This window comes from Neolamprologus multifasciatus, chromosome 16 (genome assembly GCF_963576455.1).
Source record: "Neolamprologus multifasciatus chromosome 16, fNeoMul1.2, whole genome shotgun sequence".
Taxonomy (NCBI): domain Eukaryota; kingdom Metazoa; phylum Chordata; class Actinopteri; order Cichliformes; family Cichlidae; genus Neolamprologus; species Neolamprologus multifasciatus.
Genome location: NC_140454.1, coordinates 26,313,642 through 26,457,820, shown reverse-complemented (window position 1 = coordinate 26,457,820; position 144,179 = coordinate 26,313,642).

Genomic DNA, 144,179 nt, shown 5'->3' with positions numbered 1-144,179 from the left:
ATCTGCTCGGTTGAAAACAGGCCACGATGGCTCCGAGCCGCACTTCCAAGAGCTGCGGGAGAGTGATGGACGTCTAAAATGAGCCGCTTTTGTACTTCACAGTGCAGCAAAGGTTTAGAAGTTGTGCTGGACAGCAGGGGAGGCTTTTGAAGAGAAAACTTAAACAAGAAACTGAGCTGATAGAGTAACTCTCTATTATGCAGAAAGTATCTTGAAATTTGGTAGAAGGTAGAGCCCAGGGTCATAAATCTGTCACTAGTAATGAAACACAGGATGTTGCAATAAATTGTTTGAAGGGGTCTCAGGGATGGAGTGGAAACATGCACCTTGATGTGAGCAGATGTGGGAATATCATTTTAAGACTGGACAAAGAAATAAAATGATTGTAACAATGTTTAATATAATTCAAGAAGTGCATGCATATCAGGCCAGACCTTTTTTAATGAACCTGATCTGCCTGAATGTCTGCCCTCTAATTTAAAAGCTACTAAATTTATCCCTATCACAGAATAATCTTCTCTTTAGACAATGTAATCATGGGCCTTCATCTGTTACTATAGTAACTCTGTCAGACCTCGCTATGTTTCTGTGCAACAGCTCCAGGAAATATGAAGCTTCTATTTATCCTTCCTGTTTTCCACTGTGGCATTTTCTGTCTGTAGAACAGTCATCATGAAACTCTCTGTGTCTCTGTCTTCAATTAAATTACATTAACATTAAAATTAAGCAACGCTGAGCTGAGAAACGCTTACCCTAAACTAGGGGTCAGCAACCTTTAACACCCAAAGAGCCATTTGGACCCGGTTTCCACGCAAAAGAAAACACTGGGAGCCGCAAATACTTTTTGACATCTAAAATGAAGATAACATTGTATATATTGTTTTTTACCTTTATGCTTTGTGCGAACAACTAAGGTGTCTTGTTTATGAAATCCATGAAGTGCTACAGAGAAAATTACATTTTATTTATGTAATTAACACATTTTGAACTCTTAAAGAAATATAACAAAAGGAAAGACACCCAGCTGAACTAAAATGATCCACGTAGCAAACAAAAACTGTTGTGAGCCGCCACCCTTATATCGCCTTTGGGCTTTTGGAGCCTTGGCCTTGCTTTTAAAAAAATAACTGGAAAAAAGCACTATGCTGCTAAAAGATGAAACATAGATATTTGCTTTTGCAAATATCTATTTCTGCCTAGATATGTATTTTACCTGGTTAATGTGTGTGGCAAGGCGTGGTCTGCTGCGCCACTGCAGGGGAGGCGGACGCACGTGAGCGGCACCTGCAATCACGCCTCGCCGCCTTAACGTCTGTGCTATCTATGCTGTTGTTGGTATGTGTCGGGCTGTGAGCTGCAAAGCTACAGCCGGCTGTATGCGTACAGCAGCCGTGTGTGAAAAGTGGTCAATAAAGAGATGCTGAAAATCGTGTTTATGGAAACATCGTCAGGTCTGCAGTGATATGTTTACAATGGGACTTCTGCTCCTGAACCTCTGCGCACAGCGTCTGCAAATCGGGGCTGTACGAAGTCACTTTCATCTTTACGCAGGACTGTAAGCTGTCATCTGTGAGGCGTGAGCTGGGTTTGTTTTTAACATAGTTCACGGTGGAGAACAGCTGCTGACATAATGTGGATCCGAAGATCCATAATTGGCCTACCTGGGGTTGAAAGTTGGCGGTTATACCGGCTTCTGCAAGTGTGACGCTTATTTTGAGCAATAAAAAATATAATATAATAGAATTATATTTTTATGTTTCAATATCACAATAATCTTCCAGTTTAGAACTACAAGTTAAAAAAGAACTAACATAAATAAAATACACTTCAGCTAATTTACTTTCCCAAACCACGCGGAGCCGCATTATAAGGACTAAAGAGCCGCTCGCAGGTTGCCGACCCCTGCCCTAAACATTCAGAATATGTCATTTTTGAGAAATGCCACCCGTCCAGAGAGAATTTCAAAATTACGGCTAAAAAATCAAAATCTCTCTCATGCGGATCGAGCTGATGCGTGTTCACTGCCGATGAGAGATTTACATAAGGAATTAATTTTCTGTATTCATTTTTTCTTTTTTTGAAAAAATAGTTTTGTAGGATTAGGGTTGCCAACTATGATGACATGGGCCTCAGAGTGTTTAGATGGCCTGCTATTCTTCTACAAATTCTGGTTTGTAACTTGATTTTAAACTAAGGGCTTCTTTTATGGATTATAGGACATTTTTTGTTGCTACTGTCTAGATTTAACTTAAAATATGAGATTTTTTTTAAACTCAACACTTATGCTTGGTCCAAGGTAACACTATCTTAGAAATGGAATCCACATTAAAAACCATTACACAAATGTGGCTTCACAGACGATTTAAATGAGAATAACATCAAGCTGCAAGGTACAGTTAGCCAGCTAGCTTGGATTTTACTTTTTTTTTTTTTTTTTTAATGTTAGCCAACATTAGCCAAAACAAAGCCAGGTTTATCTAATGAAGTCTGCGTGTTTAAACAGCAATTTTACCATCAGCAGAAACCTGTTATCAACATATGCAGGACTTCTAAATCATGGAGGGATCATTTGTTTTTTGCTAACTTAACATTAACTTAGTAACATTAACGTAGCAAAACAGCAAGCATCTGCTGTTGGTAGGTTCGTCCATCTCAGCTTAAATAGGCATTACACTGATACTCTAGTGTGCTGTAAATACACTGTTCACTCAGCTGCTGACATACAAAACACTGAATTGAGCAACATCATATTATAGGACTGCCTATGTAAAAAAGCTTTTGGGTACCAGGTGAATTGAAAAAAGCTCAAAATTGAAGAAATAGAAACTAAGGGTGTTATCACACCTGCACGGATTATTATTTAAATTAAACTCTTCCCCCCTTGGTGCAGTTTATTTGTGCAGATGTGAACACTCATTTCCCATTATGCAGCTCAGAGACTTTAAAACACTTAATTCCTACTCCACATTTTGAAAACATAATTACAAATTTAAGTTAACATATATATGTTTGCACTAAGTGTGTTTCTTGGCTGTTACTGATATGTCTATAAATTTTTATTCTTCTGTGTAATGTATACTGAACAATTCAGCAAACTATCATTAAGATGTGGGAGGTGAGATCCAGCAGAGCCCCAAGGTTCATTTACACCCAGTATGCTGTGCCTGCCAATTCATGACCAGCTTATGTGTGTACAAACTAAAATGGAAAATTGCATCAGATACCCAGATGGACAGACACTTGTGCATAGTAACAAAAGGAACTTAAAACACAAAAAATATATATAAATACAATAAAGAAATGTCAGCTCCCATGCTTTCTGCATGGAAGACGTCTGCTTTTCCAGATTTTTCAAACACAGGATGTGGAAGTAGTCTAAATGAAAAAAAAGGATTAATGCAAAGACCAACCAACACCAAATTCAAAAAGTAGCACAGGAATCCAAAAACAGGAAACCGCAAACCCCAGGAAAACTCACAGACCACAAACAGAAAAACTGGCAAAGAAACATAGAAAGAGTGGACTATACACACAAGGGTGATTAGTGATATGATACAGGTGAAGCGATCCACAGCAGCCGAAACTAATGAGGGCTGGCTAGACACAAAGGAGGGGAAGGAACGAAGATCATATTTCTAAAAATCTAAGACATGCAGAATGCAAGTTGAAAGTAGAATCTGCTTATTGTGTGAAAGGGAGGTAATGTAAACCATACCACTGACAGAGCAATGAGGAATGCCTAGAGTAGTTAGTAGCCATGAGTCAACAGATATCAGCTGAATATCTGAGAATAAAACCCACACACAACCATAGACACACACACACATACATCATATTTCCCACAAACAAGCATTTGACTATCCTTGTGAAACCACTGAGATGTCCTTCAGTTATTGTGGACTTTATTAATTGATACAAGCACTTTATACTTATTCAGGATCAAGATCAGTCACCTTAGCATGGGGATGAACAGTAATTTCACAGATTAGCATCTGCCACCATCATATAATTCCCCTTGCCTTTTTTATCTATATTAAGTAAACACGGGTTCAAACACTGGCTGCTGTAGCTGCATCTGTCAATATACAGACTCCTGGGCTTACTGGACAGGCAGGTTGTCACTTTCTCCATGACCAGGCTCGTGACCGTTGGTTGACTTTCAGAATGGATTGTTTCCTGCCAGCTTGAGAGCATCTAATATTTCCAGTCTTTCACATTTCTAAAACCGTTTTTGATCCAGTCTCAGGGGGCCTTTGGACTCCTCCTGGGAGAAAATGGTCTGTATGGCATTTGGTTTTAGTCATTCTTTTTTTCATTCTTACAGCATTTGTGACTCTTAGAGAACTTCCAAATGAGCGTCTGCTGTATTCTCTGCTCCTTTCTCGATGCATTTAGTTGACATTGTCCATGAGCATTTTGCCTCTCTTTTTTTTACTTGCCAACAGGGAAGATGTGCAGACTAATATCACTTTCCTTGTTTTTATGGAATGGGAATTACAATCTAAGGTAGCAGAGTGCAAATCTCCTGGGGCCAGAAATAATAACCATAACTCAGAAGTACAATCAACATTTTGCATGCAAAGTTGGCAGACTTTGTAAGTCAAAATACATATAAAATGATTCAGAATTGCAAGACAGAACTACACTCACCAGCCAATTCATTAGCTACACCTTGCTAGTGCTGGGTTGAACGCCATTTTGCCTTTAGAGCTGCTTTAATTCTTCATGGCATAGATTCAACAAGGTGCTGGAAACATTCCTCAAAGATTTTGGTCCATATTGGCATGATAGTATCAAACAGTTGCTGCAGATTTGTTGTCTGCACATCCATGATGAGACTCTTCCATTCCACCACATCTTAAAGGTGATCTACTGGACTCATATTGTGGCTATGGAGGTTTGTTTTAAACCTCCATAGCCACCAGTTTTAAAATATCTGTGACATGGCACATTATCCTGCTAAAAGCAGCCATCAGAAGATGGGTGCAGTGTGTTCGTAATGGGATGGAGATGGTCAGCAACAAGGTCAGCTGTGAAACTGTTTGAATATGAAGTCTCAGTTTCCTGTTCTTAGCTGACAGAAGTGTCACCTGGCACGGTCTTCTGCTGCTGTAGTCCATTTGCTTTAAGGTTGGTTGTAATGAGTGGTTATATGAGTTACTGTTGCCTTCTTATTGGCTCAAATCAGTCTGTGCATTTTCTTCTGATCTCTGACATGAACAAGGCATTTTCACCCACAGGCTGCTGGTCACTGGTCACTTTCTTTTTCATACAACTCTCTGTAAACTCTAGAGATAGCTGTATGAGAAAATCCGAGCAGCTCAGATTTCTAAAACATTCAGTCTAGCCCATTTGGTACCAACAACCATTCCACACTCAAAGTCACTTAAATCCCCTTTCTTTTCTATTTTCTAGGAAATAATAAACAAAGTTCTAACTCCCACCATGATATTCTTCCTTCCCATATTATTAAGGATACTCTGAACATCACTGGACCCTGTATTCTACTCCTAATGAACTCATCACTGTTATCAGGCTGCATTCCGGCTGCCTTAAAACATGCTGTTGTGCAACCTGTTATCAAGAAAAGTAACCTTGATCCTAATGTTCTTTCAAACTATAGGCCCATCTCTAAACTTCCTTTTATGGCCAAAATCTTGGAAAAAATAATCCTTCATCAATTGCTGACCTTTTTAGAGACTAATGGAATCAGTGAGAAATTCCAGTCTGGGTTTAAACCACGCCACAGTACTGAGGCAGCACAATTAAGAGTTTTTAATCACCTCCTTTTAACTGCTGATTCAGGGCGCTCAGTGGTCCTAGTTGTATCAGACTTAACGTCAGCTTTCGATACGGTTGATCACAATATTCTCTTGGCAAGGCAGGAACATGTAGTTGGACTTAAAGGTAATGTCCTTTCACGGTTTAAATCACACTTATCCGAAAGGTCTTTCTCTGTCGCAATGGGGAAATACTCCTCTTCTGCCCCTTTCCGTTGTGGTGTGCCCCAGGGCTCAGTGCTAAGTCCTACATTATTTTCTTTGTACATGCTGCCCTTGGGACTCATTTTCAAATAGCATAATATCTCGTTTCACTGCTATGCCGACGACATCCAAATCTACTTTCCCCTGAATCAGGATGTCCAGTCCTCATTAGTGCCTTTGTTCAACTGTCTGCGTGAAGTTAAAGATTGGCTATTACAAAACTCTCTAACTCTAAATGGAAATAAAACGGAAATTATTGTTTTTGACAGTCCCACTCCCCTGGACCAGCTAACTAATACACTGGGGTCCTATGCCAGCCATCTCTCTTATACGGTTAGAAATCTTGGAGTGGTCCTGGACAGCTCGCTCAAGTTAGACAAACATGTTGCCTCAGTTGTGAAAATGAGTTTTTACCAGCTACGTCAAGTCTCCAAGGCAAAGCCCTGTATTCCACATAAAGACCTTGAAAAGCTTATCCATACCTTAATTACTTCAAGACTAGACTATTGCAATTCTCTGTACATGGGCCTCCAATTCTCTCTCCTCCAGCGTTTGCAATTAGTTCAAAATGCTGCAGCATGCCGTTTAACTGGCACCAGAAGGCATGATCACATCACCCAGTTCTAGCCAATCTACACTGGCTCCCTGATAAATACCATATTGTTTTTAAAATCCTTTTGTATACTTTTAAAATTTTAAATAACCTGGCGCCCAGTTACCTAACAGACCTTCTCAACGTGTATAGCCCCAAGAGAGCGCTCAGATCCTCTAACCACCTGCTCTTAGTGCAACAAAAGCCTGACGAAAGACTAGAGGGGACTGAGCTTTTGCAATTGCTGCACCCAAACTCTGGAATAATCTTCCTATCCGCATGTCAGATTCCATTCAATCGTTTAAATCATGCTTAAAAACTCACCTGTTCCACCTAGCTTTTGAAGCAAATTAGTTTGGACTTCCACCCGGTCTGCAGTTGTGCTTGTAACTGTAACTATAACTGTTGTTAATTGTCTTTAACTATTTTTGTTGCCTTTGTTGTAATCTCCTTTGCTACCTTGTGTGAAGCACTTTGATGGACACTGTCTTTTTTAAATGTGCTATACAAATAAAAGATTGATTGAATGATACATGCCCAATGAGTTGCTGCCATGTGATTGGCAGATTGGATATTTGTATTGATGAGCAGGTGAACAGGTTCTAGATATGTTTTACTGTGGTTTTTAGCATTTGCTTAGCAGAAGAGGACACTTCAACAGCTAAAATCCTCTGATGTGTTTGCACTATATTTCTTAGTTAAATGACTGTCATCTCATTGATGTTATTCAAATCTCAAGTCTTGCATTTCTAAAGTCTACCTTACTTTTCTGACAAAACCCTGACTTGAACAAAAAGGCTATTTATCTATTTATTTATCTATTTGTTTTAAACCATAGAACGTCATTGTGTGTGCTAAGAGTGATTTCAGAGGGGACAGTCATATGCCGGACAGGGAGGTCACTGGATCCCACGGCGTCTGGAGGAAGACTGAGTAGGTCATTACTGTGGAGGTTGAGGCTGCCAGAAACACTTGTTCCGAACCCACAGATGAAAGCCAACCCAGTAATGATAAACAAATTAGGCTAGGCTACACGGAGATGGAACCTGCAGATGTGGTCGCTGTCCACTTCCAGACATGAAAGCTGCTGTGTCGTCCAGATTGAATTACATTACTCGTTTACACGGCAGCGCCCTTTTCATCGGGGAGGCAGACACACGATCCACTTTATGAGCTCTGTCCTGTACATTGAGAGCAGATGCTATGCAATGTGAGTTTTACACACCTCAGTGATTCCTTAAGCCCTCGATCAGCAGACTGCTCAGATTTCTGCTGCAGCTTGCATCCACGATCAGTCCTATGGCGTGAAAACAGGTGCTTGAATCATCCTTGTGATTGTCCAGCCAATTTAACAGTCTGCTTAATGCCAGACTATCTCAAAGCCAGTAATTTGGGGGGGCAAGAATCTGATCACGAGTCTTCTTAAGTCCATCGCTCAGTAGTTATCTCTTCTGTTTGAGTTAAATCACCCTGATTTAAAAGGGACAAACCCACAGAAAATAAGATCTCTGCAGTCTCCAGGAATTTACTTTTCTTATCAATAAATTAATAAATCTGCACCAAAGTAAATAAACAGCTTGTAAAAATACAGGAGCATTTAATAACTAAAGAGACTAGTATTATAGGCTGTGTTTCTGTGCAATCTATGAATGAAACCATAGATTTATATAAAAAGTAATATTTCTGTGTGTGCTTGTGAGGGACTGAACTGAGATGTGAGAAACACAGGTGAAGTTTTGAAACTATCAGGTTTTATTTTATTCCAGAAAATACAAAACTCAATTTACAAAAGGGTCAAAAAATAAATCTCAAATAAAGCGATCAAACAAACAGGCTTGATCTCATAGAAAACTCAACCAAACTTTGCTTTGACAAACTTAAACGGAACTGGAAAACAGAGCACAACAGTCAATTAAAAACTGTCTAATCAGACCAATGAAAACATACAGAGAGGAAATAAATGTTAACAAATCAATTACAAAGAAACAAAATACATCAATTAGTTGATCACTGGAAGTTCCACATGTTCACTCCAAAATCAATCAGATTTGACAGTTGTCAACTGACCCAGGGTCTTTTGTTTGTGTTTTAACATTGCCGTCATAACTTCATAAGTAGAGGTGATAAACGCATCCAGGTCGGAAGAACACATCTGACCTCTGTTTAAAAGCTGCAAGCATATTCATTTTACACCCATCCCAGATGTCACAATCAAAAGGCAAACTGAGTTTTTTTCTTCAGCATGATTATTTCTCAAACCAACTTAGAGCATAAATATCAGTTTATTATCAATAAAGTGCACCAATTTTATATCTGACTATTTGATTATAACATCTGACCCATCCATGGTGGACTACACACAGTTTGGGAGGAATAATTATGTGTCTAAAAGTTCTGTAACCAAATTTAAGAAAGTGATTCCATTAGATGTCCTTCAATAAAATGTGTCCAATGGGCGGATACTATTGTTTGGATAGTAAACAATAGTATGAGATTTAGTGTATTACTAAATATGCATTATGGTGTTTGGGTGTTGCACTTTGCATACCCTGAGCACTCGCGTCAAGCCAGCTGCATGCAGAGACCAGAGTCCAGTTCAGACGATGACTTGTTTGTAATCTTGTAGTTTCTTGTCTGCCTTAATTTGACTGGAGAAACTTTATCTTGGTTAAACTCTTAGTCACATTACCATTGTTTAATTATAGTCCACAGACAGTGCATACCTACCTACAACAGCAAATGTCACATTAGCAGGCGGTGAGTCACGACGGGGTAAAAGTAGCGGGGCTTCGTTAGATGTGACACCGAGAGGCTCCATCTCACAAGTTTCTGGATGTTTTTTCTGCTTTTACCTCTGAACCTTATTAGGCAAAAAAAAAAAAAAGTAAAAGGAGAACCTGGAGCCGACGACAGGAGACATCTAGAAGAATTAATGAGGTTAGCCATTTTGGTTGGTTAGCAGTATTATTTTGCAGTGGTTGGGCCAGGCTGTTGTCTGCAGGAAGAGAGGAACATATGACATTTGCCTAATTAACTTGTGCCGCTGGTGACGAGTTGGACTTCTACCATCACGGCGAGGACCCGCCGAAGATGTTTCTGCTGCTAAACCGTCATTAAAAGGAGAAGCTGCTGGCTAGTTTCCCTTCAGCCTGTCATATTATGACTCTTTTTTTTTTATCTGCTCTCTGTTCTTTTAGCACTGAATCTTGTGCCAGAACATCTGACAAGGTTCAGAACGAGGGCAGAAGAAGATTATCAGGTTGCTGTGTTTTTCCCCTGTTGAAGTGGGCAGACAGGGCTATGTCACCTGTGCAGAGATGAGGAGCTCTTAGGGCAAAGCCTCTGCTTTGGCTTAAGAGCTGAGTTAAACCAGGAAAAACAGGTGAAAAGAATACATTTCTTTGCAGTTCTGCGTCTCTCTTGGTTAAGACTGTGGGGATCAATAAGTGAAAGATTTGAATCAAAATGTCACTGGCTGGCTGTGAAATTTAAGTGTAGCCTCGAACGGAATGTATCAAAAATTCCATAAAAGTAACGTAAAGGACTTAAAAAAAATCAAACTTGAAAGTATGTTCCACATCAAAAAGGTGAAGCCAATGAGTGACCAGTAGGGGAAACTCCTCTGGCTGTGAAAAGAAGTCTGATTGGATAGAAGTATGTTAGAAAATGACCCTCCTACTCACCTGAACTCTAAGCTCAGTAACTGCTTCCCTGATGAGTTTATGGTCTCAGTCGCTAACTGAATGAAATATGATGATCATTTCAAATGATCAAGTCACTGCTGTCTGAACATGCATTATTAAAAATTTACGATTGAATTTGTTTATAAATTTTATTCTTGGCTTAGCATAGATGTGATTTACTTTTGGAGTCAAGCTTTATCCAGGAATGTTTTAAATGATTCTTTACTTTTGCAAAATAGAGCAAAATTGGACATTTTGCATCATATTGACAAATCCAGCCATCCATTTCCACCTGCTAATCAAAAGTTGGGTCATAGTGGGTATTTCAAATATCCTTTCCAGTTCCTCCTGGGGGATTCTAACACCGTCTTAGTGAACATGAGACCTGTAATCTCTCAAATGATGTTTGGGTGTACTGTAGGGTCTCCTTCTAGCTGGGCGTGAGTTTAAAACCTCCAAAGGGAGACGACTAGGAGGACCGGATTCTTGAACTAAATAATTTGACGCGGCGGAGCAACAACTCTACTTTGACTTACTCTGAGGTACTCACTCTATCTCTAAGGCCCAGCAGAGACAGCCCGAATGGATGAACCTTATTTCAGCTGTTTATGTCTGTGACTGCGTTTGAAAGCTCCTCCATTCAGAGTTCAAAGAGGTTAGGATCCTGTTCACCAATGAATATAAAGTGGAAAACATTAAGGGGAAAAATAAGGCAACATCATTTTGATTCTTAAGAAAAACAGATATCCTTCTGGATGATGAACATTACAGGTACCAATAAAGTAAAAAAGCAGGATGCATGCTTTACAGTGTGAATGATAAGTAGCTAGCTTATAATCATACAGTGTACCTCAGTTTCTTAATCTAAGATTTACTTTCAAAACAACAAATTGTTGGCAGCACAAATGCTCAATGGGTGACGTCAGGGTGACCACGTCAATGATGGAAGGTATCAATATTCCAAAAATGAATTTTGTTTCACAGTTAGTTTGATGCTCTGATTATCTGTACAGCATACTTAAGACATACATAGATATAAGACATACAGGGTGAATTTAGTAAAAAGAATTTAGTCATTGTAGAAGTGAAGTAATTTCTTCCCTCAAGTTTGACTCTAGAATTAATTTTAAGTGCTTCCTACAAAAACAGCCAATTCATATTGGCATGTGTAATTCCAGGGATTAACCATCACATTGGATTAAATCCTCTGTCAATTCCGTCCCTTAACAATGCTGAGTGTTTTCATAGCTGTGTGACACTGCATCCTCCATCCTTCATTGATTGGCTCATTGAAAGAAGAGATCATCCTCTCTCTGCCTGGCCCCTGCTTATCTGACAGGCCCCAGCATCGTAAAGCTGATTGGAGTGGCAGACCTGCGCTCCTCGGCACCGGAGATGGCCCCTTTAGTGGCTGTAAATGACAAGCTGACTGACAGCTTGGGATTTAACCCTAATTACACCTGGCTAACCAGAGCCAAAACAGAGCATTTATAAGGAGAGCCGTTCGGCCGACGGAGAGTTCCATTCAATCCCCTGGAAGCTTCTATTTCACCTTCATTTTTATTTCCTGTCCCTGGAGTCTGACAAGCACCATGAAGAAGAAAACAACTTTATGCTTACCACCGAAATTTAATAACAGGTTTACGTGGGCAAAACAAAACTGCAGAGTTTGACAGCTCAGGGGACAGAGAGTGAGCCTAGCCTTGTGTTAGCATCATCGTTCTGTTTGAGCTACTGACGACCACGACCAAACCCCTTCCTCCAGGTATCACGTACAGATGTAAAATGAAACCGGAAGAACTATCACCACCATCTCTCTGCCTGAGCTGTAATTCCTGTGTCTCTAGCCGTTTTCTCCTCGCAATCACTCTCCTTCTTTCCCCTGCCACCTCACACCTCTCTACCTCCCAGCTCTCTCTCTCTTTCTCCCTCTGTTCATCTCTGGCAGTCCCTGCAGGCAGATCGTAGCCTGGCAAGGCGCAGTGGCTTTATTGAACACCGTCTCCTCATCTTTCATTTTATCGAGCGCCCCGGCCGTCGGTGCAGCCTGCCAGCCCCCTTCCTATTGCACCCCATTTGTCTTCATGTTTGGGCAGCTTTTCTCAGTCAGTCACTGATTGCATAGTGGACAACACCCTCTTGGTGCCGGCCCACACCAGCACAGACACATATCTGCACATGCACAAACACGTACTGGACCATATGTCTGGAGTATGCAGTGTGGGGGAGTGCAAGTTCTGCCGATGCATCATAGTTGTTAGTGATTGTGAAACTAATGCACGCTTAAACACATGAAGTATGCTCCAAGCTGATCTTTGAGAAACCATATGCTGGGTACTTTTTTTGTTATCAGGGTTAGCACTGAGAAGGCTCCAAGGGTTCAAGAACTTAGTTATCAGCTGCACATGTGACTGCACACTGTGGAGTTTCTTACCATTATAAACAACCAGAATAACCAAAAGTGTACACACTTCCAAACAGTTTGAATAAACATCTGGGAACTGAGGAGACTGGCTGCAGGACTTCTGGGAAAGGAACGTCTTGTCTGATACTGGATTGTAGTTGCTCAGCAGTCCTGGGTCTTCTTTGTTTGTTGTTAATTTTTTTAAAAAAAACTTAATTCTCCAAATGTTTTCAGTCAGTCAAAGGTTTGAACCGCAGTTGGACCAGTTCAGCATCCAGACCCCTGCTAGATAGATGCAGAATGATGCTGGATAATTGAGTATCTTGCTCTAAAACCTGTATATATACCTTTCACTGTTGATGGTGGCTTCCCAGATGTGGTGCTGTCAATTCCATAGGCACTGAGGTATCCCCCCCTTCGGATCATACATATTTCTCTTCCAAGAACAATAGACAACAAGCGGCCAAAAAAACAAGACAACAAACAAAGTCATATTAATGATATAAATAGCTGACAGGAAACAGGTGAAGCAAGTGACACTAGTGATGTTACAAAGAAGAATTACAAAATAAAACTGGAGGTGACTTAACAAAAACCCAGCATCATAATATGAACTATGAACACTGCAGCTACCCATGACATAGAGCATAAACAGTGGCTTTCTTGCTTTACAATACTCATGAAAAAAAGAGTCTTAGAGTCAAATTTACTAACAGTCTGCACCAACACGAAACCTTTTGCCTCTAAAATGCTCCTGTGGGGATTTACAGTGTCAGCTTTGCGACTAAAAGGTGTGGACACAGATATTTTTCTTATTATATATCTTTTTGTAGGAGTTTCCCTTTCAGAGCACACAATTTTGTGAGGAAAAGATTTAAACGAACTGCACAAATATAATTTACTAAAGTCTGCAGCACACGGTTTACTAGAAATTGTGTTGAACTGAGCATAGAAAAGTCTGATTTTGTGCCCGACGTGGTCATTATGAGAACAAGTTTGTAGTTGCCGGGGTGGATGTCTCAAAGGTCTGCGCAGAATACCAAAACTATGTCCTGTAACTCTTCATTGATTTCTCACCCTGAATGTTTAGAGCCACACGTTTGTTTGGTCCCTGATAATTCTTCTATTTTGATGAGTCACAGGAGAAGCAAACTGAACCAAACTGAGTACTGGAGAGAGGAGAAAATGGTCGGAAACCACGATAATGTCTCTGCGTGTCTTTTCTAAGCCGTTCCCTTTGTGACCTTTGGTAAGATGGCAGTATCTGATATCCTGAAAATGCACAGTTAGGGGCAGATTTCTGTTGACATGATCTCAGAGCATTATCCAGAAAATTTAGCTCATGCTGAGCTACATGTGCGAAAATAGTAAATTTATATCGAAGCGTTTGGAGCAGCATGAGCTGTGTGTCTATTCAGTAACACAGACTTCAACAGAGGAGCTCGTGTTAAATCCCCTGCAAAGTTATGAATGACGCTCTAACGGCAAAGTAAATCGTCCGAGGAGAAAAATCAATTTAGAAAATTGCTTGAATTCTTGCCGGCCTGTTTCATTGTCATTAAGAGATCAGACAGAAGGAGGGGATGAGATGAATGTCTCCTTGTGCTTAGGGGGCAAGTGCATAGCTTATACAGCGGCCTCTGAGGGCTTATTAATTTTGTCGGTGTTCCACCAACGTCTGCTGCTTCTCCTCTCTGCCTTTTTAAAGGGTCTGTCCAACACCGACAAAGGAGGAATGTGAATAATCGATGAGAAACTCTCTGGAGGAATTTACTCTGTCGATCTTCACAATGGTGAAGAATCCTGTCTGTACTTGGCTCTGATCTCTGCTGTTTTCCGCTGAATAACAGCAAAGTGTGCAGCAATGTTTGATTTTATCCTTTAACTACTTGAAGCAGCCGTTCTTTGGTACTCAGTGATGGGACATGAATGCAGTATGCCGTGATAGGGAGGAAGTGAACAGATGTTGCTATTATCTTCAGCCAAGATGTGCACAATCCATGAATGCAGCTCCCAGTCACTGTGTTCCTCCGTCTTTGTTTCCTGCAGCCTTTTGTTGCCCAACAACAGCCTGAATTAGATCACTGTCCACTGTTTTGCTCTGATGATTAGCTCATAAGCTACTGCAAGCACCCGTGATTACTGAGGCACGAGTGGAACAAGAGACAGCAGAGAGTGACTAGTTGTCATGCACAAGTCCACCAATAGCCATCTGTTCCAACGTGTAAAATCAGTCTGTGTGAGAGCCTCGACGTATCCCAGAGGAACCGCACACACATTCAGCCACAGAGGAAAAGGCTTATTTAGGCCAGCTATACCTACAGTCAGAGTATATCAAGAATGAAGGAAGAAAAATGTAGTTACATACTGGAGAGCCAGCCTAACCCTGCAGTTAGGGTTAATTTTGGCAACATGCTGAACAATTTTTTTTTAAGAAACTAGCAGATGTTACACTTCAAATGAAGGCTCCGGTATATTTTGCCATCACGTATTTTTTTGTGAAAGATTCTCCAGTTGGCTGTCTTCACATAGTCAAAAAGTGTTTAGAAAGGGATGAACAATAATTCTCTCAGGTCAAAGTTGTAATCAGTGATTACAGTGATCACTGGTGATCCCAACACTAATCCTAATCAACTGTAGCTAATGAGAATATGCAAACATGCAATCTCTCTCTCTCTCTCTCTCTCTCTCTCTCTCCCCCCCCCCCCCCCCCCCTCCCCAAACTCACAGATTGTATAAAAACAGTTATTATGTAGAACTTGTCCAGGAGCAATCCCAGTGCTCTTTAAGCGAGATGCAGAGGAACAGAATTACATCCTGTCACCACCCCATCAACCACTAATGTATTTATCTAACACATCGTGTCACAACACGGTGTCTCTACAATGCAGTAACCTTCCGCTTTTGGTATTTTAAGAAACCTTCCCTTGACAAATTTATATCTGCAACTTGTTACTTCACTTGGTAGCTGGAAACCTGCTTATGAACCCAACAAACATTAACCCTTTAAGACCTACCATAGAACCAAGTCCGCCAGAGGTTATATTATTTTTACATGCTGTAGTGCCATTTTTGGGAGCATTTCAAGTTGCTATACATCAATACAACTGTTATAGCCCATATTTTAATAATATGTATGCATTAAGTCCATAGTAACTACATTAATTGCAAAAAAGTGCAATAAACTACAAAAAAATTGAAAATCGTTTTTGTTTTTTTTATATATATTTCTACTTGGCGAAATTTAAGAGGTTTATCCCTCAAAACTTTAAATACAAAAAAGTTGCAAAAAATAGTTTACAACAACAGGAAATTTATTTTGAGTGTCTTCATAGTTTTATTTTGGAGATAGATAAATTTTTATATACTGCAGGAAAAACAAAAAACAATCCTATGATGCAAATGTGCAAAGAAAACAGCATGTGCATCAAAATAAACTATTTTAAGCAGTGCAATTTGAGTTCTAAGCATCCCAGAAACTATTCAGAAAAGCAAAGTCCAACATGACTTATAAAAACACCACTATAGGCTTTTAAGGCCTACAAGTAAAAAGAACTACATTTTCCGCGAAAATAACGCCACTTCCGGTTTCAGGCAGGAAATGGCAGACATGCGTCTTTTTCAATGTGGGAAGTGTTAAAAACAGCTGATCGGATTGGCAAAGCGTGTTTCTGGAATATTATGTTTTTGTTCCTGCAAGCGCTTTTTATGCAGTTTTTGCAAAGCTTTATGTGGAAGGAAACCATGACTCAGGACAAGCTGATGGCATAAGATGTAAGTACAACTCCTCTGGTTTCATATGCAAAAAAAAAAAAAAAAATGCGCTAGCTTACGCAGTTCCGGTTCTACAGGGATTTAAAAATAGTTATGCAAAACGGAACATGCCGCTCTGACCGGCTTTAAAGGGTTAAGCTGAAGGTGTGAAGAAGCCAGTGAGAATCTTTTAAATCAGTTAGAGAGCAGCTAAAAAGAGTGAGTACAGAGAGACCAGAGTAGCATTTCAGAACATTGAATTTATTAATATATAAAATTCAATACTTTAAACCAATTAAAAGATGAATCCTTTGCAGATAGAACAATAAAAGACAATAAAAAGAAAACAGGGCATTAGCAATAACAAAAATAAAATCACACAGAGAACAGTATATTCTGTACATGCAAAGCAAATACTCTAAAAACCATTGCAGCAATATAATAGATGCACTCTCATGCACCTTCATGAGCTGTATTTCCCTGTTACTGTGTCCTAAACCTCCTCCATGCCCAAAGCTGGCTCCAAGAAACAACTCTAAGGCTTCGTGGTCCCAGCTTCCCTAGATGTAAATTTTGCTGAGACCTCTAAAAAGCAAAGGACAATATTTTAAAATTATGAAGCATCTTCAATTGAGAAGTGGGAATGGGCAGACCTAAAGACTTTTATCACCTTTAGAAGTCTTTTAGAAGTCCAGCTTCAACTCAGTGATGGTTCTTAGTGGGCAAAAAGTGCCATTTAAACTCACACGGTCATTCTGTGACCTTTGTTCAATGTTAAGGTCCTGGGTATTTTTCTTCCTCACTGTCAACAAGTGCTGCTCATAGAAGATCACCAGATTATTGGAGTTCTCTCTCTCTTACAACAGAAAATGGTTTGAGGTGTCCTTCTATGAACTGGTGGGCAAAGTAATTTTTGTAATATCCATTGTGAGATGGAGCAAAAGTGGAAATATTTCAATATCTTCAGGCCACATGGAAATCATGAAAAACAGGAGATGTTATCTTGATGTTCTCAAGAAAACATCTTGGATCCAGGAACCCAATTCATGCACGGTGTGGAGGAAGTATTTAGTCTTCATGAAAGGTACGCAAGTCTTATTTATTAATGAAATTAATTAAAACATTTTGTGTTATTTGTTAATTAATTGATTTAATATCAACTTAAAATATCATAGTCAACCATTTCCTAAAGAACTAAGCCAATAGTCCCCTGCCCTCACAGTTCTTACACTGTTTCTGTGATTGTGATCCAGACTGATAAAGGTCCTGTAGTCAAGGGGTCAATAAAATGGCAATTTATTAAAAAGCTGGTCATTTTGTCAAGTGTGTAAATGTTTTAAATATAAACATTTATTAAATTGCTATAAGTGAGTGCTGGTAAGAGCACTAAAACCAAATGATGGCGGTGTAATTACCTCCTTTACTGTTCTCTTATTACTTGATTGCACTTTGTCTCTTTATGGTTTATTTATTGTATTTAGTCTGCAGCGCTGTGTTGTGTAAAAGTCAGAGCTGAGGTATTGCTTCACAAAACCTATGAGGGTACAACATAAGAGTTACAGATACTTGCGCCTGATTCAAGTCTTTCACATCAGTAACAGAACGCTGTTTTCACACCCTGCCAAGCACTGAGGTGGCAGTAACCTCTAAACTACACCGACTGAGGGGAAGCGGTGATGGTGGGGATGAAATGTCAGATAAGGTGTTTAGATAAAGTCGGGGCTTTCACAGCTTCACGGGATGACATGTTTTCATAGCCAGAGGTGGATTCCATCAGCAGCGAGTGCGAACGCGCCTCCTGATGCGTCCCAGCAGCGTGACTGCGGAGTGAGACGGAGTTACGGGGTGTCTGGGTTCATGCATGTTAATATGTGCTCACACTGACTGCACACTTTAGCTGAGGACTGTCATGAATATTGATCTGGAGGTGTGAGTCTGTGTGGGTGTGAAGCATGTGTAAATGACTGCGTGTCAGCTGTGTATATGTTTTTCTGTCTTGCGGGCTCCTCTGTGCCTGTTTGTAACCGCGGTGGCCCAATTTCTTGGTTGTGATCATTAAAGTTTAATCTTAAGCGATTGCATGAGGTTATTTTACTTTTTGCAGTAGCTGCTGCTGTGGTTTTCAGAGATTTTGCCTGGATTTTGGTATGTGGAGTTTAAGTAAATGTTAAGGATGGAGTTTCTGTAAAGGTCATAGCACTCACTGAAGACATTTATTGAAACTTAAGTTCATATTTTCAGAGGAAAGCATTTAAACTCTTAGTTAAGATACCTGCTAAATCATGGATGGGGCAATTGGGCTACCTCACCAGGCTATGACTGAGTTGTCACATTCACAATGAAAGGACTTGGTACAGGCGGGATCCACATGCTTGTGTAACCAAAGTGGAAACCTCCAGGGCTCCCGCGTAGCTTTTGTAGGAAAAAAAAAAAATTGTGTATGTTTGCATCAATCACAAACCTCTTGGGCTAAAAATGAAGCCAACACTTAGTGCCAAACTCTCCAGTTCTTCTAACATCCACTAGGGGCACCAGCGGTACTTGAGTTCAGAAAGAAACACATTCGTAGTCTGACAAGGAAAATAGTTTTAGTTAGTATGGATGGGTACCTCCTTTATACCTCTATGTGGGGGTGAGCAATTTATAACTGACATGTTTGGATGTTTGGATTTTGAGGCTTCAACTTAAGACTTTAGCTTTTGTGGATGACAGGTGTGGTGCAGCGCTGTAGCCTCATACAGGTGGCAAAACATGAAATGGCTGCACAAGATTTTGTTGTATTTAATAACTGTTTTCTGGGAATTGAGTATTTCAACTGTTTACTTCAATAAAAGTTTTAATCCTTCTTTAGTGATAGTACTCACTAGTAGTAGTGAGTAGTGAGATAGTACCCATAAAGTAGCTAAAGTCAAATACGTGATATTACTGGGCCATAATCATGGATTCATGTGTGTCACTAATGTGTATGTCATATTAATGGCATTTATATTCTTGATTAGCTTGATCTACAAAAACAGTGATTCAAGTAGATTTAAACCAAAAATCAGCAAACTACAATAGAATTAAAGCTTAAAATATCAAATAAGAAACATTGAACTTAATTTTATTTTTCAATTCTGTTTTATTTATATAGCAACAAATCACAGCATTCGCAATAACAGCCTCAATGTGCTTTATGTTATAAGGTAAAGACCCTGCAATATTAGAGAGAAAACCCCAATAATCAGATGACCGATGAGCAAGCACTTGACAGCGGGGAAGATACACCCCCTTTTAACTGGACGAAACCTTACCAGACTCAGGGAGGGGCAGCCATCCGCCATCTGAGGGTGAGGAGAGAAAGAAAAGACAAAAAAGACTGTGGAACAAGGCCAGAGATTAATGGTTAAATGATGGAAAGTGAAAAGTGTTGTATAAACACATGGCGAGTGAAAAAAGAGTTTAATGATCCACATTTAGCTTTTTACTTTTCACCTATTTTTTGATGGTCTGAAGGCAGACACAGTCTCTGTGGGGATGGGGTTTTGAGGGGATGACGGGTGGGGAGAAACTGCAGTGACACGTTTAAGACTAAAACTCTGCTTATTTCATATATATATATATATATATATATATATATATATAGAGAGAGAGAGAGAGAGGGTCAGGCAAGTCCTGAGGAGTCAGTTGAACGGTAAGAACAAGATCCGGGCCATCAACACGTACGCCCTGCCCGTGATCAGGTACCCTGCTGGGGTAATAGGCTGGCCAAAGGAGGAGATAGAAGCCACTGACATAAAGACAAGAAAGCTCCTTACCATGCATGGAGGGTTTCACCCCAAGTCCAGCACCCTGAGGCTGTACGCTAAGCGGAAGGAAGGGGGTCGGGGACTGGTGAGTGTCAGCACCACAGTCCAGGATGAGACAACGAACATCCAAGAATACATCACGAAGATGGCCCCAACTGACAGCGTGCTCAGTGAATACCTCAGGCAGCAGAAACCCAAGAAAGAGGAGGGAGACGAGGAACCATCATGGAAGGACAGGCCCCTGCATGGTATGTACCACCGGCAGATAGAGGAGGTGGCTGATATCCAGAAATCCTACCAGTGGCTGGACAAAGCTGGACTGAAAGACAGCACAGAGGCACTAATCATGGCAGCACAAGAACAAGCTCTGAGTACAAGATCCATAGAGGCTGGGGTCTATCACACCAGGCAAGACCCCAGGTGCAGGCTGTGTAAAGATGCCCCAGAGACAATCCAGCACATAACAGCAGGGTGCAAGATGCTAGCAGCCAAGGCATACATGGAACGCCATAACCAAGTGGCCAGCATAGTGTACAGGAACATCTGTGCCGAGTATAACCTGGAAGTCCCGAGGTCAAAATGGGAAATGCCCCCAAGGGTGGTGGAGAATGACCGAGCTAAGATCCTGTGGGACTTCCAGATACAGACGGACAAAATGGTGGTGGCTAACCAACCGGACATAGTGGTGGTAGACAAACAGAAGAAGACGGCCGTAGTGATCGATGTAGCGGTTCCGAATAACAGCAATATCAGGAAGAAGGAACACGAGAAGCTGGAGAAATACCAAGGGCTCAGAGAAGAGCTCGAGAGGATGTGGAGGGTGAAGGTATCGGTGGTCCCCGTGGTAATCGGAGCACTAGGTGCGGTGACTCCCAAGCTAGGCGAGTGGCTCCGGCAGATCCCGGGAATAACATCGGAGATCTCTGTCCAGAAGAGCGCAGTCCTGGGAACAGCTAAGATACTGCGCAGGACCCTCAAGCTCCCAGGCCTCTGGTAGAGGACCCGAGCTTGAAGGATAAACCGCCCGCAGGGGCGTGCTGGGTGTTTATATATATATATATATATATATATATATATATATATATATATATATATATATATATGTGGGGGAGTGGGGTATCAATAAATTTGGCCAGATTTCTAGAAATGAGAGCTGCTAAAGTGAGATGGATGTCATCTCTACTATCAAGACTGGTTTTTTCTCAGAAAGCTTACAAGTTATTGATAAAAGCAATAAACATCACAGGGACCTTCCTGGTGAAACCTGCACAACCAAGTACAGTTTCCCTATCGCTAACCATCTCTTCCTTAACATTCCCTGTCAGTCCACATTTTTTGCTTATACTCCTGTCAGGACCAGCAGCTCTACCTTTAAAAGAGCTGCCTGTCCCCAGTCTAAGTGTTCTACCACAAACCCTTGGTGCAGGATGATAAAACAAATCAGGTGATATGTGGAGAGGAGCTGCATGCTTCACAGGAGGTGATGGTAAGCTCTGAGCTCTTGCGAGCTGTAGCTACAGGCCTCGTTATGATTGTCAGATTGTCTAACAGCATCTGACCCCGCCTCCCCCGACACCTTTCCCCATGTGGGTTGTGGGAGCGCTGCATCTGACAATTTCTGTAACCTTTCAAAGTGGACAACCTGAAAATTGCACCTACTTACAGAGTGATGGGCCAGCTGTGCGGAAGTGAGAACGTTTACGGAAATTCCAACACTAGCAATGACCTGAAGCAAGGACTGTCCTAAATTATATCTTCTTATGGGCATTTGTGGCACTTAACACTTCTCGCCTCACTCTTTGAGGGTAGTACAGTTGAATACTGTGAACTGACATGTTGCCATTTTCTTTTCTAATATAAAATGGATCGAAACAAAGACTCTTTTCCTTCAGACCTTGTGAAACAAAAGACGATCCATGAAAAATCTGCTCTAAAATGTTACAGAAGTGCAATATTTTAGTAGTGCAACTACACAGCCTTTATATCCTCTTGTCCCCCTGTCACTCATATTAGGACAGTGTCCCACATTGTGGTTGGTTAGTTTGCAAAAGTCAACCATGTAGGAGAGACATTATCCTAAAGTCTAGCATTTATTGAACATCTTTTGCTGCAAGTAAGGCTTCCAGAGTGAAAAAATGCAAGTCAAATGAAGACTATGTAGATTTTTGTGCTTTATGATTAAAACTGCCAGCAATAAACAGAAAGCTGGTATCCCTGGAAAGGATCATGCTCAAAAAGAGAGCAGAGAATCAGCCACTGTTCTTTGTGAGTTGCATAGGTGACTTAGGTACCATGACAGGCTAACCAGGGATGCCACCTTGTTGGAGCCCCACTTTCTTTAGAAACCTATAGAGGAAGTCTCCACCATGTTGCAGTCACAGGCATGTGTGATTGCTGTGATTCTCGATTGTGTCATTGCTGTGCATCATTTTGTGCACAGCCGAGACTCTGGGCCTGCGTCTTTAGCCGGGTTTTCACATTTATTTGTTGGAAGCGTTCCTCTGCAAATACTCTATAGCTGATGAATGGAAAGTTTGAAATAAATCATTTGAGGTTATGACTGTATTACGACCAGCTGTGAGACTGAGGTTAATCTGAAGTTAAAATTGTTTTCATGATAATCTGCAGTTGTGTTTAAAATCAAACTAGTTCTAATACATGGACTGTCCTTAAACTCTCACTTTCTAGCAGTTCCATACAGACTCTGGTTTTTCTGCCCAGGCATACTGCAGCCTTTACACTGTTTCCTGCAATGAAAAACGCACGGCTATGTTTCTGCAAACTAGTGAAAGTTGCATAGGAGGAGGTGATTGATTCCCCGAAGACTGTCACCACCACTTTAACATGTTCATGTATAATGGTGCCTCTTCCTGTGTGGGCGTGCAAGCTCTGTATACAGAAGCAGCACAATGATAGTGATCAATAATAGTTGTGCTAGCAGAGTGACCCGAGCAGCCCCACAGGCCGCTCAGAAATACATCAGCCAACTCCTAACAACACCCCAGCTCGTTATTTCCTCCCTGGGGCCTCCATGCAATACAGAGGCTAAAGGCAGCTGCAGCCTCATGTATGTATATAAATATATATCTGCAGTGGGAGGTGGAGTTTGAAGGTGACAGACAAAGTCTCATTCTCTCCAAAGTGGCTCAAGGTTACAGCTCACCCCAGAGGTTTGTCACTGAGAGGAGGGAAAGGACAGCGAGACAGCTGTGAAACGAATCGACAGTCACCAAAAGAACTGCGAAGGAGAGGCAAAGAGCTGCGTGTCTGATGTTTGCGCTGACCAAATTATTGGACGGTCAGACAGCCGTTTCTATTTCGACATCATCGATACTCGTTGGTCGATTTTCTAATGACATTAATACATTCAACTGGCGGGACGCTAGGGAGTTATACCTCTGTTACTGTTGTAAACAAGTTCAAAAGCACCATTCTGGCTCTGTGGGTGATTTGTGATCCAAATTCGGATTCATTCATTCATCTTTTTGTGAATCTGGAGGAATTCTTTGCCCTGGTGACTCATGAATCTCCCAAATGAAGAGCAGAAGCAGCCATTAGGCGACTTGTGAATGATGTCGAGTCAGCCAAGCCTCGCCACAGCCAGTTGCCGTGTGTAATTGTTCACCCTGTAGCCAGTCCTATCATTCATCATGGGCTGGTCAGTGGAAATCCGTGAGCAGGGTAAGAGAGAGGAGAGGACAAAGGGTGCGAATTGAAGCTGAGGTTCATTAAGATTTGGACCTTTTCTGCCAAAATTTGAGGGACTATAATGTCACTGGAAGCCAAAAGATGCAGTTTGTGGTGACAAGAATGAGATTGATTTCTTTGACCTGACAGTGCTTGAAATGCTTCCAAAAACCCATTCATTTCCATGAAAGGTCAGTTTTTTTAGCATGAGATGCAAAAACATAATTTAACGAGGCCAAAGTGAATTATTTGGCAACAAAAACTGTCCTTCTGACATGTGTGGCTTTAATCTTCACCTCTTTATAAAGGAATTAACTTGAAAACATTCTGTTTTCTTAAATGTTACATAATTATATAATGTATGTATAATGTGGGGCCAAGGTGATACAGCATAATAATATAGCATAATTTTAATATGGATCGTGTTTGTGGGTATTAATGATGTAGTATATTCAGTTCTCTATCAAGATTGTCCCACACAGTCCCAATCCATGACTGATAATGTTGTGTGTGTTCTTTTACTGTATTATGCAGTGTGTTTGGGATCATTGTCGTACATTGACACTATTTCCAATCAAATGCTTTCCAGATGCTTTTCATAGAGGATCAACATCCAACAGACACTTTTTATGTTGGAATGGTTCAAATGTTTGTTCAACAACAACAACAACAACAACACATTAATTTGAATGTGTTCAGGTGCGAGGTTTGAACTAAAAGTGAGTGACAAAGCATGTCCAAAGAAATACTTTGAAAAACCACCTGAAAGCCTGGAGAACTACTACTCTAGATCACTTTTAAGTACAAAAAAGTATAATATAAAGAAATGAGGGGAGGCTCAATACTTTTGCACAGCACTGTATGTGCAAAGCCCAATTGCATGCAGTGATCTAGTTTCTACTCTACTAGTACTACTACTCTACTACTCTATGGCATGCCTTAAAGTGTTAGTTTTTAGCAGAGATGTGTATAACTAGTCAAGTCGTATGATTAAACTTTGTTACCATCACCTATCACCACCAGAAATACTGGTTAGTTTGATGAATTAGTTTTATTTCACCACTGTTCAACAGCACAGAACAGATATCGGCACCTCCCTTTTTTCTCTATGATACAAAGTTGCAAAAAAACAAGGTGGGAAATAATATTTAAATGAAATTCTGCAGAAATTCTGTAATAGATACTCTTCAGCCTCATAGGGCTAGCTATATTCCACTGATATGATATTGATGATGATGCTTAGTAATATTGTTTGTAAAAAGGAATCCTAATGTCTATAGAGTTATGGACTCTCTTGTCTCTCTGTTTTCAAATATCTTCTACTAGAAATCCAATAATATCATTCTAGTGAATTTTTTTGGTCCTGAGTGACCTTGGATGGCGTCCCAGCCTGAATTGCTGTTTGAGTCAGCCGCTGACTATATGCATATTTATGGCCTGACATTCAGTTCGTGACGTCTCCTGTTATTAGAGAAATGGTTTCCTATTCAATGTGCCCAGCATGTTTCCATTAAATACTTTATAGAAGAAAGAGGTACAAGAAAGCAGTACACACACACAGTACACAACTGTGTTGCAATTACAACGTATTCACTTACAACAAATCAGAGGATAAATGAGCCCCACTGGCCATGGTTTATTAAGTTGACATTGGAATACATTATTTTGATTTGAATTATTCCGAAATGTCCCAGGCTTTGCCAGAGAGCGTCACTGGCTTTACATCATTAGCAAAGCCAAACAAATAAACTCACATAATTATGTTCCTTCAGGGGAACACTCGGCTTCACAAATGTCTCAGTTTATCTGCAGAAGTTAATGTTTCTGTAAATAATCCAGGAGCAAATGTTACATTAACATGGTCATATTTCTGTCTGAATGTAGAGTTATGGGATTCACAAACTATGACCTGAACGACTGCTTCGGTGTTTTGATGCTTTCTCTCACAAAGTATCCATCCATATTTCACTATTAGCTGGATTTCATGGAAGTATGGCCAAATACTTCCATGTGTGAATATTGAAAGAATGTAAATGAATGCAAATTATATCTGTTAACTGTTGTTAGATTATTAGGAGTCATCACATACTGATGCTTGGAGCATTTCTTCTCCCATTTCCATTCCATCCTTTAGCATCATTTTTGGTGGGTTTCCTGATATGCATGTTAAGGGTAGCGAACTGGACTCAAATCTAAAACACACTGGAAATACAAATTCATTTTAAGGCATGTGTGGGTTGTATCAAATGCTATGAATGAGTTTGAAGTCCTTAGAGCATTTTTAATGCTGGCATACACAGAGCAGCATTGGCAGTGCTTTACCGTATAAACATTACTCTGATTTTTCTTGCTCTGTTTTTGGTCTCCTCCACACTCTCACTTTTTAAAGCTTTTAAAATAATCAAGAAAGTGTCTGCTACTTTTTCTACTTATTTTTAACTTTAACAGGGATGGGAATTGATGAGAATTTAGTGATTTTGGTTCCTTTCTAGATATCACTTATCAATACGATTCCTTATCGATTCTCACTGGACGCTCATAGCTAGTTCCACATGTAGAATTCAGTGAGTGAATCTAATCAGCATCATCTTAAACATAAATTGATGTCTTCTGTCCTTGATGTAGCCGATCTAACACAGACAATCACTAATGGATCAACACAATACTGCAAACTAACCAGTGTAGCCAAGTAGAAGATTTTCATGCAACATTTAAATCACACAAAATTAATATACTTCAATTTGTTTTCCAAGATCGATCATAAAAACATCACGTATAGATTCAAAATCAGATTTAAAAAGTCTAAATGAATGAGAACATTACATGTAAGATAAAAAAAATACAGTTTACAAAATTTCACTTGCTGAGGAGTCTATTTCTAAAAACAATTTCTCATCTTCCTCTCCTGCTCTCTCCCCGTAACAATTTTTCCATCTCAGCATCACACATCAACTTTTTTTCTCCCCTCGTAAATACAGCAGCTGTACATTTAACTCACTGCACAAAAGCAGTTTATGTGTTTGCTGATATTTTTGTTGAGCTGTTTGAAAAGCTGCATTTGAAATTACCTTGCCACTTGAAAAAAGATATGCTCCCTCCTCTTCCGTAGTGACTATGGCAGCAACGTTATTTATGTCTGCACCATGAATGCATCACACGGATGAAAAGGGATGTGCTGAAGATGTAAGTGATCTGTGAGATGTCATTATTTTCTTATTACTGAGCAAATACCTCCACACTATCAATGGAAGCAATGCCTGGCTGCAGCACACAGAACAAATAACTCATTCAGAAGTAATATTGCAATTCATCTGTTTATTAGATTTATTAACCGGTTTATTAACTCATTAACTGAATTTGCCAAAAGACTGTTCTAGCACGTTCTAGTCCATTGATTATGAAGAGATTTATAAAGGAAATCTTGAATTAAAGTACGACTTTAACTGATAACTCCAACTAATCATACTTAAAAAATTTTTGGATTTTTGATTAATCGTAGTTCTGTGAATAACTGAGCAAATGTAACTCTCTTTTATAGTTTTATTGCGTACTAGGCATTCTTACAAAAAAGAAGAAAAACTATTAATTTAATCATTTAAGATAACATCTGTAAATTGTTTTATTCAGTTGAGTTTCTTTTTCTATTGCTTATATGTGTAGCAGTATACAGTGTATATGTTAAAGGCTTTTATTGTGACAAGCTGGAACAGGAAGAAGTCCTATCCAGTCGAGTACAACAAATTGGATTTCTGGTGACATGCCCCAGTTGGATTTGTAGTCTCGTACACAACATGACCCAACATGAGATGTTCAACTGGTTTTACAGATGCAATCATATTGGATTCATCTCTGTGAGAGCCAAGTTGTGAAAGTCTCTTTCCAGGAAGAGACTTGTCTCATTTTTCCCCCCTCTGTCAGAAATCTAAGATGTCACACTGTGTGGATAGTGAGCAGCTAAAGGAAACCTAAACTGGATTGATGTATTTATCCAAATTTTTAGTTACAGTTTATGACTCGAGCCATTTTGCATCTTTACAGTTGAGTCCAGCGTGAATGAGTGTGTGCAAACGGGATAGGAACTCTCAAGAGCTGGTCATGCCCAGCCTTGAGAAATACTGATTGCTACGCCAAGCGTGAAGCGTGAAAATATAAGGTTGTGCATCAACATTCTCTAGATGTGACATACTTTATTTACGAGATATCACAGCAGTGAGCAATAAGCAGATTTACTATTGTGCGGTATGTCGGGGTACAGGGACGGCTTCCTGCGTCACACTATGGCAAATGAATCTCAAAAGCAATAACAACCACTGTAGAGACTGTTTAGTTATTCTGTAGGCCTCAAAGGATGATTCGTGTGACGGCACCACCCAGGACGAGCAAAGTACTGTACTGTTTTAATGACACGGTGGCTGCGTCCCAAGATCAGCTAGGCCTGTGAGCCTGAAGCCTGGACCTGCAAATAAAAGACAAGAAACAAACTTTCTGCCTTTTCTCAGGCTGAGTGGGTTTTTTTGGGGGGTTTTTTTCCACCACCTTTTTACAGCGATACCCCAATGGTGCTGAAGGAGACAATAAATACAGTTATTACTGCTTCTCTTTAGATCTTCCCTTTAGATTGATCTGGATTTGTTAGACATTGAGATTAATTGCGGTCTCTGTGAGATAGCTGTTAGCTGAAAGCTGTTTTTATCCCAAGAGTGTCCACAAGAAAATACAATATCAAATCTGGAAATCAGACTGATGCTATCTGGCACTCTGACAAGCCTGCTAGACACCACTCATAAAGTCACAGGCACTTTACTGAAAGATCCATCCTACAGCTCAGTACACAGCTGATAGCCATGATGGGTACTTATTATTTATATTGGGTTATTTCCTTAAATATGTATGCTTTCTTGGCATTTTCTTTTAACACAGCTTTAAAGATTAATTGATGCATGTTTTAATCTTTGGATTTGAGTTATTTAAAGGCAGCAGAAGAAACCAAAAATTGATACAAAAATACTTGCTGTTGTTTTCTGCTGACAGCTGGAGGAAAGAGATAAAAAATTGGGTTTGTGACATTTTTTGATTTCAGTAAAAATCAAAAAAATTCACTGTGATTTACAGTTTGGGAATCAAATATAAGTTTGGTAGGTTTTCTTCTTACTTTAAAATTACAAATCCTTAATCAGATATGGGGATTAAACATAAACCCCCCCACAAATTGTTCTTTTCAATTGACTGACCACAAGTCGAGAGAAAACTTAGTAAGGCATCAAAATCTTCAAATCTGCTACTTTGCGAGAATTATTCTCAAAATGAAATTTCTGATTTAATTTGAATGTTACTTGGATGTTAATTAACAGGTATCTGTTGCCATACATGCATACATTTTATCGATGCATCGTCATGACCAACCAATTAAACCTCAGCTTCACATTCAGCTCAAAGACATTAGAGTGACTGCATTCATTTTTCACTTGTTAAAAAAAAACCCTAAAATATATTTTTAAATCCTGCAAAAGGTGAAACATTAGTTGGCTCACACTTCATCCACAAAGAACTCCTTATCATTTTAATTACAATTTGCCATCTCGTAATGACTAAAAAAGATCTTGTAATTACCGGTTATCCTGGTTGTACAGTAAATCCAGCAGAGCAGGAACCACTCTTTCTTAAGAATTGATACCGTGGCACAAAACACAAACTAACTGTTAACCTCATGCATGCTGTTTGTTGTAAGTGAAAAAGCATTTCCATCATGCTGCTTTTGTGTTATCTTTTATTAAGTGTCTCCCAGTAGTTTAGTTTTTTTTTAAATATGAAACAAATCTTTTTCTGCTAATTACAGCTAATATAAGCAAATGTTAGCTAATTAGTTATAACTGGCAAGTTAGCGTCCTACACTTTTTCTACACCTTTGGCTGTAACTGTACCACATCATGGCTACAGTTTGCATACAGTGTTTAACTTGTATGATTAAGTGATCAGACTTTATGTTATTTCCTGCTTTATTTTGAAATTACTCATCTCCATGCATCCCAGTTTTTGTGTACTTCCTGTGTTTGCAAGAATGTATTTGTACTCGTAATAGTTGAGCTGTCTGCTCATTTTGTGTTTGACCTTTGCCATAGCTGAGACACAGGTCGAAGACGGGCTTTCTTTTGTTAATGTGTAGATATGGATTTCTGCCTTTTCTCTTGGTTTCTGTTTGTAATGTTTGCTCTTTTGACTGCCTTTATGTGTGTGAACTTTGTGCTTTAGCTAATGTTTTTTGTTATATATTAAAATTGGTTCTGATTGGTTTAACAGTGACTACAGTTTGATGCAGTACAGTTAGAGTGAATTATAAAGGCTGGAACAATCTGAACACTACCTGATATATTTTTAGTCATTAACAGCATAATGAGAAAACAATGTGTTATCTATTGGGTTTTGATTGAAAAGATATAAGATATCTCTGGTAGTGTCAGAAAACCTGAAGTGATGTTAATGTGGGACTATTCAGCTGTTCTAGCTCCTCCCATCTTTATTTTGATTGGTAGTCCCTGACAAGCAGAAGATTTGAATGACAGGTGAGTGGGCCTTGAGTCATTAATTCCATAAAAAGACAGATTCTTATATAGCACGTTTCTGCTCTCCTTTGCACTCAATACTTTACAGAACATTTTTACACCTCAGTGGTTTCTATCTAACATTCAAACTCCAATTAAAGTATAACAGAGGAACTTGGGTTTATTGTTTTGCTCAAGGATACTGAGGCATACAGACTGGAGATTGGAAAAGCCAGGTATTCAACCACCAGCCTTCTGATTAGTAGATGGCTTACTCTACCCGATAGTCTTTTTCTTCCAGTTCTCCCAGCGGTATCCCACTCAGGAATCCTATCTATAATAATTGTATAATATTTTCATCAGAAAATCATCACCCTGGCACTTTACCATATGTAATAATCCTCTAACTGTTACCCTGACATCATGTTAATGGAGTTTTGGGTGCTATTAGTGTTTATAGTGCACAAAATGGGCTGAACTGAAGCATGGTTGTTATATTGAGTGGGTTTTTTTGTGCACAGCCAATTGTCTACTGGGTTTACATGATGATGATGATGATGGTGTCAGATGTGGTTGCTAGGAGATTTGCGATGCAAGTCTCTATTTTGTGTTTACTCCCCACAGTGGAAATCCATTATAGTCCAAAGTGAGGTTAAAAAAGCCTCTGTGGCTGAATGAGTGAACTCACTGTGCTTCAAATCTCTGACTTAAAGACACTATATGTCATGGCATGTGTTGTTCCTTGACAATAGGATGCAGGTTTTCTATCTAACAAAGGTAAGGTCTTCAAATTGGAAAACAAAAAAATGTGGTTGAGAAGAGAAGAGATGCTTGAAATGTGTGGTGCACAATATTTGCTGTCACATCCTCTGACAGTAGCAGACATAAATGCTTGATGTTATGTGCAAGTGAGAACATGAGGATTAGCTTTTACCAGAGGTGCTGCCAAATCTGACAAGACAGGAGGAGGCAGGGAGAAGCTAACAGCATGAACACTGGCTGGTGAGTGCAGCACGGGAGTGGTCAGGTCCAGGAGCACAATGGTAGAGATATTCAAAGACACAAGCACACGCCAACAAGCATGAGGGCATGCACCAGGACCACAGTTTTAATGGCTGATGAATTTCCTAACTTCACAGCAGCCTAATTTATGAAATCTCAAGCCTAGAAATAAGCTGTGCAACCTGGCCAGCAATCAAACCACCAGTGAGTTTTATCAGCTGATCGACAGCCCACAGCAATCATGACTTCACATGTAGGCCCAGTGAGTATTCGATCAGCCCCCGCAGGGACTGCTCAACACAGTCTTGTGGCAGTTTGTGAAACAGTCACAACATTCAGTCAATTAATTTGTGTTTCTGGGAACAATGTTTCACAGGTTTTTTTTGTTCCTGGTCACAAATTTCTCCCCTCAGCACAGTGTTTGGGGCTCTTCAGATGTGGTTAACAAACGAACAAACAAAAACAAGTAACCCTCAATTGGGTTTCGGCAATAAAGGGTAAAATGACAAAAGTTCTCACTCTTGGTGATTTAAAAACTACCAACTTCCAAAATTTCTAGTTTAGTACAGAGTTGGCTCACCTTAACTCCATGGGCCTTTACATCATGTTGTGTGTCGAGTTACATTAATTATGTTCTTGTGTAAAGCTTTGTCCTGAATCTGTGCTGCTGTTGTGCTGTTTCTAAATATAGACTATTTTAACTTAAATATAGACAACTTCTTCTTTGTCTCTTGCTCTTCGCTGCAAGTTAGGCCTACTGTCTCTACTCCACTGTGGAAGACGGGTATCCAGTACGACCTGTATACCATGATAAATTGAACATAGCCATCTTTACTGATTGTTGCTAACACAGGACCATTGCCTTTCCTTTCTTTAGCATAACCTTATGCTAAAGAAGGTTATTAAGATGGAGCTTTGGGTTAATAATAAATTTGCTAATGGCTTAAAAAATTTAATTTGGCTAGTTAGCTTGTCCCAAAGACAGAAAACCCTCACAAACTATTTAAAACCAAGTATACATGAAATGCACAAACACTGACAAGGCAAATATTTAATGCATACTTTAGGTGCTATATGAAACTATTAATCACATTCTTCATTAATCAAATCAGGTGTGGCTGAAATGTGCAGCACTTTGCAATGTGTGTAATGTGGCAAACTCAACAGTATCAGATTTTAGAATTTGGCTAACCTTAGTATTGCTAGCAGGAGTAGCCTAGCCTACCCTAACAGCAGCTAGCATTCACATCCTGGTGCAGAATCTGTTCACACCTGGCTTCGGTTCTCCGGTTACAATCCAGGTAACTCTGTAGAAAGCCGATTTACAGCTTCTCTTCTTGTTTAATACATCAAAGTGCTGCAGAATAACACTGGTTAGCAAGAGGTCTGCTCATTTAAAACTTCCATTCAGAGACAGGGACTCTTAAATGCTCCAGGGAGATTCCCAGTTGTACTAATAACCCCACCCACCAGGAACCTGCAAGACAACACACAGGGACAAGCGGGGGGAAAACCAATGACAGTCAAAACATAGCTGGAAAACACACCTGGCTGGGGCAGAGAGCAAGAGGGCTTAAGCTCTGAGCAGTGGCCAGTAGTCAGTTGCTTCATAATATTTGAATAGATATGTAACTCCTATTTTACAGTATACATTTTATTTACTGGTATTTCTGGCATTGGCCAGCAAGGGCAGCTATTTTAAACGTAGGGCCACACATCCTTAGCTAAAAGACACGCATTCACAACAGTAACCCTACACAATGAAATATGACAAGTTGGAAGTAACAGACGTGTCTCACTGATGCCAAAACCTGGCTTGTCATGCTCCATTGTTTTACATCTTGAGGGCTGGGTTATGTTAAAAAAAATCCATATTTCTATCATTGAAAGTCATGCTGCTGGGGTACCAAGTATGTAAACTTGTGATGCCAGAGGACCAAATGTCCATATGCGATGTGTTAGAAAGTTTTTGACAGACTGACTGCCGTTTAAATCAGTCAGCAATTAACAAGGAAACTTACCTGATTGGTCTGAAAACTCTGCTCCCTTTGAAAATCCACTAACTAACAAACTGTGTCAAATTAACTAAACTGCAACATGCCAGTCATTGTCAGAAGAGAATGACACTGATGTGCACTGCTCCTCGGACCTCTGGCATTTATTGACTAATTGTTTCCACAGTAAATACACCCAAACTCAGTTTCAGAGCTGCTTTGCTGAACTTGTCAAACACATTTAAATTTCTTCGTCTGTGATGTGCCTTGAGTTTGAAAAGCCATCTGGCACTCTGACAATGTGGCTCCGTATTAAAGGCAAACCTGTCATTTAAGTGCCAGTAATTTGTCAGTATCCCAGTTTAGGTTTTCTCCTCACATATGAGACTCTAAACAAACGTGGAGCCTCGTACGGTTGCCACGTGCCCATGATGCTTAAAGCAGGTGATCGGACATTTTCCTGAGCAAACAAAGGCTCAAAAATATATCCAATAAAAAAGGTGTTGCTACTAAAATTAGAGTACCATCCTTTCTACATTGCTTTTTATTCGTATTTGGATCAGAGTTGAAGTGTTGGTATGGCTTTGAGCAGAAGGTGGCACGACGTCCTCATGTGTGAAGGTGAGGCCCTATGCTAATGAAAATATGTATGCGCTAATGTGACAGGGACACCATCTCCTGTCCCCAGGTCAGTTCGTGCTCGTCCGTGTGCTCTTTAACAGCTTTTAAAGGCAAAGCAGCCATGTAGCCTGGAGGGCAGCGGCCATATCCTGCAGAGATTAGACAAATTAAAGCAGCACTTAAAGTATATGGACCTGATTAGCCCCAGTAATGAAATCAAGCCTGACACCATGGTTCCCCTTTTACACACAAACACGCACACACTCAGTTCCCTCTGCCTCTGATGTGGCACTGCTCTCTATCGAGCCTATAAAGCCTGATAGCGAGCTGCACACACAGCCTTTCTCTCTCCCTCTTTTCTTTAAATCTCTCACCCTGCAGCTCATAAGCCACCTCCTTCTCCCTGACCCCCTCCTTCTTTACTCTCTCTCTCCTTCTCAGTCGTCCTCTCATTTCTGGAGTAAGTGTGCTCCCTAGTGTTGTTTCCACCGCTGAGAGCCAGAGATGTAGGAGCAGAGGAGAGGCTGCCTGTAATCATTCCTTTTGTCTATGAAGCAGTACCTTTGCAAAAGTGGCTATTCTATAGAAAATAGAGGATGAAACCTTTGTACTTGTTCTGTACAAAAACGCTTTCAGAAGTTCAGCCAAAGCTAATTTGAGGGCTGATTTATGTTCGGCTCAGACAGTACCATATATCACTGTGTCACAGAGGGCAATACAAAGAGTCAAAGCTTTCTGCTCTATAGGAATCATGAGCAGCATCTTTTTTCTTTCCCTTCACCTTGCTTACATCTGTGGGAACTTAAGTATCCAAAGCCTGCTCAGAATGATGTGGTACGGTGGTGTGTTTGCAATATATGAGTCATTCCATGGAAAAATCAGTGACTCCCTCCCACCTACCCCCCTCAAATCAGTTGCAGGGGGCTGTTTGTATAACTTTAGTTTTTACCTTCATTTGATAAATATATTTGGATACATTCACTTCCAACAGAACCAGGCTGTGGAAAAGGCAACCATCTGCCTCGACTGGCTGGAAAGGCAAGGAAAGGAGAAGAACAAATAATACTTATTATAGACGTCATTCATGCAATCTCCATCTAACTTTAAGAACACTTTATGTAGTTTGTTGTTCAGACTGTAGAAATGCCACAAAGAGATCCAAATACCAGAATAAACAGCCGTCAATTTTCTAACACTTATCCAGGTCCAATCTACAAGAAGAAGCTCACTTCCTTATTCCAAGCCACATCTTCCAGCAGTGCCATTTTTGGTAAGTGGTGACCCACCAGTTATATGAATTTTTCTTTTTGAAGCAGCAGCTAACTTGGAGTGAATATTCCATTCATTTCTGTTGGAGAACCATGGCCTCAGACTCACTGCAATCACTGCAATTTAAGCAAGTATAGTCTGGAGATCATTGATCAACGAAGAGTATGGGAGCACATCGTCCACAAAAAGAAGCAGTAAAAAGGTGGAGACCTTGCCAGATTTAGGGACAATTAACAATAGTCTCACTCAGAAAACTTTGTATGTTGGAGAGTGTCTATTGCCAGATGAAGGTAGTGTCCAAAGTATGTGGTACAACCAGTCTGTGGGCTACTTTGAGGGAAATTCTGGGATTTTATTCCGATTTTGCTAATTAGCATGTATGATGCTTGCTATCCAAGTTAGCTAGCACTAGCACTAAGATGGTGGGGATCAAAAACCTTTAGAAGTCCAACCCCAAAACTGATGAATGTTATGGTGACTACATTCAACTTTAAATGGTTGATTAGTGGCATAATTCAGGGGGTTGAGTGGGCCACATTTCATGCTCCAAAGTTGGTTGCTGTTTCTTAAGTTTTAGGATGCCTTCATTAAAGCACAATGTTGTTGCTTTGAATTACAAGGACAAAATACAGAAATATTGGTGACTAGACATCAGATGATGTAAGAAATCTGATGCAAACGAATGTCGGCTCTGTCAATGAGGTAAAGGAATGCTCATGAATAAATGGATGAAGCCTGAATGAGGACAGTGGCAGCAACGGATAACATGCAATTGCTAATTAGCTCAGTGCAGAAATGAACGAATATACTATAACAGTCATGCATAAATTTAACTTAACTGACATACTGTACGTGTATTAAATCATACTCGCTCATTCACACAAAACACATACACAAGCATGATCAGCTGTGTGAAATGACAGCGTGTCACGTTGCACTCCAACACTATTCACATTCACAGCTGCACTTGTGCTGAAAAGCAGTCTGTCGTCGAACCTTTTTATTTGACAGCTGTTCCAAAAGGACTGCAGCCCTATCTATTGCTTTTTTATTATCTACATGCATTTTTTTCAACATGCTCCGACACTTGGAGGGCTTAAGGGATAAGGGAAATAGCGTATCGGTTACTCAGGCGCTGTGAAAATGCATGTAATGCTCTCTATAACCCCATTGTTAATGGAAACAAATCCAAGAACCACCCCGGCGTGGACCACATATCTCTATAACTTTTATGAAGTGACGGTCATTTGGACACCAGCTCTCTGCAGGTACCATCCTTTCTAATTTCATTTTGACCTTTCCATAAATTCACACCCATTTCCCCAGCCAGGGATGCAGCACAGGAAGATCTTTAGTATTTTAAATTGAAATGTTGTAATTGAAAGAGTGCCCGGAGCAGAGAAATTATAGGGTATTCATTTTTTATACTGATACCCCTGAGAAATGCAGCAATAGAAGCAAGTGAGGACACCCTGCATTACTCACTGCAGGGGGGAAAAAAACCCTGCTCTGGACCTTTCCATCAGCCCTCCCCTGACATGCAGAACATTACGTACACAATGTAGGAGTAATACTCTTTTGTATTTTTCATCCATGAAATTGTGCCAAATGAGCGCAGAGATTTAGGAGCACCGCTTCCGTCATCGCCTTTTGCAATTAAGCAAAGCCACACAGGAGAGCGGCAGGCTCGCCTTTCCCATCGCCACACAGGGGTAATTTGAGAAAGCCAGCCTTGAGGCTGTCCTTTAACAAGCTCGCCCAGTTTGCCATATAGCCCAACACTCTGAAGTCAGCTGGCTTTAAGTGGCTGCATGTCACTCTGAGGACCAACTGACAAACATACACAGCCCCACTTAAATCTGAAACTATAGGCATCGAGATGCCATTCATAATGCAGCAACTACAGAAGGGGAGTCGTGCTCTTACATGCGAGCAGCAGTGCTCCATGTGCAAAAGGAGTTATTTGAAAAATGCTGCTGTGCTGATGCGGAATAAACGCAGCTAAAGACAGCCGCTGTATTCTGGAGGCAGCTGGCTCGGTGCAGGCTTGTGTGTTTGTCAGCTGGCACTCCAGAGGACCGTGCACACACTGTCACACATGAATCTGTGGAGATTGTTGTCCTGTTTGCTCCGCTCCTGCTGAATCTCAGTTTCTCCACCCGCCACAGGAAATGTCCTCCTATCACAATTATGGGATGAATGTAGCCAAAAAAAGAAGGAAGGGTGTGGGGTAGCAAAAGATCGAAAGGGGGGGTGGGGGGCAGAAAGGGAAGTGGCCTCTTGTTTGGCATGAAAAGAGAGAGGGTGTACTTCAACCAGAATGAGGGGTCGATTTGATTTGCAATTACCCCCCAGGTGATCAGCTGGTGTTTGAAGTTGATTGCTTCCTGGAGTAGAAAGTTCTGGAGGGGCTTTGACTCCTGACGACCTCAGGGCGAGCGTGGTGTGACCCGGGAGCCCGGGATGTGCCCCGTGCACATCAGTCATGCAATCCATCCTCGTCAGAATCAGACAACAGATGTCTCTTCCTGTTGGCTCCATCTAACCAACCTGTGACCTGGAGAAGAAGATGCAGAGAAGCATGTATGGAAACAACAGAATACACACAATCACAATTTTGAGAGTCTACAAGTGGACGTAGACGAACAGAAACCTCATATGTGTTTGTGAAGTCTTTTGATAGGCAAACACGCTAACCCTTTGAAACCGTGACTGAGCAGCTGCGTTAAAGACAAATCTAATTGACCTGCCTGACTGGCTGTGCCCCATAATGCAATAGAAACTTAAGCCTAGAGATCACTGCTAATGCTATCCCTCTATCCCAGCAGATGACCAGGGTGTGGATCTAAAGGCAGATTTGATTACCTTGATTAGCGTGTTTGTAATTGGCTAATGTGTGAAGCAGGAAAGTATGTGAGAGAGAACAAAAGAAAAACAGAGCAGGGTCCCTCAGATATTTTCAAAATTTACCAAGCATGAAAAGACTTTATTGTCACACAGAAAATCACTTACTGCTATAAATGTTTTTTCCAACTAGAGTTTGGTTTTGTCCACTAGCATCATGCTAATAAAAAACACTTTGCAACTGCAAATGAACTTTATTGAAATGAAGAACTGAGAGAGGCAGATGGGAAATTGAATGAATTTTCAGTGCCTTTTCCATCTCAGCTGTCTGATACCCGCAGTTTTCCCCTCCAAGAGCCTTAATTTCCCCTCAGTCAATATTAATCTTTTGCTCGTGACATTTGCAACACCGTATTTAGATTAGATTTCTTGATTTGCAGCACCGAGCTGTGTCACCCCGCAGTCTATTTTTACAGTTCTTAGATTGAAATCGCTTGTCCTGTAGCAGTGCTACTGTTGAACTTATGCCACCAAACTAATGATTTCTGAGAAATCATAATTACAATAAATCTTTGCCAAATAGCAATCAGAAAAAGATGGGAGATAAATGTATGTATGCAGGTGGATAAACTCACTGCAGATGTGCCTTTATACAAGGCACTCCGGTAGCTCTAATAATAATCTTGAAGTAGCAGGATCCCAGATTGTACACTCCATGGAAATCAGATTCATTTTCATAATTTAAATTTTAAAAAACAAAACACAAAATCAAAAACATAAAACAAATCTTGTGGAATTTTATTGAAATCATGAGTACAAGGTCAAAGAATCCTAGATTGTCAGTAACTCTTGCAATTGTTGGTGTCAGAAAGAGATGGCAAACAAACCCCCCATGCATGATTAAAGTCTGGATCTGGATGAAGTTTGTGAATTTCCATTGCATTTGTTATGATGGCACATTTTGTCTTTTCTCAGAATGGGTAAGAATATTTTTTAAAAGTTAATCAGGTCTGAGGTAGGCGTTATAGAAAAACAAACCTCGGTGGTGCTAAATGGAAAAATAATCACAGGTTGCCAGTGAACACCAGGTCTTACTCAATAATGTGCTCTGAACAGTTTAATGAAAGACAAAGTTGTTTGGAGCAGAAGCTCATGCCTACTGTGAAGCCTGGCAGAGGAAATGTCCTGGTTCGGGGTTGCTTTGCTGCCTCAGGAATTCCAACCTGTGAGGCCATCTGTCCAAAAGTTAAGGATGAATCCTAGGTGGATGTTTTGAACAGGATAATGATCCTAAGTACACTCTGATCATAGAAGGAGCAGCTCAGTAAACACAAGTCAAGGTTTATGAAGGTGTTAAACATTGAAATAATTTTGAATAGAAGTTTGAGGTCTTTCACTGTGGGCTGAAAAATCTCAAATCCTCATTCTTGGTGTCGTTATCAGAGCTCATAAGCAAAGGTGTTGGAAAGAAGTCAAAAAGTTCACCTCAGCTTTGTCTTCAAAACCATGGTCAGGTAAGACACCTGCACTACTGCTGACGCTACAGCAATCTGTTGATCCACCGTCCTATCACTCGTGAACACGATCCTGTTTGAATTCTTTCACTTTTCACAGCCTCCTCAACCCAGGGGAGGAAATTTACATTTTTTCCTCCAGCCTAGAGGAACTGACTCTCACCCTATCTGCTTCAGACTTTCGTGCATGCACTGTTATTCCTAAGATGAAGCCAACAGACCCAAAATGTCGTCTATGACTTCTACGCAAAGATGCAAACCAAACTGATTTGGCTGATCTACATAGCCATTTATATTTAGTGAACATTGGAAATATCTCGGTTAACACTGACACTCCAAATTGCAGAAGGTAGGCTTCTGTTGAGGTCATTTTTACAGCAGACATTTTGCCTTCTCTTCTGAGGAAATGGCAATGGTGTTGCAAATAACAGTAAGACCCTGTTACAGAAGCAGCTAAATGAAACACAACCATTATTCATTCTACAACAGCTAGAAAATCTTCTTTGGAACTCATTTCAATACAAAAATCTACAGCTTTAATACAGAATTTGTCATGTTGATCTATCAATATGGTAACAAAATAACAGGCAGTGCCAGGTCTACAAATCTCTGAAACAATCTATTAACATACAATAGAGTTCACAATAGTTGTAATTATACAATTAATGAGCATAATCTGAACAAATTTGGTAACAGTTTTCATTATTACATGTGAATCACCCCCTAAATACCCAAAGGAAGTGTGATTAGAAAATATATTTCCCCACTAAGCTTCTCAAACATACAGTTCAATAAAATCAAAGCCTGTTAGGTCTTTTTATTTCACCCTAACTCATCATCTGACACATATATGTCACCTTAGCCTATTAAGTTGCACAATATATTGGAACAATAAGTAGGCACTTACACCAGATTGAGAAAAATGCATGCATCAGCCTTTATCCACTTGATGAAAATAACTAATACGGCAGAACATAATAATGACAGGAAATCCGCCCATTCATCAAAATGAGGAACGGTGTAATTTCTCCGCTCATCAAGCACCACTGACCCTGTGGATGGGCGATCTTTATTACAGCTGGCACTTTAGTGAGGTGCACAGAGTTATGTGCATGCAATACCCAGTCATATAATAAATGTTCAATATCTGTTCAACACCCAGATTAAAAACAAGCCACACTGAGTGACTGATTCAGAAGAATTTTGCTTCATATAGAAAATAAGGGGCTTGACACTGAAGACTGTGCTGTGAAGGTCAGAGGTATAAATATAAATGCATCTTTTAAGTCTGACGACACAGTTTCAGCACAAATCCCAGCTGGAGATGAAGTTTTCCTGTGTTGAGGAGAGTCTCGCGGCTGTCCTCCCCCACAAAACAACCCTGCAAGGTGTTTTTTTTCCCAAGCTGCTATCCTCTCGTTAAGCAGTGGATGTGTAGATGCATCTGCTGCGTTGGATGAGACTCCATTTTTTTATCATGCTGCAGTTCTTTGTCTCTTTTTTTTTTTTTTTTTGGAAAAAAAACCTATAACTATTCAGCCATCACTCTCAGCCTCTTCTCTTTATCAGCTGTCTTCACGTGCAGCACGTTTCAAAGCTCAGTGTAAACTAGGTGTAACTACAGCCCATTGGCTCGTGCTATCCTGAGCACCTATTATTTTTTTTTATTATTAAGTAATCCATACCATTCAGCAACAAATGATGGGTAACCTCATATTGTGGAACATCATCTCAGATTTTCTCTTTGATCTTTTGTTGGCATCTTCTTCCTGTCATAGAATTTTTACTTTTTTCTTTTCAAGGACCCTTAAAATGAACTTTAGCACAAGGAAAATGGAAAATGAGGGTTTAATTCTTCACAGTAAAAGTGTTTATATTGGTCTAACTATAACTCTGTAGCTAGCCACTAGTAAGCACATCATCATAGGTCAAATAGTCTATTTTTACTAACCCTTTTTACTACTTAGTTTTCCATCTTGGCTACCTCCAAAATTACTTCACAGCTTTAGGTTTACATTTAGTTTTTGTTTTATTTTTTTGTTTTTGTTTTTGTTTTTTTGAAATCCCTCAGTGAGAATATTGTATGTTATCTTTAGATGGGAACTTAGCATGCTAACTTCCTGCTAACTTCCACCTTAGCTAACTCTCCCTCATAAATTGTTTTTCTCATGAAGGCCTGGGCATTAAACCTTACTCTAAAACCTGGGAGAACAGCTAAATAATCACTTTATTGAAACTGAAAGTATTTAGACAATTTTTAACTAGTTTTGTCCAAATCTGGACTGAAAAAAAAAAATCAGCTCTGGCATTTTTGGTCCAGGAATGGTCCAGCCCACCATGAATGATCAGTCAAAATAAAAAATAAATAAATAATGACATCTTAGTTGTAGTGCACCATGCCACAATAACCTACACTTTAGCTATCAACAGTGAGTAAGGTAGCCATTTATTTTACTTAAATCTCTCCCTTCCTAATTATGCCCCACCATCTACTTTCTTACAAAGTTACTCACACCTCCCTCTATCTCCTGCTGCACTTCTCCAAGACAAGTGCTAGCAACAGCAACCATTAGTGACTATGAAGGCTTCTTTCTTACTAGTTGTTACTGGTACTACTGATGGTCCATTGCTTACAGGTCAGTAAATCTGACACATTTTACTGGATTTATTTGTAGTTTCTCTTTCTTTTATTTTCTCAGATTTTCAGCTCCACCTTTCTGCTTATGTTTGTCCATTTTCGTCAACCACCTCTTCCACACTAAACTGTTCTGCAAGGTGCATGGGTGGACAGGAATGGTAGGGGAGGGGCCGGTTATATTAAGAAATTTGACTGGACAATCCAGTGTGAGTAATGAAAATGAACCACTGGGCTGCTGTCAGTGCTTGTAGGGCTGGTGAGCAGTGGGTCAAGTGTGTCTGCCCCCCTGGCAAATGTTCAGTATGCCAGAATACCAGTCAAGCCCCAGTTGTGCCCCAAAGTTGTTGTTTTTTTAAAAAACTTTTTTGGAAGTGATGGAGCATTTGGACCTCAAAATACAATACAATATATTAAAATAAAACAAATATTAAATGGTTTAAAATACTATATATTCATTATGAAGGATGCTCTTCACTTGCAGAGAAGGTGTGAAATGTTAATAAAAATACCCCTTGTTAAAAAGATGATCTTTGGGAAGCATCATGAGCAGGTGTTCCTCTACTGTTCCAAAATATTTCAGCAGTGCTCCTGGGGAAATAGTTGGTGACAGGCGATGTGTATTCCAGCTAACTCAAATCCACGAGAGGAATTAATAAGCAAAACAAGAACACCCAGTGCAGGCCTTGATTAAATAAAGTAAGCTAGCTGAGGTATTACGGTTCTGCAATATAACTTCAAAGACCCCAAAATAATAATGCACATAATGTAACACTGTTATCAGAGCCAAATCTATAAAATAAATATCTGTTTTAAAAATGGGTTAGGACTAGTGACAAACTAATGGGATATGATATGAGGATGTGATTTGCATACTCCCTTAGTTAAAAAAAAATGTTTCATTACAGAAAATGTTTCCTAATCAATAATAAATCATTGTTAGAGTGTTTCTACACAATGTACTATGTAAGTTCAAATGATCAGGGCTATTGAGGAATGTGATTAAAACATAAACACCACAAGTTTAACTAACTAGTGATCTAATTGTTACTTTCTTCCACTCTTTTTTCTTCTGGCCCTTTCCTCCACCAGAGTAATAAATCCTTTTTTTTTGGACATACTTGTCATAATCTTTTTGCAAAGAGTTACAGTGTGCATGAAGATGAGCTCAGCTCTAAAACACTCAGTAGAAATGGTTAAATCAGAAGTGTTAAAGTCAAACTGTTAATATATTCCGGTTTGTCTTGTGTTTGTTGCCCGTGCTAGCGAGGGGGCCTTGAAACCACCACAAAATACATGGTTAAAAACATTTCTAATAAATATATTTGAAAAAGAAAATTAAAATATAAAAGTTGAAGGAAAAGCAGTACGGGTTAAGCAGTTCAGCATAGATAGCTAACCATACAGTCATATAGTCTCCCTTGGTCACCAAACATAATTTTAAGAAATATTAACTGAATATGAAACTTTATGAGCCTTTGCTATACATGTAATCTACGGCACTGGAGTATTGTGACTATTAGCCAATGTCGTGGCTCTTCTTTTCTACATAGGCTACATTTCCAGCTCTGTTTATTTTTAGCAAAGCTGGAACAGCTAAATACATGAAATGTCTTGACTGACAGGAAAAAAGTGGGGCAGCCTTGGTTTGAACTTCTAATGTTTCCCATCCTTGTTTTCAGAGGTGACACATGGGTGAACACAGTTCAATAAAGACTTCAAACTTAGGTTCAGCAGTGTGCTAAATAAATATGATATTCTCTGAGGAAAATGTATTCAAAAGACTCAGAGTGCAGAATCAAAGCACAAGCTACCACAGAACAAGAAGCAGTTTATAACATCCACAGATGGAAGTGGCAGAAAGGCCCACTGTGGATTCAAGCTGAATTTATTCCTCTTGTCTCGATCACGAGAGGAATAACAACTAAGCAGCAGGGAGTTCCTGTAAATACTCAGTAGCGGTAAAGTTGCAGTGAGTGTTTTTGATGTTTCAGCTGACACGTTATTGGGTTTAAGATTCTGTGATTTGTTTATTAATGAATCAGATTATTCATGTGTTTATGCTGCTATGAGTCAGAGTCAATACTTTAATATGCGTGTCGCGTACAGGTCGTTGAGATGGTTTTTAAAAACAACATAAACAGGAGAGTGAAAAGTTTATGAAGGATACGCGTTTTACATATTTTGCACTGGATATCTTATGTCTTATAGGATCACTCTGTTTACCAAATCCAGGTGAATTGAGGTGTGAGGCACTTGGTCATTTTGCTTTTTGTATGAAGAACTTTGTGTGTTTGTTTCAGCTCTCAGATAAAATGACAGAATTTCCAAAAAGTATAAAACACTAAATTTACTAAAACTATTCAGAGCAGAGCAATACAAAATGTAAATGCACACCTGTCTTCACACAGTTGAGTCTTTTTTGGCGGTAAAGGCACTTAGAAATTAATCAAACATAATCAACTAACTAAAACTGATGTTTTAGTCCAGGAATGTAAGTTAAATAACTGTCATTTGGCACCTTATTTAAAAAATAATAATGTCCTTTCCTTTTTTTCTGCTTTTTTGCAAAACAGTAAATTTCAAAAATTAACGAGTAAGAACAATAATTATATTTTAGCATTAAAAATATCATTTCACTTAAAAAGCTGGTGCATACTGGCAGATTAACCATTACTGAAACATAAAAAAATGGTTTTGGTTATTACCAGTACTGCTCATTTGGAGCAGTTGTGGCATAAGATTGGGTGACGGTCTAATATATTTGTTAATCACTCTCCATAACCTCCATCAGTCCAGCAAACATTTTTCCTGCCTCTGGTTCCGATCCATCACTCGTTCTCTCAGAAGGAATGTTTGGTTTCTGAGACTGTTTTTGCTTTGTTTGGCACCATGTTAGCCACCATGTTGTAAGTTTATTATTTGTTTTTGGTTTTGACTAGGGAATTAAGTTCAAGTTGAATAGTCTCCTGTTTGAGTGGTTTGATTTTGTTCTCTTGTGTATAGCTTTTGTTATTTCCTGCCTTTAGTCCCTTGCTTAGTTTTTTGGTGTGTTTAACCAGTTTCCCTGTTGTGATTCCTTTCCTCCAGTCTCCATGTCTCCTTATCTCTCTGTGCTCTTTCTGTCGACGCTGTGCCACTAACTGAAGAAACTTTTCAACACAAGTAACAACATAAATTATAACTGTAATGGAATTACACTAGAAAACTGAGTAGGAGTGGCTAGTACAGGAACGCATTAAATTACTATGTGAGCATGTTACACCCACAACACAGCGACACAGAGGTGTTCCCAAGCTATACAAGTGATATAATCCCTCCCGTGTCCTTGTCTGACCTGACGCCTCCTACCAGTCGAGCATGTCTCCTGTTTGTTTCATTGTGGAGGAGCAGCGGCTGTACTGAGCTCCCACAAATGATTGAAATTTTAAAAAATAACTTACATTTTAACATTTTGTCTTATTACATGTGTGTTACCGATCACAGTAGATCTACAGAAGCACAACACCATTATATTAGAGTTTCTGGAGCTAAAAAAAACCAATAAATATTTTTAGTTTTGCACACATTTTCATGCCTGAGACTATTTTTTTATCTACTTTCTTCAGTTTTCCTTATTAAGTTTGTCTTTGTGGTGGATAAAAATACGTTTGACACCTGCTGCCTGTGCTTACATGAACATCAGCTGAATGTGAGACATCGCAGTAATCAGCACGTTCCAAAGCATCTAGACCAGAAATGTACTTTAGCACCTTTCACTTTAGCACACACATTGAAGTCCTGCCAACAACTTTAATGAACACACGCATCATAACCGGAGCATTTTGTAATGATCCCTCGATGTCGAGGCGACCAGATGCTGGCAGACATCGTTACTGAAACCCCGTCTTACACAGAGGTGGCAGAGTAAAGGGGGAGGCTGTTAACGCACATGCTGCAGGTGTTGGTGTTCTAGGATCAGTAAAAGAAAAATTCAGTCACAAAATAATTTCACAGAATCTCCGCGCAGTGACACGATTACATACATAAACATGGCAATTCCCTCCTTCAATCTGCCGTCCATTCAGTGTAACAGTGGTGCGCCACTGTGTGGGCGTTTATAATAATGGGGTGGTTGGTTGGTGGCAGAGGGGGGTTGACAGAGCGCCTCACATGTATTAGAGTGGTACAAGCTCACTGATGAGGCCTGCTGAGAGACTAGCAAACGGCTTCATCTCGGTGAACAGGCTCACTCTGTGCAATATGACTTGATGACAGAGGATATGATTCACGGTTCCCGTTGGCTTCCCAGCGCGGATTCCTCCATTTCACCCCTTTGTCAGTGTCTTGCTTCTTCTAAATGGGGCTGATGGTAGGACTGTGGGGCCCCGTGTTTTAAGTCGCACGAGATAGTAACAAGTTCTCATTTCTCTTTTTAGGGTTGTATATGAAACGCTATGAAAATGGCACAGAGATGTTTGACATGTGCTGGAATTGGAGGGTTTGCATAAACAGCTGTGACATTAGCTAATTAATGTGAGGCAGAAGAGGGGTCCGAGGGCCAAAACTGAGCTCTACCTGTCGCTTCCATTGACAGTGACTTTGTCCCATCAACATTTGTTACCTATTTCCAACAAAGAGAATGCTCCGCGTCTTAGGCCGCTGCAAACGTTTGTCTCAATTACAACTTCTCCACTAAAGAAGAAGTCAAAGGTTAAATATTTCCTCCCACGCTTCCCCCTCAGCTACCAGCCTCAGACACAGATATGTCTCGTCAAAGGTCGCAGTCTTGAACTTTAGCTGCCGTAGCTGGACAGAGCCGCGCCAGCAGCTCATTCATAAAGGCAGGGCGTGCGTGAGAGCGCTTCGTGTTTACAGTCACTCGCTTGATTTATTAGTGCAGCGTTAGCGTCTGCAACACATTAGTTATTCTGCTCGCCATTTAAAAAGCCCATTCATTACACGTTAATTAGTTGTTGATAGAAGCCACGGGACAATGCCAAAATACGGGAAAGATGGGCGAGATCAGGTCTGTTGCCAAAGCGTGGGGCCGTTGAGAGCCGAGTATCAGTACTCTTGGCTGTGGCGGCTCTTCTGGGGTTCATACTGTAATTTGGTAAGTCATAAACACAGGAAGTAGAGAAATACATTAGTCAAATAAGTGCTAATGGTTTAAGAAGCTTTCATTCATGGGATTTGAAAAACTTAAAATGCACTGGAAATCAGCCATTTGGGAGTTTGTGCTAAATGTACTGTCAACATTGATTTGGCAGTCAGTCATATAAACTGTGTTTTCCAGCTAGGGTTACACAATATACCTCCTCTTACCTTAAACATGGAAAGAGGAGCATAATGACAGCTCACTGTAATCCTATTATTAACTTTGACCTAATGGCGCCATTGGCAGACTCCACAAAGGCCCGTGCCAATGTCGTTATAGTTTTTAATTTCTTCATGATATTATTTATAACTATTAAAAATGTCTGTTTTCTGTTTTATTTCAATTTGACTAAAAAGTCAGTTGTTTATTTTGGTTTCAGAAGAACGTGGTTAATTTCAGTCTAGCCTTTTCATCTCATGAAAATATTTTAATTAAGTTTTTTTTTGTTTCATTCATTCTTTATGTTTAAAATATGGAAACTATTTATCAAGGGCAGTAGTTCAGAACAGCTATTTTATATAGTTTTTCTTTTATATGGTTTTCTTTTATGAATTATTGCACTAGTTTTAGATTTTTGTTTAGTTTACCTTGTTCAATCCCAAACAGCACACAGGCCTTTTCGGACTGCTATGACTTCTTTGTCTTTATCGCTTTATCATGTCAAAGTTTTGGTGGGAAGTTTTTGAGCATACTTATTAAAAAATTACATTAAACCATTATTTTTGCCCACGAGGAATCCCAGCTAGAAAATGATCCTGGTGTCAAATGTAGGCTAAAAATGAGCCAACTATCCCACACCTGTGAGTTTTGAATTTACTATTTATCCAGAACGCATTTTCTTGGAAGTTTTCTCTAGAAAACAGATCAGCCAACCAGGGTACCAATGCTTGTTTTAGTTCCTCTACATCACTTATGCAGTTTATCCCAACTACAGTATGATACTGATGCTCAGAGCTGGTCATAGAAAGAAATTGTGCTAAACAAAAAAAAAAAACATTTTTCTTGGAGGGCTTTGAGCTCTCAACAATGCTTAAAAAAATAACAAAAACTGAAAATAGTGCAAAATTTCAACCCGCCACCTCAAAAATATTTGTAATGCAAACTTTTGCATTAATTGATTAGATGGGCTAATTGAATTGTACAAATAAAACCTTAAACCCTCATCTGATTTTGTGGGGGTCACACTGGATGTGATTGGTTTTTCCAATCCAATCCAAAAACTTTAAGAGCTGTGTTTGTTGTTACATAGATCATAAGTATTTATAGTATTTACTAGAGTATTTACACAGATTATACGCATATAACCATTCACTTACGCTCTTCCTCTTATCCAAAGTTGAGTTACAGTGGTGGCAGACTAAGCAGGGTATTACAGACGTGTTTTTCGCCCGCCAGTTTTTTCCAGTTTCTCCTGGGGAATCCCATTGTGTATCCAGGCCAGATGAGATATACACCTCATGTGAGAAATGACTGGAAAACATCCAGCAGTAATTGTCTAAGAGGGATCCAAATCACATACCTGAAGCACCTCCGTTGGTTCCTTTCACATGAAGCAGTGACTCTGCTACGTTTGAAAAAAACTATACTTCAGTCATGAACTATGAGTCATGACTGAAAATTTGAGGGTTTGAGTGTGAAGTAAACTGTTTTCATGATTATCAATCACTGGTGACAGCTTGTTTTATCGCATTACCTCCAGCCAAAATCTTAAATACTGTAGGAGATTAAAAAAGAAAGTGTCAGTGCCAAATATGCTGTTGGTTCTCTGCGTGGCACCAAAACAGCGCTGACCCTTGAAGGCCTGGACTCTACATGACCTCTTGATGTGCTATTTGGTATTTGGTACCAGGACATCAGCAGGGGATGCTCTGAAAGTCCTGGAAGCTGTGAGTGGAGCCTCGGTGGATCAGAATTGTTCCAGCTCGTCTACAAACACCCTGTAACTAATTCATGCCATCAGCGTCTCTCATCAGACCACTGATGGTAGCACTCATCACTGCTGACTGAGAATAACCAAGCATTGTTGTTTAGAGGCCATAATGACTGCCTATCTATTTGTCCCACATTTAGCATGGAAACTTACCTTCTTAAGTTGCTGAGACATTGATATATAAGACAACCTATACTCTGTTCAATTATGAAGTACAAATAGCAAAAGTGTGTTTCCCCTTTTGCTTTTGGATGTTTGTCTTCTAGTCCCAAAGTTCACATGTAGTATAACTTGGAAATGGACGGATCAGTGAATTTATTGCATGTGTGCTCATAAGAAGAGCTAGATTTAGGTTGCACTCTGAAAATCCTCCAGATAATATCCACAATAAATGCTCGTTCCCCTTCATCAAATCATCGGGAGCATGGGACTGTCTCAAAGGTGTGATCGTGCAAGAGGATTTGGGAATGAAAAGCTTCCAAAAGATGTTTCTGGAAAGGGTCATTTAAAGTGTGTGGCATATTTCCCCTGGCACAGATCAGGAGGGGGTAGTTTTATCGGAGGGGGTAGAATTGTCTAGGGACTAATCTGTCACACCCTCGATACAAAAGGCCATATCGAAATGCTTTCATGTCTCATTCTACTCTGTTGGCTAACAGTTGTTGGCTAATGGATTAATCAGCTTTGATTTTGAGCTTCGGTTTGGAGAAAACACGAGTATTCTGTAATACAAAGATGAAATGCCCGACCCTCGCCTCCAAAGGCTGAGGAGGTAGGCTGTAAACATCAGCTGGCAGGATGTCTGCCCATTGACCAGACCTAGCATGACATAAAGTTTGCCGAAAGGGAAAAATCTCGCTGACAAGGGGCTGCCAAAATCGGTCAACGGGAGGTTTTTGGGTCAATCTGAATTTAATACTGTCAGATTTGGCTCAACGTATTTTGCCAATAACAATAATAAAATGGTCCCAAGCTCATTTTTCTACCATCTGTATTCTTTCACACGTGTAAACTAGACCTCTTGATCCTATAATAATATTTAGCTCATGTTGGGTTCATGGAGAGTTCACGTGGAATTTCAGAATAATTGAAAGTAAAAGAAAATTCACGCAATGGTTCACTGGGTGAGTTCACTTCCACTAAATACATTTTCTCTCGCTCCAATTACGACACGTTAAAGAGGCACACCAGGCAAATGGCCTCTTTATATTTTTGAACATGAAGAACTTGGAGTGAATACAGTAATGAAACGTCTGTCATTTATTTAGTGTTATGAACAAATTTTTCATTGAAGAGCACATCGCTAGAAAGAAGGGTGTAGTAAAAGCTACTCCATGCATGTGATCTACATGAGTGTACCCCTTAGGGTTAATTATTCAACCTCCTTCCTTCAGGACCTAATGGCACATAAGTGTCTGAGCCGCAAAAGGCTTACATTTGCACAGTTTCTTCAAGATTTTACATTGCAAATAAAGTAAAACATACATTTTAGACTCAGATTTTAAGGTTTTACCATTTTATTTAGTTAACCTTTTAACCCTGTGAGGCTGAAGTCATCGGTAAAAGCTTGAACCCCAACTGTAACACTAGACAATCAGATTACATTTTTTAAACTGCTCTGTCTTGGCAAGCTGTAAAAATATAAACACAGACAAAAATATTTAAATGAGTTCCTTTTATGTTTCTCCAAATCATAATTAGGGTTTGATTTGCTTCTAATATTTTATATTGAATTTTCATCTATATAACACAACTAATTAGAAGTCTTGCTCATTGGGGGTCACATGATTGTTGGGGTTTTCAGTGTTTTTTTGTGTGTTATTGTAGAGGAAAAGGTAAAACCTACTTGTTTCAAAACCAGGGAAGTTTTGGAACAAGTAGAAGTGTTAGGTTACATTAAATTAAAAACATTTTATCTATTAAAAAACTATATACAATTTTTTTTAAGTTTTTCTTTTGCCTTGTTGCTGTTGTTGTCACTGTCACTTCCCAGCAAGAAGGTTCAAAAAGTGCGGCACAGTACTAGACTTAATAATTTGGACTGGCTTTAGCCCCCTGTGACCCTGAATTAATAAGTTGTTAAGAAAATAAATAGATGGGTGAAGTTACAATTAATTTTGCACATTTTTTATGTCCATGTTGCACAATCACATTGAGGTGCAAAACTAATACTTTAGCACTGATCTCAGTAAAGTTGATGCCACAGAGGTACAAATCATTATCCTCCCCTTCAACTTTCACCTTAAGAATACAACAGCAGTGTCTGATTTTAGAAAATATAACCCTCAGTCGCCAACATGTTGACCTTTTGACTTCCAATCGCTTCCTGTTAGCTGTAAGCAAAACAAATCAAAAATATATTGATTTGATGTGAATATGTTTTTTTTTATTATTATTGTATTTACGTTCCCCAACTGTAAATCTGTCTAGCCTATTCAACACATTTTGAAACTATATTTTAGTGTGTGCGTCACAGCCTTCCTCTATCACCTTTAGCCTTATCAAATTCACAGGGAAATTAGCAACAGCGAAGAGAAAATTAAATAATTTTGAAAAACAAGCACATTATTGTTGTGCACGCAGGCAGTGTGTAGCTGGAGAAAACAATAAAGGATTAGCTTGTAGTGACATGGACTTTAGTCAAAATTAAACAGAAACTGGTCGATTTTGTTTTGTTTTGACTATAATTAAAACTATTGAGCTGCTACGTTTGTGATCTTAGAAAAATATTTTTAATTTGATTCATTTGCACAAACATGGGTAGGACTCAGTGCCTGCAGGCCAGTGTTCCAAAGTAGGCCTAAACATATGAGATTAGATAGGACTTATTAAATGCAGCAAAACCATGACATTATTGTACAATAAATAGTTCACTACAGGGTAGGTGATAAAAAGTTTTAATTATTGTTAGTGTTATCGATCTGCTCGTTTCTTTTCAGCAGGCTGCCGCCTTCATCATGAGGCTAACAAACATATTTTTTTGAATAACCAGGACTTAACTCAAAAATGTCTCTTTGGTATTAACAGTTTCCAACCCCCTCTATTATAGTCGGATACCTCTAATAATATTATCTTTGAGATTACATTAAAAAAAGTATGGATGCTTTAATTCTCTCACATTGATCATTTTCCTTGATTTTTATCTTTTGATATATTTTTCTCTGCTTGCAGATGCCCAGGATATTTAACAGTAGGTGCAGTAATCTACACACTGAGCTAAAGTCGTAGCTTGTGGCCCACGTTAGAACTTAGAGGAGGTCAAAGCATGTAACAAGTTCCAAGGGCTTTGACAAATTTGTTAAAAATTTATAGCGGAGTGAAAGCGGCTCAAGTGTGGCTGTCAGAGCCGCCAGAGCGCTGTCCCCATCTTGTCAGCCGCACTGTCCCACAGCAGGAGCACAAACAGCATCGCTGAGACAGGAAGGCTTTTGAGTGCTCAGTATTCATTATTTACACGAGGAACATTGCGAGGAGGAAATCCACGGGCATCCAGCTGCAAGGAAAAGATCAAGGAAGAAGATCTATGTTTTTTCTGTCTCTGAGCGAAAAGACTTTGAGGCAGGTTACTGGGCGGGAACTGATGATCCATTTCACACATGTGTTGTGATTTAATTTATTTGTCAGAACAGGTAAGATAGTCGCCGTGCTGTAATTTTTGTCTCTCGGTCAATTTTTATATGAGTGATGAAAATAAATCGTTCGTTACAAGTCCCGACAGATGAGTCAGAGCTGTGAATCACAGTTTTATAGTTTGCTGAAGATGCTGGTGGTAGCTGGATGTTAACGGCTGAATGCACTCACGTGATTAAGTCATAATTTTACATGAGTAAGTCATACAAAGAACACCATAGCCGACGAATAAGGGCACATTTTACAAGCAGAGATATTACCGCCTACTCGTGCACACCCCAGCCACCATCCATCAGGTTGGGTTCAGCACTCGGAACAAATTTCTCTCTCATCGTTTATCTGGTTTCTTTTTTTTTCTTGTTTTTGAGAGCCGTCAAGCTCATTTCTGCTCCCACTAATCCCTCCATTCTAATGCTTGTCCACATCGGGGCTTGGCCACATTAAACCAATGATTAATGATGTATTGATTGGGCTGTTTTCCACCACCGAGCCAAGGTGCTGAGTTGACAGCACACTTGCTTATCTGTGCCACCCAGCTTGCCAGAGGAGAATGTTTCCTGCAGGGGAATAAAGGCCTGGTACACGCCGGAGAGCCAAGGAGCATTTGTACGCTTTTGTTCTCCAACCGGGCAAAAACAAAATCCCCAAGAAATTTTAATTTGTCGTTGTGATGGATGTGCCGTGTTTCCTTGTCATTTCAAATTCATCCATTTGTGTTATTATTTGCCGTGCTTTTCATGGAGTATTTCACGGAGATCTTTCGACGTTAAACCAAATGAAGACAACATTAATTTTTCCTGATTTGAGAATGAACCAATAAATCCCAGGTGTTAAAAATGATTTCATTATTATGAAACTTGAAGATAATTTGTATTTAAAAGCAATATCTTTAAAATGCTTTCATAACACAATTTTTCCATTGAGAAATTTTTGCAGTTTTTTAACCACGGCTGTCCACTTCTTTCGGCCAAGTTTTTGGCTTTCATCAGCTTCATATTTTCAAACCAGACATCGCAGTCAAGCGATGACTACCACTGACTACCATATTTCTTATCGTAGTCAGTGTAATAAAATGATAGCTATGCCGTAAGTCATACATTTCTTTATTGTCTGTTTGACTCTAAATGGACCATAATTGAATAAAAATAAACATGAAAAAACAAACAGGAGAAGTTTTTATTGAGGTCATAAAACAAGGGAGAAGAAGATCCATTTTGATCCTTTAGACTTCTGCCTTCTACTTTTGACCATTAGAAAGATTGCGTTTTGCATCATAAAGGGAAATGTCATACAGTTTCTCATTTGTGTAACTTTTTTATTCAGCTATTTGATGTAGATGTAGATGTATTCCCTTTTGTTCTGTATATTTAACTGTATTCTGATATTATATATTTTAGTTGTACAGCAATCTTTATCTATATTTCTGTGTAAAGCACTTTATAAATACCTTTTATCTACTTATTGATCAATTTTGGATATGGCACTTTTGCTCTTCTTACACACACACACAGGCAGCTGCTAGCTGTTAGCTAGGCTTGCTCGGCTAATTGTATTCCCTGAAATGGAGCCTTTAATGAAATTGTCTCATCGATAATATGGCTGTTAATTGTACTAACGGGCTGTCCAAAAATGTGAGCACCAGTTTTGATGAATGAAGTTTTAGGATTTTTTTTGGATGTTACTGAGCACCACCAGTCTGTGGTTGTAGCCTAGCAACCAAGCTTTAGCATTAGCTGATAACTTTGTATTCTACCCTTGAATGCACTTCTTGCTTTAAAACGAACACAACCTGTTGATGACCTAAAATGTCACCTAATTTTCACATCATAACTAAAGCAATCTCAAAAGTAGCGATAAGTAAACCAAACGCAGCACAATCCTTTACAGAAGGATGTTGGTTTTTAATGCAGTACCACCTGACATATCGAAGGTCATGGTCATCATGGTGTTGGTATTCTGCCTTGCTGCTTACGTGCAGAGATTTCTCCAGATTCTCTGAATCTTTTGATGATATTATGGACAATTAAATGATATTAAATGATAAAATCCCCAGATTCCTTGCAATTGTACAATAAGAAACGTTGTTCTTAAACTGCTGGACTATTTGCCCACACAGTTGTTCACAAAGTGGTGATCCTCGCCCCATCCTTGCTTGTGAACGCCTGAGTCTTTTGGGGATGCTCCTTTTATATACAATCATGACAAACACCTGTTTCAAATTAACCTGTTCACCAGTGGCATGTTCAAAACAGGTGTTTTTTTATGAACATCTCTCAAATTGCCAAGTCTTTTGCTGCCCCTGTCCCGGCTTTTTTGGAACCTGTTGCAAGCATCAAATTCAGAATGAGTGAAGATTTGCAAAACAACAATAAAGTTTATCAGTTTGAACATTAGATATCTTGTCTTTGTAGTGTATTCGTAATTGGATATAGGTTGAAAAGGATTTGCAAATCATTGTTTTCTGTTTTTATTTATGTCCCAACTTTATTGGAATTGTACTTTAAGTATTGAATATTTCAATACTTGTAGGTATCCATTATATTTGCGGTGTCTGGACTGTGTCTTTTTATTTCGGGAGATTTTCAGCTTGCCCTTCCCACTCATCATCACACTGTGCATGTACCCATCAGCCTGTACTCTCCTGACCTTTACCATTTTGAAGAGCACATTTTAAGCAGGGGAGAGTAAATTACCTGTATGGAGATGACATTTTCATCTAATGTTCACTTTGTGGCAAAATTGGTATCTTCCCCAATTGCACAAAGTGAAAAAAAAGGTCTGCTGTTCTTTTTTCCCATTACATTTCTCTCTCTCCTCCCTCCTCTCACCCACCTACTATTTCTCTGAGTCACGCTTGCTTTCTCTGCCTGCACACCGTCTTTCTCTTTCATGACCCACGTGTGCTTTTTCAGCAGCAATCTATTACCTACTCCACATCCTCCTCCCTCGTTCGCCTGCAATCTGAGCGCTGTTCAATCTGTCGTCCCCCCTTGTATCTCTCTCCGGCACTCTCTCCTTTACTTCCTTACCCTCGCCTGACACCTCACTTCCTCGTGCCTCTTCACCTGCGATCCGCTTTTCCTTATCACAGATTCCCTCCCTGATTGGCAGATAAGTATCATTTTGGAGGGCCTCCACAAGCCACTGCCTTCTCATTTCCTGACTGAAATGGCTTTTCTGCCTATTTGCACTGTCAGTGATCATACAGAGCATTCTCTGCATAGAGCACTGATTCCTATCTCCTCCACAGATACAGTAAAAGGGGGCGATTGGGAGAGTCATCTTTAATGGATGTGCTCTATCTCCCCTCTGAAATGCGAAGTTTGACTTTGGTTTTGGGAGAGGTCACAGAATTATTCTCTGAGAGATACAAAATTGCGACATGTAAAAATCTTTTTGCGGTCCTATTGCCAAACAAAAATGGGTTTTGTGTAGGATTACAGTTTGTCTATAGTATCTGATGCAATGGTGCTACCTGCTGTTAAACTGATCTTTCCATGGTGCTTTCAGCATATTAAAGTGCAAGAGGAAGCACTGAAGGCGGAATCAGTTATGTTTTAAACAGATCAACAGCCAGAAGCTGAAAAAATAAAACCTGCAGTTCCTGTAATGGCCATGAGGGGCTCCAGCAGTTAGTCAGTCCCCCATAGACTTCAAAGTTAAAATGTCCAAATTTGTATCAGAAATAAACATGTTTACAGCCTGCTGCAAAAATGATGTGAAGCATTTTAAATATAATTATCTGGCGAGTAAGATGGTTGCTGTGTGCTTAATTGTACTGTTCCAGTTTTGGTGCATGAAATTCTTAGACTTTTGTGCATATAGTTTCAGTTTATTCAGCCTAATGTTGAAGCTAATATTAGAGCAGACCACACTCTCATCAAAGTATGGTCACATTCGGCTCCAAAAAAAGGGACTTCACAAATGAGTTGTTTGGAAATCTGCCTTGCTCCTTTTCCACAGATTCCAAATATGGAGAGGACTCTGTGAGTAAATGTTTTTCATTCATAGACAAAAATGATTTGTGTTTTGACATAGTGTGGTACATGCACTCATCAGCCACAATATTAGAACCAATAACTGTGGAATGAATAACATTGCTCAATTTGTTGAGAAATCTTAGGCCCTGACAGCCATGAGGATGATATGGAACATATCTGTCCTCCCCGCCCCCGGGCATTGTCTTTGCAAATTTATGGTCAGAGACAAATTATTTTTCATATTCCACATCACATCCTCATCAACTGTTGTCAAATTTTCATAATAGAATCACAATCTCACAGATGTTTGTACTTTTCATGTCTTTAGTGACCTTTAGGGTTCACAGGCTTACCTGCAATTGAGAGAATCTGAATTTTCAACTCTAACAAAGTTGCATCTTATATGAGTAAATTCAGCAAATATAGTTAGTTGCAGCTCGTTAGGGTGGAAAGCACAATATGTGGTCATCCACGCATTTTTTTTCCTATTGTATATGTACAAAGATAACTCCCATAGGTCCTCAGGCTTCAGTCTAGAGTTCATAGCATGTCATTTGATCAAATATCATTTTTTCCACAGCTTATCTGGTTCAGGGTTGCAGGGTGAACAGAGCCTGTCCCTGCTTATATTTGGATCTAAAAGTTGGTTGTTGGATCTCTGGATTGAGCTGATGGCCCCCTCGAGGCGTGCTACCATCTGTTCCAGCCCCTGACTCTCAGCGCCCTCTTGATGCTCATAACTCGAGTGTCCCACAGGGTCCAGAGCTTTGGAAAAATTGGAATGTCCATAACAGGCATGGATGCCTGCATAGTGCGGCGAGAAATAAAATAACATGACACAGGTTTTGTTTTGTAGTTTTCTCTCTGAACTGGGAGGATTTGTATTGTGCCTCTAGAGACTTGGAGCAGCACAAACATTGATCAAGAATGAAAGTTGGAGCTTGAAAAATATTCAGATCCTGTTGTTCTACCCAGAAACGCTGCAAAATAGTGATCAACCAGCATTATTCCTATAACCCACCACAGAGAGTATGGATTCAAAGCTTTCTTCTTTTCCTGCACAAGTAAAATGCTAAAGGCTTTGTGACTGTCCTATATCATGACCTTGAAGAGCAAGCCAGTATGCACTTTATCAAACTCAACACTCCTAACCTTTAAGACCAACCTGAGGACAACAATCTTTGTCAGGTTTGCTGTTTTTCTTTCTTCTCTTTTGTTAAGCATCGATGAGCTGTAATTTCCACACAGCCCGGTCCCCAGTGGTCCGTCAGTAAGATACCTGCAGTTGTTACAGATTTATGATTAAACCTCAAAGCCTCCACAGGTTTGCAGAGCATGTGGTGCTATTTGTTTGATTACTACAGTTGTGATATCAACGGTACACATCGCACAATAAAAATACAAAGAATGACAGAATCACGACACATTCGATCCCACTGGTAATAAAGACCATATTGCATTGTTTTCTTGGCGTCTGAATTTCTTTGCGTGAAGGACGCGTCCCTGTTTTCAATTACAGGTTCTCTGCGTCGTCTCTCTGCTCTGCCCTCTGTGAACTAAAGCTGCGAATCTTTTCTGCATTAAGCGCTCATTTGATGTTGTCACGCTGACACAAATGCTGGCTCAGAGCCTGGCTTCAGCCGGCCCCACCCCAAGTTTATTACAGAGAGGGGAAAGTAAGTCATCGTCCATTTTCTGCATCTGCCGAGCGGCCCGATCCGCTGAGATGACAGGACATGACGGACAGGAGCAGAGATAGATTTAGGGAGATGGGAAATATGAAAGTGAGCAGGCAGAGAAGAGGGGCAGGAAGATAAAAGCACAATGAAAAACCGAAAGACAGGCAGCGTGGTAGAAGGGGAGTTAAAACAGGAGAGATGAGAGACCATGGGGAGAAAGGACACAGAAGAGAGGGCTTGTTGAAAGGGAGGAGAGAGACAAAGAGATCAAGAAAGGCAAAGGGAAAGTGAGAGGGCGCAGAGAGCGAAATAGAGAGAGACTCAGGGGGGAGGGGGGTGTTATCTGTCATTTAGTTCCAGTCGAGGTCTGATGGTTGCTCTCTGTGCTTCTATCAAGCGCAGCACTGATATAATGGTTAGCTGGATGCTTGGTCTCTTTAGTCCTGACAGACTGCTACAGATATAATGGGAGACTGACAGTTCATGTCAGATTGGGTGTCCTTGTGACCTGAAAACAAAGAGTGGGTGTTCAAGACGAGCAAAAGAAAAAACATCCACCAGAGTCACTGTGAACTCGTGCACATAGAGTATACATCCATATTTCTATTATCAGGGTCATTTCATAAAAAATCAATCAGTGCCTCTCGCCTGACCTCCTGGAGAGGGGTGTTTTTTCTGCAGCAGCTGTGGTATATTTAATGAGGACATGCAAGATTTTACCCACATACCCTGAAAACTTTCCAAGTTCCAGCCCCCTGAAATACACTGAAAAAAAAGGGATTGGCCATCTCTTGGTTTTATATAAGCATCTTGGCAACACAATTGCCTCATGCTTGAAAGTTATGTGTAATTATATAGTGTAGAAACAACATGATATGCAGAGGGTATATTAAATTGCTCATATCATGTTCAAGTGAAGTAAGTCAATAATATAGCAATGGATCATGGTTTGAGGAAGGCATCCATCTCAGTCAAGTCGAGCAGCCGCCTCTACTTTTTTCAGTATACCGAAAAAAGGAAATTGGGTGGTTGTTACATTTACAAAAGTCTAACTTGAACAAAATAATTTCATGTTTCTATGGTGAACGTAATTATCTGTAGGATCTCTATGAAATTCAACAACTTAGTTTGCATCATGTCATCTCAGCAAGAACAATCTAGTAAGAGTGGTTAGTTGCTGGACTCATGAAATTCACAAGATCACATGAGATTTCAAACTGCAGAAAAATCACTGGAGTTATAAGAGGCAGACAACTACACACACACCACGTGTATGCTATCGCTATTTATTGTGGTTTAACCTGTCAAGGACAAAATCTTACAGAAAATTGCGCATTAAGCCTTGAAATCATAGCTTTCCTACTTTTGTTAACTCTGGATTGACAACTTGGTGGCGTGGTGGTTAGTGCTGTTGCCTCACAGCACGAAGGTCCAGGGTTCAAATCGAGAAACTGGCTAGTTTGCAGTTGGTTCTCTCTGGGTATACTGGTTAAAAGTCATGCAGTTATTAGAGTTAGGTTAACTGGTGTTTTTAAATTACCCATGAATGTGATTGCAAATGTTTTTTTTGTCTCTATGTGATAGACTGGTGAGCTGTCCAGGGTGTACCTTGCTTTGGAATCATCACTTCAGGGTTTATGCCCCTGCAACTTGGATAAAGATAGGAGGTTGATTCAATTTTTCTGTTAACCAGACTATTATGTAATATGATGACAACATGTAGTATTTAAGTGACCAAGTAGTATTGGGGTAAAAGTTGACAAAATTGTGAAGGATTAAAACATTCCAAGAACTCAACTTACTTCATCTAAACATCTGTCAATCACGTTTTATCAACACAAAATGCACAGGTTTGTTGAATATGAATATGTTGTGTTGATTTAACTCCGTTGTTTAAGGTTCTGCCAAAACAAAACAACTGTGTGCAACCCATGTCCACTATTGAATTAAGTAAATCCGACATGCTCTTTTTTTCAGCGTACACAGGACGTCCCCATGCACTGACTGAGCAAAGTGTCCACACACTGAAGCGCCTGCAGCAGAGTTTTGATGCGCTGCACTAATGTGGCGCCACCGCTGCAGCAAAGATGCTAATTTGCTGCCCTGCATTAGAGTAGTTTGATTTAATTAATGTATTCTAAATTATTGTTAATTAATCTATTTTTTTTTTTTATTTGATCGACTTGATGCTATTGGTGTTGAGTGAATGTTTTCTTTTATTGTGTGCGTGATCAGCTGACAACCATGGTGAATTTCGTTCAGGACTAATAAAGATCTATGAAACTAAACATCATACTATGACACTTTTGCAGCTGCCTGTTTACATCAAATTAGTTGTAAAAATCTTTATATATTAAAAAAGACACATGGATTTAAGTTCTTTATTGTAACAACAATATACTTGGAAGAACATCATCTTTCCATCTACGATGCCTTTTTTTTTGTTTGATGGTCAGATTATAAAACGTTGCACTGCAGCAGCTTAGCTGAACTAGCACTATTGCTAAGGACACAACTGTGGCAGGACAGGAGGAAGTAAACTTGTTATTCAGAGAGACACCCCAATTCAGTCAAATCAAAGGTCCAGAAATGCCTGTGACATTTTTTGCTGCTGCTGTTACTCCACACAGAGCAACAATCAGATGTCTGCTTTTTATCTCAGTGAATATGAATTGTCAATCTAAAAGGTCACAGATTAGCATAAAGGACGCTAAAGTATGACTAACATTAAAAGTACCCCTTATTATCCTTTTTCAAACCTTTCAGAATAAATAAAGGTTTGTAAATGCTTTACATGCAGCTATACGTGTTTCATACCAGCGCTGCAGATTGTCCTTCACACATGTACTCAACCACTTAACCCTTCTGAGAATGCAGCAGGACTTGTTTACAGCATCTGCTGGGTGAAGGCTGGACCAGGAGGGATGAATGACGGGGTTAAGGGTATTATCTCCTCCTCATCCAACACCCTGACACTTGAGCCCATTCTGCTGAACCATCTGTGACCTGATCGAAATTTGTGAGCTGGCAACCTTCAACTTGTGTACTGTAATAAACGGACAGCACTACAATAGAAGTTGTAAGAAATGATCTCTATTCTCATACAGCCTGCCTTCAGGGGAGATGGCGACTGTAGGTGGAGCTTGGAGGACACATTTTGTTCACAAAAGGTTCTTTGAGTTAAAGCCTTTTCACTTATAGGTGACTAACAGCTAATGACCCTTTGAAAGCTTTGATAGCAAATATTTCTACTTCTGTGATCACATTCCATCTCTGCCTTAGTATTTGATGAGCTCAACTGCTTTTGTTCAAAACAGTTGCTTCATTTATCATTTGTGCTTCTGACAACTTTTCACATCATTAGGTCAAGGGTGTTATGGGTAAAGTTAAATAAGCACAATATATTGCGCATGATATAATTTAAGAGATGCCAAAGGGAGATCTAGAGTGGTTGAAAAAACATGTTCAGTCTAAGTTGTAACTCTTTTCATAGAGTTCTAATACTGGGACATTTTGTGTCCTTCGAAATTAAATTATAAATACAACACGTCATTGCTCATTTTAAGTAGGTTTATATCAATATTGAAGGAACTGGATGTGAGAAACAACCCAGACTGTACATGCTGTGCAGATTGGAACAAGCTGGATATGAGCACACGTGTATTTTTTGATGATTTCTGGAAACACTTTGTGAATCTTCCTGCATGGTCAGCTCATTTCTCTTAGTATTGGCTGTAATAATGAAAGTGTAATTTACTGACCACCACCAGCTAAATGGTCAACATGTTCGGGGGTAAAATGACAATTTTCTCCACTGTGCTGTTACTAATGTTCTGTCTCCAGCAGCAGTAATATAACATTATATCTGCTGTCACAATAAGACCGTGGAAAATCACCCACAACACAGCTGCAGGCTTCTTGAAATGAAGGCACTGTGGACAGTTGTTTTCTTCATCTCAAATTCTGCAAAGTGGTTTGTAGATTATAAAAGATGAGAACTGACAAACATTACTTTACCAAGGTGGAGCTCAGATCATCCTGCTCCAACAATCAGAATAAACAGTGTTTTTTTTTTTTTCTTGTAACCCTCTAAAAGGCTTGTAAAATTTCTGAAAGTGTCACAGATCAAAGTGCCACCATCACAGTGCTGCTTTGTCCAACCAACAGCCCAAACCTGAAATTATCAAAATGACTGGAATGAAAAACAGCAAGCTGGAACCATCAAATGACGGTATTTGATTTGATTTTAAGTGCTTCAGCTCTCAGGCTTAAATTACACAACATCCGAGAAGCTCTTCTTACATTTTTCGAGCTGGTGTCTTATTTTGAAAAAGCAACTCGAGCTGTCAAAAAAACCACAGTGAAGCAAAAGAATGTTTGTCTAAGTACAAGTGTACATTATATATTCAAGAAAAGAAAGACACTGAAAAAGTCAACAGCACTTACCGTTTTTCAATGATTGGTATTGTCAAATCAAATGTTTGACCATGAAGTTACTCAGAAACGTCTTTGTACAATAAAGAATACACAAGGTAGTATTTGTGTTTCAGCCACATCTCCTGGATCAACTCCCAGCACTCATCGCTGCTTACCCACCTCTCCCCAAGACTCCGGGAAGCTTCTTGTCTACAGCCGTGGCCACAGTCCAGCTGTTGAGAGGCAGCTGCAGCTCACGAGGTAACACAGGTTATCTACTACATCCTCAGTTTAAGCCCGTTAATCTATTTAAAACTGAGGACTCGACAGACATTTTGCCCAATCCTGTTCCAGCCCATTTCCAGTTAACTGAATGCTGCTGTTTTGTCAGAGCAGCTGGCTTTTCACACTTACACACATTTACCTTTGGCGGTGCTTGATGATGAACCGGGTTATGGAAAAAAAGAAACACAATTCATTGATGTTATATTTAAATTCACTAGATAGGGGTCATTTTTCATTGTGCAGTATTGCTGTTGTAATGGTGTACATTTTAACCCAGATGTCTTCCCCTTAAACCTAACCAGCATGTGTAAGCGATAAATGTGGCTGATAAACCTGCAGCACATGCCCCAACTTCTCCTTCCTAACATGGACTTTGTGGTCAGACTGGTGTGCCAAAGGACCATCATCAAAGGACATCCCGTGGGTAACGTGGCATACATGCAACACGTGTGTGAAATAACCTTACACTGACACGAGCAGTGTGTGTGTGTTTAACTAGGAAAAAAAAGTCAGAAAAGATGAGGCTCATTTAGGTAAAGAGCTATAAATGAGCTTGTATATTTGTGTACTCATCAAACAAATCCATATCATGCTGTACTAATAAGTCCAGCATACTTTCCTAATTAAGAGCAGCCTGGAGGTTACATATGGGGAAGCAAATGCCAAACCATTAAAAGTATTTATTTACTTAAAGCAGAAAAAGAGAGACCACCATTACAGCAAAACTCCTCCCTACAAAAAAAACCCTTTCTGAACTGGAGTATGTGTATTTATACACCTCCTTCTGTGTTTTGGTCTTTCCTCGGGATAAATAAATGAGTCAGCCATGTAGCTGGGATGGATGTGAAGAAGTAAACATAACAAAGTGAACACATTTACCCCCTCGTTCTCATTCTTCACAAACCTGTGATGTTGTTTCAGCACTTAGCAAAGAAAGACCTGCAGGTGGCCGTGGAGATAAATGAATCTGAGGCACAGTTTCCTTGGAGAGCTCTCATTTGCACCAAAAGGCACCTGCTTTGTGTCCTTCCTTCGTGAGGAAGACACCACTTCAAGTCTTCCCTCCATCTGCTTGTCATTTTTCATGCGTACTGTGTGGTCATCCACGCTGTGTATACAGTACCAGCTGCCATGTGACAACCACATTTCAGCACTGGCATTAAGCATATTAAATGGGTTTCTTATGTCAGTGATACACAAAGCGTACCAGAACTTAACAGGATGTCCACTCACTTTTTAAATTTTAAAGTGGTCTTTCAGCATCTTTCAAAGTATTTTCTTGGACACTGGCTGCTTTTCCCACTGATTTTCAGTCCAGTCCTTGTGTTGCACATAACAGAGAAGGCCATTTCTTTCTAGCAGTCTGTTGCAAAAACATATAATTTGTTCCAAATTCTTTAGTTGAATCTGTGAAAAATGCCAAAGATGAAACAGTTTAACAGGCAAAAAATAATATTTTTGCAACAACCAGATGAGTCCAGGTGATATCATCTGGAAAACAATGATATCTGGTTGGCAGTGGCTTGGTATAGAATCTGGATGAAAGGTGGTCAAAATCAAAGGAAGAGCTTTAAAAGTCCTTCAAGAAGTCTGGAGAAATTTTCCTGAAGACTGCTTAAAGACATTACAAGAAATCTACGTAAGATTGTTTAGGCTAATAAATGTGGTCATACTAAATGCCAACTTTCAAGTTTATTAGAAATACAGCATATAAGGAAAAATAAGAGAAGGTCTACACTTCTATGTATGTCTGCACATGTTTCAATACACTTTTTCCCATTTTACTAACAGAATATAAAGAATTGAGGGGTGGCTCAAGATTTTTTTTACAGTACTGTTTTTCCTGTTCCAGTGGTGGATGTTCATATTAAACATGACCAGTGTTTCAAAATTGGGGTCAGTGTATGGACAGTAATCCTAGTGATCCAAAAGCTCAGGCTGCATTACAAATGTTGATGTCAGAGAGGTGGGGTATTCTTAAATGGTCATATCAAACATACAAAAGCTCCACCCACCTGTTGTTCAAACTGTCCATTTATAAAGGACATCCAGTCGAGAGGATGCTAGATGAAACCATTTGTTTGCTATTGCATGACATTTATGTTAAATTTGATTCCTTTTCAAATTTTAGTCACCAATAAAAACTTCAAGGTACGAGGTCTGAACTTTTTTTTAGCTTCTAAATGAAGTTTGCAAGTTTAAGACAGAAGATGAACTGAGGGCATCGAAGCATAATATAAATAATTATTTTGAAATATTCATTATTTAAACCTGGATATGCTCTTTAGGTCTTTATATGGCAATACAATGGGTTAACCAGTTATATTGGCCTATTAAGGGTTAAATTTTCCATACAATTCAAAATTTACTTATATAATGCCAAATCACTACAGCAGTGTCCTCAAGGCAAACATGTTGCATATTGCAGCTAACATTGGTGACTGGTGACTTTACTTGAGTGCTAAAAAATAATCAGCTTTACTCAAAGGGAGCTTCTCTTTACAAAGGTTTGACTGTGGGCACTACGGTCCGACTTTCAGGATCTCAGCCAAACTGTTTCAGGCACAGAAATAATTCAGTCTGCTGTTAGTGTTTGTTAGGGTACATCACATGAGAATTCCCAGGAATTTCAACAGTATCACCATCGTCCAAATGAAGTCCTTCTCTCATTCCTTCTCTCATTCCTTTTTTTCCTTTTCTTCTTCCTTTGTGTTTCTTCTGGTCACTGTTTAGTCTCTGCTTTGTGAGCAAGTGCATCTGTGCTTATCCCTACGATCATTTCTTGCAGACAGCCTCCACACCTGACGGCTATGCACTGATCAGGCTCTGCTGTATATCATCTTAAACACGCATTGCTTTGCTAGGACAGCATATGAAGACCTCTACTCAAAACCCTTAAAATTCTCCATCAACACTCAACGAGTTCCACGCTCCACCTTCAGGCTGCTTGAATCACACTTTAAAGACTCCCTTCTGCCTGCACATCAGTGTGTTTATCGTTACCACCCACCATTTTCAGCCAATCTCAGCTAAATTATCACCAAACTGAAATATTCTCTTTCTACCATCAGATCAGAGTCAGTGTTCTGCTTTAGGTACGTCTATCTTTTAACACCAGATTTTCCAGCCATTACTACTGTAATCATTCATGTATTGTGGCGTTTAACACGTTTAGAGGTAAACTCCCTCCTGAACCTCAAGAACTAATGTCAATGCAAGTTGCTGGTCTTTGGATGTAAATGATCAAATCTAATATCAATCAAAAGGTCAAGCCAGACGGTTTTCATTGGCCTTGAAGTATATCTGATGAGCTTAAGAGTCTCCAGTCTCAGTCAGCTGAATGGCAGCATCCTTAGAATGAGTCGTTTTTAAGTATACAAATAAGTTTGAATTTTTTTTAAGCAGAAACCTTATATTTGTTTTCTAATTTCTCACTTATGAAGTTTTAAGGATTTTGTAAGGATCTGTCTGACTTTGTTGTTGGTCTCTGGACATTTTTGTGGTTTAGAAAGCAGAATGTATAAAAAATGGATGCAGCCACCTTGACGTCGCTCATTGCTTTCTGCTCTCCACATTTTAAAGCCTCACTGTTTTGGCCAAGAGCATTTTGGGTTTTCAGAACGAGATGTTGAAATATTTGGATCAGAGGTGCTTAGTTATGAGCTAATGCATTCATTGGATTTGTGTACTGTAGGGGGACAATGCACAGACACAGACCTGATAATCAGTCCTAAGTGGCAGACCAATAAAATCACAGAATTTCTGTTCTTCCAAAACTGAAGCTCCCACTTCTTGGACGGTTTGTTAGTACAATTAATCACACTGCAGCCATATCATTGGTCAGAAAATTGAATTACAAATGCTTCTAGCATACAGATAGCAGCTAAAGCTGCCTGCGTAGGGATGCCTAGTCCCTTAAGTAGCCACAACTCTAACTTTAACCCTTACTAGTATTAAAATAAAGATTTATTCGAGAAAAAAAAAGTTAACCAAAGGTAAAAAAAAAAAAAAAAACTGTCCATAGAGGCTCAAACTGGGTTTTGTATCAGGATGTAAACATGTTAATTCACCCGTAAAGTTGGGCATTTTAGCATGTTTACATTCTGATACTAAACCCAGTTTAAGCCAGTATGGCTAGTTTGTTTTCTAAGTCTATGGGACTGACTTCCTGCTGTAGCCCCACTAGAGAAACTTCACCTTTTGGGTCTTGACACGTTCATTTTAGCAGACCTGGCAGTTGTTCTTTAGAAATAAAGGTACCAGCTTGAGGCTTCAGGAAAAAATGTTGGCATTTTGAAAGTCAGAAGAGAAAAGATAAAAAGTGCAATGCCCTATGATAGAGACAGACTTTAGTCACTGAGGGGACGGTGAATTTTTGTTTCCTCCACTCTCATTATAACCACAGACTGTCTGCTTGTCTCATCAATCAACTCAGTGGGTATGCAATGTATCTGGTTATATATATTTTTTACAAATTAATTTTTATGACACCAAGTCTAGAGTGAAAATAAAATTATGCAATTATCCTCTTATCTTCCCCTCTTAATTAAACCACAATTCAAACAGTTTCATGTAGTTTAATGTTGAAACATATTTTATTGTTTCACGCCCAAGTATTTACAAGATCTGACTGCTGAGTGCATCGCAGAGAGAGAGAGAGAGAGAGCTCTTCATAATGCTTTTACTAACTGGGCAGTTTAAACCACTCAGTTCCTTGAGGAGGAGTGGTTGCGTACATGTGGTATGATTACATCAATGGTTCATTAAATTGCAGTGCTTTATTAAACTGTGGCATTCTGTAGCTCTCAAGCTGTTATCTGAAACAAGAGATGCTTTTTATTATTATTATATCAATAGTTAGATGTCACATTAGGTCTTGTAAAGTTTGCATTTACGTTAACTGTGTAAAAATGGAATAAGTCAATATACACTCAAAAAATGAAATTGGGTGGTTGTTACATGCATAAGATCCAAACTTGTAATTTGAACTAAATAATTCCATGTTTCTATGGTGAACGTAACTAAATCATGTAGCATCTGCATGAAATTCAGCAACTTAATTTGTTCTTGTTGAGATGACATCATACAATCTAGTAAGAGCGGTTAGTTGCCTGGATCCAGCCACTCTTACTGGATTGTATGATGTCATCTCAACAAGAACAAATTAAGTTGCTGAATTTCATGCAGATGCTACATGATTTAATTACGTTCACCATAGAAACATGGAATTATTTAGTTCAAATTACAAGTTTGGATCTTATGCATGTAACAACCACCCAATTTCATTTTTGTGAGTCGACTCACGAAATTCACAAGATCACATTAGATGTCAAACTACAGGAAAATCAGTGGGGTTACAAGAGGCAGACAACCACACCACGTGTATGCTGTTACTATTTCTTATGGTTTAACTTGTCAAGGACAACAACATAAAGCATCATCAAGCATAGCTTTCCTACTTTTGTTAAGTCTGTATTGACAGATTAATGCCATGGTGGTTCGTGCTGTTGCCTCAGAGCAAGAAGGTCTTGGGTTCAAATCCACAATGTGCCGAAGTTTGCAGTGGGTTCTCTCTGCGTACTCTGGTTTCCTCCACAGTTAAAAGTCATGCAGTTGTAAGGATAACTGGTTATACTAAATTACCCAAAGGTGTTAAAGTGCAAATGATTGTTTGTCTCTGTATGATAGACTGGCGACCTGTCCAGGATGTACCCTGTCCCTGTTGTCCTATCACTTCCGCAGCCCAGATAAAGATAAGAAGATGGGTGGATTGGAAGTTGCTGTAAATCCATTGATTTTTTTTTTTTTTGTTGAACATTACTTAATATGAATACAACATATACTACAGACATAAGTTACATTTCATTCATTCAACAAGATTATCATTGGTGTAACAAACAAATATTTTACTAGTTCATGTAAGAAGACTGATTTTTGATGTGCCAAAGTGTTTAAACAATATAAGATGGATTTAAATAAATTTAATTAGACTAACGTGGTGCAAACATGTTGATTGAACAAAAGTCAAATTAATTGAATGTTAATGTTAATATTATGTTAAACCTACACACATATATCGTGTTGACACAACACAATCAAGATGGATTAATATAACATGATTTGTTTAGATGGAATATAAGTGGCAAGATAAAATTACGTTCATCCAATGAATTATTTTTTTGAGTGTACTCGGTTGGTTTGTCTACACATTTTTACACAAAACCTTCTGATATCTGTTTAAATTGATCCTTCAGAAAGAAATCAATGTTTTCTTTCACCAGCTGCAATGAGACATGCAGTAGTCTGTTGCTCCAGTGGCACACGGATAATAGCTTACACACAGATATGCTCCCTTTATCAAAAATAGCTGCCTCATGACAACGCAGGAAAATCCTACCTTTTATGATCCACAGTAAAACTCTGTTCACGATGCAACAGCTGAGGCTTGTACAGGAGGTGTTACTATTTTTAAGTCTTTTAAGCTGCCATTGTCGTCTATACAAAGCCTTGGTAATACACTTCTGTTTGCACTGTCCAAGTTATTGGATAAATCTGATTGTACCACTGTGATCGATGACTCATATTTTATAGACAGAATTTATTTTCTCCAAACTTTAAATTGTCTGTCACTCTGCACAGATGTATCTGTACTGACACAGCTGAAGTTGATCAAACCAGCTATCGTACTGCACCCACGGTGTCACAGTTTTGCTGCTGTGAACCCTGCACAACAGTAACTCAACTCAGCCTGTCCAGTTTTTTTTATGCCACTATTTCTATGCACCTTTTTAAACCCTTCAATGCCATTTAGTTTGTTAGAAATATTTCAGGCAGAACAGGGTATACCATCTTTAAATGGAAACTAGCTAGCTCGCTTTCTGCTAACATCTAACTCAGTAAAAGCACCTTATTCCTCAATTTTATGGGCGTTACATTTTTTATGGCATATGGGGAGGCCAGCTATTATTTTATTGGATCTGAAAAAAATATGGACAGTTTTTAATTTAAATGACAAGCTAATGTTCCAGTTACAATGTCCTCTAGAGACTGCAGCGATTATAACCAGAGGTGCACATAAGTGGTCTGCATGTGCGCATTCGCTGTCAAAGTAAAAGACATGCACCAGATAAGAAGTTGCAACACGCGTTTGCGTACATATAAAAGGCACTGTTTTTGTCTGCTGGAGTGGGATTTTCACGGCATATTCTGCACCACACCTTTGTGCGTTCATCATTTGTTTGAAGCCAGCTCACCTCCTGCAGCCACTTTTCCGAGAATACGCGCTTCTTTTGCGGCTCGGACTCGATCTGACATTTCTTTGGAGGTTGAGGAACACCAAAGTAATTGCTTAAAGGAGCTTGCTTCTTCGACATCTTTAAAAGTTCTAAACAAATGTCTGTCCTCCTCCAGAAAATCTTATGTAGGGGAGACCGGGGATAGTTGTAACGTGGGTCAGTTGTAACACTTCCAATTTCTCCAATCAGGGCTAAGTTTCAAATGATGTGACTCATCCTGTACATGCCCAATTCAGAACTGCTATCACATGTGAAAAATCAGCACATTTTGTCAAACACAGACAATTTAACACGAAAAAAAGTAATTTGTATGCCAAAAAGTAAGTTTTTCTACTTTATTTCAATTTCTAATAGCATTATCTGCTTTGCAGTTAAACTCATCAAACTTAAATTATGTTATTTGTATGTCTATGGGGATAAATTCTGTGTAGGTCTTTAGTGCTAATGTTTTAGCTGTTGGCTGTAATGTTAGCTAGTTCATGGCTATAGGAGTCTGGGTCAGTTGTAACAGCAACAGTCTGGGTTAGTTGTAACAATAATGCAGATGTTACAACTTACCACACTATTACTTTAACTTATATTAAACAAGTTGAGGCAACAACATGAGCAGAGAGAGGTTCACTGGTCGCCTTTGTATATGCAGTTAATGCCATTGGCAACACAATTCCTCCACTGTATGTGTTCCCACACATACATTATGCAGACCACTGTGTCAGAGATGGACCAGTAGGAAGTATTGGTAATGGAAATAAATCAGGATGGGTGCAAGAAACAGATTTCCTCATCTTTCTGAAGCACTTTGCAAACCACACCAAGGTAAGCCATGATAAAAAGTAATGGAATTGCGATGCTGGTGAACAACTACATTTTTTCAGCTTCATTGTTATGTTCAAAATTGGTGCAAGAGTTGTAGGTTATAATGCCCACTGAGCCAATGAGGCCAAACTCAAGGAAGACCAACCAAAATGACTGAAATATTCAGTTGCAGAAAATTCCATAATTTGTCTTTTTTGGGGGGTTGGCATATTTCAAAAGCTAGATTTCTGCATTCTGTCACACACACACACATAGCTACATAAATGGCTCTAAGGTCATTCATGTGTTAAATAAACAAAGATTACATGTTAATGTTTTGTTAGTACCCTTATTTCATTGTGTTACATTTCACCCCAGGATATGTTACAACTAACCCAGACTATAGGGTTAATTGTAACATTTCACTCTTTGTGTTTGAGACCATACCATGCAATGGGTAATTGTGCTGCAGAGAAAATAGCTGCACTATTTAATAGCCGAGGCATGTAAATACTTTGCATTACATTTTGAATCCACTACCTTAAAAGAACTCCAATTTACAGACAGAAATGTCAAAAATGTTACAACTATCCCCGGTCTCCCCTACGCAAATGTGCGTTGCAACTTCTTATCTGGTGCGCGTCTTTTATTTTGACAGCGAATGCGCAGCTGCGGACCACTTATGTGCAGCCCTGATTATAACAAAAGCAAAGGAGGAAGTCAGGTGAAACCACAACGTCACCATAGGGACGAGGTCAGGATGGATGAATGGGCCAACCAAACACTGGACTTTGATGGTAAAGTTTAGGGCGGGCTCAAAGCTCAGCTCCTCATTCCTGTCGTAGCTTTGATTTAAATGTGCATTTTCGGTACGTTTCCTGTCATTATGCTCACGGACATGTTTTGTCACCCAGAGATAAAGAGACAGATGCCACCAAGGCTTCAGAATGTCCCGCATATGACGTGCCAGTGTGGCAAGACACGAAAACTGAAGTGAAGTGAGCATGAAAGAGGGAAAGAAGCGGAGGTCAGTGTGCAGTCTGTTACTCGGGCCTAATTAGTTGCCTCACAAAGCACTCCGAGATGGAGAGACGGCGGGAGCAGAGGAGGCAAATTTACGGCTGAGCTGCTCACAACGACACAGCTAATAAAACAACTTTAACTGCAGCTACCCTCGCTAAGCATTTGGAAATGTGTGATTGTAGCAGCTTTGTGGCCGCAGTAGCCGGGCAGTTACGAATGACATGTGCAGAGCTGACATTAGCAGCCAGGAGAGAAACTGCCAAACATTTGGAGTGCATTTCAGTCAGTGTTGCGTTAAATGTAAAGTTGTAAAAACTTCCAGGAGAAGAGAGAGATGCAGAGAGACGGGGAGGGTGGAAATTGGAGGGAAAATAAATTAGGTCTGCTTGGTCATGTATGGTGTAATGTGAAAGGAGCTAAATCAGCAGCATTGCTCCCCCAAGGCAAAGATGGAGGTGCTGTAAAGAACACTGCAGCCTACTTCTGAAATAAATTCTGCCTTTTACTGGCAAAAGGACACGACGCCTACTGTTCTGCATGTGTTTTTCAAATCACACATATACAGACACCTAGGAATTCACCTATAAATATACACACAACTACATGCTTGAATGCACAGGGGTTACATACAGCAGCTCTAATGCTGAGTAGCACCCACTGAGACTGTTAAATATGGCCCAATGCTGCAGTTTTTAAAAAGTGAATTAAACGCTTTTGATGCATTTTGGCCTCACTCCCACAACAGAGTGGCATCAATCTCACTGCTTGACACACTAAATTACCTGCGCGATGACTGATGATGAAAATAAAAATGCTCTCTGTTTTTAATTTTAAAGAGAATCGGGGAATAAAAGTTTGAAAGAGGCAAGTAAGAGACGTCCTGATTAATTACAAAAAACAGTGGAGAGTGTCATCAGGAGCCCGTTATGTGCAATCAAACCACACAGCTGCTGCTCTTGGAAAATTGTTTTATCGCTTTATTGCAGCATTATGATGATCCTGTCACGATAAATCATACTGAAGATCAGTAAAAGACTGGCTGCTTCAATTTCATCAATAATATCATGGCTTGTGAAAGCTTGCGAATGCTATAGAATACACTAATATTAGAGATCTACACGTAATATCGCTGCCTGTCATCACATTTTAGCTCACAGCAAAATGATGTGACACATATTGGATTTACTGCCATGAAACCTGGCACAAACATGCAGATTTCCCACAGGACAAGCTGTAATAACTGCAGGATTTTTTGACATGTATAAATATAGGAATCAGGTGATTCTGCACCTATGTGTCAGCCATACACGTAATATTTAAATTATTACTGACAAAATGATTGTTGTCTACTAACAAATCAACAAAAAGACAAAACTGGGAGGAGGTTAGGGTGGATGGACGGGCATGCACGTTTTCAGCCCATGTGATGGGTTTTTTGGTTTGTTTGTTTTTTTTTGTTTAGTAGTGCTGTCAGCATTAATCTCGTTAAAATGCCGTTAACGGCATAACCGCATTAACGCAGCAAATCTCCGTTAGCGAGTTAATGCGGATCGTTCTGTTCTCCTTAACGTGCCATAAAGCCCCTCGCTCCGGGCGATCCCCATTAACTCGCTAAAGGAGATTTGCTGCGTTAATGCGGTTATGCCGTTAACGGCATTTTAACGAGATTAATGCTGACAGCACTATTTTTTAACTAAAAATATAAATGTAAAAATCACACTTTATTGAAGTGCAATCTGTAATTTGTCTCAGTGGAAACCAAAACCCTCAATCCAAATGTTCAAATTTAAGTACTGAACTCGCAGGCTGATCCCACTTGTGTCAAAAGTCACCCTTTCATCTGCTCCCTTGTAACAGTGTACGTTACTTACTAATTATTTTGCATTCGTGGATCATTATTATAAACTACTGATAACTTAAGCTATATTATTGTAGATTAAGTGATTTAAAAGACTGTCCTTGCAACGTAAGGCCCAGAATCTAAACTTGGAGCAGTTTCTAGCACAGCTTGTGTGACCACAATCCAAGACAGTGGAAATAAAATTGCATTGGGATTGTTGCTGTATTTAAAGAAGCAGAAGACAGGCTGGCACAGTTTGAGTCCGTGCAGATGGCAAGCAAAGGACACTAAGTGAAATATGAAATCACACAAATTGTAGTGACATAAGCCGTGCACTGCAAAAATGGGTTTTCTTGTAAAAGCGTTTCTACTGTACACAGCTGTGTTCACTCACATGGAGGTCAGAGTGAGCTGCAGGACAGCGACTCCGGATTCAGCCTAAGTTCAGTCTTGTGCTGACAGACTGTTTGGTGAGGTGGATGCTGGAGAAGATATTTCTGTTGTTAATAGCAGCATTAGCTGTTCTCCTTCAATAAAGAAGCATATTTTCCATTCCAACAGCATCCTACCACCGTGTAAAATGAATAAATCATAAAGAGAGTTTTTCAACAGGAAAAAATCCCAGGTGCCGTACAGTTCGATTGCTAATGGATTTGCTCTGTCATGCGTTTTTTTTTTTTTTTTTTAATATCACTTACACTACTGTATGGTTTACTCTTTTCAGTCAGTTACATAAGAAATGATGACTTACTTCCAGGCAGCGTGGGGGGAAAAAGCACTTTGCTCCATGAAATCTGTTGCAGGTGACAAAATATTCAGAATATGGTTCCCCCTGCTGTGTGCACATATTCTCCTGATGCAAAGTCTGGCAAAGGGAGTCAAACAGAAGATATGCAAATGCGAAAAGCTGCCAATCGTCATCTACAGATACCCGTTTCCTCTCAGTGTCTATCAGCAGCCGCGGGGGGAATCATTTCAGCTGATTACTGTACTGTTTCAGATGTCGTCATTAAGCCAAATCAAGAGATGCAGACAACAGAAACCTATGGGGAGCAAAACGAGGAGGAAAAACCAAATGCAACAGAGCGCTGGAGAGGAAAGTGGGAACGAGGAGTGTGTCTGTGTGAGGAAGAGGAAGAAAAAAAGCGATTTTGAAAAGTTCATTGAGGCAGGTTTTTATGACGAATGGAGCTGTGTTTGGTCTTGACGGCAGAGGATCAAAGGGAGCTGTGTGTCACAGGGGCAGACAGCGCCTTTTCAAGGCCTGTCAGCCTGGTAGCATTTTAAGTCATAGTTATTTAGTTTGCTTGGACAGACACGGCACTAAAGGAGAAGGGAGGAAGAGCCAGCATGGGCTCAACTGGCATGTGGAGTAAGTGGCACTGCATTACAGCGGGCAGTAAAGATTTCTCCTGCCTTTTTTTTGGACTGTCAAAGTCACAGCAGAGCTACATGTCACTCAATCACAGCTGCTTTCTGTGGAATTTTTCAGTTTTCTGTCAGAAGATTAAGTGAAAAACATCAGCTGATGGCAGGTAGTGGAGACTGTTATAGGCAATGCTGGATATTTGCTAAATGACAGGACATCTTTTCATGGGTCATTTCATGAACAAAAACATGAAATGTACAATAAATTGATTATATTTAATGGAATCATGGAAAGGTTTACCTCTGTGTACTTTAAAATAGTTATAGAACCTTAAAGTGCAGAGGAGTAGATTCAAATGCAATGCTTTTCAGTTATTTTCAGACATATACAGGACATATCAACATAACATTTTCAGGACTCAAATGCATATGTAGCTCTGTTAAAAACAGCAACTAACTGAGTTTTACATCAACCCACGGTGTCGTGAATTGTTTTTAATCAACTGAGCAAGAGTTTGATGGATCTATCACAGCTGTTTGTGATGTAGAGGAGCAAAAACAAGCACTGGTTCCCTAGATGACAATTTTATTTATATAGCACATTTCATTATGTGGAAATTCAATGTGCTTAACACATAAATGAAGACAAAACAACCTGTGTCATCTTACAATGCCTTATGGCAGTGAAAACAGCAAAAACAGAACAAAACAACACCTATCAACTGTAGGCCTGTGTGAATAAATACGTCTGTTTGATCTGTTTTCCAATAATTCACTAGGTAAAACTTTAAGAAGTTATTCTTTCTTGTTATTGTCACTTTATTGCCTGTTCGGTTTAAGACACTCTGATTAAACTTTGGAGTAGAACATCCAACTGCTGTGACTGCTTCTTATACTTTGATCATCCAGTGATTCTGGGACCCTCATGACCCTTTCGATCCAATCCTACATCCAGGTTTTAGGAAAACTTCCTCACCCAAGTAATTTAATATAAGTTATGTGCCCAATTTATCATCACTGTTGTTTCTCTCTTTCACAACCATAAGCTATACCAGTGAGTCTTAAATTATGATTATATTAGGAAAGTATTTAAACACTGAAGGAATCAGGTTTAAACAGTGTTGGGTAAGTTACTTTAAAATAGTAACTTAGTTACATTACTAGTTACTTCTATCAAAAGTAACTCAGTTACTTCAAGTTACTCGTTACTTTCAAAGTAACTAGTTACTAGGGAAAGTAACTTTGGTTTTACTCAGAATTCTCTTGTTAATGTGTTGCTTCCACAACTTTGCCAGTCTTCTAGCTTGCTTACTTGCCACAAGTGCACTGTGCCACCTACCAAATAGAAAGGAAAAGATAATGTGCATATTTCCACGAGAGAAATCCCACGCCTGGACCGTCATTGACTGCTGCCATGATTCTAGCCTACGTCACAGCGTCATGTGCGCTTTTTACATTCAACACAAAAACTGCAGTCATGGTGCTTTGATTGTACTCAGAACTCAGAAATTCTGCCTTCTGAATAGGAAGATGTAGGTAACACCAGACTGCAGATGAGCTGGATACAGAGCTGGACTGGGACAAAAAATCGGCCCGGGCGTTTTGACTAGAGACTGGCCCGCCATTATAGGAAAAATCATAAAGCCTTTGAATGAAAACAAACGCTGTTTTGACAGTGATGTTCACTGTTTTGATGGTATATATGCATCAATCTATCAATCCTTTGTTGTAAGATTCAGATAATTATTTTTTAAAAGCTAGACATTTTAAATGAGAATAAGAAAGAAAAGTATTTCTTTGTGCCCCCCTCTCCCTTTTAATGCCCTACCTGGCCCCCCTGGCAAAACTTTGCTAGATCCGCACCTGCACAGTTACCAGCTGTCAGCTACCTAAAAAGGATCCTGGGGTTATCTGTCTCTCAGAAACAGTTCATAACTTCCCTTCAACTCATTTATGTCACCTAAAAGGTAAACCTGTTTCTCCATCACCTGTTCAGCTCTGATGATTCAGTAAGGACATCTCCTGGTTTCATCTTCATGTTTCCCTCTCACCAGATAACCAAACCGACATCATGACCAGCAGCTTTTTTGCAGCTGTGGCTCCAGCAAACATCAGCTGATACTAGAAATTAATATTAAATAAATTCTAACAACAGCTGATCAAGCTTAAACGTGCTGCTGTTGTTTAACGCGACATCGGCTGGTTTCCTGTTTCTGGCGCAAAGTGGGCGATAAACAAACAAGAGAGAAAAGCCGATCAGCTGATCATTGATCAGTTTTCATGATTGCAGTAGAAACGGGAGAGGGAGGGGGGAGAATGAGAGAAGAAGAGGCAGCTGTGCAGCAAAGACACAGAATAACTCCAGCTTTGTGCCTTTTTCATTGTAGCTGAATTACGGGACAAACTGTTCTTTTTCACCTCAATAAGAAACGCGTAATATTTTCTCTGAATACCAGACGGGACGGTTGGCAACTCTAATAACTTATGAACAAAATAAAGTTCAACATCATTAACTTCATAGCACCCACCCAGCTGTATAGAAACTCCGTCATGCTAGCTAGCACGCAGTACGGAAAAAGTCAGAATAACGAAAATAAACTCCACCTAAACTTGGTTTATATCTGACCCAGATAGACTGCAGGTCATAACTTCTTACCTGAAGTTCAGTTCACACTTGGACCGGCGGCCGCCTCGGGTCTCTTTTCCTTCTGCGTCCCCTTTCCCTCCTCCACCTGCTGCCTCCACCACTTGCTAATGTTATTGAATCTGTGGAAGCTCCACGATAGCCACCACACGAAGTAACGAGTAACGACCCTATCTAAATCCCAGTAACGACTAACGCGTTCCTGATTTTGGCATAATAACTAGTTACCGTGCTCGTTACCACAATAATAACGTAGTTACTGTAACGCGTTACTTAATAACGCATTAGTCCCAACACTGGGTTTAAAAGATGAATCTAGTATCAGGCTTTAAAGGAAATGTGGTAAGTAGTGTTTCTATATTTAGGGCATCTTATATAGTTTGACAATTGATGGTAACCTTATTTATAGAAGCTCTTAGAATAATCTCTTCTTCTAGGCTTCTGGAGCTTCTGTTGTATGTCAAGAACATGCTGCAGTGTGAATGAAGTAAAGGGCAGAGTACTGAAAAAAGTGTCACAACACTGAAGCAATGTCTTCCTGTTCAGGACTGCTTGGATACAAACAGCTCCCTTATAGTTTGCTTCTTCGCTGAGCCTCCACTTCCTACCTGTTCTACTATTCGTAGCCTCTGGCAGGCCTAATTACATCCAATCAGAGCTGACTTATTTTCCTCCTTCACAAAGGTTTCCAGCTTTATTGGAAGATTGGCAGATGAAAGCAAATCATTAAGCAATTTCCATCAGATATACATATTCAGACCCTCTGGGGCAGAAACAGCCTGTAGAGAAAAGACATTCATGCAGAAGCAGGAACAACTTTCCTGATCCAAACCGACCGTTTCAGCAACTTCACGCTTCAAACTTCAGACAGATGTTCCCATCACGAGGATAGCTCCTGTCTATGCTGAGCAGTCGAGATCATTACTGATTAATTCGGTTTCACTTTTAGGTCTGGTAAGCCTGAAAAGCTCCGCTCCAAACACAGCAGTCTGTTGAATGTTCATTTTTAGAGCTGATTGTTGGCTGATTGTAGAATTGATGGAGGTCATGCAGTTGGTACTTAAAGTCAGAAACTTCTTTACTTTAATTTTCTTTTTCAAATGCCCCATAATTTATGATTCATCATCCTCCTAGATCAACGAGAGAAAGTACAGCCATGCATGGTGTATGTATTTTACCCCAAATTCAGAGAAAACATGCTTCTGTAAGAATTAACTCAAAATTATTGCTTAACAAAGAAAACGCCCTTGCCAATAATTCTACTTATTGGTACACTGGCAGTGCGCAAACCAGCTTACTGGTGAATTACTGCCACCTATTGGACTTGAGTGCAGATCCAAAGCTCTAAATAATTTCACAAATGCCATTATTTGGCCATAAATACATCATAGTTCTTTTAGTGTGTAATTTTCTTCTTTCTATCAGGCTCTACACTCTGATATTAGATACTGGGCAGATTCTGGCTGATTACAGTGGAATGGACTGGCACTTATATACGCTGAGTGAATGAGTTGCAGTAAAAAAGAGCTTTAAGTGCTCAGTTACTTTACTCTCACCCAATCACACTTTTTTTCTATACCCAAGTGCTTTGCCTAAGATCGCACTTTGTCATGCAACCTTCTGATTGGTAGACGACCCATTCTGCCGCCTGAGCCACAGCAACACGTTCTCACTCCCAAAGCGTAACATTTTACGCTAGGTGACAAATCGTCAACATATTACGTTTTCGGCTACCCACCACGTTCCTAAATGACGACCTCAGAAAAATGAGGAAATATGAGAACCATATGGACTCAATCTACACATGTTCTCTCTTTTTCTTCAAATCACTTAGAAACACGCTATTTAACATCATTAAAGTCCTGGTTAACCTCAGGAAAAAGGTTATGGTTAGGGCTAGGGATAAGGTTAGGTTTAGGGCTAGAATACAGGGCTGGAACGTCTATTACCGCGGGAGTGTCATTGCACTGGATTTCGGCCATAACCCGCCGCGTACCATAACAACGCCGAAGGTCTCCTTTTGCGTTCCTCAGGAACGCCCCGGGACGTGACAAAACGTCGGCATGTTACGCCAAGGGAGTGAGAACGGGCGCCACAGCCACCACGCAAATTAACCCAACCAAGTGAGAAAAAAGTGAAGCTTTACATTTGCAAACCATTGTAAACACAAAGGGGGGAAACCACAGAGGCAAGAACTAGATTGATTACTGCTGTTAGCCATGCTATCTCATCAGATGGTCTGGTCCACTTGCATTTGAACCAGCTCCACCCACAAGCTCCTCTTTGGGTGAACCTGGATGGCCAAAAGTTGTAGATAGGTGAGTCAAAAATCAAAGGAAGTCCGTATTGCGAGTCATTGACATGAATTGCAAACCCAGTGTGAACAAACTGTTAATCTTAGTCAGGTCAGGTTCTACAGAAGCCTTTAGTATGTTTATAAGATGCAGACATTAGCAGGGCCATGAGATTCAAACAGCTGCTACTGGAGACCATTCAGTGTAAAACATGGATGGTTGCATCTCCTATTTCCTGCTGATACATCTGCAGAGGTCTGACTGAATGCATCACCAGTTGATTGTAATGTCAGTGTGAAAGTGGTCGACTAGATTGAGATCAGGCAATATTTAGAATTCATAGAAAATGAATTATCTTGAGTCTATCTCCCCTGACTGCCTGAAAGCCTGTCAGCACCGTCATAGTACAAACTGATTCCACTTTCACATTCTCTGTTTTCTGCCATTTCTCACACACGGAGCTGCTGTGGATAAAATTACTTTGTTTAAAAAGCACTTGGTTGCTGCTGTTTTCAGGTAGTTTCATCTATAGGATGCTTCCCGCTAGCTCTGGGTCTGTGCGGCACAGCAGGGGTGAGGCTGTTAGGGGAGGAAATGAAGGCGAGAGCTCACCAGTCACACAATGCAAATCATATCACTCAGCGGGAACTCCACCTCACGTGGGGCAGGCTGGTTGTTTGGCGGTGGAAACGAAGACAAACATCTTGTATGTTGTATTTATGTAAAGAGTTCTTTTTCTGTGTGGTCTGAGCTTTTAAATTTGAGTTTTCATTGTAGCATTTTTTCTTTTCTCCATACATGGGATACAGATCTTCATAGGCATCAGTTGTTTTGCTTCTTCATCTCTTCATAGCGGTTTTGTACCTCTTTCTGAACATTGAATTGATCAGCTGATCAACATGTAACTAAAGCATGGCTCAACTTGAAGTAGAAGTGTAGTCATCTTCACTGCAGTCATCTTGGTGGATAATTCAGAGCTTCCACATGTGTGCTTAATGTTTTCCTGCAGATGATTAACGTCCATCTGTGTTTTCAGAAGTTAGTTTTTTCTCAGCCTTTAACATGCTTCAGTGTGAAAGCACAAAAACTCTGAATGTCATGCTGCTGACCTTATAAACACTGCATGAATGAACTGAATATATGAATATGAATATATATATATATATATATATTATATATATGAATATGAATGGTTTGAGTTACAGTGAGTAGTTTCTTTTGTAAAAGCAATTTTGTATCATGGTCTTTGACAAGGTTAAATAGAGCTTAAATTATTTGGACAGCAATATGTGGCCTTCGTTGGTTTTCTTTTAACACTGCTGAGTGGTATTTATCTTAAGACTTGACTTTCTGATTTATCCCTGAGTTTACATTGTCAAGGCTTCAAAAGTAGCATAAAGCTATGGTTGACACTTAGGCTTTTCTCAGATGGCGGTGTTGTACGTTCACGCAGAGTGGCGTCAAAGGGCCGGCCTCCGGTGCTGCCGTATCGATGGGGTAATGGAGAATGAAATGATGTCTGTCCGAGGTCATCACAGACGGAATGAGTGCAGATAAAAAACAATTCTGAGAGCAGCCATGTGAAGAGAGCAAGCAGAGTCCCTCAAATTATGTTTACAGCACTGCAGAAATGTGCGTCTTTACAACTCATTTAATACAAGTGGAAGTTTTTACGACACACAACTATTCTGAAAATGGCAACACGCTAATATTCATCGACATCCTTGTAAGTTCTTTTATTTATTTATTTATTTTTAATGAAGACAAGATATAAACAGATTTTACTGTACACTGAATAAAATGTAATTTTAATAGTCTTGTGGTACCCCGGAGGTAATGGGTCAGAAATCTTAACCCTTTGCCTACAGATTGTTGTTTTTCTTTTGTGGTCATGTTTGAGTAGGATTTTCTTTTCTTTTCTTTTTTGCATACAGGTACACAGTCCGTATGGAGAGCCAAAGAGGGGATAAAAGATCTCAAAACAATCATGAAACTCTTAATTTTAATTTAGTCAACGTTCATGAACAATGTCTAAAGCATGGAAGAAAATGTTTTTGTCAGGATATCCGTTGGCTCCACTGGTAAGCCACGACAAACTGTTCATTGTTCCCAGAAGCCCCAAAGATAAGGTGATCAGCTGATTGGATAACGACATAGTAGGCTGCAGCCATAGAGGTTTCCTGTCACCCATCAGTGGTTTGTCTGCACCTCTGCTAGTATACACTCAACAAACTCTGTGTTGACCAGTTTGAAACATGTAAGCCGTCTTTATACCGGCCTGTTTCCCCTCACACAACATGCTGAATGAGAGAACCAACGTCTAACATCTGACACTATGTAATGATTTACTATCCTCTTCATTTTCATCTTGGGGGATTTTACATCAATATTTATTTCAGAGTTGTCTTTTAGAGTTGGTTGAGGCCAAAAAGCCTTAAAAGCAGAACGAATTGGTTAGATTCAGAAACTCAATCAGTGTTGTTCAAACTTGATCTAATTGTTAGCTGAAGTATGAGGTGATGTCCAAACAGGCATAATAAAATGGAATAAACACTTCGGATTTTGAGTTGTGAGTTGTAGATTCATAAGTATTTGAGGAAACTGCACCACTGCATCAAGACTCAGCTAATCCACGAAGGCTGTATGGTGGCAGAGTCCTGAGCATAGATTGGAAGACCTCTGAAGTGGGACCACAGCGACAGTTAATGATTCTTTTTTTTTAACTTTGTGAGATATTTGAAGAAAAAAAAGACTATGTTAAGATGTCTTAACCATTCTTAAGGTTTTGGAACTCCTTCATTCGTCAATATTTCACAGACGCCTGAGAGGTTTTGAGTAGAGCAAACCGAAAGTAGATAACCCAGGGTTAAAAAGAATTAATTTGTGCTGTTTGTATCACAATCATGCATTATTGCTCTTACATTAACTACAGACTTTAAAATAAGTTTCCTAGTTGCATTATATTTCACTCAAAGGTTTCCCAATAATGTCAGTAGACTCTCCACAGGGTTGTAAAGGCACATATTATGGGTTTCTGAGCCAAATCGAAGGCTCTTGCCAGTCGGGCTAGACTCTGTGATTTATATCCCCTTAGCAGTAAAACGATATTGTTTTTAAGCAGTAAACACCATCCAACTACGATCTGTTAGATTTAGAAGGAGCTGTCATTTACCAAAATGTTTTTCATATGTATGCGAAAAAGTAGTAGAGAAGAGACTTTGGCAGATCTCCTTCAGCTCATGCTCATGTAATTTATGAGTTTTGCTCCGGCCTTTTGTAAGTCAGGTAATCAGATGATGTGCAGATGATGGAATTGATGTCACGTGGACCTTCGTGTCCATTCACAAATCTTCATGCTTCACAGGTCCAGCACGTTTCTTGCTTTTAGTGGACTTTTGCCAATAACTGGAGTAAAAAGTGATTAATGCAGCTTTAACATTGGAGTAATATGTCTTCAAAGAAACCAGTGGATAGGGTGTGTCTGGATCTGGTGTTGAACTTGGACACTATTCACAGTCATCCATCTTTCCCTGACCTTCTCTCTAAGACAACTTATGGCAGTTTAAGAACGTCATGCTGCTTCCTGCTTTCCCTTTTATTTGGGCTACTGGGAGGCCAGTTTTTAACCATAAAACCACTTGTGACTTAAAGAATTCAGAACTATTAAGTAAAGAAATATCAAGGAACTGCCATATGTTGCTCGGAAGTTGTATCTGTTATTTTACAGAAAGAATCATTAACTCAAATAAAGGTTCCCTATGAGACTGAGACCATAGCCAGTGAGCTATGCCCCAAGGTCATTATATTTAATTAAAGCTTAAATGAAAACTAAAACAAAGTGTGGAATTGCATGGTATTTTAAAAAAAATATACTAAAATATATATTTTTCATAGGATAAATCTATCACCAGTTTGGCTGAACCTCCATAGCAGTGGTGAACATGGTACGCATAAATGACTCTTCTTGAGTCCTCAAGCTATGAAGTCCAAATCCAAAGAAATAACATTCAAGGGAAACGGACAATTTAACAGTGCGGAACAATTTTTAAAAACGTTTTTTTACAGCAACTCCTGCTAGCTTACTGCTATGATTGGTGTCCAGCAGGACTTTAGTCAAAATTAAATATATCTGGCCTATTATTTTCTTTTAACACTTTTAAAGCTAATAGGAAACTTCCAGTTGAATCATTTACCGAGCCACAGACAGGACTCTGTCTGTGGCCCACATAGCTCTACAAGCACAATGTTTGGCTAAACTTGCTATTATACATTTTCTTATTTGCTGGTAAATAGCCTCCTTGACTCCGTGCTCAAACCAGCGTTCCTCCCTGTCCAGGATGTGTACATCCTCATCATTGAAAGAGTGTCCACTAGCCTGTAGGTGTAAATAGACTGCAGAGTCCTGGCCTGACGAGGTAGCTCTTCTGTGTTGTGCCATCCGCTTCGCCAGAGGTTGTTTGGTTTCCCCGATGTATAAATCCTGGCAATCCTCCTGGCAGTCAAGGAGGCCATTTACATGAAAAGGGAAAGACCATCTCTGAATCGAGGAGGGGGCCTAAGGGTACATCTTTCGCCATCTTACAATGCTGTGATTGCAGCCATTCCCCAACTCTCTGTGAATGGTACTCATGGCCATTGATCGGGGGTCTTTGATCAGTCGGTTTTGGTCAGTGTTTGTTGATCAATGGTCATGAGAATTTGCATAATTAAGATTAAAGAACTGACCTCACAGCCCATTGTTCCTTCAGTGGGCTGGTTTCAGTCATTATGCAAATGTACTGTTTATAAGATTGGGCAAACCTGCAGTCAGCTGAGACTGAAGAAGTCACTTGGATGAGTGACGAAACGTTTCTCCCACAAAACGCTACGTCCAGATGAACAGAATCAACTTTAGATTGAGATTTACTTCCCTGGAGGATTGAGAATGCATCAAGACGTTAAATCCATTGATGTTTTCAGGTCACCCGGGTCCAGATTTATTTGCATCAGGGTGTCCTGATGTCTGTTATATTAACAATTAACTGCAGCATATTTTGTCTTTAATAATTTTCCTTCATATTTTGGACACTGAAAGTGAAACTAACAAGTACTATTACATTTTATTTGAGCAATGTAATGATCCTATATGTGTAGTAGGTGCAGTCCATGGAATAGTAGTATTTACACTTGCCTCACTTTCACTAAATTAATACTGAAAACATCTACTAACAGCTGTTTGATCTTGTCTTGATTGCTGATTGATGTTTAAAAAAAATTAAATGACAACCTGAGTCATGAACTGTACGAGCAAAAAGAATATGAAGGCAAGATAAAGGCTTCCCCCTCCCCCTTTGTGGGCTGAAATTATTACGTATACGTCGCTCTCATCAGCTACACAGGAAAAGATGTGAGTTGAAACTCAAATAAACTAAACAAAACACGGCAATAATCATTTCTACACCCACGAATGTGCCAGTTATAATCCATACAGTTCAGCTACCGACTGGCTTCAGTGAGCATTCTTCACAAAGATTGCTACTGTAATTATGTCTCCTACCTTAAATCCAAGTTTCTTCTGCAAAAAAGCTGCACGGAAACTCTAACTGCATATTATTGTATTCGTTTATCTGCCAGATATTCTTTGTGTTCGCAGCACTCCCCGTGTTAGGCCCCATCACATGCCTAAACAATAAATAAAAGCTGCTCTCAGAAAAACGCCTGGTAAATACTCCTCAGCCCTGCGAGAGACAAAGAGAGTATCTACAGAAGGAATATATGAGCATCGATCGGCCCTCGTGGCCACGTCTGGGCTGCACAATAGCACGCTATTGATGTGCTGGAATTGCTTTTGAAGGCAGACAGATTGATATAATGGCGCGGTGTGGGCCCTTAAGGGCCGAGCTGCCAGTGCTGAAGTCTGATTGACTGACCTTGGGTCAATCTATCCATTTGCATTGGCCCTCTTTGGTGTTTCTGCTGAGACCACTGAGCCAGCAGAGCTGCAGGGTCCCCTGAGAGGGGCCAGAGTCCTTCTCCGAACCGGAAACGGACCCTTATTATTCCCATGGTTGACTTTTACTGCGAACGAGTTAATGCCATTGATTTTGTGTCCATGTAACCTGAATAAACTGATCCAGTGGCAGCGTTTGTTTGCCAGCTATGACTCTGATGCCAGCTAGTACATCAAGGGGGTCGGGTTTCTATGTCTGCCGTGACCCACCCACAGACATCATAAAAATTCATGAGTAAAAATTAAAACTGTAAAATGTGTAAAAGTGACTGTTTAGAGCAGTCAGAGTTTTTTGGCTCACAAAGAATGCAACCTGTGGCTCGATCCAGTCCGGACTGGATCGACTGAGTTTTTTTAATTTCTATTTTATTTATTATCTTTCTATGTAGGCTGTCAGTTCATGTCTATTTGCTCTGGAAGAAGCTGTAAAAGTATTTGAAAGGAGTCTGATATGAGTCAGTGAAGATAAATTTGGTCTGATAGTGGTTCTGACATGAGATGTTGAGGACACCCTGAACTTTGCTGCTGTGAAGCGCTTTTAGCTGCTATTAGCCACTCTTAGCCAGCATTAGTAAAGCAGTCTTTGAACTGACTCTGACTCTTAGTGAATAAACTTGGCGTGTAAACACCTGTGACTTCTCCTCCACCTTCGGTGTATTCTGTAGGTAGCCACTATAGTTATGCGTACAGTATTCTATTGTTTTCTATTAAATAATCCAAAAAAATGACTGAATATACCTTTAATGTTAATGTGAACATCTGTCATTGGAACAGGAGATATTTGACAGAAAAAATAAGAAAAAGTAAAACACTGATTATGTACTTATATGAAATTGTACTTTAATACTTACTGACAATTGTTCTCAACTTTCTTTTGCAAGACACCCAATTATTCACAAAGGTACAAAAAATAAATAAAAACACAGCTCATGATAGCCCCTGCTTTATTATACTTCACATTTAGTTTAAGTTATGAATTGCTGGGAATGCTGATGATGATGGAAAAAGCCATCGAAGAGAAAAGTCTTGAGGCTGACAGAAGAGACGCAGCCTTCCTGCTCAACTGATTGCTGGAGTCTTTCTCGCTCTCAGCAACTTTTTTTCTGTTTGTTTGTTTCACTTCTCTGTGCTGCAGTTTTCATCCAAGATGTCTATATCATCAAAAAGAAAAAAAAACTCACACCAGACAAGAACTAATATCTCCAGCAGCAAACAGTCATAGTAGGTGGTCCATTTTTCCCCCTTTCAAAATGAAAGGACAGAATGAAAGCTCTGACCTTATACGAGGTCCTCGGTGAAACAGAGCTCATGAGATTGTTTTCAGCTTCAGGCGCTTTACTTTGTCTCTGTGTATTTCTCTGCTTTTATTTTACTTTATTTACCCCTCTTTTGATCTCTCCACATCCAACTCTCTGTGTCTACAAAAGGCGCCGCTGCTGCGCCCGATGAAGAGCAGCCCGTGGCTCGATCCAATCTTGGATTACATTCGCTTCCTCGGGGCTCGTTTCTCCCGTGTGATCTTTCATACCAGCCTCTTTAGACCTTCTTTTCTTATTTAATATGTTATACATGTAGGATCAAAAAAAACACCCTTTTCCCATTCAAGGTCTTCTTGGTGAAGTGCTCCATTTTTAATGTGTATTTCTCACTACATCATGAAATATATTTTACATTACATTACTGGATGTTTTCCGCTACTAGAGGCACGGCTGCACTGTGATCTTTTTTAAGTGTATGAGGAAATACCTGAGCAATATTGGGAGGTTTGGGCATGCAAGCTAATTATAATTTCAAGAACAGGGTCTCCTTGAAACAAAGTCTGCACTTCAAGTGTCTGAACTTGAGCTTCATCGTCTCCTTCACATAAAGATATGAATAATTTCTCCTATGTCAGGAGAAAACATCAATTTGAATGCCTTATTAGACAGCCGGTAACAAAAGAAAACATAAATAACATCTGCTCCAGATGAGCTGCCTGTGATTCCACGCCAAGATGTCTTTGTCAGGCTGCTGACAGAGTTCAAACCCACGACAGGTTTCCTCAGAAATGTCTGAGATTTGTTGGAGTTTGTGGGATGTTTGGTGCTCTTGTCCATCATAGAGGTACACAGTACCGCTGCTGTTGCTGCTGCTGATGATGACGCTGATGAGTCACTGATTAACAACCAAATCTTAAGTCTGAGCTCAATCTTTGATTCTCTGATTCTGAATCAACTCTGAAAAGTCCAATGGGGGTTAACTCAAGACTTAAATAACAAATTTATAAAACCCATTTAATTAACTGTGCTTGCACCCAAGACCATGATGCCTTTTTACTCTTCAGGCTGTATCCATACTGTAGATGCAACCTCTGCAGACGATTGTACACTATTCTTTTAATTAATTTGAAATATTTTGCTGATTTAAGAAAGGACTGCTTTAAAAGATCATTTCTGAGTCAGGTTTTTGATGTCGGCACATTAGTGGGTGTGCAGAGCGTCACAGGTGTCTAGCTTGTTCATGCTTAGCATTTATATTTGGTCTTCATAGTCAAGGTGATGCTGGATGTTAAGTATAAATTCATGAGTATTGGATACATAAACATTGCAGTAATATTTTTTGGATTTATGAAATTATTAAACTACAATAAGGAAAATTGGGTACATTCTTATGGAACTAAAATCATACTAGACATTAAATCAGCTTTGTAGCTTTTAAAAGTTAAAAGCAAACACAAAAACCCTCCAAAAAAGACAAATTTGTTCATGTACTGTTAAATTCTCTGTATTTTCAGCATTATCTGCTCTCGATAGTTGTGGGCTACGGCACACATCTTAGTCAAAGTATTAAAAAAATGTGTCGATTCAATGTTAAATTATATTTATTGGTAGGTTCCCTGGAAGTTGTTCCATTTATCATGCTGTCAAAAGTGATGCTGACTCCTACCCACGTCTCCAAGAAAGAGCCCAAAACTGCAACGCAAAGTAAACTAACAAGTAGTCAGTATTTCTGTTGTGACCAACAGGTAGATGTAGAAGGTAATAAAAATATTCCTGTGAAAACGTTTACAGTCATCAAATTAAAAAATAAAACTGGGTTTATAGTGCAGCACTGAGGAAAGGAAGGACTCATCACAATTTCAGACCCCATTAGTTTAGTTTCCCCCCAGAGTCCACAGTGGGACCGAGCCAGCAGGTGGTTGATGGAAACTCTCAGCTGAATCCTCTGGACACCCTGGAGGTCATGATGGTGGGAATACATCTAAAAAAAAAAAAAAAAACAGATTGACAAGTTCACAGTGAGGAAAAAAAACTTCAAAGCACTGATTGGTGCACTAAAGATAGTGATGGAAATCAATGGTGAGATATGGTGGCAGTAGGACTGTGAATGACTTCGACAGCTCGGAGAAAAACAAAAGCGACAAAGAAGATTAGAGTTTCAGATTGGAGAGATAAGAGGAAGCAGAAAAGGAGTGAAGGCACAGCATTAAAGTAGATTTTTCTTTCAGAAACTTTCCCAGAGCTTCATCACATGCCATATTTTACACGCCAACATTTTTCATCATACAGCTGCATCAGGCGGGGAGGCTTACTGCCAGTTTAGCCCTTCTTTGAAAACCTAACTGCCACATGATGTCTTTTTATTCAGCGGGTAGAGAGGCAGTTGGAGTAATCACCTTTTCAGGTAAGAAACCATAATTTCACCTTCTGCCCCAAGTCCACCATTGGATCTGCTTTAGCTTTCTTATCATATTATATTATATTATAGTACTTTATTCTAACCAGAGGTTGTAGAGGATGGTGCAGCATGTGGCTGCCATGGCAACAAAGTGCCACTGGCCATTCGGTCTCCAGATGTCTTTGAAATGGTCGGTGTCCGCTTCAAACAGCACATCACTCGGGGAGGCCTCTGAAGTATCCCTGGCCTTGCCTCATCCTTTCATCTCCACCTGAATAAGTCTGCTTCAACCAAGAGGAGGAGACGAAGAGGACAATCATCATCAGCCACTGGACTTTCACATCATCTCAACTTAGAAGGAAACTATTTGAAATGTATAATGGTTTCTTTTATTGCCTCATCAGTTTGCCTATGACACAGTCTGTAGAAATGCTTAAAGGGTAATTCTGGCTTATTTCAACTTGGTGTAGCTCCCAATAGTGTGGCTATTGTGGTTCTGGGGGCTGTGCCAACTTTGCAGTCTTTCCCTTCATTGTCGAGATTTGGGGGAGAAAAGAGTTGTGTGAAAGGGGTAAGCAGTGCAGTGTCGACTTTAGCACCAAAGGAGATTAAATGGTCCATTTGAGACTCCAGTGGTGAGTCAGTCCCCACCATAAACTTTACTTTACACCATAAATAAACATGCTTACAGCCTGATGTTGCATATTTTTACTCCTTCATAACAGCTGTACAGGGGTGAATTTTTCAGACCTCATCTGATTAAATTGTATTAAGACTTAGAGGGATGACTAGGGATGTGGACTCTTTGACAGCTGGAAGGTGACCCAGGTGGCTGAAGCTGCTAGCTGTCTGCTAGGCTTCACCTCAGCTTATTGGAGTCTCTTAACTGGACTGCGTTTTGAGCTGCTGGAGCTTTTTGGAGCATTTTTAATACAATTATCTGACCAATAATATGGCTGCTGTGCAGTTACTTCTACCATCCAAGAATTCTGAGCTGGTCAAATTATATTTGGATGTTACTGTGAGCTAAGTGGGAGCTTTGTGTCTAGATATGGCCACCTCTGGTTTAAAAAATATATATTTTTGTGGTGAATTTTTCACATTAAAGAACTTTTCTTAAACCAAATTTGATTTTGAATTAAATTAACTCATTACACTCATTACATTACAGCAACTACAACTTTCATCCACAAAGGTATACGCCGAGCCAAAATGCAATAAAGCACAGTTTGTCTGCAAGTTTGAGGTAAATTTATGAGGGTGAATTTCATAAAACTTGGTCAACTGGAGGTCTGTTCCAGATTTCATGAGTGCAATTCTGCGATGTGTGTGTCTGCATGTTGCACTCATTCATTTATGCATGCAGCTTGTTATCCAAGCTACCTATCATTAGCTGATAGCATAGTACCAAAACATGGCCAGTTTTGGCTCCAAAAACAAAAATTGTGGACAAAATGTGAAGTCTAAGACTATCTTTTACATCCAGTTCATGAATTTAACATAGCCCTGATAGTGGACACATAAATTATACCATTGTGTAGCTACACAACAACTACACGGGTGCATTTTTCCAGACATCCCAGTGCATCTTTTCAAGAGGATGAAAATTCAGCTCAGTTTGCCAAGGTTTTCTATCAGACTCAGATGTAAGCTTTTGAATTGATGGATGTAAAAACCCTGATTATTTGTTGGAGCCTTTATTCCTGAGAAATCTTTGATGGTGACCACAAGTTGGATCTACACAGCCATAACATGGTTACAGACCAGGCTGAAATGAGATGTAATTTTCCTTTAGTGTGAAGGTAAGGGTGCATGTCCAAAGAAACAAGGTTTTAATTGCTAAATGGTGAGAAGTGTGTTGTTTAGTGCGCTCTTTCACATAAAGGGAAGCCAGCGGGACTGAGATGGCAGAGGGCAGCACACTGAAAATGAGAATATAAATTGCAAAGCTCATTACAAGCCGTATGCCTCATTTGACTTTCAGCTTTGTCCCTGGCTCATAGGCTGTGGTAATGGCGAGTGGGCTCGCTGAGTATTTGTTGCTTTGCATTCATAATGGGAGCCAAATTCAGTCAGAAGCCTCGAGATAGGCAGCTAGTTATTTCCCCTTCATGTTAGCTATGTCAACGTGTTGCTTCACAGGCGCGGCTTGGTGTCAACGGGAGCTTTTGATGCCTGAATGTCATTCATCATTATTTTTGGCCTTTTACAGAAGTTCCTAGGCTTTTTCCCCACCTGTGCACTATGCAAAGGCTGTTAGATTGAAAACCACAGCTAGGAAGAGCTGCCTTATTATCAGCCACCAGCTGGCTCCGTGGAGTGCCCACTTCACCTCGTAACACAGGCCTCATTCAGGTATAAATGTCCACACACAAACACACACACACACACGCTTTGACACCATCTGCTCTCAATTACACTGATTTGTATCTTTTTAACAAGGAGGCTTAACCGATAGTTCGACTTGTATGTACGGGTAACTAGAGCAGAGAAAATGAGGTGTGCACAGCACCAGAGTGTGGAAAGCTAGAAGGAAGTATTTCCATAGGAAGGAAGTAGACCTACCTTAAAAAAAAATGTTTGTTTTAAGGTCAGTGTGGACGACGAAAGAAGAGCTATGACTCATTAAGTGGACTGAAAAATGGTGGAAGCTGACTCAGTGTCAGACCTTTCTATATATAAGCCTGTGCACAGATGGCCAGCGTAATGAAAAGTTCCACCGGTGCAGTAAAGCTACCTCTGCATTTACTCAGCAGAGCAATTCATCATCGTATAGCAAAACTGCTTTTTAAGTACTGTAATAGTTATGAACTGTGCTGGGCCATATTTGATGATTGTTACTGTCAGAAATGCGCAACATGACTCTCACATCAACGGGAGCTGAACAAAATTAGAGCATTCACACTCGCTATGTTGGTACAATTTTACCCGTAACGGCAGATGTAAAGGCATTTAGAGGGTTTTTGAAATTTTCTGCACTGTTGGTGTTGCTCCCAACAATTAATCCAGCACTGAATCATCTGAACTAAATCAACCTCCACAGACTGCCATGTTAAAAATCTCAAACTTTACAGCAGAAATAAAATAATAAAAATAAATAAATGTATTTATATCTCACCTCTTTAAATTGTATTAAGGCTTAAAGTCTGTACCTTCAGGTGAGCCATTAATCTGTTATCTTGGATGAAGAATCTAGTTTTATTTGTAGAGAATAGCTCTATCAATTTAAGATGATATGTTAATATTAAAAGGGTCAAAGTGAGTTTAACATTCACTATAATTCAACTTATTTCTGGCCATTGTTGCTTTGCAGACTTTAGATTATCATAAATGATCATTATCGCAGCTTTCCTTAACCTTATCATTTTGATAGACGTTAAAAAATGATGAGGAAAATATAGATATTTTTGACTATTTGACTGCAGCTGTTTTTTCATCTAAAGAAAATATTCTTGTGGAAATCATTCTGGCTCCAGGGACTCAATTCATGCATGATGTGGAGGGAATTTTCAGCCTGCTGCTCTTGTTGAATTAGTCAACCAGTGAGAGCCTGCAGGCTGAGCTCGGGGCAAAAGAAACCCTAGCTAAACATAGGTATTTGCAGATCGCAGCTGGTAAAGAGTCAAAGGCATACAGGAATATTATTATCTGCTGTACAGATGCAGTTCTTTATATGCACTTCTGTATTTGTGTCCATATCCACAGCTATCAAGTCACTTAGAGTCATCTGTGTTAAGTGCATTGTGGTGCGTTTTCTTTTGATTTATTTTGACTCGTCTTTAATGCTCACTTTCTTTGAGCTTCAGTCTAATTGAATTTACTGGCTAATAAGCGTGTCTACATATGCTGGCCATTAAAATGCAGCTGCAATATGATTAAGTAAATATATGAACAAGAGGCCTCACTAATGGGCACTGAGAATTACAAGCTTTGAATTAGCTGGCTAGACTTACACTCCTGATGAATTCTGATAAAGACTAACAGAGTATGGGCTCTTACAGTATTTGCATTAGGAAGGTGATGATGTGAAGATATCAGATCTGGAGCTGGCTGTGAAACCCATTATTATCTCTGACAGTGCAGTGGTTATAATTGTGAGAAATAAACAATGTCTTAAATCAAAGCTTTGTGGAATAAATGGAAACTGACTGATTTAACAATGAAACTGCCAAATGGGGAAAACTTACATGAAACAAGTTTTTACTGCATTTAACTGTTTCCATTAAAAATTGGTTTTATTGTTCCTCACTTTCTGTCATTAACATCCAACTGCAATGCTAATGTTCATATGAAACATGTTTGAAGCTCATACAATGATAGGTGCAGTAATCCCTGTGAACCAAAAATTCAGACTCTTTAAACAATTCGTTTTTATGCTAAAAAGCTAAAAAATAAATACATAATTAAATAAAGGAACACGTTTTAATCAGAGTATAGCATAAGTCAGCTATTGATCTGGTCAGTTATGTAGCAGAAGGGGTTGTTAATCAGTTTCAGCTGCTTTGGTGTTAATGAAATTAACAAAAGGTGCACTAGAGGAACAACAACGAGACAACCCTCAAACAGCAGTGGTTTTACAGGTGGGTGCGCAAGTAGTCCAACTCTTGCTGTGTTTGCTGTGTCTCAAGAGCAAGGAGATTACAGGGGACAGACAGTTACTCCAGGAAATATAGCGTGTCCTCTTCTGTTTAAAAACTGATGGATGATGTCAGATTTATTTGTTTTTCCTTTAAACTGTTGTCTCTGGCTCTTTGGTCTCTTCATTACTCTTGTGTAACTGACAAATAAAACAGCTTGGACACAAAGAGCCAAGCTTAAAGGCCAGCTTCTATTTTTGTATTTGTTGTTCATAAGGAGCTGGAAGTGAAAACACTGCACCCTCAGTTTGGCTTCCTTTGAAGAGGACCTGTTGTACTCACTTTAAACTCCATATTTTTATCCTTGGACTCGAGGATAGAGGATCTTTGTATGTACTGAGCTTTGGTGTAGCCCCTCAGTTGTTCTTCTTTGTTAAACACACTGTTTTAGCTCCTCCGACTGTCTTTTAATTTTCCTCAGCTCATGTTTAATATTAACACCCACTATTGGAGCTGGTGATATATGGCAGGACATTAGGAAAAACAGGTTGCAGCAACTTTAGAGTCAGGATCATTATCATCTTTGTACTTGATGACTTTTTGTTTGTTCATAAATATTCTACTATGTGCACACATGAAAAGACAAACTTTTAAACCACCTCTTTAAAGTATTAGCTGCCTATTCTGAACATGACATCAGGGACATAACTCTGAAAAAGTACAGCAGGAACACTGATGCTGCTTTCCTCAGGAGATCAAAAAATTAATTATGATTCTTTTATTTAGTTAGGTACGACTGTGTGAGCTCCACCAGCTTCTTATTTCTGTCCCCATGGATAAATCTTAGGTATTTCTGCCAGGTATTGATGTTTATAATCTCATTGCACATTAAGCTTGTTCGTTTTTTTTTTAAGGCTGAGAGAAAGACGTGTATTTCTGCAGAAATCAGTACTCGCACAAAGGGAACAAAAGGAAGCGCTGCATGTATTTTTCTCCTCTATTTGTGAAAACAGTGAAGTTTGATCCACTTGCACATGCTTAGACAAAAAAGGTAGTCGTAGTGAGTCACATACAGCATCAAAGCTCACCCTATAAAACACCTCAGTCACTTGTAGAGTCTTGTAGCATTTCACACATTCATTTATTTTCATTTGCGCTCTCTCCTTGTAGTCCACTATAAATTTCCTGATCATACGATTTTGTCCATTTCTTTTGGCAGAACACTGTCTACAAAAACAGGAATAGCTGCAATGGTGTGGCTGTAGCTCAAGATCTAGATCAGGTCATTTGCTAATCTGAAGGTTGGTGTTTCAATTGCTGGCTCCAATTGTATGCAAAATTTCCTTGGGCAACAGACTGACCCCAAGTTGTGCTCTGATGTTAGGATGCATGCAAAAAATTTGCTTGTATGAATTGGTGAATGTGGTGTGTCGTAAGTGATTCAAATGCTAACTTTATAAATCAAAACTCTTTATGATTTCCACTTTATGATTTGGTGGGTTGGCCATCACTGACCACCTGCAGGAAACAGAACTGGTATATTTTTATCTATATGGCTGCTACTGTGGCCAGATCTCCTTTGTGAGAGAGATTTGATCTAAATAATAATGCAAAGCTAATATACTAAGGTGTGCCTTTTTTATCCCTGTCAGTAGTTCAGCTAGAGCATTTTGGATCAGCTGAGTGCAATGCAGTTTCAATACATGCAATGCAGTTTTTCAGCATCACTCTGAGACAGGATGTTACAGTACGTACAAAGAGGGTAAAACCTTTTAATTGCTTCTCTGACAGGATCTAAGTCACGTTATCATCATTAGCCATTGAAATGTTTTCTCGGTGGAACCGATCACTTCTGTTCAGTATCTGAAAATCCTCCAGTATTACACTCAGAGATGCTGGATTGATTGCTGTGGAGCTGCAGGCTCTACCACGATGCTTCTGTTGAGTGGTAATGTCATTTGCATCGGAAGCTGGCCTTCAGATAGCTCTCCGCTCATTAGAGCTTATCAGCTGAATGTAATTTTGTGCCTATAGGCTGAATGATTGAAGCATTTGTTCCATGCAGTCCTGAGTCTGTTTCATTGGGTTTTTTTTTTATTTGCACCTTCAAGTCTTTACAGATGATGATGATGATGATTGCCTGCTGAGACTGTTTTACCCCTCAACACATACACGCACATGCAAACACACACACACACAACACACATAACAAATCAACACAGCCACTCCAAACACACAAACCAACAACAATTATAATTTAGTTATTTACCCAGCCGCCACCCCTCGCTTTCTCCTCCTTTCTGTAGCGAGCAGGAGGATTGTTATCTATCCATCATCCGTCTATCTAATAGTGCCTGAATGATTCAGAGGAAGCTGTCACAATCTCGGTCTCTGTGGGACGTCATTTGCGCATCAGTAACAAACACGTCAATGGCGCTGCTGATGTGCATTCAGCCATAAAGCAATCAGATGAGTTGGTGTATCTGCAGATCCTTATGCCGTCTCAAATGGTCAGTTTTGATGGATTTTAGTTTTTTTTTATTTTAGGCTATTACATTTCTTTAGAGTTTTATTCTATTTTATTTTAAGGTCTGAAAGTTAGAGATGATACAGAAACAAGAGAAATCACTTCCTACCTGCAGGGATTCAGTCTTTGGTACTCAACTGAGAGAAGAGTCTGGAGTTTTTTTTGGGGTGGAGGGATTTTTCCTTAATAAGATACGGGTTGTTCAAACTTTGAATTATGTTAAACTAAATATGATAAAACCCAGTGAGTAAAACAGTGTTTGCATCTCAAACATCTGCAGATCTGCTACTTATAATCTCCTCTGTTGCGGCAGAAAGCATGTTGGATGTCAATATCTTACATAATAGACACATGTAATGATAATCTGGGTGACTAACTTTCAGCTCAGGTATGCTCAGAAGTACGCGCAAACCTCTTAATTTTGATAAAATGTATAAAGAAAAAGAATCCATGAACAGAAGCCTTCATGATATCAGAGATATCAGAGATCATTGTCAGAGCTCCATCTACTCTACATCACACATGTTGACCAATGGTGGTTTACAAGAAGAAACTCACTAGTTATGATGCTAAGTCACAGAAGCTCGTTTACTTGCTAATGTTAGCAGTGTTTTACCACAAACTGCAGATTGTAATTGATGTCAGAGCAGTGAAAGCAGACTAGCAGCGGCTTGCCTTGTTCATTGGTGTCACAGAGCACCAGTTTGTCAACAATGCACACGCGCAGACCCCCAGAAAAAACCTGCTAGCATTTTGACTTGCCCACTTCCATTTCTTGTTAATGGTAGAGGGACACACCCTCAGAGTCGGAGGCAACTACGTTTTGCTATGAGATTGAAATAAGCGCAGCATTCAGAGATAATAGCCAACTGCAACCACGAGACGGCAGTAATATAAGGGCTGGATGCACAGATTAACAAACAGGCAAGTAGCTTTATGAAGGCACTTGTGAGATTAAAGGAGAGCGATCGTATTACTTTGGTATATTTTAATTTATGTCTATTTTTATAGTTTCCTGATGGAAGGCCACCAGCTCGTAGCGTCTGAATTTCAATTATTCATACTACTATAATACAAGTATAAAAAGTCAATAAGTTCTTTTGAATTGTTAAAATCAATGAATTTGTGCATTGCTTGTATCCAGGTATATTGTATAAATTCAGGAAAGATCATAATCTGTGCATGTGTTTAAAGTCCACCATTCTGTTAAAATCTTTGTGGATTTTGCATTAGAGTGTCCAGTACCAGGACTTTAAGCCAAAGCTAAAGTCCTTAGCTCACATCTCTCGAAGTGAAGTCAGTAGTTCTTTAAATGAGTCATTATGGTGTGTGTGTGTGCTGGTGGTCCGTTTGGAAATTATTGTTCTGGTAATGAGATTTGAAGGCTTATAGGACTCTTTGATGTCTTTGTTGGCAGCTGTGATTGACAGCTGGCTCGCCTGCTGCTCTCTGCGGCTTCTGAACTCATGCTGAGTCGGACCGTTTGAGATTGAGTTTAAAAGAAAAAAAAATAATTTTTTTTCTTCCTCCAGGGCCTCGTTTCAGGAAATTTCCAACAAGAAAGCTGCGACTTGCAATGTAAGATAATTTTTTTTGTCAAGTTACATTTGGCACTTTAATCATAGCATACATGATACTTTCAAGACGGGCATGAGTACGCGAGAGCTTTCACATTTAACTGCAAATGGGAAGTAACAATTGTGTGTTACACACAAATGGAAGGCTATTTGTTATATGTAGCATTCACTGCATATAAAATATGCTCCAAATTGATGTCAACATTACAGCATCACACACATCTTCATTCCCAGTATGGCAATGAACCCGTTCAGTTATTCTAAACACTGATCTTTACATGGAGGCTGTTGCATCTTAATGTTTAGCAGCTCTGTTGTGGCCTTGATTGAAGATGAATTGCAAAAATAAAAATAAAGTGATCTACACCACATATGCTGCAGTGTGCTGGCATGTTGAACTGGAATTACAGAACAAATGAACTTCTTACAGCATGTGTAAAGTCATTTTCGTTGCAGTATTGGAGACGTGCTCAACTTGGTATGCGTGAGGCATACAGGGTTGATGAAATGATGAAGACAATAAGCAGTTCATGAATATCAGGAGGGACTCACGGTGATTTTCAGCTTCCATCTAAACACCAAAGTTTTCTGTGAAAATTAGGATTCTGATCAGATGTTCATGCATGCAGCCTTTGGGACATGTTTTAGAGCCAATCAGCATCATCCCAGCAAATGCCACAGTATGGTTGTGATGGACTGATGATTTTCTCCAATGAAATATTTATTTTGTACCCACACTTATTAACCTTAATGTTAACAGAGCTGATCATCTTAGTTTTCTCCACTTTGCATCTAGTCATTATTTTTCATCTCTGCCACTCTTTTTCTTCTCTTCTTTGTCCTGCCTTCTTTCTCTCACCCACAGCTGGTCGGGAAAGATTGCTGGTCCCCCCTGATCCTGGTCCTGCTGGAGGTTTCTTCCTCCAGCAGGACCAGGCCGCGCATACTCCTTGCCACCATACACACCAACAACCCTGATTGCGGATGCCACGCAGGTGCGTCCCCATGGCACCGCAGACCACGCCCCACCACAGAGAGTTTTTTCAAAAAGCCCAGTTTTCCATCTCAGTGTGGACAGAAGGCCAAAATGGAGAAAAAAAAGATGCATTTCCAAACAAAAACATATTAATGTGGACATGGCCTTAGGTACACACTTCTGGACTTTGGCACAAAATTCCAATCGCCTGTTGTTTATAAGGGACAGCCAATAAGAAGTTGCCTTAAACACATGTTCCATTAATATCAGGAAAAGAATGTTGTATCTCCAACAGAAATTTAGGTGTGTTAGTTATTTATTAGTTATTTTGGGGGAGTACACCAGGCCATGCGTAATGTCTTTGTAGGTGACGTGATGAAAACAGTGTTGCAGTGTTCACATTTTTTATAGCTATCCGGTGTGGTTTCGCCCAACCCACCCAACCTTCCAAGTCCCCTGTGTTTGACACCACTAGTTTAAATATTCGTTGGTTTAGGTTTATTTAATTCTCATCCAGATTTGATGGTGCAAACACTTGTCTGTGTCACAAAGACTGTTGTCTCAGTGAGTTTAATAATTCAGCCCACAGACGGGCGGGGAATGGTGATGGTACTTTGCACACACAAAGAAGAAAAATCAGGAACTTCTGGCTTTTGATTTTTCGAAATGTATATTCAGATTTCCTGCAGGCAAATTATAATGACTAGAATCTGAATGAATGATCTGAACAATGCTCGTTATAATAAGGAGCTCTCTGTGATGTGATAAATAAATCAGGTGTAATAAAAAAAGTTAAATTCTCACAAGAGTTTTGGCTCAATGAACCTTCCAAGTTTATTTTTTTGACTTATCATGGTGGTTAGTCATTTAGAAACATATTATAGTGCTGCACTCTGTAGAAATGTCAAAAATACCTGTGAAATTTTGATGTGAACTTTCACAGCTGCACATACAGATATACAACATGAAGTAGCACTGTAATATCCGAATTGCTTTTCAGAGGCGGGAAGGAAAAGATTGCCTTTTTGGCATCCCCTACTGAGATCTGAAGCGATACTGCAAACAGAGGAAAGAGCGGGGGAAGGAAAAACAACAAAAAGAACCAACTCTTCCATCACCTAAACGTCTCCGCAGCCTCACTTTCACCTCCACCGCCTCCCCCCCCCCCCTCTCCACTGCAGCGGAAAAAAACAGAACAAAGAAGCAATTTGAAATGTAACTTCACAACAACAGCAATAACCCTCAACTTTATCTGCCCAAGACACACGTTCTGCAGACACAGGCGGACTGTGTGCTTGGACTGTATGTCTAGTACAATGGTGGTTCATCCTACTAATGATAAAGTCATGAATAGGCTTTTGTAGAAAAAAAAACCCATAAAAAAGCCATAAAATACTATTTCTTACATAATGACTTTGTACCATGCTGCTCCTCAACATATATTGTTCTACATAAAGAAATGTAGAAACATGAGAAGATTTGGCTAAATGTCCATAAAACCAAAACAAGAAGTCAGAGGTAACTGGACCAGAGCTCATCCAGGAGTTTTTCATACACCCTCCACCTGAAGTGTAGAGATGTCAAATCTTTGATTGTATTTATCAATATTTGTCAGATGATCTCATCTTAATTCCATCACCATCTTAGTTTTGGGTTTTTTTTTTAGAGTGACTATATTTGTGAAGAGGCTAAGCTGAGGCCAAACAGCTGGGCTAGCAAGCTACATCTACAAATGTATGAAAGAGGGAAAAGTCACAGACATATTACACACATCAATGCATTCAAATAAAATCATTTCATTTTACTCTCCAAAACTGGAGCTCAGACTTCGAGGACCACGTGTTCAGATTATTGCTCCAACAGCACAATCATGTTCCCAGAAGTCAAGTTTAGGGATTCTTGTTAGCTGAGGTGAAGCCTAGCAGCCAGCTAGCAGTTACAGCCACTTGTGTCACCATCCACCTGTTAGTCAATTAGGCCACACCCCTAAAGTTTAATATTATGAAATTAGCTATAGAGACCAAATCAGGTTTTTCTTTGTTTGTTTGTTTGTTTTGTGCATGTAAACATGTTTTTTTTTTTTTCCTGCTGTAAAGTTGGGAGTCTCTGCAGACTGACTCACTGCTGGACTCACAGCTTTTGGCACTAATAGTCCTGGATGTTAGTTAGAGAAACTGTGGAGATGTGATCACATTTTAATGGAAAAATATACATGTTTGCATCTCCAACAAAAGCTGTGTGAAGCCTGATATTTGATCTTTTTTTTGAGTCGTTGGGCCTGAACACAGCAGAAAAAATCCACACTGTTTTTAGGCGCTTTTAAAAATACGTCTGGTTTGAAAAGTAGGATCCACAAAGATTGTTGAGGCAGGATGGGTTCAGAAAGTTCATATTCATCACTCAGAGAGCCACGATAGCGCTGTCAGCTTTTCAGGCATTTGGGGAAAATGAATGGGCGTTTCTCTTCAGAGCGGCTTCAGATCTGCTGCTGATGGTCCACGACTCATAAAAGAGCAGGCGGAGGGGGTGGGATCCATGAGCAGAGCAGCGACTTACAGCTTCTACAAAGTAAATGGACTTTTAAAAGGCAAATACGCTATACATGTTGACTCATCCACATGCATGCAGTCACACAAACGATGCCCCTGCTTCAGCCACCTCTCTGTATGCAGGGAAACATGCCAGCGGTGGCACTTCTGCTGTCATAAGCGATTTAAGTTCCATAACCACTAAACCAAATCTAAACCGGGGCCTGCCAAGATCGGAGTGAAGGCAATTTATTTTATTGTAAATGATACTTGTCCAGCGATTACTGTTTGTGATAGATGTGTGCTGTTCAGCCAAAGGCCTCCTGAGCTCGGGCTGCATTTAATAATTTCATTCTGTCTGTCAGCACCGCGGCATCTTTTCGCCTCAGTCACAGGAGGAGCATCATAAATATCCTCCACGTATGACTCCAGTTCTCAGCTGCAGACATTTCTTATAAGGATAATCACAGGTAGAAGTGTTACTATATGAGATTTGGTTTTTGAATAAATGTCCTCGCCCCGTTTCTCCTTAACGCTGATGGATTTTTCTCAACCTCAAATTGTCAAAGCATCGATATCAGTCCCAGCAAAACAAATAGACACCAGTTGTGCAGAAAAGGAAAAGGTCAGGAGGTACATCTGTTTAACATTTTCACCTTCTCCGATATCAGTCACTGTCACGGGGGTTCAAACAATGATATCACTGTCAGAGAGAAAGAGAGACAGAAAGGGGGGCATGAAAGACAGACGGAGTGATGGAGAGGAGGGAAAAAGGCTGAGAGAGAAAGGTAGTCTCAGAATTGACACCGAGCATCCCCCCGGGGCTGTTTATCTGCCGCTGTTTACACAAAGAATTAGGTTGTGCTGAAGCACCTCTGACACGTTTTCCTTCTGTCTCAAGGTCACTCTGAGATGCCAGTAAAGCTCAGAGCAGCATGTTTGCTAGGAAATCTGTATGAAAATACAGACAAATGATGCTCTGCAGAGAGAGGAGATATCGAGGATTTGTTTTTCAGATTACAAAGCCCTGCACTCGATCAAAGTTGTTCAATTAGACTTCAGCAAATACAAGGAATGGAACAAACAGGCATTTATAAAGCACTTTTTCAGCCTTACTAAAAAGCACATAGTGAGTGAATCCAGGGACCCTGAAGTAATCAGAACAATAAACTTGGTTGCTATCAACATTAATAAACCTATTAATCAGCTTATATTAAGGTTGGAATAGATTTTTCACTAAAATTCTGCTTTTATCGTGTTCCACTTATGGACGTTCGCCTGAGTTTCAGATGTCAGTGTAGAGGAGTAATCCCTGTCAGCTCTAAAATCCCAGTTTATCAGCTTTATATATTCTTGGGTGTCTGAGTTTTTGAGGCAATAATAGGGATATCACAGAGACGCTCCACGATCTACTGTTTGAACTTTTTGCTTGGTCAGCCTATCAGAAGATGTTTACCTAAAAGAGGGAGGAGCTCTTTTTCCATAAAGTGGATGAACTGAGGGGTGGCATCAAAGCCCAGAAAAAGATAAAGGATTGTTTTGAACTGTGAATCATGCAAAGCTACTCTTGTAGAGTCAAATGATAAAGTTTCCAGAGCCTTTTGATAGGTCAGTGTTAGTTTCCTTCATAATTTTATATCAGATTTAAACTAAAATACTGACTGAAAGCAACTGAAATTTATTTCAACCAGGTATAAGAGGTTTGAACCTCTGAAGTGCACTCATCCACCATTTCCTCCATATTTCCAATGAGAAGAGAGTCAGTTCAGGTGGTTTGGATATCTGATCTGCATCTCCCCAGTTTCCTTTTTCCTGGTACATCCAACTGGGACAAGACCCCAAGGCAGACATAGAACTCACCAGAGGGTGTATACATCCAACCTGACCTTAGAACCCCCTTAGAATATCGCGCAGGAGCAGGGGGAACTAGCTCACAAGTGTCTTGTGCTACCCAATCTCCTGCGACTACAGAGGAGCATGAAGCAGAAAATAGGTGGATGGAGAATCATTATTGAAATGAAACATAAATAAATGAAAGTCCTCCTTTCATTCATTCAACCCCACACTTGCTTCAAGGTAAAGAAAATGCCCTAACCCTCCTCCTCCTTGGGCACAAAAGCTTTCAAAATCCTTTGCGGTGATGGATCGGTGAGATTGAGGAAACCGCATGAGACATAACAAACACACACACACACACACACAAACTCAGATAAGGCCTGAACATCTGAGCCGTCTGTGTTGCTCTCTGCTCTCAAGGTCACAGTGTGTTGTATCAGGCGACAGAATCGGGAATTCTCTGCCTTTCCTGACTGATTCAGGCCTCCGGGTTATTTTCTGCCAAGGGCTGTGTGTGTGTCTGTGTGTGTGTGCTTGTGCACACGTGTGTATTTTAACAGAGCAGTGTTCATGCTGACATGTGCAAGGGCAGCCACGAGTTCATGTGCTCTTATACAAATCCACACAGAGATTCATTTTGCCCACAAGGAATTCAGTTTGAATCTGATGTGTTTGCAGGCAAAACACACACACAGAGAGAGAGAGAGAGAGAGAGAGAGCACAGAATGTCTTTGATGCTGTTAATAGAATGGGAAACCTTCACCGCAGCGTAGTCTCGTGGCGTGTTACAAGCTGAGGTTAGAATCGCTCTCCTCACCTGATTTTTTTTTTCCTGTTCCTCAGTTTTTCGCCTCCCTTGCTCTCTCTCTCTCTCTCTCTCTCTCTCTCTCTCCCACCCTCATGTCTCCTCCAGCTGCATCAGCTTGAAATGATTTTGACCAGGACGTCATCGCTGACAAATACCCCTCCATCCCACAGGGACCGCATCTCTCCATCCCTCTTTCCACGGAGGTGCCCTTCATCTCAGTGGGTGAATTTTGCATATCTCTCTCTCCTCACATAGTTCCTGGTATAAAATTCAACATTCAAACCGCGGTGACAGATTCACAGTTAGAGTTGAGTTATTACATGTTTCAGACCTTTGTCTCCTTGTCAGCTGGGATGATTCATGCCTCCGGGTGCCCCTCTGTGCGCTGGCTGTGCCTTTTTTTTTCTTCTTCTTCTCCTGGTTTGTCTCTTCCTCTGTGTCGAGTGCTTATTCATGGATGTACACATAGCTATAAACTCCCAACTGCCACATCTCAACCTCCAAAAGCATGAAGCTGCTGTAAACCTTGGACCCGAGCTGAATGAATACAGTGAATAAAGGTCAGAGTTCATCCGTCATCTTTACAGTCAGAGTTTGTTGAAACACAATGTAAACTGCACGTCCATGTAATTGATCACCTGCAGGAGACCACATGTTTCTCTCAAGGCTCGAAAGTTCTCTGAGACCTTTTTAGATTCATAAATAGGCATTTTATTTCCTATTATTTAAATGTTGCTTTGCAGAAAGAATCCAGCTTTATATGCATGATTAGAGTCCTTTAGCTTCTACAAGTAACGTGAACCTACCTTCCACTATCCATCCATCCATCCATCTTCATCCGCTTTATCCGAGGCCGGGTTGCGGGGGCAGCAGCCTAAGCAAAGAGGCCCAGACCTCCCTCTCCCCAGCCACCTCCTCCAGCTTATCTGGGGGAACACCAAGGCGTTCCCAGGCCAGCCGAGAGATATAATCTCTCCAGCGTGTCCTGGGTCTGCCCCGGGGCCTCCTCCCGGTGGGACATGCCTGGAACACCTCACCCAGGAGGCGCCCAGGGGGCATCCTTGTCAGATGCCCAAACCACCTCAGCTGGCTCCTTTCGATGTGGAGCAGCAGCGGCTCTACTCTGAGCCCCTCCCGGATGGCCGAACTTCTCACCCTATCTCTAAGGGAGAGGCCAGCCACCCTTCGGAGGAAGCTGATTTCCTCCGCTTGTATCCGCGATCTCATTCTTTCGGTCACTACCCACAGCTCGTGGCCATAGGTGAGGGTAGGGACGTAGATCGACAGGTAAATTGAGAGCTTCGCTTTTACACTCAGCTCCCTCTTCACCACGACGGACCAGTGCAGCGTCCGCATTACTGCAGCTGCAGCCCCAATCCGTCTGTCGATCTCCGGCTCCCTTCTCCCATCACTCGCGAACAAGACCCCGAGATACTTGAACTCCTCCACTTGGGGCAGGAACTCATCCCCGACCCGGAGTGGGCACTCCACCCTTTTCCGGCTGAGAACCATGGCCTCAGATTTGGAGGTTCTGATCCTCATTCCTGCTGCTTCACACTCGGCTGCGAACCGCTCCAGTGTGAGCTGGAGGCCCTCACCCGATGAAGCCAACAGAACTACATCATCCGCAAAAATCAGAGATGAGATTCTGAGGCCACCAAAGCGAAAGCCCTCCGCCACTTGGCTGCGTCTAGAAATCCTGTCCATAAATATTATGAACAGAACCGGTGACAAAGGGCAGCCCTGGCAGAGCCCATCACCCACCGGGAACGAGTCTGACTTATTGCCGGCAATGCGAACCAAGCTCTTGCAACGGTTGTATAGGGATCGAATGGCCCGTAGCAATGGGCCAGACACCCCATACTCCCACAACACCTCCCACAGGACACCCCGAGGGACACGGTCGAATGCCTTCTCCAAGTCCACAAAACACATGTAGACTGGTTGGGCAAACTCCCATGCGCCCTCAAGTATCCTCGAGAGGATGAAGAGCTGGTCCAGTGTTCCGCGACCAGGACGAAAACCGCATTGTTCCTCCTGTATCCGAGGTCCGACTAGCGGACGAACTCTCCTTTCCAGCACCCTGGCATAGACTTTCCCGGGGAGGCTGAGGAGTGTGATGTAGTTGGAACACATCCTCCGGTCCCCCTTCTTAAAGATGGGGACCACCACCCCGGTCTGCCAGTCCAGGGGTACTGTCCCTGATCTCCATGCAACATTGCAGAGGCGTGTCAACCAAGACAGCCCTACAACGTCCAGAGCCTTCAGGAACTCGGGGCGGACCTCATCAACACCAGGGGCTCTGCCACCAAGGAGTTGTTTAACTGCCTCAGTGACCTCGCCCCCGGAAATTGGCGGGTCATTCCCCTCATCCCCAGACTCTGCTTCCTCCTCAGAAGACGCGTCAGTGGGATTAAGGAGGTCCTCGAAGTATTCCTTCCACCACCTGACAATTTTCTCAGTCGACGTCAGCAGCGCTCCGCCAGCACTATACACAGTGCAGGTAGAGCACCGCTTTTCCCTCCTGAGACGCCTGACGGTTTGCCAGAATCTCTTCGAGGCAGTCCGAAAGTCTTTTTCCATGGCCTCTCCGAACTCCTCCCACACCCGAGTTTTTGCTTCAGCCCCTCTCTTTACCCGAGTGTCCAGAACATATGGTCGCAGGTCTGGTGATACGATTACAAAATCGATCATCGACCTACGGCCTAGAGCGTCCTGGTGCCACGTGCACTTATGGACACTCTTATGTTCGAACAAGGTGTTCGTTATGGCCAAACTGTGATTAGCACAGAAGTCCAATAACAAAGCACCGCTCGGGTTCAGATCAGGGAGGCCGTTCTTCCCAATCACGCCCCTCCAGGTCTCGCTGTCGTTACCCACGTGGGCATTGAAGTCTCCCAGCAGGACAACAGAGTCTCCAGGTGGAGCACCTTCCAGCAACCCCCCCCCCCCCCCCCCCCCCCCCCCAGGGACTCTAAGAAGGCTGGGTACTCCGAACTGCCACTCGGCGCATAAGCGCAGATGACAGTCAGGACCCGTTCCCCGACCCTAAGGTGCAGGGAACAAACCCTCTCGTCCACCGGGAAAAACCCCAACGTACCGGCAGCAAGTTGAGGGGATATTAGAATACCCACCCCAGCCCGCCGCCTCTCACCAGGGGCAACTCCAGACTGAGACAGAGTCCAGCCCCTCTCCAGGAGACTGGTTCCACTAATTAAACATTATTAATTACTTTCATCTTGTGCATGAGTTGTGCAATTTATTTCCCTTCAGCAGCGCATTATGCCCACAGAAAATCTTTTTAACGCTTTCTCCAGATCCACAAGTTACAGGATAATCAAACATGTCTTAATATGAAGTCTGGTTTTACTACTAATCTTTATTTCACTGCTTGTGTTTGTGCACAAGTTTAATGTTATATGGTTATATCTTTTCATCATTTGGATGCTTCTGACTCTGATCTATGCACATATGCTTCTGCCTCTGTGCTGTGTATAACTTTTTGCTGCTTGCATTGACTGTAGATGAAAATTAGTCTGTGTGGCTAAATGTGGGATATTTACATGATGGAAGCACCATGGGAAATAAAGTAAACTGATTCATAGTGAAGCGTTTACATAAGGCGGTACATAATCCTTGCAATATCTCATTGTTTACCAAAAAAAAAAACCTCTGGAGATTGCTCTGAGGTGGAAGAAGCTCTTCTTGACCTTAGCTTTTTTAAATTTCAAATTTCTGAAATTTATTTATTTATTTGTCAAAGTTTTTAGCCTCTGTTTTGGGAGTGAAAGAGCCCAGTTTGTCAGCTTCTTGGTTAACAGTGGAGAGCCAAACAATGTGCTCGCCACTGTTATTTGTTTTTTTTGACTTATTAAACTATAAGAAACCATAGGATCTCAAATCACTGAGCCTTCATTACATAAATGATAAATTAAGTTGTTTTAATATATTTCAACACCATGGACAGCTAAAGTCTTATGCTCACATGTTACAGTAGGATTTCGTAGGTGTGGGAGCTTTTAGTGCAGAGTCAGATTTATGTTATGAGCCTCAGTGAAATGTTTAACTCATCCGACTGAAGGACTGATGAGGCATTCTTATGTCCACAGTTCACAAGATTGCAACTCATCCTACAGTATTGTTCAGAATTTAACCAATCATGCCCAAAATGATCACCTGGTGGGTCTTCCCCAAACTGTCATCAAACTCATGGTCATATTTGATGTCTTTGTGTTACAGGTGGTAACATATCAGTGTTCATGGAGCGTAAGCCAGATGAGCTGCTACATCGTTCTTGATCTGGTTTTCCTTTGTGGACAAGAAACGTATGTTTTTTAAAAAGTGCTCTTTTATCAGCTGACCTGTGCTGCTGCTGCTCTTTGTGGGTTTAGCAGTCTTCTTTTTGTGATATATAAACAGATTTTAAAAGCACCATTATGGTTGCTTTCCAGCAAAATGGTTGAATTTGGTGCTTCATACTAAAGAACATTATTAGTTAACCCATCATTTGATTAAGCTAAGACAGATGGCTGCTAACCCTGACCTGACCTGACCTAACAGTGACCACAGCCACACCCTGCTCTGCATCAGGTCAATGGAGACAATTAAAAGAGGGGGAGGAGCTACAGCGGCTTGTTTCAGACTGAGAAAGGTGCTGCATCAAGGTCTAGTATGAGATAAAGAAGGATGATTTTGAGTTGTGCATCATGCAAAGCTATTATAAAGTCCAAGAATGAAGGCACCAGAAATGAGCAGACATTACCCACTCTTATCTACACAATTTTATCTGATTAAGTACAATTCTGTTCAGTTCTGACTCGGTTTCTTTTTTTATTTCACCAGTTGTCTTGGTAATGTCTGCAGCCAGCAATTTGGGCAGCTATTACTATAACTATTATGCAGCCACAGCAGGCCATTTTTTAGAAGGAAACTCAGGAAGTTGAGCCTGTAGTGGCGTCCTGGTGCTTCAAAATCAATTTTAATTTCAGTAATCAACAGGACATAGAAACTGCATGTATAGAATCAAATCTGATAGAAAAGCTGATGACTTTGAACTGGGAATCATGGAAAGCTACTGTAGAAGGGTTTAAGATGAAAAATCTAGAGCTGGAAATGAGCAGAATAAGTCCAGTTCGTTGTAATTCAGGTTTCAGGATTAAGTAACCATTTGTAGACCATTTGTTTTCTATTTTCTCCCTCTACTTGTCTCTTCCTGTCAGTCACAGACCTTCCTCTCTTGTCAGCTACAGCGTCAGCACATGTCCAACATTTCCATATCTGATCGGGTCACAACTCCTTATCTGTCCATCCTGCAATGGTGAACCTGTGTAAAATATATCCCCCCCATTCCCCCCCTCGGTGGGATGCACCTTTGGCACTGGAAGAATAGAGTAGAGGTAATCCCCTCTGTGTTTGAGGATAGCTTACAAAGTCAAAGAGTCCGTGCACACCTGCCTCATAGATAGCCAGATGTAAACAGCTCAAGCTGTTTTTTTGTTTTTTTTAATGAGCGGGTTGAGCTTATCACTGGCCGCACAAAGCGGACAAATGAACAGCACGACCCAAGGTGAGAGCAATCAGGTTGGCTATTACTGTGAATGAGTAATGCAAATCCGATTTGAATGTTTTTATAGTAACAGTTTCAAACATTAGAATTAGAGTTTCAATAGACAGAGTAAACTTCCTGGAATGTCATCATCCATCACTGCAAACTCGTCCTTATTTCAGGGGTTATATTTATCTCAGGTGATGTCGGACTGATGGCCGTGCATTTACTCATTTTTTACTCATATTCAGTTCCAAACTCTGTAAGGAATGCTTAAAGTTTTATGAAGGTTGCTTCATGAATGTGACTGCACTTTCAGTCCAAATTTCTGGCCATTTGCTGTGTTGACTGACCACCTTGAACTTCCCATCACAGACAATGAAATAGTAATGACAACAAGAAACCAATAAAGAAGGAGACAGAGTGAAGTTTGGTTTTGACTTTCACTCAAAAACATCTCCACCCCAACCTGAAACCAGCTGTATTGCTTACTGTGAGTTTCCCATGATGCTTTGAGGTAGATCTTTTTATAGTTTGAGTGAGCAGGGCTTCATAAAAACGCCCCGAAATGAAATTCTCATTTTCTCCGAGATATTTGCGTTGACCCGGAGGTCTTTCGATTAGTGTGTGCATTTCTCCGAGCTCTCGTCTCGAGCACATTTTCTAAGTCCCATTGCCCTTTCTTTTTATAATCCACATTTACTCTGCACTCACAGAAATATTAATATTTGATAGAGACCAGTTGGAGAAATGCAAGGATGAACTCCACACGTGCAATAGTAGGAATCTTCTCCTCAAGCATAAATTGGACTCGGTGATGTTTGGAATGTGCTTTGAGTGCTGAGACTCGGCCAGGAGCTTTTCAAAAGAGTACAGACAGAAAATATAGAAGGCCATCTGGCAGTGTGACTGAAAATAGAAAGAGAGAAAAGGTGTTTTGTTCAGGACTGCCTTCCAAGTCAGCTCTGTTTAATTTGGGAAAAAATTTGGGCTCGGTTGAGTTCTCCCTCAAACAAAAATCAAGGTTCATGTGGTCATGGAAGAACCTGGAAAACATTTTAGCACAGATGGATATTCACTTTCAAAATAGAACCTGTAGGGTTCGCGCCAGTTTAGGAGGAGTTTTATTCAAGTTCTGAGAGCAGGTCTATAAATGTCTAAAGCCTACCTGATTTAAAATTGGCTTATCTCAGGTTCACGGTCCTCTTCTTGGGAATGACCAGACAGCTTCCAGCCCTGCTGCTGTTTTCAGGTTGCTGTCTGTAAATTGTGATCTGACCAGATGCACCGTAACTGCAAACAAAGGGTGTCGCTGAGTCTGTGCAGATTCATCTGTATCATGGCGATCTTAGACACTTGAAATGAAGGCAGCCACTCAGACAGTCCCTCACATTAGCGCTGATATAGGAAGAGAAGAAATCAAAACTGGAAGCAAAGACACTGCTGAATGTTTATTTCAAAGTTGTTGTTTTTTCAGAAAATTTCCTCCTTTCACGTTGTTGCAGTATCTCCCTCTGTATAATCTCTGAGCTTCTGTATTGATATTTCAGAAAAAAGGCAAAAAAGAGGCAGAGGCACAATGCACCAGCTTACAGAAATCTGGTGCATGGGCAGCTGAAGCAACACCTAAATCTTGGTTCATGCCAGCGTACTTTTGTACCTTATATGAACCATGCAGCACCACAGCCTGAAATTTCTCGAAGTTAAGGCAAGTCCCCTGTTCATCTCTTCTCTGCTCTCTCTTGGAAATTTTACTTGGGATGTTTGTTTAGTGATTCATACCATAAGAATACTGTTAATGTGAAAAAACAAATAAAAAAAACAAATTGTGGAGCTATTTATGACCAGTCCTCAGCCTAAGATCCTGCTTTTAATCGTGATTTAAATGGCTTGTTTGGAGGCATCACTTCATACAACTGCAAGTGACGTGATGTCCAGAGAGAGTGGTTTGTATTGTCCAAGCAGAGTAGCAGGAAAGTGATTCTATAGGGACAAAATCCCCCCTCAAGTTGAATAGGCATGATGCTGAATGTTGGAAGAAAACAGCAGAGCAGTAAAGTAGTTCATAATGACAGAGTGTTGGTGCTTCTATACAATAAAGACAGCTTAAAAAGCCATTATGCAGCAACTTAGTGGGATATTTACTAAGCCTTTTGGAGATTACCAACAGGGGTGCTGTAAACATATTTTAAAACCCTGACTTATTATGTAGTTAATTGTCTGCTTCAATCATATCACACTGGACTGGAGCTGCTACAAGTCATTAACAGGCAGGAAAAAGTACATAATGAAGCTGAGGGAAACAGATAAAGTGTCGGAGAGGCAGGAGGCTGCAGCTCTGCGGTGCTGAACGGACAGCTCCTGTAGTCAGACTGCATGTGGTCATTCACTTCAAATTTCTTTAGAGTCAACAATAAATGGCATAGTTGAAAATATATCTCCTTGAACTTTAAACAGGTCAAAAGTAAGCTCAATTAATTAAAAATTAATTTTAAAGCCACAACAATCAACATTCATTAATCTCAACATCCAACACTTCATCTTGGGCTACATTAGCAGCTAACCTTTTTAAAGATTTAATCTTTTAACAAAATAACAGAAATCTACAAATGTATGAAAAAAGACATATTTTGCTTTCTAAAAATGTGCTCTACTAATGTGGTTGAAATTAAAAACAAACCTAAACACTTGCCTTCTGTGCCTGAAGGGATCAGCATGGCTGTGTAGGTTCTACACAGATCTTTGGAGACCATCGTTTATATGTTGTAAGGGCATCACAGGAGTCAAACAGTATACGGAAGAACAACAACTTCTGCAGAAGTTTTAAGTTCTTCAAGGGTTCTTTTTTTCTTTTAAATTGTTATTATTTTCAGATTGTTGCTTCCTGTTTGTTATGAACTCCGTTGCTAGCTTTTGAACTAATCGGTATTTGTAATAATAATAATAATGGATTGGATTTATATAGCTTTTCAAGGTACCCAAAGCGCTTTATAATGCCACTATTCATTCACTCTCACACACTGGTGGAGGCAAGCTACGGTTGTAGCCACAGCTGCCCTGGGGCAGACTGACAGAAGCGAGGCTGCCATATCGCACCATCGGCCTCTGGCCAACACCAGTAGGCAGTAGGGTAAAGTGTCTTGCCCAAGGACACAACGACCGACAGAGAGCACGGGGATCGAACCGGCGACCTTCCGGTTACAGATACGCTTCCCAACCACGGTCACCTACTGGTTGCATACACAAAATCTGTCACTCTGTGTAGCCAAAGACCTGTACAGACCAGAGTTGTTCTAGCTTTGAAATTATTATTAGTTATTATTTTTATTTCATGTTGATTTTTGGTTTTTCATTTAGTTTAGTTTCAGCTTCCAGAATTTACTTTTGATTTTAGATTACAAAATTGTCAAGTGTAGTTTTTAGTTAAGTATCTATTTTTAGCTTTTAAGTTGTTGTTTTTTTAGTTAACAATAATAACAGTATATAATGCAGACATGGTACCATGAATTCTGTTTAACCCTGATTGGTGCTGGTTATATGCTCCTCCAAGTATTTTAAGGTGGTGCTTGAATACACAGAGTCAGAGAAAGATGGGTTGATGGTGAGCTGGTGGATGTTAAAATGTTGAGGGTGTAAAAGTACATCCATTTTCTTAAATACTTATCTGGTTCAGGGTGATAGGGGGCTAAAACCATTGGTTAAAAAGCTTGGACTTTTTAACCAATGTGTTAAAAAGTCCAAGCTAAATTTCAGTACATAAAAATAAGTCCAACGGCATCAGAAAATGTTTTCTCCTCCTTAAAGTCATTCAACTTAGTTTCACCTGGTCATTTTCACAACGGCTGCAGTGGTTCCAGGTCCCAGGTGCCTTAAGATAACTGTCATGATACTAGCGTGTCTTGAAAGGCAGGCATTGCAGGTCTCTCATCAGCAAACAGAGACCATAGCCAGTCTTACAGTGTTCCCAATAAAGTGATCAGTTAGCATTACTCAATGGTAATTGGTTGGATATAAATGTAATTCGATGGAGACAGATTTGGCCGAGAATTTGTAGATAGAGAACAAAATTAAATGCCCATATGATGTCCACTGGGTTGACATTTGTGGTCTGTTTAATATCTATTTCTGATCAGATTATGCGTTAAAACAGATTATCTTCAGTGTGAGATAACAGGGTTTGCAAACATATTACTGTAATACCAGCATCACTCTGTTGGCAGCACACACAATCTCTCACCCTGTGTGTTTCTGAGCGTTTTGTTTTAACTGGCAAAGTCATGTTGAAGCAGGCCCTCCTGTAATAAGGAAAACCTGCCAAGTCATTTTAGAAAGCCACAGCTTTGGAAAGATTAAGAGGATTAAAAAATGGAACACACTTTTGTCCAAACAGCAGAGCTTCAAATGGACGGCCCTGTTCTGACAGTGTTTGGACAATTTCCCTGGGGCCAAAATCAGTACTGCCTGGCTCGCCTTTCTTAAACAAGCAACACGGACACGACAGGCTTTTTCTCCTCTCCCAGGCTCTTTGGTTTGGATCTGACATGAAATGCAGCACCTTGAGCATCTTTGTTGTCCTGCACTGAAAACCACAGCTCTCAGATTCACCACACCGCTCTTAGGAAGACTTTCTCTCACTTCAAGGCCTGAATGATCCATTCGTACATTACAACTGTGCACCCAACATTTCCTGCATTTTAATAATTCATATATCTGTCCTTTTGACAAAAATCTACGTTTTTTGGGTAAGGTAATGAAGTGCCAAAACTGATAGTACCCCTAATGCCCACTAGAGGTTCCAGCAAAAGTAATGTACAACAGAAATAAGCACATTTATAACCTGAAACAAAAAACTGTTTTGATCTCTTTAACTAATTATCCCCTTCATAAAAACTATACAGGGATTAATGTTTTTTATAAATCACCTGTTTAAATTGTATTAAGACTAGTGCTTGTTAAAATGACGTTAACGCCATAACCGCATTAACGCTGCAATGTGTGGGGCTGCACAGCGCTAACGCATTAACAAGCTAACAGCGCTAACGCGTTGACATTGTGCATCCCCACGCACGGGGTGATCCATGCTAACTCGCTAGCGGAGATTTGCGGCGTTAATGCGGTTATGGCGTTAACGTCATTTTAACGAGATTAACACTGACAGCACTAATCAAGATTTAAAGTTTGCTTTATGAGGGGCGTTTCCCCTTTTGACTGACAGTTAAATGGTGGCACAAGACAGCTGTAGCTGCTAGGTGTCATGTAGGTTTTCCTCTGCCAGCTGGTGTCCCTAAAGTTGACTTCTGGACCCTATTTGTGCTGTTGGAACCTTTTAGAGCATTTTTACCAATAACATGGCTACTGTGCGGTTAATGTACTAACAGAAGTCTGAGTTCCAGTTTTGGGAAGTGAAATTCTAGTATACTGTCCTTGTGATTATTAAGCTTTAGCAAAATCCTTACAGTAGGAAGTCTTTCCACTTGGCAGCCATCTTGGTAACATCTCTGGTCAGTTATTTGAGCAGACACTGTAAAACTGAATGGGGAGAGAGTCATAACTGATTGTATAGAAAAATCTGTACTTATTTGTGTTTTTTGTTTAAGTAATTTCTTTTCAGCCTGACTTAGTGTCAATTCTTTTTTTTAATTGTATGAACAGACACCTAGAAATGTTTTTTCTTCAACAAGGCGAGTGTACAGATAGAATAGTGCAGAATAAACACTATGCAAATGATGAGTGCATCGAGACCAGCTGTGTTTAAAAAATGTCTTTTGGAGACATTTTAGCTAATCCCAGCCACCTCCTGGAACTTTTTTTTCACGTGCTTGTCATTGCAAGGTATGAGAAAGTGCAGCTGAGACACTTTCACACAGTTCAACAAACGGCCCTGCTGCTTCTGGTTCAGCTCCAGTGGGCTTTTAGAGCAGCCCAAGTGTCTCTCAGGAGGAATGTTTGGTTTCCAAGGTTGTCTTCAGCTTGATTGGCACCATGCTAGCATTAGCCAACTTCTCCTGACAGATGACACACTCGGGCTGAGGGCCATGCAGCAATGAAACATCTAGCTTTCTTGATGGTTTCTGCAATTGTTTGCTTTTCTTTATGTGGTGTTTGTTCCACACCAGCCAAATAAAACTAGGTTCCCTACAACAGAAACAAGCGGTGATTAAGTTATGAACATGGCCACACTGATGCTTCAACACTGAAGATCACAAACCATGAGTAACCTCACAGCGGCCACAAACATCTTGTATACACAGTCTTGATATTATTATACCTCTACTCATATGTTCTTGCACTTAACATGGAAGAGGTTTCATGGAATCCATCACCATAGTGACATGGCAGGCGTTTTTTCCTCATGCTGTTACCATGACAACCTTTCAGAAACAGCATTTATTCATGTGCCAATAGAGAGGAAAACCTCTGCAGGATCACTCAGAGCTCTATGCTGTAAATGTCCGTGTACACTAACTGCACAGACACAGACTCGTTCAAATCATGCTCTTCATAACTCACTGGGATCACCTCCTCCCTTCTCTTTGCTCCTTCTCCTGTCATTCTTCCACCTCTCGTAACCCCTGCCTGCCATCTTTCACCGCTCGAGCTAATTGAAGCGTTGGCGCTGAAAGACCTGGGGAAGGTTCTGAGGGGGCCCTCTTTAATGAAGTCTGATCTCATTAAAAGATACAGCAGCCAGTTTGAGCACAGAGGAAAAACATGCCAGGACAAAGGAGGAGAGGCCAGTGAGAGCATCGGCAGGTTGTTCCACACATAATGAAATGCTGCCATTAACACTGTACAAATCACGAGATTAATATCCGCTGAATGAGCATGCTTGTACAAATCTGCATCCTGTAGGTTGTTTGCATGCCTGTGAGGCAGACCTGCAGCATTCAGAAACACATTTATCCAGCATGTTTAGGCTCTCCTCGTAGTTGGAAATGCCCAAAGCATGTTGCCTAGGAGGTGTCCGTGACATATACTTGATGGTTGCTGATCACCTCAACCAGCTACTTTTGGAGGAGCATCAACTCTACTCTAAGCTCCTCCTGAATGAGTGAGCTACTCATCCTATCTCTAAGGCTGAGCCAAGGGTGATGATGAAGCTCATTTCTCCTGCTTGTACCCATAATGTTTCTTTTCGTCTCTAACCCTAGTTTTACTACAGGATTGACTCAACTCCCTCCTCCCTCAGTAGCAGAAATGTCGACCCCATATGAGCTTGTTCTCAGCCCCGGGTCCTCTTGGTTGTTCTTAACCCTTTAATTTGAAGGTGGCTTTGGAAGGACCTCTTCAATGTAAATAAATGCAGCAAGTGGCATTTCATTATCTGTTTTGGTTATTGGATCCTGGGATGTCTTTAAATAAAGCTGGATCACTTAATTACACTCTAAATTCTCCATGGTTAAACATACAAAAAAAAAAAACATACAAACTGATTATAAGTAAAAGTATGCAGAATAGGAAGTGCACTGCACTTACACATGAGTCTAAAGTGGACCTGCTCATTTTCACTATCATATCCGAACTAATGGAGGCACACAGGCAAGTTTATCTGATACATTAATCAAGGGAAAGGGCTCCTAATGTAGGAGCTGGGTAACAGGTGAGTGGCCGAGGTTTGTTTACATGTAGATAAATTTCCTTCAGCATGGAGAGTGGACAGGCAAGTTGAGATCCTTTCCTCAGGATGAGTTTTAATTGCAGAGGATTTTCCCAGGTAACTTGGAACAGTGGTGGACAGGATTCAAGCTGACACACATAAGGGGACCACTTTGAGAAGCTGTGATGATCTGGCCAGGAGTGGATGAATAAATAATAAAGCTGGGTGATGAGCTGATGGGAAGCAGATATGCCAGTCAGACAGCTGGCCTTTTATGGATGGAGGACAGACTTCCAAGAGGACCTCACAGAGCCAGCAAGACATGCTCATTCACGCAAAACAGAGAGGGAAGTTAAAAGAGGATGGGAAGATAAAAGTATAGAGGAAGGCAGATGAAGCTGGGGGCCACTGGTGACCATGTCATGTCCATATTTATATCAGACTGTACAAGAGGACCTTATCATTATTCTGTTTTAAGTACTCATCCTTTGTCTTGGACTGCATATATTGTTAGCCCAGCTTTCTTCTGAGTGGCCAAACCTTCTATTAACAGCGCGTGCATGCCTGAGATAACCATATTAGGGATATCCCCTCTCTATGACATCACACAGATCCAAGAGTAGAAAAAAACCCCTGAGCTTTTGGCTCACAGGGTTACTTGCAAATGCATTGACCTTGTTATGTGAAACTTTGGCCATAATCTATGAATCATCAGATTCATAGATTTTCTATATTCTATCTCTACTACCCAGAAGTGTTTTTTCTTTTTCTATCAAACGCAATACTGTCGAGTGTAGGTGGGATTAGCACCACCACTTTATCATTCAGAGTTCATGTTTGATGCCAGGTAATAATCATGGACGAGTACATTACACAGTGCTTTTCAGTCGTGGAACAGTACAGTTGGTACTGAAGTACATGTTGTAATGTTAGCATTCACCATTCAACTGGCTGCCAAGGGGCATTTCCATCCAACCTTCTTTCCTCTTTCCTTCTTCCTTCTTCTTTTCTTCTTCATACACATCACATGGTAAAGAAATGAAATATTTTTACACCAAAAAGCTTGAAATAAACGACTTTAGCCACAGGTTTCCCTGTAGAACTTGTAGCAGCCTTTTTCTTTTCATGGATAATGTTACTACTTAATGAAACGGTACCATATTTGTAGATTAAGTTGAATCTAACTTTCACAAATCCTTATTTAAGTGTGATCTTGCTGTGTTGAGTTGTATCTCTCAGAAGCTTGAATATCCATTAGTCAGAAAGCTGGCCTTTACAGCGTATACAATCTGAGGAGCATACTGAACCCTGCTGGTGAAGACTTGTTCAGCTATATTTGCTCAAGGTCGATGTGACGTTAATTACTTGTGTCAAAGATAAGCAGAAACGTTGTCCAAAATAGACCAAGTGAAATGCAACAAGTAGCACTCATAACTCTGTCTATGGACTCAATCAACAGGAACAGGTGGAAGAAAAAGCATAAAATGACAATTACGGCAGAAAGAAATGGAGAAACAGCGCAAGCCTGGCTTTCTGCATGATTCAATCAGCCGCAGCAAGAGTGAAGGTTTCTGTCTGGCGGCAAAGTGGCCATGTGTTTTAAATCCTTCCTCCACGTCTGTGACAAATGCTGTCACCACCGACTCTGCTTCCCGAACCTTGTTTGACCAAACACTCGCACATTCCATCCTTCACATGTCAGCGCGCTGACACTTGATCCTAATTGGCCACTACTGAGGCAAGAGCGCCTCGTCTGCCCGGCAGAAGTGTTTAAATTCTGCCTGTGAAACCTGACCGTGCCCAGAGGGTTCCTTCTCCCTGGGTGGGGAATTGAAAACTGACAAACACAAACAACAAGGGTTCCAGTTTTGGCCCTTATGGCGGGCCCATCAAACAGGATCTCCCGTCTTTCTTCCTCCGGTTGGACCAAACCCCATTCCTGACAGGTCACGAGATGAGCTAACTCCACTTCAAAAGAACTCTCATTCCAGCCTGTCAGCAAACTGAGCACGCAGGAATGGGGTTTGTGTTCACACTTAAACACTTATACGGCAAAGCTGAGCTAATGCTATCAGGCTTACCTTGTTTCTGATAATGGGGTGATTATGACTGGCCTGGGAAATCCAAGTGAGCCTTTGGGTCTTTCTGTGGTAGGTGTTAAAAAAGCAACAAATGAATATCAAGAAGAGAAGTTTGTTTTCACCCCGTTTCATTCAGGATGCTAAAGCTGCACATTTAAAATTATGATATATAAGATCTCTACAAGCATCAGCAGTCCCTATTAGCTTTTATCATTATTAGATCATTTAAACCCATACAGAGTGATAACTAAAATAAGATTCTGGGTCTATGTTTCCTTGGGTGATCATTTAAATCTCAAATAATTCAAATGGTGGTTCAGGTCTTTATTTACTTCACTAGCAGAAGGAGGCAGGCACTTAATTGGACCAGGTTCAGATTAGAGACAGGCATGTATTTCTATAGTTTCTGTTCCACAATTGACTTAAACTCAGTTCTTTCTTTATGTGGATCTGCATATAGATCTGTTTTTAACCTTAAGATCATTTTCATATAGTGCAATTTAAGGCTAATGGCTAATTTATTATTCTTCTAAAATTTCTTTTATAGACATATAACCAGAACAGAACCAGCTAAGCTGAGTCCTCCACCGAAAGGAGAGTGGAGTATCTAGTCTTGTGGAGTAACTACAGACAGTATAAGAGATAGCTTAGAGATAGGAGATAGCTTCCATTTCTGAAAAGTGAAGGGGATCATGTGCGATGGTCTTTGTGTAAAGGCTCCCGACTTGACCTTAGCAAACACTTTCCTAGTGAGTTTATCAGCTCTTTCTAGGTTATACTAAATAAAACATCAGGTCCATTTTCTAAATTTTGTTCATACTATGTTTCATGAAGGTCAATTATTCAAGGTATGTTCATTGGGTAACAATTTTATTGGTGAGTTGTTAACCAATCAGCATATTATTTCTCAATAAGAACCGTCTTTCTCATCAAATCTGGTTTCAAAACACCAAGATGGTAACAATGAAAATGCTCAGCTTGAAGCTTCAAACCATGACTTCAACATCAATCAATCAACATGTGATATCAAGATGATTATGTCTATCTTTTATACTCCACACATCTTAAGTCTACATCCATTATGAGTCTGTAAATTTGAAAATATTTGTCCATGATGGTGAATTACTTTACAGCAGTGTTGGAGAGTGTGTTAAGATTTTCCTGCTGGTCACTGATAGTCCAAAAACCAGCTGCTGACTGTTAATAACTGCTTAAACCTAGTCTGCAGTCATCATCAGTCTCTTTTTGATCCTTAGTTCAAAGTCTTATTAACCCTTCATTCCCCTTTTAACCTCTCTCATTCCTTTGTCTCCAACCCTTTTTCACCGGCTCCAAACTCACTCCGCTCACATACAGTAAATGGCATTATTCTCATTATCCAGTTTACTACAAATGTATATCATTACTTTTAAAGGTTTGTTACACCTCCGTTAATTCATTCATCTTTCAGGCCATTTGTTCAAAAACATTTCAGTGTTACTTTTAATCATAACAATAACTAGAAGTGGTCCGAGTGTGACAGGACCTCTTTAAGAATAGTTAGTAAGCTGCACCACAGGAAGTGCTTCTGACCTTGTGGCGGCCCACGATAATGTGGGAGCAAATTGCCATACATTACACGTGGCAGCTGGTAATTTACGTCTCACAGAAAAACAGGTTGGATGTGGACATAAACAGAGGTTTGTGGGAATTGCGAGGAAGGACAGGATGCCTGAGAGCAGCTCAGTCTGTACCCAGGAGCAAACACACTGTTATTATCAGGAAGATTGTCCAAATAATTATACCCCCTGTCTTTCAGGTCGGAGAAAGTCTATCCAAAGTACTGTAGGATGGAGGATAAAGCGTTGTTTTGACTGTGTTCTTGTTTACCTACACATTTGCTGAGAAGTGACATAACCTTTTCAGACCCCAGGAAATGAGTCTGCGACAATTCGACGGGTTTAACAAATCAAATCATTTTTCCTGTTAAGAAATAGATTGTAAGCATCTCTTGAGGCCATGACAAAATGGTCAGCGTTCATTCTTGGACTGCATGTTTTAAATTTTAATAATACAGTCACAAGCAAAAGTTTTTGCAGTGGTTGAGGAGCTTAGGTAAGAAACTCTGTTCTTTTGTTTGTCAACAACCAGAGGAACTTTGATATTTGAATTTCCTTCGCTTCTGGATTGCTTGAATTGTTGGTTGGGCCATGAACTGTTTCCAGATCAAAGGCTAAACATGGAGAAGAGAGCAGCTTCCATGTGATACTAGACTGGCTCTAACTCTGCACTGCCTTTGGCTCGACATTTTGTCCTCATCATGGTTCTTTCCCTGTCCCTCTGTGTGCGGTTTGACCAGCATGTTGATGTGGTTTAATTTAGCATCTAAACTTGTGTTGAATAGGCAAAAGCTGTGGATGCAGCAATCCAACTTCAGGTCAAGTCCTGATACAAAGAGCTCTTACAGGTAATGTTACCATTGCAACACGAGTGCTGAATGAAAAAGGTGTATCCCCCTGTGTTTCCTTAATGCTTAATGTCCCAGCCAGAAGTTTCTAGGTTCAAATTTGATGGGCAGCTGGTGCCTTTCTGTGTATTTTTCTTTAAATGTCCTCTCCTGGTACTTCACCTTCTTCCCACAGTCCATGTTAAATGAACTGGTGACTAAATTGCCCATAAGTGTTAATGTCTGTCTCTTTATGGTTTTTTTTTTTTTTTTTTTTTTTTTTTTTTTGTGAAATATGGTCCAGAGTGAACCCCGCCTGTCACCCAGCACTGGGAAAGGTTCCCGCCTAGGTTACAAAAACAGAAACCTTTGACAGCTAAATCATGAGTAAGTCACAGTCTCAGCTCAGGATGTGACCTTTTCCTCTCCTAATTTAACTTTAGACCAACGTTCTCTCTCCATCTGATTTACCTTTGAAATGATGATAATAAGGCTGATAAGTTGTCAGTATCAGTGTTGGTCAAGTTACTTAAAAATGGTAAGAAGAAGAAAAAGAATCGGTTGGGACTTCTGGTAAAAACTGCTAGCAAAATTTCAGGGCGCTGGCAAGATGGACTTTTGGCCGTTTACAATAGAAATGTGCTTAGAAAGGCTCATTCTATTATTAATTGTGTGAACCATCCACTTCACAGTGAGTTTGAGTTGTTGCCTTCCGGCAGCTGTTTTAGAGTACCTCTGAGGAGGACTAAAAGTCTCCAGGTCTCTTTTATCCCTACTGCGTCTTGTCTCCTTAATGGCAAATAATTGTCCTTGAACTTTCTATCATTATTATTGTTATTATTATTTTATAGTATTGTTCTGTTTATTTTTATCCTCCTGCTGCTAAACTAATTTCCCTATGTGGGACAATAAAGAAATTGAATTGAATTGAATTGAATTGAATCGAATCGAATTGAATTGAATTGAATTGAATTGAGAAGTTACTAATTACTGATTACTTCCCTAAGAAAGTAATTCTGGTACTGAAGAAGCTTGTTTAACATTTAAACCTGTTTTCTGCATATTCCAGCATATAAAATGAAATAATGAAATGTTTTGTGTTCACACTCACTCTTTCAAATAGATGCAAGTAAAACACAGTAAAAAATAAATAAAATGGAAGATTCAGTGACACTAAGTCCTGTCACTCTTAAATCTATTGTCACCTGTTTAGCAGGCGGAGGTTTGCCCAGTGCTGCAGTGGTCATTTCATCCGGGGGTTTCTCTGTGAATTTCATAATCCCATAGCAGCGTCCTAGGTGCTTGCTCAGATTTGAAGTTTAATTTTTTGCTGTAGAAAGATGTTTTCTTCCCACACAGAGTGTACAGTGGATGCTAATGTTTATGTTACTTTTTTCAGAATCAAACTCAAACTAATGTCAGTACTTCCATGCTTTAAACACATGGTCATGCATGGTCGTACTCTCTCCTGCACTCCATATTATGTACGTACGTCATTGACATGAGACACTCTCACAAACAAAATCATGGTTTAGTAATGCAGCCTGCTTATGGCGAAGTAACAGTAATCTAATTACTTTTTTTTCCAGTAGTAATCCCTTATTTTACTTGTTTATTTTGTTTATTAATTTATTTTTTATTTTACTAGTGACACGCAGTGTTGGTTAAGTTACTTGAAAAAAGTAACCAGTAACTAATTGCTGATTATTTCCTGATTCCTTCCTGATTAATTATTTACTTAGTTACTTTTTAAAAACACAATTTACAACCTGAATAGGTGATAAAGCGATAGATCTTTCAGCCCAATTCTACTTTTTCTGCATAATCCATCATACAAAATGTAATCAAATGGAAAAGTCTCTTTTTAAAACTTGTTTTAGCAGTTTTAATCTTTTAACTTTATGCATCAAGCAAAAATTAAATTATATGCAACATTCTCTGACTGGAAGAAATTTGTTTAACATTTAAACCTAGTTTTTGCACATTCCAGCACATAAAATAAAATATTTTTTGGTCTTTACACTCAGTCTTTCAAAGAAATGCAAGTGAAACACATCAGAAAATAAATAAAATCAAAGACTCAGCAGTCCGGTTGCTCTATTTTCGCCTGCATAGCAGGCAGAGGTTTGCCCTGGTGCAGGTGAGCTGCAGCGGTCAGTGGAAGAATCCGCGAGTTTGTCTGTGAATTTCCCATTCCGTGGCAGCGTACTCGGTGCTTGCTCGGAAGTTTAGGGGTTTTTTCGCTGTAAAAAGAAGTTTTCTTCCCACACAGTGAACAGCGGACGCTAATGTTTTTGTCACTTTTTACAGAATCAAACTCAAAGTAAGGTCAGTACTTCCACGCTTTAAACGCTGAACGCTCATACTCTGTCGCACTCGTTATATTATCCATTGTTGATCTGCACACAGCTGTTGCCACGAACGTCGCACTCATTACTTTTAACCCGTCAGTGCACATCTCTTGTCAGTATGTTGAAGTAACTCAAACTCTGGATCACTTGGAACTTTATATAATGCAAGTCTCCTAGAATTCAGGCTGCTTAACAGAGTTACTTAAAGTGACAATAGAACACGCACCTCTGTGGTTTACGTTGTCAGGGATGGTTACTGAGCAGAAATAATGCCGAATGTCACTTTTGAACCCTTTCACGTCTCAGCTTCATGTCATCTTGGGTCTATTCTTTTCCTCTCAGTTTCTGGGATTCTTCCTCTTTGCCTTCGCTGAGTCCTCTGACAATATCACCTTATTTTGCTGTTATACAGTTTTTGCATATCTATTTACCAATTCAGCTACCAAGGAAATTTCTGGTTATCTATCAGGTGAAATAAAAGTGCTCCCCGTTCTTGTTTTAATTACTTTAGCTGCACAGTCTTCATTTTATATTCTCAGGAGATTGTGTACCTGGTGGCAGACAAGACATACAATGGAAGCAACGCTATTACAAGACAGATCTAAACAATTGTGTCCTTTTTTTCTCTGGTACAATCAACATTTATGTCAGAATGATGAAGTAGTAAAGCCTGCTTATTACCCTTTTAAACTCCAAAAAACCAGCAGCTGAAATGATCCAAGTTGGGTCAAAACTTCCTGAAACTCTGCCTCTGCACTTAAGCTGACTCTCTGATGACTTTGACTGATGGTATTTGTAACTTTAGGGTGTCCCTTAGACGCACTCAGTGACAAGGGCGAATTAAACATTTACCCTAATGGAAGAGGAATAAAAGCGGGATGATGGGTGACTGTAATGTAAGACACATCCAAGTCAATCTCACACAGTCCTAGAAGAAAGCCACCATAAAAAGATGATTATGAGATGATGAGTGGGATTCAGCTAAGTTCTCTGCCTGGATACAGAGAAAAAAACAAAGTTTGACCCACCTACTTAGGTCACTACCTCCCCTCTGAACAGCTTGCCGTGCAGCGTAAAATCACCTGAGAACAGAACACTTAGAAGACAAGACAACAGTTTCCATTGAGGAAAACCTATCACTTATGAATAATATAAAGGGATGAATTATTAAATAATGTGTCCTGGTTTTGTGAGCTCTTTCAAAGTGTGTTTCCTTCCTGGTGAAATTGCCTGAAGTCAGAATGACTTTCGAGTTCAGCTGGGAGGTACTAGTGAGTGCAAACATGTGTCATACAGTCATCTTTTCTATGTCAGCATGCTCATCCAAAAGAGGGTCTGGGGGCAGCTACAGTTGGTCTTGAGTATAGACATTCTCTATAGATGAATCTGAAACGTAAAGCCCGAGCATTCTGTCATACAGCCAGGAATTGGCAACTCCTCTGTTTATGAAAATAAGTCCAGCTCATAGACAACATAAAAAAATGGACATTTAGATATAATTTTACATTCAGTAAGACCCAAACAAATCACTGAACCCATAAATTTGGCTCCAAAGTGTTTATAGAGGTAATTGGAAAGCTGTTTTCCCTTAGACTTGCAACCACAACTATCGACTTTGGTGGCCCTACAAGTAAAATGCAGGTTCAACGAACCTCTGCACCGGCTTAATGTTTCTGAAACAGAAGCTATGTCCATGGTCCATGAAGTCAAAATGAGGTTAAAACAGGAGACGATTTAGGTCTGGTTGTGATTAAAGTCAGTACTGTAAGAGCGTGTAGTGAACCTCGCTCATCATGGTCATAGTCAACACCCAAATCCAAAACGCAACCCCAAACATTGCTAAACTAATTATCTGCTGGGTCCAGCTTTATAATTATCATGCATTATGTTTGGCAAGAAAATGATTTAATAATAAGCATATTAACCAAAACATTTGTGTCCAATTCACTTGTCAGACTAGTTATTCATTACCAGGCTATTATTAAGAAATGGAGTGGCCTAAATAGCTAGCATTTTATTACATTTCCCATAAATCCACCAGCACATTGTAAGTTCTAAGTTGCACAAACTTCAAGTCGGTGGCTGTTATAAAAGTTGCTAATCCATTGACGTTGAGCAGATTTTATTCTTTACATTGTTCCTTTTTTCAGTTATTTATTCTAAAACAAGCTGTACCAGAACTCTATTACTATTTTAAGAGTTTTTTGTTTTTGTTTTTTTACAGAAAAGGAAATGTTAATTAAGCTGCAGGGACCTTTGCTTAATTTCTTGTTACACCCCGTTCCACACCAAAAATACTTTTCATTCAGTCGCTTATCTCCCTTTCTTTGAATGACTGTGAATCTGACTCAAAAGAGACCCAAGGCTGCAGAAGTGGAGCAGTGAAATGGGTCACCTTCTCATTGCTCATCCACCTCATGAGTAATTTAGTCAAGCTGTACTCCACACCAAGGACTGACAAGCAAACAGAAGTCATATTCTTCCCTGAACAAGACTTGGATACCCAAACACACTCACACATACATTTTCAAATACCTTCCAAAGAATCATTATTTTGTTGCCTTCACCCGTGGATGACAAATTAGTATTCGGGCTGGGGTACATTTGGACTACATTTGTTGTTAGGGTGAAGCCTTGTGCTCATACTAATTCGGTTGGAGAATGTTCAAGTTTCCTAAGTGGGCCTCAGAAATTGTTAAAAAATACATGTGGTGAATTGGCCGTCAGTCTCTCTCAGGCACATTGGTACCACATTTGTATTATGGGGTGTGTGAGACAGCTTGTGTTTGAACCAAGTCGCTGAACATGTTTTAAGTCAGGCATCAAAGTCTTCTCTATAGCAACATGGTCAACTCTCAGTGAACTAATTAAAATGCTATATTTGCTTTGGAGAGAGGAATGCATACATCAAGTGAAATCATTAACAGCCACAAAAAATACTGAGGTGCCAACAAGCTTTGTAACCGCTTCGTACTTGCTCAGCTCTGTGTTTGATCACATCGCCGCCAAAACAAACTCTCCAAGTCCAACTCCTTTCTCTTCATATCTTCGTGGCTGCTGCAGCTGCACAATGACATCAGATTACTCAAAGAGATGTCTCACAGCATGCTGCTGCAGACATTGTCATGTAAACTGTGCAGAAGACAAGAAGAAGGATCCCCAGTTCAGCATTTGAAATAGGGTGATCTATGACAGCGGTCCCCAACCCCCAGGCCGGTCCGTGAGTCGTTTGGTACCGGGCCGCGAGAGTTGAGGCTTGGATGTGAAATTAACGGTTCTCAGCGTTTTATAATTAACTCAGTTTCTCTGGGTCTTTTCCCGTGTTGTAGTTGTGTGTCTTATTTTGAAAGAAATATTATACTTTAGCGACCAGAGAGCATTAAGGGACAGAGAGGAGGATGTTACTCTCAATGTTGTTGGCGCATTTCAGGAGGATTCTGCTAATTATGTTACACAATTACACAGTGAATTCACATTTTATTTTGTTGTATTTATCAGCGACGCCTTAAATGGCCATGAAAATATTGTCTGACATTAAACCGGTCTGTGGCACAAAAAAGGTTGGGGACCGCTGCTCTATGATGACTAATAAAACTATTTTAATGTGTAAAATTAAATACATTTAGTTTATATTGGTAATAAGTGTGAGTTGGTGATTAAATCTCATTGATATCCCTTCAGAGTTAAACTCAGGACCTCCAGCACTCAGTAGAGCCAGTAGGTGATTAGTTTGAAGGTTGCCTGAAATGGCTAGCCTAGCGCTACACTACACAACCTAACAACCCATAACTTACTGACACAGTCCTTTATGCTTATTAAATGTCAAAGCTGCTGTGATTATACCTTCTGTAACAATATCTCGGCCAGCCCAGTAACTTTCTGGACAGAATTATAATGCTTTTGTGTGATCTTGTGCTTTCAAGCGATAAGCTAATAACCTGCTAGCACTACTCAAAGGAGCTTGCAAAGAAAAGCGTCTGGACTTCTTTAAGTTACTTGAAGACGTTTCACCTCTCATCCGAGAGGCTTCTTCAGTTCTAAGGTCAAATGGTGGAGAGTCCCAGATATAACCCTAGTGGGAGTGTCCCCCCACAGAGGGACAAAAGGACCCCCTGATGATCCTCTAATCGCCTGAGCCAAGGTGTGGAACTGGGTGTGGGTCCCAATCAGCCAGAGTTTCGGGTGGGTTCATTGTGAAACCTGGCCCCACCTTATCATGCGAATTCCTGAGGTCAGATGGCCCAGGGTGTGAGTGGGCGTTAAGGCGTCTGGGAAGGGATCTCAAAACTGGATTATAGATGGCAGAGAGTTGGTGTCGTAAACCACCGCCTCTGTTCAAAGATGGTCGCTCACAGTGGACATAGATGGCTTCTTTCACTCCTCTTTCAAACCATCTGTCCTCTCTGTCCAAAATGTGAACATTGGCATCCTCGAAAGAGTGTCCTTTATCCTTAAGATGCAGATGGACAGCTGAATCTTGTCCTGTGGAGGTGGCTCTTCTGTGTTGTGCCATGCGCTTGTGAAGTGGCTGTTTGGTCTCTCCAATGTAGAGGTCTGGGCATTCCTCGCTGCACTGTACGGCATACACCACATTGTTAAGTCTGTGTTTTGGCGTTTTGTCTTTCGGGTGGTTTCGATGCCAATGTTCACATTTTGGACAGAGAGGACAGATGGTTTGAAAGAGGAGTGAAAGAAGCCATCTATGTCCACTGTGAGCGACCATCTTTGAACAGAGGCGGTGGTTTACGACACCAACTCTCTGCCATCTATAATCCAGTTTTGAGATCCCTTCCCAGACGCCTTAACGCCCACTCACACCCTGGGCCATTTGACCTCAGGAATTCGCATGATAAGGTGGGGCCAGGTTTCACAATGAACCCACCCGAAACTCTGGCTGATTGGGACCCACACCCAGTTCCACACCTTGACTCAGGCGATTAGAGGATCATCAGGGGGTCCTTTTGTCCCTCTGTGGGGGGACACTCCCACTAGGGTTATATCTGGGACTCTCCACCATTTGACCTTAGAACTGAAGAAGCCTCTCGGATGAGAGGTGAAACGTCTTCAAGTAACTTAAAGAAGTCCAGACGCTTTTCTTTGCAAGCTCCTTTGACTACGATGACCTGGATGACTGAGAACCTTCACAGACATACTGCTAGCACTACCTTAATTCCCGTACAGATGTGAGCAGCAATCCATGTTTGCATTTAAGGAAAATACTGGAGGTTTCAGACAGCTTTGCAGCATCTCGTATTTGTTTGTCTCTCAGATTTTTCACCAAAAAATTCCCCATGGCCACCTCATTTCTCATCACGTCTTTGTAGCTTTGTGCTGTTTCACAACATGCTGCCACAGATGCTGTGCTGTCAAAGGAGGCACACTGTAGACGACATGATAAAGACTCCACAGTTTAGTGTTTAAAGCAGGGTGATCTATGATAGCTAATAATATTATTTTCAAGGCGGAGAATGAAAGTTGTTCACTTTATGTCGGTAATAAGCGTGAGTGTCTGTTCGATAGCCGTTAAATCTCAATGATATCCACTCAAAAGTCAAGCTCAGGACCTCCAGCTACAACCAACCGCCCGCTTTCTCATAAATGTCATTAGTCTGCCTTCCTTCCTTCCTCCCTTTCTTGATGTCCCCATTTTATCTTAATGGTGCTTGGCGCACTGATACTGAGTGTGATTGGATTATTAGCCACAATTAAGGACAGGGTAGCAAATGGCTTTCAATGAGGCATTAACTATCAGAGGAGAGCCGACAGTGTGTGAGCGAGAGGACAATGCTGTCTTTAGGATTGTGACGATTGATGCGCCAGCCTGGAAAATTACAACTTTCACTACTTTTATACACAGCACATGCCTCCACAAACACTTGGAAAAAGGTACACAAACACACATTGTACATCCACAGAGACAGTATATACATATGCTGATGGCTGTAAACAAGCACACACACTCAAGTTGTCACAGAGATGGATGTTTAGGGTTTATGAAGAATGCAGGCTGCAGATATTCATGCCAAGACTTTCAAGGTGCTTAAGAAAAGGAAACGACAGTCTGGCTGTTTTTACTCCACTCTTGCATCATAACCTTTTATCCATCCTCTGTTTTTTTTTCTCTCTCTCTCTCTCTGTCTCTACAACACTCATGATGGATCTCTTCATGCACGCAGCTTACATTTGATGTACAGCACACCTCTGAGTGACTTACCCAAAGAAATAAAATGTTCCAGACTGTTACCGAGCCAGCAGGCAACCACAGTAACGTGATCATTAGGTTACACCCCTGTATGTGCTGCTGCTGCAGTCTCTCTTTTTATGGTGCATTAGGGAGGACACATTTATGCCCTCAAAGTAAAGGAAGACACTATTCCTTGGGTGTTTCCACTGAAATGAGAAATCTTTTTTTTTCAGGAAGAGAATGACTGGATATGAAACATACTTGGTATAAAGATGATGTCATAATAACTGACTTTATGTCCCGCATGCAGAAATGTGTCCTTTTAAAGTAACAGCTCTTTTATAGTCTAATCATGTTACTGTATGTCTGAGAGAGAAATGGCACCTGATAAAAAATTAATTTCATGTAGTATAGAAAAGATTATTACCGCCCCACATGTCTCTGTTAACAGTTTGATGCACTGGGTTATTAGATCCATTAAGTCAATTGTTAGAACTGCTTCAAATTTTTGTAGCTACCAAAGTAATTATGGGCCACAAAAACATATGGCTACCATTTTTAAATCTGCTCTGTTTACATATTACTCTGCATACCTGTGGCAGGTTACTCCACTTTAAATATTATGGATATTTTTGCTGCTTTCCTTTCAGTGTGAGGCAGAGTCAGAAGCGGCCGCTCAAAATTTAAACACCTTATTGTGAAACTCACAATGTGGTCTTTGTGCTGCAGGTGCTTTTGAGAGGCAGAGAGTGACAGTGACACACACAACCCAGCAAAGGTGATGGAAGTGAGTGACACCGATGTGTTCAATCCCTGGGGACAAACAGCTACTGAGAGTGAGATGGAGGCTTGGAAACCAACTGACAGCATAAAAGAAAGACAGAAAAAAAACGAGACGGCACCAAGAGTCCGAATATTTCAACAGCTGCATTTGCATTTGAAATTTCAGGCCTTCTGCAGTTGCTCTTAGAAACTGAAAATGATTGCTGTGGTAGAAAAAGACAGGCCACATAAGGTAAGATTTATATGTAAAAAATTCCCTATTAACAGCCTAAACCGCAAATGAATTGGTGCCGCTGCAGAAAAGAGAATCCCATAACTCCTGACTGAGATGTTACAGATTCATCGTTTCTGCCAAAACTTATTTCAGAAGTCAGGAATCACTGTTGACAGGAAATTTCTCAGTGAGGGGAAAGTGACGCATGAAAGCTTTGGAGGAAAATACAACGCAGTATCTCCAACAGCAGCAAATGAGCACTCCGTCCATCCGGAGAGAGATGGATGAAGCAACAATGACGCTACCTACAGAGGAAGCTTTTTCATACACAGTCAGCAGGCTCTAACAAGAGAAGGTTTAAGTCCAGGAAGTGTGCAGTTTATGTCACAGTACATGAGTGCAGCTAATTAAATCCTTTAGACTTTCCAAAAAAAAATTAAGTTATCTCTTGCTGACAGTTGGTGCCACCAAATTTGCCAAGTGCAGCCCTGAATTCCAAACTACTCCGATGGAAGAGTGAGGACGGTGTCGACGCTATGCATTAATTCAATCTGCTCTGAGTGCGAGATGCAAAGGATGAAAAGGAGGCACTGATAATTGGGAGGGTTGCATCAGATTTGTCACTCTGGATGGATTCGTTCCAGCAAATTCAGCCTCATCTGATTGTACATCAGTCTGACTCTTTGAGTATTATTAACCAAACCTAACTGTATGTGTTTTGTGACAGAATTTGTGGTGTATAAAAGAACTTTGTCCACCAGTAATGAGTAGGAATTCTAATAAAAAATAAATGGGATTTTTTAAAAAGTTGGTGGCATTAATTCTCAGCTAATAAATTGTGAAGATTTGCTAAGTCACCATCTTTCATTGACTTGACTCAGTCCCCATTGACTTCTATGTTAAAATGTCTACTTTTACAGCAGAAATAAACTTGTTTACAGCTAATATAAGCCCCCCAAAACAGTTTTAGTCTTGATAGCTAGTGGGCCCTTTAAAACAATGCAGTTGTTTAAAAAAAATAGTATTTCTTCTTTTGTGCAACAGCTCATGTCACAGTACATAATCAGTCTTTTAATCCGCAACAATTGTTTGTACGATGTACGCATACAGCGATGAGGTTCGCTAGCAAGATTGCTAATGCTAATGAACATACACTTCACCCTCTCATCCAGATGTGGTCACTTCTGACTAATAAGGAAATAGCTGCTGACCTCACATGGTACATAATATAAATATAGTACAAAGTACAAGATATCTCTCCTTTCATCCTTTTTTTGGAATCCTTTAGTTCCTGATTTGTATATCTGGTTCGGTGTGGTGCTACAGATGCCCCAGTATGTTCACTGGCTAGGTGCTAACATTGTCATTTTATTTTTGTGCTGGGCAGATCCTGTGCAGTGGGTTTATCAGAGATTTTCTGAGCAAAAAAAGCTTCAGTGAGTAGGGAGAGTGTGGGCTGTAAAACGAAAGCAAGGCACTGAAAGAGGCTAAAAAAGAGGGACATGCTCTAGATTAAGGTGATGTTAACCAGTTGTTTTGTCTATGAGCCACATGAAACCATGAACTAGTGAAGCTTTATGTATGATGCATGTAAAATGAGCAAGCTGTAAAATGCAATTAGATGCAATATGAAGCAAATTATCAGTACAATATGTGGTTTATTGAGTAGGATTATTATTGCATGTTATGTTCTCCTATCCAGGCACTTAATATATCACTGCTGGTACTCTGTGCTTATGTAGCTTCCACGACACACCTTATATCACTATGTGCATTTAAAATAAACCTCTAGAGAGGGGGAGGATCATTCCGTTGTTTCTCTTCTTCATAACCATAGAGTGGCTTTTGTTCCGAGTGCGAGTAGTAGACAGATTAAATGTCTGTTGAGTTTTCCTTTTTCCTCGTGGCTTTTGGTTCTTTTCCAGCTGCATGTTGGCAGGAGCGTGTGGCAGGAACCATTAGGATGAGAAATGACAGCGAAGTCTGGGCCAACCTTCAGGGTCTGCACAGAGGAGAGTCTTAACAACCACATGCACTCAGAAACAGCACTCTTACAGAGTACATGCATACTGTAACACTCCAACCACACAGCAAACGCCATGCCCTTCCTCACTCCACTAGTACTCTCTACTTCTCTGAACCAGTGGCAAGGAAATCCAGCCTTGCACAGTTAAGAGAACTGTGCAAGGCTGGACTTTTATCTGCAGAGTCCGTGTGATCCGAAGTGAGCCGAGTCGTGCAGACAAAAGGAGAGAAGCACTTAGGGATAACAACCACAGCAACTTCTCACTTCACAGCTGTTTCGCCGCTGTGATGAATTATTTCCAGGCCACGGTGATTCACCATAAAGCAGACAATGAATCCACTCTGACAGTCCTCCTCGAGCTTGTGTACTGTATGCCTTTATACTGTCGACAGGAACTCCTGCATTCATTATGGAAATTAACAGCATCTTTGCAAATCGCGTTCAAATTGCAAATGAGCATTTTGAGAAGAATCATTTGGAACCTGTGACTCAGGGTAAAAGTTAACTCAGCATTACCGTGTGTATGTTAGAGTCAATTGAAATAGTTATGCAGCCAAAAATACCACATCAGTGTTCTGTATTTACTGGAATATCCATGTGCGGCTGTCACACACGAGCTGAGTTCATGTTATATTCTCAGAAATCTCCATTTTGTTCCAGACCAGTTGGCATAACATCATCAAATGGATGAAGGATTTTTTTATGAGTGGCTCACAGAGATAGACATCCAGCCAAGTTCATATCTGTGGAATGTCTTATGGGTTCGCTACGCACCGCTGCCAAAGTAGAGGATCTGGAGTATCACGTATCCATCCTGACTTCCATCATATTCTCTTAGTGTTAGGTCTCACTCCAGAAACCACAGTCTGCACATGCAGCCAGCGCCCCTTCCAGTGAATGTGGTGCAACTGGTTGTGTGACAGCGTGGCGTGCAGGGCGTCTGGCTTTTACACCGAGCTCTGAAGCTCACTCACCCTCACATCGTGAAAAGGTCTCAGCCCAGAGGGAGAGCTGGGTTCCTGCTCTGTCAGCCATGATCATGTAACAGACTCTCTGAGGACTCTAAAGGCCACAGGTGCAGGTAGAAGCAAGGGTTCACTCCCGCACATGGCGCTGTGGTCGCTGGGACTCTGGGATGCAGAATCAGGTGGTATTGGCAGCTTTATGTAGTTGAGGGACAGCTTGAGGGTGTGATGGAGGGGGCGTTGAGTTCCAGTGGCTCCGTGCCCAACATCGTCCAGGCGGAGTTCCGCATCGCTTCACAGGGAAACAGAGACAAACACAACCCAATGCCACCACCTCTGCATGCTCTGGCTCATTCCTCTGCAGAGATGGGCATAGTTGCACATTTCCACCCTCTTATTTTAAATCCAGAGGTAACCAGGTTTAGGAGTTTGTCGCATCTAAACTTTGCAGCAGCCTTCTTTACTCTATGCGGTTACAGAATAAGGGGTTTGTTTCAAATGTACAAGATACAATCGAAATGTTAAAGTGTACAAAGTTCAACATGCATTAAATAATAGCAAAACAAGAGAATGACTTTTGAAAAGTTTTTCCAGTTAAGAGTTTGACATTCAAGTGCAGAAAATGCAGCACCTCTATTCTCTCCTCTTTCTTCTTATGAATACCGAATCAAAACCAGTATGTGGATTTTTTTTTTACTAAAAAATGAGATAAAATTATATGTATTATGACACTGGTAAAGTGTACAAAAAATAATATTAGTCTTCCATTTCATCATCCTAACATAAGGATATTTTTGTGACATCCAGACTTTAGGAGTGAAGGGAGGATTTTAAAATAATGATGATGTTTCATAATGTTTGTGTGCGTGCCATTCTGTCTGCAGACATGACAGCTCCAAAAGTTTTGAATGACTTCTGGGAACTCTTTGTAGGGGTGTAGAGCGGGGTCATGTTAACAGTTACAATTTGGCTTACATTTACCAAGGTCTTCAAGGGCAACTCCATGATTTATTGGCTGAAAATTGATAAAAAAAAAAGTCTTACAACTAATAAGCTATGATTCTTACAAGTGTGGTGTGTATCGACAACAAATATAATGTACAATGTAGAGATTATATGAAAAGATATCGTGTCACATTTGACCTCTGACCTCTCCTTCAAATTGAGTAGATTGATCTCAAAAACCAAAGTGATGATAATGTAGAGCTATTTAAAACTATGTGTCTTACTGCTGTTGTTCATATTGATAACATATAGACATCTAGGGAATCACGCATGGGGATTCTAAACATCACGTTTTGTTATTATGACTTAGTTATGGACATTACAGCAACAGGTTATAACCATTTAATTACATAACAATTTGAAAACATGTACAGTGTTCCTAACTAAGTATCATTTTTCTTCAAATAAAATTAACATGTACTACAGCCATATAAATAAAACAATAAAAAAATAAATGACTGTGAAATATATTAGAGTAGGTTTCAATGGGCCAAATAATAAAAGCTCTCAAAAGTGCTTGTTGTTTTTACTTGCATGATGTTTATTTAAAGTACCTTGGATAAACTGAGATTGGGGTTATTCATAACTTTTCTTTTCAGTTAATCAATCAAACCAGAGAAATGTGTGAAAGAAAGTGTGAGAAAATTACAGTGGCCCTGAAAGCTTAATGGACTGCAGACAACAGGCAGACAGATTCAAAACAGTGAAACAAGAAAAAAAATCACTGGCAAACAGGATACCACAAACTTACAAAATAAAATAAAATAAATGAAAAAAGACACCATATACAGTACAGCCTATTTTCAACATGTTGTTTACATGTCCTCAATAAAAACAGGAAAGAAATACAGGAAGTACTTGGGGTGGGGGGCACCATTCAGATAGGAGCCGGTCCTTTTTTTTTGGACATCCTTTTATAGTAAATTGATTTATCGCTGCCACACATACACACTATTTTTGGATCTCGGTCAGCAGCACAGCAGGTGGTCTTTTTCTCTGGCACACTGTGGTCCGATATAACGTTAAACCAAAGGAAATGTTCCCTCAGCTTCTTGGTTTCAGACTCATTTACTCAATAAATAATAATTGAGAGACATGTTCCCTAAAAAATTCCTCGCAAACACATGTGGACAAAAAGTACTGGCACACACCTCTTAATTTTCAAGTGTTTCAGTTCGATTCCCACTGGTGTATAAATCAAGCACCTAGCCCAGGGGTCAGCAACCTTCAACATCAAAAGAGCCATTTTAGCCTCTCCAACGAATACTGGGATAAAAAGAGCTGTGTGTGTGTGTCTGTGTTTGGGGTGCGGGTGGGGGGGTAACAAACTAATGGATGTAATCTGGATAGGAAAAAAATATATACTTAATACAAGAATAATAAAATGTCTTAAAAAAAGAAGAGCTTCTTTACCTTTCAAAGTGTTTCTTAAACAATTCTTAAAGAGGAGAAAAAACACACTGGCATGTGCAGGCCTACTTTTAAATAAAATAATTTTGCAGGTCTATTTGAGTCCACACCTTGTGATATTAAATCAAATAACATAATAGCCTACTTTCAAATAAATAAAACGTAGCAATGGGGCAATAATTTCAATATCAAAAAGAATAATCATACTATTTGTATATAATTATTACTTCAATCCATTTCAATGTGCTATCATCTTCTGTTTTTTCATCAAGCCGCAGGCAGCAATCAACCATCCAACCCTGAGCGTAAAATAAAACTACATCAGCTCAGGGTCCAAAATATATCTACATTTACTGCAAAATAACAGCATATTAAGTGATACTGTTCTCCCTTTGTAGTGTGATTTCTGTTTCTGAACATCACTGAAGAGCTTCTCCATATCAGGGCTGTAAGAGGTCACCTTAATTATAATGCTTGATTTGCATTACAGTTTTTTCTGATTGCTTAAGCACATTTTTTGTAACTATTGGCTATTTTTGCAAAACTCTACACACAAATAAGAAAACCTGTCACCCAATTATCAAAACATTGTAGTTCTCTTGCAAAAGCGAACACAGCTAGATTAACTCTTCACACCTTCGTAAAAATGGTGTTTTCGTATCAAACACACAAGCCATCATCTACTAAGCACACAATGCGCCAACTGCACACTGATGGTATGAATACAAAACACATCTGGCTTTTGCTTTCTCTGTGTACAGATGTCAATTGAACATTCTGCCTCTGCCCCCAACATCTGGACGTCTAGCAATTCTGTAAAGTAACAATTTCAGTATTTTTGCATGTATGGTACTGTTGTGTTTCTCATTAGAGTATGGCAGTGCTACAAAGTACTTACCGATTCTCATTTCGAAATGTCCTAATGATGCTTGCCACAGTGTAGCGGCTCAGTTTAGGCTGAACCCGTTGGCCAGCTTCCCTCAGGGTCATCCCATGGTTGATGACATGGTCCACTATTGTAGCCCTGATGTCATCAGTTATTCTGTTTCTTACTCTTCTTACCCTTCCTCTTTCCCCTCCTCGTCCTCTTCTTGCTCCTCTTTGTCCTCTTCCTCTAACTTCCTCTAACCCTCTTGCTTCTTCACCTCCACGTCCTCTTCCTCCAACTTCTTCACCTCCACGTCCTCTCCCTCGGCCTCCTCTGATTCTCACTCTTCTCACTCTTACTGCTCCTTCCATTGTACTCCACATAGACAGCTTACCTGTGGCCTGTTTATAGTGCTTAGGCTGATTGCAAAGTGGACTAATTATCTAAAACAGTTTTCACATCTGAAAGTGTGCCAGACAGTTGGCAAAATAGTGTTAATGATAGCCATACATGTGTATAATTTTGCTAGGAGTGTGTTGGAAATTTGGTAATTGAGTGTAAGCAGTGAGTTGTGCTTTTAGTTTTGCAAACTCAGTGAGTGGTTTTGCTATAAGTGTTAATAGTTTTAGGAATTGTGCTATAAGAATCACAGTTAGGGTTTAAGCATTCAGAAAAAACTGTAAATACTTGGATGGATGAATCACCGGATACACACAAATCACATCACATGCCCATGTGGGCAAATTTAACGCTGTCAGCTTCTGCATTCAAGTCCCAGTGTGAAACAAATGTGTACAAATCATTTACACATTCTTAAATCTTTACACGGACATATTTGCAAACCTTTTGAGACATATTTTTCTCCATATCGAAAGCATACTTTTTCATGTTTGCAAAAGTGTCAGGAATGGCAGATTTATCGCTAGATCCGCAGCTCCAAACCGCACTGGAGAGACCTCTGCTCAATGTTCTGACTTTGGCTCGTAGCTTTAAACTAGCTTTCTGGTCTGGGTCAACTTAGCAAAGTGGAGAGATGGAGAGAGGCATTGGAAGGTTGCACCAGCAGAACTTTATTCCTCTGGAGGCGGTGAACACAGTGTACAGCTAAATACTTATGCCTGTATAATTTAAAATTTTCTTAGTTTTATTTTTTTATTTTTTCACCTAAAGCTTGCAGGGTGAAAGACCTGCATGCAGCTAGCAAGCCACAGGTTCCTGACCTCTGACCTAGCCATAAAGTCTCCCTTTACAAACGTGAAAGAATGGGTCGTTTTAAACAGGTTGGTGAATATCATGCTATAAAAAGATGCAACTAATCCAAGTTGCATCTTCCCACCTAAATATTCCACGATCGACTATGAGTGGTGTTATTGCAATGTCCAAGTGTTTAGGAGCCACAGCAGCTCAGGCAGGAAGTGTCAGACTGACCACATAAAGTTACAGAGCAGGGTCACTGAGTGCTGAGGCTCACAGACGTCTTGGTAACTGCAGCGCTCCAAACCTCCTCTGGCACTGAAATCAGCACAAAAACTAGGAGTTTCATGGCATGGGTTTCTATGGCTGAGCAGCTGCTTCAGGTATTCTGACAGAATGTAAAAAAAAAAGACACAAAACTGATGTGCAAACTGAAAGGTTTGGTGCATAAAAATAATCCAGAATGCATCAGACAGTTCCTGCGGCAGGACCTTCAGACTCTTGCTTTAATGTATCTACACCAAAGACTACTTATTACCTCTGGACTGCTCGTAATTTCTAATAATGCAGAGGCTGTGATCTTAATCCTATCTAAATCTGCCACATCTGTAATTTGTAGAGTAGAAACCTTAACTGCAAATTACCATGTTTCCTCCAGCATGGAGATCCTGTGATAATATTATAACACAGCATTAATCCCATATGACTTTTTGTTGGTATTTTGTGAAGTTTTTTTTACCCCTCAGTGCTTCTGTCTTCTCCCTTTTTGCACCTGAGTTATGGAGGCAGCTTTGGCAGGAATGCTTGAAGGTTAAGTGACACAAGTGGATCATGAGGGCTTGTAAGTAAGGAAAAATCTCAAAGCATGATGAGATAGCATTCTTAGCGACATTTGGTAAGGAATATATTGTCTGTCTCCCAACAGGTTTAACAATTCTAATGTGGCAGTCTTTTAAGCCTGTGAGGTCTAAGTCACCTAAACCTACATTTGGCAGAAAAGCAAAATGGATTTTTGAACTATTATTTCTTTTTTTTTTGATGCCCTGACTGCCAAGACTTGGAGAGAGCAACTTGAAAAGCACAAAAAGTAAACAAATCCTGAAAACACACATGTGCATCCATTCATTTTCTGCCACTTACCTGGCCCCAGGTAGCAGGGGGGCAGCAGTCCAATTTCTAAATCATGAGGTCCATGTTCATTTCCATAAAATAACTAACAACTCTTTTTCTGCTAAGGCTTTAGAAAAATACACAAAATAATCAGATTGTTATGATAAACGCACAAGACCCGACTTCCCATCCATCTTTCTCCCTGTTTCTCTCGTCATGGCTCATCTGTGTCCTGTCGCCGACCTCTACTCCCATTGACCCGTCTTGGGACCCTGTCCTCATGTCTTTTCACACTCTATAAGTGAGGAGTCACAATGAAATATGTTTCTGCATCTGTATGTGTGTGTGTGTGTGGTGTGGAATATCTCTGGCTGAGTTGCAGCCTTTTTTCAAGATGCCAGCATGACGCTAACTGGAGCATAGAAAGCTAACACAAAGCCTGTAGTGGTGCTGCACTCAGCTGCACTCGTACTCGGTGCACTCCTTGAAAAAGTGATTGAGCCATTTGAAGTAACAGCCACTTTTTCCTCTCCTTGGAGGACCGGCTGCTGTTAAAATTCTTCTTTGAGTGACACATTGATATGTTTATTGCAACAAATGTGTGCCACACTGGAGTCTCAGTGAACAGCACAGCTTCACTGTAGCTGACAGAGAAGAGGCCTGTAGTTTACCTGTCACTTTTTTCCTGAAACAAACATGTAATTTGCTCAAATTAATTCGAACGGCACCCCGAAAGGCTGATCATCCACCTGGCTGTACTTTTCAGTGTTTTGTTTGGTAGCATCGCATCACTGCAGCTCTCGATGTTATATCAAGTTATTCATTATTATGAGAAATAATAAGGGCATTTATTAATCACAGGTTGCTAAGAGAATAGCAAAATATACTAGCTACTGATAGTGCATCAGAGCATGTGATTGGAACACATTTTAGTAACACGCCTCACTCAGATATTCCATCTTTTCCAACATTGAGACATGGTTGAATTATCAATAAATAGCAGCACATCAGTGTGCCAAGAGTAAGCAGTTATATTCTAATGGAGCAAACGTCAGGGCTTCGTGCTGCTTTTGTTTGTTTCAGTGAAAGAAATGTCAAACCCAAGTAAGCAGGAATAATTCAGAGCTAAAACTTATTTTCTACAAAACCTTACAGCTACTAAATTGTAAATAATCATGTCTTAACATAGTTCAGTAACAAGTAGGCTGGGCCAAATATTTGACTCCACCCACTAACTCCTACAATGCTTACCAATGTAAGCGGGGTCCAACATTTGACTCTGTCCAAATTTAGGCCAGCATCAAATGCATACTATAGTCAGGGCTACTTGATGGCAGCTGGTTCCAGCCCCAGAAGTGCTGAATTGGATAAGTGGAAATAAATGGAAAGATGGAATATTGCTTCGTGAACAGGACTATATCAAAAAGATGATGACAGTAAAAGTCAAAGTGATCACATGTAAAATCGAGTTTTTGTAAGAGCTGTTTTGAATTAAAGAAAGAAATGCAACATTATGCCAAAGAGGCAGTTGGAGACCAGGCAGGATGAAATGAAAACGAGTTGGATCAATCGTTTTAATACGCTAGGTGTTACTTTGTGAGGCCGGAAACAGGCAACCTAAAGTCTCACCCTGTGCTTTTAGAATGTGATTTTTGGCTTTAATAAACTGTTTTCCAAGTCAAAAGTAAGAAATATTTTAATAAAACTTTTCCTCCCAAAAGTATAGGGTTAGGGTTGGACAATAGACCGGGCATTGTTAAAACAAAATATTGGCAACTGTCAAACCTTTGAGTCGCCGAGCAGCTGAATAGGGGAATAATGTTGACGCACCCGCTGTTCAACACGTAAGTCAAGGTTCCAGGTTAAAACTCCTTTATTTGTTATCAAATCCTTAAAATCCGTAGAAAAAACAGTGATCAAAAACATTCTAAGCTTGAGCAGTCAGCAAAAGTCGACTGGACTGGTGCCAGCTGAACTACCTCCAGATCAACGCCAGTAAAACCAAGGAGCTGGTGGTAGACTTCTGCACCAGCTCCTTGCAGCTCCACTGCAACCATTGAACATCCAAGGTATGGACAGCTACAGGTACCTTGGTGTTCATCTGAACAACAGACTGGACTGGACTCATAACTCAGACGCCCTCTACAGGAAAGGGCAGAGCAGGCTATACCTGCTGCGGAGACTCGGGTCGCCCACTCCTGTTCTAGGATGGTGGTAAATGGCCTGCATTTGTATAGCAGGCCATTTACCAGTCCCTACTTACTCAGTCCCTAAGGACTGCATTTGTATAGCAGGCCATTTACCAGTCCCTACTTACTCAGTCCCTAAGGACCCCAAAGCGCTTTAGGCAGCCTGGGATCGAACCACCGACCTTCTGATTAGTGGCTGACCTGCTCTGCCACCTGAGCTACAGCCACCCACCCAGTGGTGAGTGACAGGAGAATGGCGGCTAAGCTGTCATCCCTGTTGGACAACATCTCCCACCCCATGCAGGAGACTCTGACAGCACTGAGCAGCTCCTTCAGTGGGAGACTGCGGCACCCACGGTGTGGGACAGAGAGATTTTGCAGGTCTTTCCTCCCCACTGCTGTAAGACTCCACAATAAAGACTTTAACTGATCAAACACACACATCCACAAATGTGCAATAACACTAATGTGCAATTATCTTTTCTGACATTGTTGTATTTTTACTCAGTTGTATATAGCATTTGTATTCTATTTTTTTCTTATTGTATATTTTATTCTATTTTATTCTACTGTATATAGTATTTTATTTTATTCTATTCTGTACAGTTGTGTACTGTATTTATTCTTATTGTATTCTAATTTTTGCTTCATAACTTTTGCACTGTCCACTTCCTGCTGTGACAAAACAAATTTCCCACGTGTGGGACTAATAAAGGTTAACTTATCTTATCTTATCTTATATTCATGTCAGGAGCAGCTGAACACACATTAAAGCAGGTATGTTCATCCAGGACTTGATTCAAAATCTCAGTGCGGTGTCTCCAGCAGCTGTGCCGTCCTGTGGTCTCATGTAGAGCCAAAACACCCGAGTCACCAGCAGATCCAGTGACAGAATTTCTCCAATAATATATCACCAAACAGCTGTGTTAACCCCAAGTAATCCATGACACACAGAGATAAGGAGGTGACGAGAGACTCTGTTACCATAACAGTACAAAAAGAGTAGTTACACCCTTTTATGAGCAGTATTTGTACAATTAATATATCATAATATGATTTTAATAAACACAGAGACAGTTTCGTAAACGGATTAATTGTAAACCCAGGAAACAATTTAATTTTAATTTTA